The following is a 144,179-nucleotide window of genomic DNA, read 5'->3' as shown; positions in this document are numbered from 1 at the left end:
AATTATTAAACCTTAAAAATCATTTTACACTGACCCGGTAATCTCATATTAGGCATATTCGAAGGGCGGTATTTTGAAAGTCTGCAACCAATTTAAAATTAGATAAACAAGATCTAACCAAATAGCCAAATATAATATTGAATTCTTAAATAAAGTTACATACGTATGGAATAAAATCGATTAATACAATAAATTGATTCGGTGTATTTATTAGTCTTGCATAGTCACGGCGGATCAGACGACTCCTTTTGTTTTACTTTTATAGTAAGATACCGTTAAAAAAATATTGCGAGCTAATTTTCATAGTTTAGAATATTAGAACTATTTCATCCGTTTCTACGATCAATGAAATTGTTTCCTAGAATGAATTTTGTCCGTTTTACGTAGAAAACCCGATGACCCGAAAGTGCACGTACCATAAGTGCAGTAATTTTTTTATGTTTATTAAAAGACTTATTTACATAAACATAATGGAAACATTGTACGAAATGAAAAAGAATCCACGGAGTGAGTTTAGGGACTTCATTTCATTAAATTGATTTATTTGAATTTTTATTTAATATTCAAGATGATTTTTTAATCCATAAATCGTACAATTATTTAATGTATTTTGAATTAAATCTTTGATAAAATTGTTCAAACATGTTAGGAACAAAATCCCGAAAATAAGTAGATGCGTTTCATTAGAACCAGGTAGTATTCGAGGTTACTAATTGATCCCAGGTGAGAAATCAGTACAGGTATGTTGACGGTTATCACACACACACGGGCCGAGGTGTTAGTTAGGGGAGAAGGGGGAGGGGGCGGTTGACCGCACAGGAAAACAGTGTGCTAATTAGAGAGCTACACATACGTGTCAGTTTTCTTGTAAGGAAAGGTCTTCGATTTATTTTGATTTTTGGCATCCAGATGGATTATATTTTGAGTTTATTTCCACGCCAAAAAGGTAAGCTGTTAAAATACTTCATGTTTTCCCCTGTACATGTATATATTGTTTTTATGTTATCTAATGCCAGATGAAATTATTGAAAATCTTCTATTTTATAGTAACAGCCATGGTGTAATAAATTGGGTAGAATATTTTCATTGATTATATTTTATAATTTTGATTTCTTTTATTAATTTAGACATATGTCGAGGAATTTATAATTAGCTTTAAAAAAATAAATTTAAAATTTGAACGTATACGGCCAAAATCGTTGTTAAAATCATCTGGATCATTGTCTTATGTTATATTATATTTGTAACATTAAGACTTTAAATAATTGTGCATGCATGCAGGTCAGACGCATATTTCTAACGTTATCAGACGATAAACAAGGAAAAACAGAATATTGCATGAAAAAAAGATACATTTCAATATGCTGCTTATTATTTATTTATTTGCTTTTTGTCTACGCGAACATCGTAGCTTACCAAAAATCTTTCTCCGGTAACTCCGATTCATTTGAGAAAATCATATTAATAGTATTTAATTTTGACAAAATAAATCATTCGATAAATTATTTTTCAAAGAAATATACCAGTTGATAGATCTACTTATAATTTCATTTCCGAAAAGTTACTGTTTAAATTTTGACAATTACTCTCTGCTTTACCATGATATAATTAATTATTTATTAATAAATCAATTTATGTATTCATGAAATACGCGATTAATTGTTTTTTCCTTCTACACTTTAATATTTCTTATTTTGATGAAAAAGAAAGGGATAAATCTTTATTTTCTCTTTATCGGTTGAATTAATCTTATTTTTATTAACAAAACGAAAAAGAAACTCGGAATAGCTCAGTAGTTTCTTTACATAGTAAAGATAAAAAGCGAGGGTTTCCGAATATACACGATAAACGCAAAACACGATACACGATAGAACCTGATAAACGATCTACACGATAAACGCAAAACACGATAAACGGAAAACACGATAGAAAACGCAAAACCTGATAAACGGAAAACACGATACGATAGGATACGATAGGATACACGCACGATACGATAGGATACACGCACGATATGATAGGATACACGCACGATAGAACACGATAGAATTGTAAAGAATAACGATGCGGGTACTGTAGTTGTTGATATTTAAATGTGCATTATATTCAATGAAGTATCGAAAATAAAATGCTCTTGTTTTGCAATACTATTTTGTGAAAATTAGTCGATAAATTCTAAACAAATTCATTAAATATGAATTAATATGCTTGCATTAAGCTATTTACATACATAGATTCCTTTGATTGATACACAACAATGTCGATAATACTGGATTTGTATTCTCAGCGATGATTTTTCCGTCTGCTCAAAAACAAGATGGAAGCTGAAAAGACCTGGTGCATGCTCATGAGTGCTCATGTATTATTAATCGTAGAATCATAATGATAAAACCGTATAATTCCGGAAACGGGTTGCACTTAGTAGCTTTTTATAATTTTACAATAGAAAGCAATATATACGTCATTCTCAATAACTTTATTTCTCTTTTAGGGATAAATCTGATTATCCTCATAAACTTGCATTTACTTTCATGCCACTCGGCGATGATTTTTTTTTTAATTTTCGGTTATGTTTCTCTGTATTGTCGACAGTGAACTTTCATAATACTGGAAAACTGGCTAAAAATCGTTTATCTGTTTAAATGTCTTGTTTATTTCTTGTTGAACGTGCTCGGCGTCCATTACGATGTTACTCACTTAAAGCTGAACACGATTCGTAAAAGGAATGTGTCCGCCATTTTTGTTAGGAGAATCGCTATACCTGCAGACACCTATATAAGGGGCAGGACTTTGTCACTGTTCAGTGTAACTAGTCGACATCGGTGTAGACGGACGTATGCTATACAAACACTCGGTAGCGACAATAATAACGTAATGCTTCATCTTACGATGGAAAATAAGATACCAAAGAAACTTACAATTATAGTTGTACAGGTAAGTGCAGTATACAAACACAGATACGTGTAACTGCAATAAAATGTAAACAAAGGTAATGCAAGATAACCAGCACAAACACGGGTCGCCATTCCACGCCGATACCCGTGGCAATAAAGCAGTCAGGTGTGACGAATCTAAAGAGTATACCCTGTGGTATTGATGTATCATACAATAATATCGAAAATTGCGTATGCCTTAATTTACGAGTCGTGTTCAGCTTTAAGTCGGCGGATAGAAGTGACCAACCTTTAAAACCAGTTCTCTACTACGCATCAAAATCAATGCACATTACAGGTGTATTTATAAACACTTGTCATTAATGCAACATTTTCCCGCTATACTACATGTAGTAGTTACCCCATATAAAATTGTTGGTCATGTATCAAAACCATGCAAAAAAGTATCCCCATTCGTTACTTCTTTTTAAATGCCAAAGGTGCAAAAAAAAATTATCAACAGATATTTAAATCACATGACATAGCGATAGGCCTACCAGCCGATAGATTGTCAGACAGTATTTAGGAAGCCATATTGATTTTACAGGTAAGAATCTTTTGATTTTAAAGAATGAATCGTTTAAACGTCCAAATCTGGACCATCGATAATCTACAAAAAATAAAATTAAAGATTTTCTCCATAATTTTGGCTCAATCTTTCAATCAAACATTGTAGTTTATTAATTTAAATTTCAATGTTAACTTTCATGCAGTGTAATTAGGTATTTATCTGATTAACATAGCAGAGGTGGGTTGTTTACAATGAATTTCCATAGACTTTAGGCCACACCCAATTTTGCAAGCCAATTTTTTATATGAGCGCATGGATGTTTCAAGTTGCCGTAAATATGGTCAATGTAAAGAGATATACTAATCATTTACATTCATGAAAGAAATTGAAACAGTTCTTGCGCTCATTTATTATTTCCCAAAAAGGTGCAAAATCACGGATACTAGTCTCTATTGTTACTTGTCACCTTGTTAACAAATTTCTACCCGCCTTTGACCTGATGAATAACAAAGCATTAAAAACGTGACTCAAACAGGTCGAGACCACTAGATTTTCTGACGTCAGTAAAAATTTGCATGTAAATTAGCTATCTGTTTACTTTGCCTACTACTGAATGAGCTGCAATGCATTTTGGCCACTTCAATTACCCAGCTGTTTTGAAAATAAAGAGCAACTTGAATTGTCCCTTGGAAACTTATTTTCAAACCTTTTTTTAGCTCACCTTAGCCGAAGGCTCAAGTGAGCTTTTCTGATCACATTTTGTCCGTCGTCCGTCCGTCCGTCTGTCCGTCTGTAAACTTTTCACATTTTCGACTTCTTCTCAAGAACCAATGAGCCAAAATTAACCAAACTTGGTACAAAGCATTCTTGGGTAAAGGGGAGTTTAAATTGTTAAAATGAAGGGCCAAATCCCCTTACAAGGGGACAAAATCAACAAAAGACAAAAATAGGGTTGGGTCATTAAAAAATCTTCTTCTCAAGAACCACTGGGCCAGGAATGCTGAAACTTATGTGGAAGCATCATTGGGTAGTGTAAATATTAAATTGTAAAAATCATGACCCCTGGGGGTAGGGCGGGGCCACAATAGGGAATCTAAGTTTTAGATAGAAATATACAGAACAAATCTTTAAAATCTTTTTAAGAACCACTCGGCCAAGAAAGCTGAAACTTATAGGAAAGCATAGACTCTAAAGTATTAAAATCATGACCCCCGGGAATAGGGCGGGACCACAATTGGGAATCCATGTTTTACATGGAAATGTTTAGAACAAATCTTTCAAAATATTCTTCTCCGGAACCAATGGGCCAGGAAAGCTGAATCTTATGTGGAAACATCCTTGGGTAGTGTAAATATCAGATTGTTAAAATCATGACCTCTGGGGGTAGGGCGGGGCCACAATAGGGAATCCAAGTTTTACATAGAAATGTATTGAACAAATCTTTAAAAATCTTCTTCTTAAGAACCACTGGGCCAGGAAAGCTGAAACTTATATGGAAGCATCCTTGGGTAGTGTAAATATTAAATTGTTAAAATCATGACCTCTTGGGGGGGGGGGGGGGGGTAGGGCGGGGCCACAATTGGGAATCCATGTTTTACATGGAAATGTTTAGAACAAATCTTTCAAAATATTCTTCTCCGGGACCAATGGGCCAGGAAAGCTGAATCTTATGTGGAAGCATCCTTGGCTAGTGTAAATATTAAATTGTAAAAATCATGACCCCCGGGGGTAGGGCGGGTTTACAATAGGGAATCTAAGTTTTACATAGAAATATATAGAACGAATCTTTCAAAATATTCTTTTTCTGAACCAATGGGCCAGGAATGCTGAAACGTATGTGGAAACATCCTTGGGTAGTGTTGATACTAAGTTGTAAAAATCATGACCCCCGGGGGTAGGGCGGGTTCACAATAGGGAATCCAAGTTTTACATAGAAATGTATAGAACAAATCTTTAAAAAACTTCTCCTCAAGAACCACTGGGCCAGGAAAACTGAAACTTATATGGAAGCATCCTTGGGTAGTGTAGGTTCTAAAGAATTAATATCATGACCCCCAAGAATAGGGCGGGGCCACAACAGGGAATGTATGTTTTACATGGAAATGTATTAAACAAATCTTTGAAAATATTCTTCTCCTGAACCAATGGGCCAGGAATGCTGAAACTTATTTGGAAGCATCCTTGGGTAGTGTTGATATTAAATTGTTAAAATCATAACCCCTGGGGGTAGGGCGGGGCCACAATAGGGAATCCAAGTTTTATATAGAAATGTATAGAACAAATCTTTAAAAATCTTCTTCTTAAGAACCACTGGGCCAGGAAAGCTGAAACTTATATGGAAGCATCCTTGGGTAGTATAGATTCTAAAGTATAAAAATCATGAAAGGGGAGGGGGTAGGGGGCACGATAGGTATAGCAAGAGGGGAAATCTGGTAAAGAACTGCATCGCCAAAGTTTCTCAGGTGAGCGATGTGACCCATGGGCCTCTTGTTTAGATTTCTGAAAGAAATATTTATATATATAATCATTCACGTGACATACTTGTATACTCACCGTCAATGAAAACGCAACACTCAATTTTTAGGGTGAAAAGTCTATACGGGTTATAACTATGTACCAAAAAGGTTAGGACATCTTTTACTTTGCCAAATCAGTTATTTAACGGTTGAATGAATTTCTTTCCTCTACCGGAAGTTGCTTTATAGCCCTCTTCACAGAAATCAATTTTTTGCATTTTTAATAACATTTTTGGCTCACCTGAGCCAAAGGCTCAAGTGAGCTTTTCTGATCACAATTTGTCCGTTGTCTGTCGTCGTTGTCGTTGTCGTAGTCGTTGTCGTAAACTTTTCACATTTTCATCTTCTTCTCAAGAACCACTGGGCCAATTTCAACCAAACTGGCACAAAGTATCCTTGGGTGAAGGGGATTCAAGTTTGTTCAAATGAAGGGCCACGCCCTTATTCAAGGGGAGATAATTGGGAATTAATGAAAATTTGGTGGCATATTTTAAATATCTTCTTCTCAAGAACCAATGGGCCAGGAAAGGTGAAACTTATGGGGATACATCCTTAGGTAGTGTAGATTCAAGTTTGTTCAAATCATGACCCCCCGGGGTAGGGCGGGGCCAAAATGGCCGACCAAAGTTTTACATAGAAATATATAGGAAAATTCTTTAAAAATCTTCTTCTCAAGAATGACAAAGCCATAATTTATCATATTTATATGGAAGCATGCTCAGGTAGTGTAGATTCAAGTTTGTTCAAATCATGACCCCATGGCGTAGGGCGGGGCCAAAATGGCCGACCAAAGTTATACATAGAAATATATAGAAAAATTCTTTTAAAATCTTCTTCTCAAGAATGACAAAACCATAATTCATCATATTTATATGGAAGCATGTTCAGGTAATGAAGATTCAAGTTTGTTCAAATCATGACCCCCGGGGGTAGGGCGGGGCCAAAATGGCTGACCAAAGTTTTACATACAAATATATAGGAAAATTCTTTAAAAATCTTCTTCTCAAGAATGACAAAGCCATAATTTATCATATTTATATGGAAGCATGCTCAGGTAGTGTAGATTCAAGTTTGTTCAAATCATGACCCCAAGGCGTAGGGCGGGGCCAAAATGGCCGACCAAAGTTATACATAGAAATATATAGGAAAATTCTTTAAAAATCTTCTTCTCAAGAATTACAAAGCCATAATTCATCATATTTATATGGAAGCATGCTCAGGTAGTGTAGATTCAAGTTTGTTCAAATCATAACCCCATGGCGTAGGGCGGGGCCAAAATGGCCGACCAAAGTTATACATAGAAATATATAGGAAAATTCTTTAAAAATCTTCTCAAGAATGACAAAGCCATAATTCATCATATTTATATGGAAGCATGTTCAGGTAATGAAGATTCAAGTTTGTTCAAATCATGACCCCCGGGGGTAGGGCGGGGCCAAAATGGCTGACCAAAGTTTTACATACAAATATATAGGAAAATTCTTTAAAAATCTTCTTCTCAAGAATGACAAAGCCATAATTTATCATATTTATATGGAAGCATGCTCAGGTAGTGTAGATTCAAGTTTGTTCAAATCATGACCCCAAGGCGTAGGGCGGGGCCAAAATGGCCGACCAAAGTTATACATAGAAATATATAGGAAAATTCTTTAAAAATCTTCTTCTCAAGAATTACAAAGCCATAATTCATCATATTTATATGGAAGCATGCTCAGGTAGTGTAGATTCAAGTTTGTTCAAATCATAACCCCATGGCGTAGGGCGGGGCCAAAATGGCCGACCAAAGTTATACATAGAAATATATAGGAAAATTCTTTAAAAATCTTCTCAAGAATGACAAAGCCATAATTCATCATATTTATATGGAAGCATGTTCAGGTAATGAAGATTCAAGTTTGTTCAAATCATGACCCCCGGGGGTAGGGCGGGGCCAAAATGGCTGACCAAAGTTTTACATAGAAATATATAGGAAAATTCTTTAAAAATCTTCTTCTCAAGAATGACAAAGCCATAATTTATCATATTTATATGGAAGCATGTTCAGGTAGTGTAGATTCAAGTTTGTTCAAATCATGACCCCCATGGGTAGGGCGGGGCCAAAATGGCCGACCAAAGTTTTTAAAGATATACCCCGGTATATAGGAAAATTCTTTTAAAATCATTTTCTAAAAAATAGCAAATTCATGATTGGTCATGGGACTTCTTTTGGATTTAAACTTTACAATAAAAAGCCATTTTGATGATTTTCTACTTTTTCCTACCCTTAGTGCTCAGGTGAGCGATGTGGCCCATGGGCCTCTTGTTAACAATATTTTGGGTTTTCAAGGTTTTGTAGCTGTTTATCATAAGTAATGTACTAAAATCCCAGGAAAAAATCCTTTCTTTACCGGATGTGATGCCTATATTTCCTCAAAATGACTGATTTTCATTGCTAATGCTGGATATTCTCAAAATAAAGAAAAAAAGAGCTGCAGATGCAAATGTACACTATGTAACCACTCATCAGGCTCATGTTTTTCAATAGCATAAATAACAGTTTCTTGACTGGAAGTCCAAGAGTTACTACTCTACGCGAAGTTAGAGAAAATTCGACCGCAGTATCTGAAGAGCAGGCAATTAGAAATGCCCAAACATATTTATTTCGCTCAGATAAAGACATTGATAAACCTAATTAATGCATGGTAGAAATCGGACTGCGTACATTTATGTTGTACATGGCGGACTAGCATGTTTTGATTAAATTGTCGGAAGGGGGTAGTGTTTTATTTAAATGAAATCTGTTCAGAGGGCTAAAAAATCAACTTTTGGTAATGGAATGAAAACCATTCAACCATTAAATAACTGATTTGGCAAAGTAAATGATGTCCTTACTTGTTTGGTACATAGTTATATCCAGTATATAATATTTCACCCTAAAAGTAGAGTGTTGCGTTTTCATTGACGGGGAGTATACATAATTTTAGCAGGTAGTATATAGGTCCTCGGTTTTAGACAGCAGGAGAAGGTGTGCAATTAACCCCTCAATATTATCAGAAAGTGTTTTATGTACATACAAACGTCAAAGCGTTGTACGGTATTCAAAGCAACTATTAATCATCTAAAACAACACCAATATTAAATGTGAGCTTGGAGCAATGTCTTTAGAATATAGTCTTTCAATTTCGGTCTTATAAAGTGATAAAGAAGCTCTGCAGTTTTTCCAGTGACGAGTAAGTATTGTGCAGTAAACCGACGAAAACCACGTGTCACCATTGAATCGTAAACACGTAGTAGCTCTACTGTCGTGCTTTGGGACTGATTCACTTGATTGGAGAACGGAGGTCTGTTCAACAGAGCGAACGTTCGCGAGCGCTCGCCAAAATTCAGGCCTCGGGTGCTTTCAACAGTTCAATGTATTTGATCCTACTAACTTAGAACAGAACCTCAGCCAATCAAATGAATGGATTGAAAATAAACTCCTCCCACGGCTGTGTCGTATATAATGCTCAACTTGACTGCTCGTTGTACATATCGAGCACGCAATCAATATCGAGCACACGCGGTTTCAGAATTCAGGTGAGCATGGGATTATATAAAATAGCTGGTAGGAAAACAATAATCTTAATATCTACATTTAAAAAAAAATAATTGTGTTAAGAAGACAAGGCCCTAATCAGCAGGAGTGGACATCGCCGTCTAGTGTTAAATAAAAATATAATGAAAATCGTGACTTAAACCTGTCTTCAAAGACAAGGTTGGTCTCTGACATACATGACGATGGTTGTATTTTCTGTATGTACCGAAATGTGAAAAAATATATTCAGAAAGGCAAAACAAAAAAGACTACAGTAAAAATACAAAAGTGTAGCAAGACCAAGAAGTTCAAATATCATTGTAAACAGCAAGTGGGTTTTGAATAGTTTCTTTAAGTGTGCTGAACAAAAACCAATATATAGACACGCCTATATAATTGTCCAGTGAACCAATCGTACAGCGTTAAATATACCCACAATCAATAGAATCACAACACCCTAATTTTAGGGTGAAAAATATATACAGTATATAACTTATGTACCAAAAAAGTTATAAGATCTTTTACTTTGCTAAATCAGTTATTTAACGGTTGAATGATTTTCATTCCATTACCGGAAGTTGCTTTTAAGCCCTCTTAACAGAAATCAAAACTTTGCAATATTAATAATTTTTTAAACAATATTTTGGGTTTTCAAGGTTATGTAGCTGTTAATCATAAGTATTGTACTAAAATCCCGTATGAAATTCTGGCTTAAGATACATGTAGGTTGAAGTCTGGCAGGTGAAGGCAATGTAATACTTATACAAGATCACTTGAAAATATAATGTACGATACATATATGGTCGCTGAATTATCTTTTCGTTTGTTACACTAAGAATAAATGTAGTTTCAAAGATTTTAAAAATATTATTAGACAAGATAGAGGCTTGCTGGTAAATAAACACAAACCCTAGTTAAAAGCGAACTTTATTCAAAACAGGCCAGTTCCCACAAATATAAACTAACCATTCGCCTTATTTAATTTTCCTCATATTTTCAAGTACTCCTTTCAATGATTTTCATCCTTGATAATTTTGTTCCACATGTCAGTCAATTATTATGATAATTTCAAAGATAAATTTACTTCACTATATTTTACTTTTACTGATTTACATCTTTTTTTGCACAATGGATTAAAATAGATTTCTCAACAAAGAATATATACTTCACAATTTTTGTATTTTTTCTACAGTATCATTCACACTTGGTCATGCGAGAAAACTATTATGGACCCCCGTTACAGTGCCCAAGACATCCTCCTCTGTGACCTGTGTCAAAAAGCAGCATTACAGAGTCGGTGTGAATTTTGTCAAATTAATCTGTGTACGACCTGTGTAGGGATCCATCTTATTTCTGATTCATCTCAGAGACACAAGGTCGTACTCTACAAGCACAGAAAATCTGCTTCTTTTAGCTATCCGAAATGTCCAAGCCATACCCAGGAACTCTGTGAACTTTACTGTGAGAAATGTGACATTCCTGTCTGTTCTATCTGCATCTCCTCTGACGATCATCAGATGCATAAATTTACAGATATTTTGAAAAAATTGAGTTCTAAAACAAAGGATTTAGCAAAAGACCTCGAAGAACTAGAAAAAAAAATCTATCCTGCATACGAAGAAATAACATTAGATTTAAAGTCTGAAAGAGTTAACTCTGAGAAACATTATGAGAATCTGAAAACAGCTGTCACAAAACAAGGAGAAGACTGGCATAGTGAAATCAACATCATTGTCAAAAAACAAAAATCTGAAATTGATGAGATGAAAAATAAACACCTGACTGCTCTAAATAAACAGGGAAAAGAAATTAAACAGATTACATCTGAAGTAAAACAGAGTATTCTTGATCTAAAGAAAATATTGGACTCCAATGATGTCTCCGTAACCTCTGTATATAAATCCAGGAATGCTGAATTCAGAAGATTACCTCCTAAAGTCAATGTTTCATTACCAAGTTTCTCTCCTCATCAGATCAACACAGAGCAATTCCATCAAATGTTTGGTTCTATAACAACAGAAGAACGGGATGGACTGAGCAAAAACTATATACCCCCGAATCTTCAATTATGGAATATAGAAAAAGTGTATGTTATGCCAAAATCATATATTTGCAATTTGAGATATTGAGACTTCCTCTTTTAAATTTTCCTGAACGTCTCTTTTGTATAAGACTTCATAGGGGTGTCCAAATTTTGAGCTGCTAATGTTTTATTTTGATATTTTACATTTAAAAAATTATGTTAAGATCAAAGGTCAAGGTAATTTAAAATATGAAAATTGAGATCTTTTTCTATCTCTTTCGATATATGCTACATGTATATATCTTTGCATTTTTAATATGTCAATTCAAAGCTATTTCAAATATTTTGATTTTGTCCATTAAGTGTGATTACTTTCATGCACCTTTCACTAAAAACATTGTTATCGCTTAAACACCAAACATTCACTAATGTCTTCAGGGTCTTTAGACACAACAACCGTTAAACAGTGCAAAAGAATCTGATGACACCTTATATGAGTTATGATGACACCTTATATGAGTTATTGCCCTTTTATGTGCTTGCGCTTACTAAAAAATCCTATAACTTCAAAACTAAGTCTTAAAATCATGGCTCCAATTGCTATATATGTGACCCGTGTCCCTTGACCTTAAAAAAATATTGAGGTCAAAGGTCTTGGTCATTTACATTTTTTTAAATTTGATTTTTTTACATGCAATCTCTGATTTCTTTTAAATGGAGACTTGAAATATAAATATAATTGAAATTCAAAGATGATGGAATGACCTTCAATTGTTCTGAACAATGAAACTACAAGTTATCTGTATATTTTATATGACAGACCTATTTATTTATATAAGACATTTGAGAATCATAAAGATTTTGATTGAGATGGGGTTTACTAGATTTACCGTCGTAGAATATATTTTGGATTAACTACATTTAATGAATTACATTTTTAGGGATGGAAATAAAGTTCTGTCTATAGATACAGAAATTCCTGAACCTATCATAGATTGTGATAGTAAGAACCAGACGGACACAATAGCAGATGTTTTCACATAAGACCTAATCACTGGTTCAGAAGAGTAGTACACTAAATTGAATAAAAGAAAATCTCTTTATGCATCTTAGACTGATTGGACCGGAGAACATTTAAAGTGTTGTAAATTTATATTGTATCATCACGATTAAAGATTTAAATACACTTTAAGGTTAAAGCTTGTAGCTAGTTGTGATTACTGCTTTGATTTTTCTTTGTTTACCCAGGGTCAAAGATCCTTTGTGGCAGTATGAACAGAAAATACAGTCATCCGCGAAATGGATGGATGAGAAAACGGTCACTAAATGCCTGGGCTGTAAACAAGAGTTCACGTTCATGGTTAGAAAGGTGCATGTTCTGTTTATTTCAAACTTATGTTTGAGCTGATTTTTTTATGAGCTTTTTAAATGTCAAAACTATTTATGTACGGTAATCTTTGTTTCTTGAGAGATTAGAGTTTTTATCATGAAATTACAAAGATTTTTTATGATTTAGAAAATACCTTTAAAATAAAGACTGGTTCTTAAAAGACTATTTCAATTTTATTCCATGGTTATTCTGTACTTTTATGTTCATATACCTTTGCTTGAAACTTATGTACTTTTGGTTTTATCAGAGATTTGTCCCTTGTTTGCGCACTCTAACTGGTTTAGAATGCAATAGTTGATTGTTTTACTGCTTTTGTCTATTATGCAAAAAATAAGATTTTTTATTGTATTTTAAAAGAAAATATAGGCAGTTTATATTTCATTTACTATATATACATGTACAGATGACAGTTAAAAAACTTAATTGTAAAGCATCTAAAGATTTTTAAATGAAAGTGCTAATGCTTAACTTTGTTGTCTTCGTGTTTTCTATTTACCGTAATTATTTTTACTATATAACTATACTGACCACTGTGAACTCATAGCCTTCTCATACATTTAAATATATATATATATATATATATATATATATATATATATATATATATATATATATATATATATATATATACATATATATATACACACACTTTATTTACAAAATTATTCATGCATGTTCCTATCCTATATAAAATTCACTAAAACCCATATTTTCAGGGAAAGAAATTGAGACATTAACACAACCTATTTTTCTTTTACCTTGAATTGTATGTTTTTTTTATTTTCAGCACCACTGTAGATTGTGTGGGGGAGTCTTCTGTAATAACTGTAGTAACAATTATGTGGAATCCACCTATAGCAGGTTAGTGTGTATACATTTGTGTATATGGTACTTATATGTAAATGGAATCGGTGCACAACATCTTCGCAAATTGACATTACCTGTTTGCAAATCTGGGTTGCTATGCCTCAAATTTGCAACTAGGATCATTTGATAAAAGTTTAAAAATATACTTGATTTAGATATTAAAGTATATGTTATGTATTTAAGGAATGAATTTAATAGCTTCCCAAATTAAACTGTATAACCTGGACTTAGTCAGTTGATGCTTTATAAACTGCAAAGCAGTAATTAAAAAAAATGATGATGAAAACATTTTCTTATTCTTCTAGCTGTTGTCATCGTTATAACTCTCGGTCAAGTAAGATTAATATAAGCCTTTTAGACTAATTTTTCTAAATGTAAGTGCAAATGTGGTATTTTTACCAATTTTCTTGCAATTATGAGTTACAATATGGGTTTTGCAAAAACTTTAGTAAAAATACTATAGTACTACAGTTAGGATTGAGATCTGAAAGTTAACCAGAATTAAGGCTCACATTAATCCTGCTCAAGTGAGAGTTATTTAGATGACAACAATAAGATAAGATTCACCTTGCAAGAAAATGTTTCCATTTGAATGTAACATAGATAAACTGCATAAAATATAATCCTTGACTGTGATTATAGAAACATGAGAAGAGTTCCAACTTTAAAATGACCCACTATAAATTTTCAAGAATTGAATAAACTCACACATTTTATGATTTTGTTTTGCTGACATATTCTTCATTTCTGTACATACGTGCACTAGTTATTAAATTGTCTTGTTGTCCAGAGTCTGTTAAAGAAATAGCTGTTATCCAATCACAAATAACATTCTGAGATCCAGGGTCATGTAGATGTATAAATTTGTTAATTCACAAAACTTTGAAGCATTGAAATTATATGTAATTGATTGGTATAGAGTGTGGATTGTATATTTTACGTAGAATTCAATTACTTTATAAACTTTTATTTTTTAATTTATTTTTTATTAGCTTAAGGATAAATAACACAAACAAACTTTTTTCAGAAATCAGCATTATTTCTCATAGATTTACATTTAAATTGACAACCTGAATAATGTTTACCAAGTAGAGTGGGAGAATTTTAAAAGATTTTGTCATAAAGTTAAAAAATTGTGCAAAATTTTGTATGGAATTATATAGAGGGCAAAATAAAATCTCAAATCTAAGCACCAAGGAAAACCTACGATTTCTTTATATTTCAGGGATTTATTATTTATGTCATTACAAATCAAATCAGTCAAAAAATATATATCAACCCGTGCATCTATTTTTTGTTTGTGGTAAGTACCTTTAAAGCATGATACTAGGTAAAAAAAAATCATATGATACTTTCTTTTTTGCATTGCTTTTCAAATCGTTTAAATTCTTTTATTTGTTCTTCGTTCCTACATTTGCTAATATATTTGATGTGTCATCTACAGCATACTAAAGAGATACTACATTTCACAAGCATAAATTTTTTGCTTCACTAAATTAATGAAGAGTTTTACTTTCATCGCAAATGATAGCATGTATATGTAGATTTAATATAAAATTATGACTATATAATGCATGAAATCAAAAGTGACACTAGCAATAGACTCAATTTTTGAAAGTTGTTTTATGTTTTAGAGTTTCAAGCAGTTTATTCAAATGCAGATTTATACAAAGAAATCTTTTTGGCTGTAGGAAAAAACTTCCACGGATCAATCTTTAGTTTATTAATGAAATAGAATGCTTGTTAATTAACCAACATCAGATACACGTTATAAAAAAAGCAGGATATGGTTTTGCGATTGCAGTTGATATGAGCAATATTGCTGTAAACATCGTGAACTAGGATTGTGTAAATGGTAATATTGTCTTTGATGTGTCATCTACAGCATACTAAAGAGATACTACATTTCACAAGCATAAATTTTTTGCTTCACTAAATTAATGAAGAGTTTTACTTTCATCGCAAATGATAGCATGTATATGTAGATTTAATATAAAATTATGACTATATAATGCATGAAATCAAAAGTGACACTAGCAATAGACTCAATTTTTGAAAGTTGTTTTATGTTTTAGAGTTTCAAGCAGTTTATTCTAATGCAGATTTATACAAAGAAATCTTTTTGGCTGTAGGAAAAAACTTCCACGGATCAATCTTTAGTTTATTAATGAAATAGAATGCTTGTTAATTAACCAACATCAGATACACATTATAAAAAAAGCAGGATATGGTTTTGCGATTGCAGTTGATATGAGCAATATTGCTGTAAACATCGTGAACTAGGATTGTGTAAATGGTAATATTGTCTTTCAGCAGGAAGTCGCGAGCCTGTAACCTGTGTTACCAGAAGTACACCAAGTCTGATGCTCTGAGTTCCTCGATGATCAGCCGACAACAGGATGATGAGGGACTGGAGGACTCTAGTGAGCTGTTGTGAGTTCTGCTTAATGCTTAAATAATGAGTAATCATTGAATGACTAGATGCTTAATATACATGTATTTTTAACTTATTGCCTGCATGCTACTGATTTCAATATCATGTATTAGTTCCTTATTTCTTTTTTGAATGTATATATTTTGTCATGACTATTGAAGCATATCACACGTACATGTATATTTGCTGAATTTGAAGGGATGGAAATGAAGTTTTGTCTAAGGATGAGATTTTCCACCTGGTGAGTGATGAGAAAGTGGCAAGATCTCAGAGCTTCTCCTCCTCGGAGTTCCAGTACCAGGACCCAGATCCCAAGTACTCTCTTACTCAGTGTAGAAACTTCATTTCAATGGTCCATATTTATGTCTTCTATTGTACTGGATTTATGAATATGAATCTTTGTTTTGATTCACAGTGACTGCTTAAAACTTTAATTTTCCCGCATGACATCTAATCATACACATAAAATTACCCAGTATAAACACCTTTAATTTAATTGCAGTATAGTTTGTTGATTGTCTCAAAAAATCTGCTCACAATTTATTTTATCAAAAAATTGAATGCTTGTATCAATTATTCTGTATGGTAAATAAAATTAATAACACTGGTGCCATGTATAGTACTTACCTGATCTTATGCTTTTTTGTGACGAAGTCTTCTTTCATAAATAAGAAATTCATTATTGTGAGACGAGGAGCATTTCTGCAATTCCATAATTTTTAAATAATAATATATATTTTTTTCAATTGTTGTAGTGTCACAACTGGCATAACCATAAAGGCAGAAAAGCTAGAGAAAGGGGAAGTGAACAACTCCAGTGAATTCTGGGTAAAGGCTTGTAAAAGTCACGCCATACCTGTAGTGATTGACAAGCAGAATACTGTACTATGCTGGGAATTTAGATGCCATCCCAAGGTTGGGACAAATAAGTAAAAAAAAACATGATATCTATTAGAAAGAAGCAACAATGCAGAAAAAAAAATGATAATATATTGAAATGAGAAATGAGTTTATATTGAAATCTTTATACAAGTACTTGCAACTCAATTTGCTTCCAACATCTATTTTTTTTAAAATCAGTTTACATCTGCATTTGTAAAACTTCTTTGTTATAATTTTCTCTTCTTATGAATTATTGCAAAAAAAGGTAAAATTATTTTATCATGTCTTCAAAAATTAAAATGATGAGACTGAATAAAATCGATAAGACTTTTTATGTTTTACTTATCTACATTGGGAAAACTGATTATACTTTCTGATGCTATGCTCTACAATGACATTTTGAAATAATAGACAAGAATTTTGATATGTTTTTAGCTCTTCTGAGCCAAAGGCTCAAAGAGCTAATGCTATGGCCATTTGTGCGGTGTGCGGTGTGCGTTAACTTTTTAGAATTTGGGCCATAACTCAAGAACCCTTTGGCCAATCAGTACCAAATTTGCCACAGGGTATCCTTGGCCCAGGGGCTACCATTTATACTAAAATAAGGGTTGGGACCCTAAAACAAGGGGAGATAATCAGGAAAACCAAACCAAAAGTACTAGTTGCTAAAAAATCTTCTTCTCCAGAACCGCCAGGCAGATTTTCACCAAACTTACATACAAAGATCAGGATATGTTGAAGATTAAAAATTTTTCAAGGCATGACCCTGGGGCAAAGGGCGTAGTCTCAAGGTCACTTTAAAGTTGACCTAAATTTACAATTAATAAAAATGTTTATATTTTGCTTACTAAATGGACTAGGATCATCTTGTAAGTTGATGCATCTTAAGACTTCACATCATGTTAACTCAAAAGTAGGTCACGGTGACCTACTTTTTTAATTTTACGGGCATTTGTTTTCAAATTGATTTAAAGGCATATTTTGGACACTTTAAGGCCTATGATCATGAAACTTAGTCAGTTGATGCATCTTGGGTCCTTAAACAACGTCAACTTAACAGTAGGTCACCATGATCTACTTTTTGAACTTTATGACTTATCCTTTTTAAAACATTTAATCCCATTATTTCAGGCACTGAAAGGGTTAGAATCATCAAATCTTGTAAGTTGCTGCATCTTGGGACCTTAAAACATATTTAAGAAAAAGTAGGTCACTGTGACCTACTTTTAGAATTTTGCAGGCATATGTTTTCAAATTGTTTAAAAGGCATATTTTGATTACCTTCAGACATAAAATCATCAAACTTGGTCAGGAGATGCATCTTGGGACTCTGAAAAATGTCGACCAAAATGTAGGTCATGGTCACTTACTTTCAACATTTTATGGCTATATTTAAGTATCTTAGGTATTTATTGGCTTAGAATCATCAAACTTTGTGAGTTGATGCATCTTGGGTTTTCGGAGAGTGACGACCAAAAATTAGGTCACGGTGACCTACTTTCGACATTTTACGGCTATATTTAAGTATCTCCGGTACTTATTGGCTTAGAATCATCAAACTTTGTCAGTTGATGCATCTTGGGTTTTCGGAGAATGTCGACCAAAAAGTAGGTCACGGTGACCTACTTTTAACATTTTATGGCTATATTTATGTATCTTAGGTATTTATTGGCTTAGAATCATCAAGCTTTGTGAGTTGATGCATCTTTGGTTTTTGGAGAGTGGCGACCAAAAATTAGGTCACTGTAACCTACTTTCGACATTTTATGGCTATATTTCAGTATCTCCGGTACTTATTGGCTTAGAATCATCAAACTTTGTCAGTTGATGCATCTTGAGTTTTCGGAGAATGTCGACCAAAAAGTAGGTCACAGTGACCTATTTTCGACATTTTATGGCTATATTTAAGTATCTTAGGTATTTATTGGCTTAGAATAATCAAACTGTGACAGTTGATGCATTTTGGGTTTTCCAAGAATGTAGACCAAGAAGTAGTCCTAATTGGCTAAGAATCACCAAACTTTGTCAGGTGATGCAACTTTGGTCTTAGGATACTTAGGGTTAGAGGCTTCAAATACAAGTGATAGGTTGTACAATTTATCAGAAGAGCGATTCAAGGCCCTTGGGCCTCTTGTTAACTTTCATAATAAACTTTATCACATGGGTCATATCTATACGTGAAGTTATAATTCACACTTCATTAATGTCGCCACGCCTTTAAATGCTTATAAGTGTGTTACTTAATTTGACTGTTTTGATTACAGGATGTGATATTTAGTGTAACCTACATGGAGTTTGATAGACCGGACCCTGCCGTCACTCATTGCCTGGTACCAGCTTGTAAGTGTGACTCACACGAACAGGCCGTCCGTGGAGAACTGACAGCCAAACAGACGGGGATCTACGTACTGCTCTTTGATAATACATACTCAAGGTAAGCCATTAAATTAGGAGAAAGTCTTTGATCAACTTTTAGATGGAATAGAAATTTTAAAGCAAATACATTTATTGTTTGATGCCATTAATTAAGGAGGTATGCTTTATTTTCAGGATAACCGCCAAAAGAATATGTTACTCTTTGTGGACAAGGTATCTTGGAGATTGAAGCTATCCATTTAGCTTTGTTTGAATTATTTACCTTAGTATTTATACACCAAGAGTTCTTAATGCAATAAAAACAGTTTTTTATTATCTTATTTATACAAATACCCATTTCTGATAAAACGTATTTGATTAAAGAATACATTGTATTTAATAGGAATTTTAAAGTGTTTTAGTTTAATTTTCAAATACAAGAATGTATACCTTATACATTTTAAATAGAAGATATTTATTTGTTCATACATTTGTATTTTATATTTTTAAATTTAATGGGATTTAAATAAACTAAAAAATTGGACTTCATCTTTATAATTTTCTTTTCAAAATAAATTTTATTAAATAGAATTTTGTAGAATTATGTAGAATTTAGATTTTGTCCTGAACTCTGTAGTTATATTGATTTCTGTAGAGTGAAATCTTTTTAAGTTTATTTTGCTTTACCATTTTATAGCAATTTTGAAAATTGCCAAGAACACAGGGATACAATTTATGAAAAAAACAATGTTGCCAATTATTGCAAGCCCAAGCTAACGCTTAAGCAAAATTCATTATGAAGGCGTGTATGTTAAAGGTAAAAGTCTTTATGGCTAGCATCTGAACTGAGGTAGTATGAATTTAAAAAAAATATATGCATGGTGTTGTAGTGAACATGCATGTATTGCCTTCTTCTACATATTGTCGTCGACAACAATTGGAACTATCTGCACAACATTGTTTTCAGAGGCAAAATTATACATACGTGTACATACACACTGCGGTATTTGCATATTTTTTCTCCCCACTCTTATAAGCAAGTAAATTGGTTAAAGAATATGATGTTGATATCGAGAATTATTCGATTTTCGTGCCATTACATGATCACTAAGAAGTAATGCTTTTTGTATAAATGATTGTTGTTTTTAACTCTAATAAACAGCTACAAAAAGAGCTATACTTAATACCATATAAGTTTACTTGTAGAGGGATAGGTTAAATATAAATTTACCAAAGGACTTGGTGACAATGTGTGATATAAACATTTGCACACATGTTTATTGTTTAATGTTTTTCAGCGGTTGGGGAGAGAGGAGACATGCAGAAAATGTTACATTTTGTTGCATTCCTCCATTGATTCGATATATCTATTTGAACTTGAAATAAAAGATACCACAGTCTGGCACAACTGATTAATAATTTTGAATTAATATTTTACTAGAAAAAGACGTAAATGGAAACCCAACAACAAAACTTTATGGTAAACGTGATGGTGTTTATCTCTTCTATCGTCATGTTCCCTTATTTATTTAGCAAAATATTATTATCACCTGCACAAGAGTTTATCTTTAGCTTTGATTCGTTGCTCTGCATACGAACACTTTCCAAAATGGTGCAAACTATTGAACAATAAGTGGAAGATACAAGTAAATTGAAAAATCTCATTGAAAAAAACATTTTACAAATGCTATGGTCGAAACAATGGCCTTTTCAGCAAATACAATTTATTATTCAATCAAATAAAAACGGGCATTTTTATACAAATTGTCGACCTCTTTTTTTTCATTATATATTTTACATAATAATAGCGTTTGCCCGATCTTGACAAGGCCAAGAGCATGCGGCAGGTGGAACATAGCGACTGGGACGCCTACTATCCACGGCCCCTTATATCACTTCTTATGTTTTAGAGGTCAATGTTTAATTTCCTTTGCTCCCAGTTTATATCGATTTAGTTTGAGCTTGATTATTTTTGTTATTTTCATTTTTCAGGAAACATAAAACGATTCTGATCGACTTCTCAGTTATACGTATGGTGATTTCTTTGGCTTTTTTTTTCACCCGCGATCTACTCACGTCCATGCTATTTATCAATTGAAATTATGGAGTTACTCATTTACAATAAATATTTCACCTATGAATATAACTGCATAAAAAGAAGATGGGCGAACAAGGCGGGCAGAATGCCTATAGCGTCAGATATTAAGAAATCAAATTTAGTATGTAAATTGAGTATTTAAATCAACCTCTAATTATTGAAATTTTTGAAATTATGGAAAAAAAAAACTTTTCTGAGAGAGAAAAAAATCTCGTAAAAAAATTTTCTTTCATAAAATTATTAGATGGTATTCGTGGGATTCGAACCCTAGCAATAAAAATCCGACGTATCAATAGCATACTGCTTTGAGACTAACGCGTTAACCACTATGCTACACCATTCATAATGATTTGAGGCATTTAAATCATGTTTGTGATATGACCCGCGACTTTATGGACTTGAAATATTTCTCGGAAAGATGCTTATGTTGTGTCATAAAAGTGTACTTTTAAGGTATAGTGGGTCTTCGCTCCATGTTTTTGAAAACCAAAAAATGTGTATTTTATTGCACACGTTTAGGATCCTCTTTCAAAAAAATGGAGATAAGACCCACCCATATTGAAAAAATGTGTTAAAGTATAAGAAAATGATCGTTTTTGTTCTTTTTAGAGTGTGTAAGCTTTTTCAAAGGCAAATATTTTTAGTCTTTGTGAGATTTTTGTAAATTGTAGAGATTTTACATAAAGTATACTTTAATATAAGATGAAATATCAAGTAAAATTTGGATTTAATTGAGATTAAAATTTTGACTTCTTATCTGTCGAACTATAGGCATTCTGCCCGCCTTGTTCGCCCATCTTCTTAATGTTTTATTTGTTGGGTATACCAGGGATATCAACGATAATTGGAAAGGAGGGATAATTTAACATTTTCCACTGTTACATGGTTACTATAAAAAAAAATTTCTAGCTAAATATTCAAATATGGGACATGTGTCATACTCTGTGGTATCTTTTACTTCGAGTTTCAAAGGGATTTAATCAGTGTAGGAATTAAAAAAAACCCATTGTAATTGATAATAAGTTATCACTTTACCTACAAGGTTAATTGAAATCTACAAGCAGTTTCTCCTTTTCTCGTAGAAGTTTCTGAATAAATTCTGCTTCATACAAAATCAAACACAACAGGACGCAAATAGTACCCATAGGTATCCCGACAGTTTGTGCGAAGACTTGTCTCCAAAAACTACATATATATATAGATATTGTCATTCACAAACCTATTTATAGGCATTTTTAAATATCAACTTAGGAGTCGTTTTGTGTGCAATCAGAAAAGTTTTTTAAACAAAATAGTTAAGCAAATGGCCAATAGTAAGGTAAGCCTCATGTTCCATTTTTACTGGGGAAAAAAAGGCCGTCAATGATGTCAAAAAGCATTGGCTTAAATTATGAGGGCTGTTCAATAAATAATGTCCTGTACACTAGAGTGAAATTAAACTCTTCATATTAAAGCTGCTGTAAAACTCGTTACGAATCCCAAAGAAATATTCACTGAAATATGTAAAATTTACGGCAACAAATGTCTGTTTTATAGGCAAATGAGCAGGTGGATTTCAATGAAAAAAATTATATAATGGGCATCAAAAATGGGTACTGTCCTTGCCAACAAAATATTATAACAACAAATAAACTGATTGCCAAATTTCAACAAATAATCACTTATTATGTATGATTGAATTTAAGACATTGCAAATTTGATCATTTTGGGAATAGTTTACACTGTTTTAAAGATTAAAAATTATAACAACTCATGTACTTTTTGCCAATTTTCGACAAATAATCACTGATGATGTATGATAGACATTAAGACACATAGCACACATGATGGACATCAATTCGGGAGTAGTTCACACTATTTTAAAGAAACGTTTGACAGTAAAAAAGCTTAGTATTCAAAGGTCACCCTATATTTTGAAAAATGAGTGAAAACGACAGCGTGTAAGAATATCTAAACAATTATTTAAAATATCAGTATTTGTAGTTATCCACGTTTGTTTTCAATTCAAACAGATAATGAAACTTGAATCTATTGCTTAAAACCCTGGAAGCAAAATTTACAATAAGATGTACATGAGAAAACAGCAAAGATCTGAGAAGAGCAAAGAATTGCAAGAGCACAAAGAAAGATTATATGCAATTTTCTTAAATTTTAGTGGTTTTGTTGCTCAAATTCGTATTCGGGAAGGCAGTTTAATTTCTGGAAGAGTCTAGAAAGCAATTTTATTGCAAACAATGCAAATCGAAAGGTTTATGAGAGGAAGGAACCAGAATCAGGAATCCACTACATTAAATTTCTTCATGAGAGCGTCCAAACCCGCACGCCTTGAAGAGTAAAGGATTTTTGGGATAAACAGAATGTTAATTTTTTTTCACATTAACATTTAACAATGTTCGCCAGATCTGTCGACTTTTGGCTTGTTTCAATTTCCAAACTTGAAAAAACACCTTTCAGAAGAAAGAAACCAAGTCCAGGAAATCATAAGATCTGCCATTTTCCAGTATACTAAGGGTCATTCCAAAAAAGAGCTCTAAAACAATCAGAAATTGGATAAAAAAATTTATGGACATGTGTTTTAATTCAAAGAGATTATTAAGTTAAATCATTACGACTGAATCATTCAAAAGCGCCTTTTGCTTCTTTCCGAGCACCGAGGAATTTATTTATTGAACAGCCCTCGTACACAAATGTAATCACGGGGAATGATTGAGTACGTAATGCGTTGAAAGTGCAAATTGTGATGTATATTGATTTCGATGAAATTTTGTAATTTCAAGGGTTTTAGAAGCTCCTTTTTGTTTTGAAGTGATTTGCGGCACTTTTCGAATATAATGTCATACATGAAAGCTTTTTCTCTACTGCGGTTCAAATCTAAGTGAGAAGTAAATAATATTTTCTGGAACCCACTTTGTATCTTTGATTGCAATCCATCCGTTCTTAAAAGTAAATACAAAAGGAGAAAAAAATGACTGAATTAATTTTTTCATTATAATTTTTATTATATATATATCGATTCATGATTCCTTTTATAAGTATTTTCATAATTGATATCACTATTATTCGTTTCACATACATATAAAATTAGCTCTAAAACCTCGTAGAGGCAGTTTCGTTGTCCATTTTGACATTGACCTCGGACGTCCTTGCTGTGTTGTTCTGAGTGTTTATTTTGACCTCTGACTCCATTGTTGGAGATTCCTTGAGGCTGTTGTCCTCAGCTGAATTCAGACTAGAGCTACATAGTCTGTCTATCACCACGGCGCCGATTATAATGGTCATCGTGTTGCTTGTAGTCCGGATACGGTCACTATTTACAACCAAAAGGTATGGTTATCGCAAATGTTGATTTTTGATTGAATTAAGAAAGAATTTAATGAATTTTAATTGAATTAATAAAAGGAAAATTGCATTTTGTTTCAGTCAAATGTAATTTAATTTAAAATGTTTAGAAAATCTGATGTTCTAATGTTTACTTACTTGTACCATTCCAGTGCCATCAGAAGACCTATGTTATGTACTTGGACATCTAGTGAAGACAGAACGACTAAGACAGAGACAATGCTGGCGCTGGGGACAGAGGGAACAGCCAGGGAGCCCACGGAAGACAACAACCTTAAAACAAAAAACGTGTTATTCCTGTACATAAAGGTACATGTAGCCGAAACCAAATTTAGTTTGATTTGTTGATTTAGATGGAAGACAAAGTCAGTTGCAAAAATCTTATATATATAGTCTAATAAGAACAATGTGACACCTGTCTGAAAATGTTTAACTCAACAACAGAATTTGATTGTCTTGTTTTCTTATAACCAAAGCTGTGAAAATTACCCAAAAAAATCAAAGTCTTTTCACAAGATTAATATATTCAGCACCAAGATAAATTATACATTTATATTTACCCAATTAAGAGTATCTTAGAGGCCCCTAAAGACATTCCTTCTAACTGTACCATAAACAAGGCAGATAAACAGATGAATATACAGCTTCCCAATCTCTCCAAAGTAGCTCCCACAGGAACAAGGAAATTAGATATTCTGGTATCGATATGAAGCTTAACATCGAGTGTTTTCAGCATTTCTGGTATACCAATTGCACTAATAATACCAGAAAAATGTTTTATACTTAAGGATTTAAATCATCACACAATGCACTTACATATAAAACAAGAGGCCCATGGGCCACATTGCTCACCTGAGAAGCTTTGACCATTCTGTTCTTTACCAGATTTCCTCCTTGTAAAACATAATGCATCCCACCCTACCCAACTGATCATAATTTAGACATTTAGAAATCTACACTACCTCAGGATCCTTCCAAGTGCACATAAGTTTCAAAGATTTTTCCTATATATTTCTATGTAAAACTTTGATCGGTCATTTTGGCCCCACCCTTCCCCGGGGGTCATGATTTGATCAATTTAGAATCTAGACTACCCCAGGATGCTTCCACATAAGGTTAAGCTTTCATGCTTTTTTAAGCAGTGGTTCATGAGAAGAAGATTTTCAAAGATTTTTCCTATATATTTCTATGTAAAACTTTGATTCCACATTGTGGCCCCACCCTACCCCCAGGGGTCATGATTTGAATAATTTAGAATCTACACTACCCCAGGATGCTTCCACAAAAGTTTAAGCTTTTCTGGCCCAGTGGTTCATGAGAAGAAGATTTTCAAAGATTTTTCCTATATATTTCTATGTAAAACTTTGATTCTCCATTGTGGCCCTGCTCTTCCCCCCAGGGGTCATGATTTGAACAATTTGGAATCTACACTACCCAAGGATGCTTCCACATAAGTTTCAGCTTTTCTGGCCCAATGGTTCTTGAGAAGAAGATTTTCAAAGATTTTTCCTATATATTTCTATATAAAACTTTGATTCCCCATTGTGGCCCCGCCCTTCCCCCGGGGGTCATGATTTGAACAATTTAGAATCTACACTACTCCAGGATGTTTCCATATAAGATTCAGCTTTTCTTACCCAGTGGTTCTTGAGAAGAAGATTTTTTAATGACCCCTCCCTATTTTTGTCTTTTCTTGATTATCTCCCCTTGTGAGGGAATATGGCCCTTTATTTTAACAATTTAAATTCCCCTTCACCCAAGGATGCTTTGTACCAATTTTGGTCAAAATTGGCCCAGTGGTTCTTGAGAAGAAGTCGAAAATGTGAAAAGTTTACAGACGGACAGACAGACGGACGGACGGATGGACGGACGACGGACAAAATGTGATCAGAAAAGCTCACTTGAGCCTTCGGCTCAGGTGAGCTAAAAAGTAAATAAATTTCTGTTCCATTCTTGAAAATATTGTACATAAACAAACGTTTAAAATCTATATCCTCATAAAAGACATTTTTAAAAAAGCAGAACAACTTATAAATTATTCAAGGTAAAATTCATATAATTCTTTTATGAATATAATATTATTTACTGAGGGACAGTTAAACATTAATATGCACCTGTGATCCGATGTAAAAATTAGACACAAGTTAAAATCTCAACTTGTAAGTATCCTCTCTTTGCACGGGAGGGTTCAAGAAACGAACACAACTGAATGCATCGACTATAAAGATACTTCTTCCCAATTAATGAATTCTTGACGAAGTCCACGAAAACTGCAGATTCTTTAGCTACATTTATACATTCAAAAATAAATGTGAGGAACGTACGTGCTTGGCGGCCCAAATACAGTTAACCAGGGTCGGAGACAGGCGCCAAGGAAGAGGAAAGGATTTTTCCTGGTAGCTATGAAATAAGTAATCGGAATGAGGACCAACTGATGAAAAATGTTTCCAACAGAATGAGCCAAAACAAACATTCCCAGACTGCTGAAGACGTTTTCTATATCGGACGCTTTCAGAATTGCTGTAGCAATAAGGCTTGCAACTCCAACAGGGGTCATCCTGAAACATCATAGAACATATATCACAGGTTGTGTCCTGCTCATTTAAACAATAAAATGCTTTCTTTGTTTGTTATTACTGGAATTAACGGAAGCAGCTGTTGCAGAAAAAATGTAATTTTTTTCTGCAATAGCTGCGACCGTTAATTCCAGTAATAACAAACAAAGAAAGACATTTTATTGTTTATATTTATATCTGTTCAAATAATCATTTAAAGAAGGATTAAAAAGTTTAATTATTGTATTAATGATGCAAGGTCTTTATACGTTTCACTGATGGAACAGCCACTGACCAAGAAATCTGTACAGACGACATGCCTGATATAGTTCATGCAGTGATTAACGCAATGGGTTTTCTTAAGAATTAAAGGAGAAAATATTCAGTGGATGTAAATATATCCTTATAATGTAAATCTTATATAAATAAATTAGGAAGCAGGTAATTAATAATTTATGAAAAGTCTTATAATCTTCATGTTCCAAAACGATTCTGAGAGATAATGTCAATTCCACAGACGTATTGGTACGAAAGCCATGAAGGGACACGGCGATTTTTCAAAAAAGTAAATATTAATTTGAGATCTCGAATTACACAATCCGTTCCCACGGATTATCAATTCGTTCTCTCGGTTTATAATTCGAGATCTCGAATTACACAATCCGATCCCACGGATTACTAATTCGTTCCCTCGATTTACGATTCGAGATCTCGAATTACACAATCCGATCCCACGGATTACTAATTCGTTCCCTCGATTTATAATTCGAGATCTCAAATTACACAATCCGATCCCACGGATTAATAATAATTCGAGATCTCGATTTGTAACATCAGTCTTATGATTTTGGCAATCAAAGCTCGCGAATTTTATTACATGTACTCTATATATGTATACATGTAATGTTGGATACCTTCAAATCCAACGATTTGAATCAATTAATGCGATTCATGTAATTTGTTTTAGCAACCGAGGTCGTTCCGAACCTCTTTTATAACTAATTCAACATATATTTATTCAGATAAAAAATAATTACACAGGAGCCATATTTACTTTTACTATATAGGACTTTCAATTATTCTAATATACACGTAAAACAAAACCCAGGACTTTTTTGTATAAATATCAGTTCTAGAATATGGATTTGAGTCATGTTCATGTAATTTTCTCATTTTGGACCGTGATATGTAATAAAAGGTAGGATGTAAACAACTACAATATTTTATTCATTAAACACGTATTGCCATATCCGATACTAGTATGTACAGATAGCTGAATTAATGAAATCATGAGAAGGGTTAACATTCCGAGGGAACGAATTGTTTAAACTGAGAGAATGAATTACAATCCGAGATAACGGATTGTGTTATTTGAAGGAACGAATTGATAATTTGTGAGAACGAATTAATAATCCATGGGTACGGATTGTGTATTTCGAGATCTCGAATTATAAATCGAGGGAACGGATTGTGTAATTCGAGATCTCAAATTAATATTAACTTTTTTGAAAAATCGCCGTGTCCCTTCATGGCTTTCGTATATTGGTGAGTCAGCGTAAAAGTAATTGCAAAATTTTTGTCTTCACACATTAAACGTAACAGATATTTTTTTTTTAAATTGATTTATGTACAGGAGCTGTTTAAAACTTGAGTATCAATGGAAATAAATTTAACTCACCAAATAATCCAATTTAAGAGATGGATGACAATGATGGAAATGGTTTCAAAAAATTCTGTGAATGGATCCGCACGTTTTCCTAGCTTACTGGCTGTGATGCCAAAAAGAGTACAGGCGATGATAAGGCCTAAAATATAAAGGAATGAAAACAAAATAAAATCATTGTGTAGGACAAAACATACGAAAGCCGGATAGGCTCATTTCTGAAAAGATAAAAAAAAAATTAACTCGTTATAACAAGTTAATTATGTCGTTATAACGACTTAGTTATCTCGTTATAACGACTTAGTATCTCGTTATAACGAGCTAATTATCTCGTTATAACGAGTTAATTATGTTGTTATAACGACTTAGTTTTATCTCGTTATTACGAATTACTTATCTCGTTATAACGAGTTAGTATCTCGTTATAACGAGTTAGTTTTCTCGTTATAACGACTTAGTTATCTCGTTATAACGAGTTAGTTTTCTCGTTATAACGACTTTATTATCTCGTTATAAGGAATTAGTTATCTCGTTATAACGAGTTAGTTATCTCGTTATAACGAGTTAATTATCTCGTTATAACGAATTAGTTATCTCGTTATAACGAGTTTATTATCTCGTTATAACGAGTTAATTATCTCGTTATAACGAGTTAATTATCTCGTTATTACGATTTAGTTATCTCGTTATAACGAATAAGTTATTTCGTTATATCGAAATAATAAGTTGCCCCTTTATTTCCAAATTAATAGCAATATAGGAATAAAAAATTGCTGTAGGTTTAATGCCACTGAAGTTTATTTGATAATTATCAGTCAAAACTTACTTTCAAATTGATAAAGAGATGCAAATATAATTTGCAATATGATTAAAAATTATTAATATTAATCTTCTATCTTGCTGTCAATAATCACAATTTTATAAAAAATATCAATATTTTAATCGAACACATTTACACATTTATACGTGGACGTCTCTAAGGACATAATATAAAAAAAAAAACAAATTGCGAAATGTACTTGCTTCGAAGTTGGCAATTTATGTATGACAACTTTTCCGATAAAAGACACTAATTTTTATGCGCCCGGATCGATAGATCCGAGGCGTATATTGTTTTTGTCCTGTCTGTCTCTCTGTTTGTTTGTTTGTTTGTTTGTTTGTTTGTTTGTTTGTTTGTCTCCAAACTTTAACCTTCGCCATAACTTTTGAACCATGAAAGGTAGAAACTTCATATTTGGTATGCATACTTCACTAATTAGGTGCTTTCAAATGACACCAATATTAATGACCTTGTGACCTTGAATGTGACCTATATGCTAAAAATAGCTTTTCTGTATGCAAACTTTAACCTTCGTCATAACTTTTGAACCATGAAAGGTAGAGACTTCATATTTAGTATGCATACTACACTAATAAAGGTCTTTCAAATGACACCAATGTCAATGACCTGGTGACCTTGACTGTGACCTATATGCTAAAAATAGCTTTTTCGTACCTTCACCATAACTTTTGAACCATAAAAGACAGAGACTTTATATTTGATGTGCATACTCCACTAATTAAGTTCTTTCAAATGACACCAAGGTCAATGACCTTGTGACCTTGACTGTTACCTATGCTAAAAATAGCTTTTTCGATTTCTGTTGCCACCGGGCGCATAGTTATTCACAAACACATCTTGTTTTATATGTTTTGGATGACTTATTAGCTTCCATAATCAATGTCTAATTTCCTAAATTAATACATTATAATAGCAAGCTAACGCAGGCGTTAATGCAACATACACTTACAGTGTGATATATATATTATTTTATGAGTCAGAAATGTTTTGAAGAAGGGGGTATGGAGAGATCAGCAATTAGATCATGGGCCCGCGTAAAATTCGGGGGCTACTATCCACTCATAACACAACATCACGAGGCAGCCGAAAGTGTCCGTATAAATGTTCACGTAATTATCTTCGGTCTTTTATGTGAAACAATACAAATCAACTGCATCATTTATAAATAAACAAACTACAATCACAGACACAACCCCTTGAAAAAAAACTAGTTTGCTGTTTTTCAATGAAATATTTATCATACACACTTTAAACAAACTTGATCGACTCGGTTTTGTATGCCATACTTCCTATCAATTAGATATATCAACTTTAGAACAGTTTTTAACTCCTTAGGTGGCAGAGGATAGTTTTTTTTGCAATCAAAACGTTTGACTGACAGTTTACTTAATATTGAGCTGCTTTAAAAATGTGCATTGAAAAATTTAAATTCCCTCTACATGTAATAATAGTATGATGTAGTCCCTTGAGAAATTTTAAGGTTTTAGGAATAAAACATGTATAACTTACACAATGAGCACTAAAGATGGCGCAGGGACAATCTCAAAATTTCATGTGAATCAAGCCTATTTTCACTATTTAGCCGCAGCCGCATCTGCTTCCAGGCCCGTGCGCCTGACCTAAGCTACCACACAAATTGCAGAATAACATTTGTACATACCAATGAACAGCAAGAGATAATGGCTCAACCACCTCGTTTTCAAGCTACAATTCATCCTGTGAACCCACCCCGCTTTTCTGGTGAAATACCGGTAGAGCGAGTTTTGAGCTTAGTTTCGTATTTCTAGTCCGTATCCCATATACAGTAGTAGTGACACTAAAGTGTCATATTTCAATAAAATACACAAGGCCACCAATTCCCTCCAAATGCACCCATAAAATATTCTAGCTATAAAATTACCTATAATATGCATTCAAACCTCAGGTTTCTCTATTTTTTCTATTTTTTGACCGGTACTTTATTCGAAACTATCCTCTGCCACCTTATAACGAGAAAATTATCTCGTTAGAACGAGTTAATTTTCTCGTTATAACGAGATAACTAATTCGTTATAACGAGAAAATTAATTCGTTATTACGAGATAACTAACTCGTTATAACGAGATAATTAACTCGTTATAACGAATTAGTTATCTCGTTATAACGAGAAAATTAACTCGTTATAACGAGATAATTTTCTCGTTATAACGAGATAGCTAATTCGTTATAACGAGATAGCTTATTCGTTATAACGAGATACTAACTCGTTATAACGAGATAATTAACTCGTTATAACGAATTAGTTATCTCGTTATAACGAGAAAATTAACTCGTTATAACGAGATAATTTTCTCGTTATAACGAGATAGCTAATTCGTTATAACGAGATAGCTTATTCGTTATAACGAGATACTAACTCGTTATAACGAGATAATTAACTCGTTATAACGAGTTAAAATTTTTTTTATCTTCTCAGAAATGAGCCTATCCGGCTTTCGTAAAAACAAACCTTGCTTTGCTGTAATTTTATTTTGTTTATATCGTGATCTTGTCTGTTTTTTCGTCAGGTTTCTGTACAACTGTCTCCAGTTATTTGTGTCTTGTGCATTGAGACAATACATATATTGATAATGTTAATCTCTTTATACGTACCTAGTATATTTAGACCTCCTGTGGAGGAAACAGATTTATGAACAACTGTAACCGAACTATTGGTCCCGTTCATCATTAAAACTCGTGTAGATTGGGAATATTTTGTCTGAGCCTGCAACAAGAATCCAGGATAAAATTAGGTAAGATTTTTTTATCAATAAGAAAAATCAGTTTCTTATTCTTCACTCTTTATCAATGGATTTCTCTGTATATCCGATCACGACACGGACATATAGGGAATGCTTACATACTCATGGCATCTGATCTCAACTTGTTTTTTTTCCCAGAAGTTCGAATTTGTTCTGCTCAAATTTTGTATTGTTTGACTAAAATCTAGAACATATTTCTGTTCGTTATCTATAAATTTCATCAAAATCTAATTAATTGATATTTTTTTAACAAAAAATGTTTTGCTCTAAAAAAGATTCAAAGAATCTGTGCCGCTGTAAGAAAGATTCTTACCTTCTGGAAACAAGCAGTAACCAAATTATCAGGAAATAGATTTCTGGAAAAAAATATTAAACTATTTATTTCAGCTTAGAATTTTGTCCAACATCTTGATAGCAAACTTATAAACACTACATTGGAAATTCAGCATTTTTATAGACTAAAAAGTAAATGAATATAATAAATAAATACAGTATAAAATATATTTTTAAATAGATATTTCAGAGAGTGTTTAGTGTTTTATTTAGTTTGTCATATAATGAAGTAAATAGAGGAAGATATTTCTGCTCTTGAGTGTCACTTATACCTGATCATGTCGGCAAACATATCACTAGTCTCAATGTCTGTCTGTATAGAATCGCTATAATCTGATCCCGAAATCTCCAGATCTTTACCTTGATGAAAGAAAAATGACTTTGAAATATACTAGTAATATATATATAATTTACAAATGAGACTTTTAAAAACTAGCACTGAATTATTTGATTACATAAGAAATGAATATCAAAGAGTAAAGTTTCATTAAGTGATTCTTTACCCGGCTGAATGATAAGGAATAACAGGATAGCAATGACAGCTCCTATTGTGTTGGTGATTATTATGTAACCAAAGGAAAGAGCACTAATCCTGCCGTTAGATTTCGGGTCCATTCGAGCTGTGCCTGTGAAAAAAAAGAAATAATATCATGTTTGAAGTCATTTACATAATTTTGGTGGGGAAAAGTACATAGTCTTTTAAATTTTTATTTGTTCTTGATTGATCATGACAGTATTCAAACTAAAGTAAAGAAAAGTCAAATTATTTTTTAGTTGCATGAAATCTAACTTTTTTGGTTATCATACAGTGTGTATGTGACTTACCTGTAATGATAGTAGACACAACTAAAGGAAGAATTGTCATTTTCAGCATCCTCATGTATATTTCTCCTGGTAAACCTGTTAAGAGATTAAAATTATCACCAGTCACTTTTAGTCTTGAGTGCTGTTCGTTGTCTATATATGTTTCATACATAAGTTTATTAATCGAGCAGAAATTGTTATATATAAGCATAATTACATTATGAAATATATTAAAAAATAAAGTTTTTGATCTATAAATAATGGTAGAATGTAAAAAGAATTTATTTTTAATATTTTAAAATCATACCTATCCATGTGAGTGCATCATCTGAAGGTTCCACGACTCTAAGACCAAATCCTAAGGTGAACCCCACCCCCACACCAACCAAAACGCTTATAATGAGTCCATTTCTTGATAAAAATTCATAGCAACTGGAATGTTTTGCATTCATCTTTTATGCTTCTCTACTACGTACACCTGGTCATCATAGCATACTCTTTGTGCAGCAGATCATTATGACCTCCTTTCACCCATATTGCCAATGGTACAATTAACCAATTTCTGCTCTGACAACGGAAAAATGTAAACACACAAAATATGTTTCATAGGAGGTATCATAGTGATTCCAAGCTATCTACATGTTAACAGTGTTTGCATGACTTTATATTGAGTTCTTCGTCGATTAGATAGATAATATTGAACATTTTCGGAATCTCAGACACCTGACATCGCACAACGGTCAGCGGACCTGCGAACTAAAGAAAACTTACGGGTATTTACATATAAATACGTTTTAATGTTTACCTGAGAATTTTCTCTCATTATCTCAGATATCTGTTTAAACAATAAAATAGGCCAGAATTGTAGGGATTGACAGAGATGAAAAAAATAAAATGATTCTATATTGGCATTTAACATGTTTAATAAAAGATTGCTAGAATAATTGATCATCATTAAATATGAACATCATTATCTCATAAGTCATATGCAATGGCAGATTCAGGGAAACCATGGCTATGGGGAATGCAGACCTCCCTCAAATTTGATTTTGGAAGAAATAAAGAAAATACATTGTAAATAAGGATCGAAAAAAGAAGAGATGAAAAGAAATAGTTGCGGGAATTTTGAAATGTAACATTAATTAATCAATATAAAAAAACCATGTGCACTTTAAAGTCGTATGTTTATTCTCAGAGAGTTGCTTCATCTTATGCATAAAACGACCTCGTTCACTTGTATTATGCTGCTTGCCATGATGCATATTTAATATAGAACGAGCAAAGAAAGAGGTTTCACTAGATCAAGATAAAAAATATATATATAAAAAATATAAAAGTTTATTTCGATATGTGAAATGGTTAAAATCATTTTATAATTGTAAAAAAAATATTTTTTAATCTGAGAAAAATGATTTCCATGTGAATTTGTTATTTAAGATTGGGTTTTACATAAAATAATGGACTAATTGTATAATATGTAAGACAACTACATCATTACTCTAGATTTGCGAAAGTTAAATGCATTATATTACATTTGCATGTGATATGGATTTTTTGCCATTACACATAACTACATGAACAATGTTATATAAAATATAAATCAAAGCAGTGAATTACTATTACAATTAGCCATTCGTATGTCAAGTCTTAAACTTTTCAGTATTTCTTCAAATACAATACAGAAATCTCAGCAGCTAACAAAATTGGTATGCACTGTGTATCAGTGGTTTTACCCTCCAGATATTCACAGTGTTATTCCTATGGGTAATTACCATATTCATACTGATTGCTTTCTTACACTATACAAATAATTAACTAGAATGCTGACAAGGAGAATCTCTAACATTACTCATAAATTGACGCGCAAATTCTATTTAATATTTATATAGCATTGATGCCATCTGCAATTCATTCATCACAAGAAATAAGAAAAATATAAGCAGATCATTTTTCAAATCTTTCATATAGGGGCCTAAATTAAAATCGACAGTAAAAGCATATTGAAAAATATAAATTAATAAGAAATGCACATTGGCTTTAATTCGATAATATATACGAATTGATACGAAAACCAGTGGGATTGTTTACATTGTTAACTACTTATAAAAGTAAGCAAATAATTTTCGTTATATAGCATGCTATCAAATCTTTGAGGTATTCAATCCATTATCAACAATAACTTTGATCTCTGATTCTTTGGTGGGATCTTCTTCAAGACTATGGATTGATCATGTTGATGCCGACCTCAGACTAGACCGACAGAGTCTGTCAATAACAACTGCCCCGACAATGATAATCAACGTGTTGCTAGTGGATCGGATACGGTCACTGGAATGCAATATATAATATTATTTATGTTATATGACTGTTAATTTTAACAATGCAACATTTTATTTCTGTTTATTGGTAATGAAATATATCAGAACAATAAAGCATAATTATTAAAAACTCTGAAAAAAATTCTTGTAGTCCATATTTGTATAGTTAGACTTCGATAGTATTAAGAATAGGATAGTTTCAGATGACAGATTTATTAAAATGAGGAACTTTTTGCTTACTTGAACCACTCCAATGCCATAAGAAGACCTATATTGTGTACTTTAACATGTTTAATGTCTACGGAAGATAGGACGATCAGAAGCGAAACTATACTGGCACTGGGGACAGCTGGTATTGCCAGAGATCCAACAGTGGACAGCAAACTGAAAAAAAATTATGGTTAAATCTATTACTGATGAATATTCTGAATGCATCAAGGTAAGCGTTTTATCGACTCAATCGAAATTGAAATATCTTTTATATAAACATTACCCAATGAAGAGTATGTTAGATGCACTGACTAGGATTCCTTCTAACTGTACCATAAACAGGGCAGATAAACAGATGAATAAACAGCTACCCAATCTCTCCAAAGCAGCTCCCACAGGAACAAGGAAATTAGATATTCTGGTGTCAACATGTAGCTTAACATCCAGTGTTCGTAGCATTTCAGGCATTCCCATGACCCTTTAAAGTAAATTACTCAAGATTAATTATAAAAGGCCTGATAAAAAGTATAATTTGCGTATGTATTACTTAAGATGAAATCTTATTGTCATTAAATGCATGTGCATCATTATTCAATAAATGTTAGAATTCAATACAAGTTGTTTTTCATGCGAATTTAATAATTATGATCAGTTTTAATTGTTATTTACGTCTTTACAACATACGTTTCAAAATAGGCAACTATTTATAATAGGGTCGCTCAACAAGGAATGCTTATTCTTCTTGGTCACTCGATCCCTCTCCTTTTATTTTTAGGGGTTCGTGTTTTATGCCCATTTTACAGATTTGTATAGGTTAAAATCTTTTTGAGATCCTTCACTGCTCTATATCTTTACATTTCTAAGTCTATTTTACAAGTCTATCAGTACTTTATTGATAAAGTCTGACCTACTAGATGATAAAAATCTAGAATAAATTATTCAGGAAACACCGATTTGAACATGTTGAATGTATTTCGAATCTGAAGTTTCAAAAAAGAAATCTTGAAAAACTTATATTGTAAAACGGAAGATGGTCACGGATTCAATTTAAAAAAAATTAAAACTAGAGGTACCGTGAGCAATGAGCTCACTAATTGATACGATCGATCCGTCTCCCGTATGAATATAATGAGAGTGTCCATATTTTGTTGTGGGAAACCCAAAATATGTGTCAGATTAAAAAGTAAAATAGGAGATGCACAATGGCAATATATAATTAAGATTCTGTGAAAGTTTCATCAAATTTCATTCATGTAGTGGTGTACGTTTTACTATGCCTTAAAATATTTCACCCCCCCCCCTTAAAAAAAAGTAGAAAAGCTAGGAATTTTTTTAGTTGTTTGCATCCGACAATTAATGCAAAAACAACAACAATGAAATCATAGGGAAAACAAATGACTAGTTGATATCAGAGGACGTAAAAACTATATGTGATGAACTGCTAACAGCCGAAGAATCAATTTTAGATTCAAGAATTGTACTCATTGAGCTACCACGCCCCCTCCCCATAATTTGCCGCTATTTAGATAGAAAATATATCTCTAGATATATGATTGTACCCCCTAAAAAAAAAAAAAAACCGTCCGATGACCTTTTTTATGCTTGATTAATTAATTTTCAAGGAATTTTGGTGGTTGATAGTGCATGCCTCCTCAACTTAAAGTGTATGGCTCTGCACTCCTCCCCCACCAACTGAAATTGCTTCCTACGAGCCTGGCTTCAGAGATACCTAAAGCTGAAAGGAACAATTATATTTTCAAAATGTCGAGACCCAACACCTAAATTTCCTCCAATGAGCAGAGACAACTTTACATATAATGATGTTGGGATTCATTTGCTGGATTTCTCCATTCCAACATCCACAGACCACAGTAGACTAAATACTAGTATTCTGTTAAATACTGGAGGGTGTCCTTTCACTTTATATGGGTCTACTTCTACTGTCCATCGTTTCTATAGAAATGAATAAGACAGCTCATTCTCCTCTGCTTCTTTCATAGTGCTCTTTCTTCCTTTTACGTGAAGACAGTGGTGGCATATATTCCATGCAGGCAAAAGGCTGCAGTCTGCATATCATTTTCTCAATGTATAGTTTAAATCAAATGTTTACAAGTTTACTAGTATATGTTGAAAAAGAGGGGTGGGGGTATCATAAAACTCTGTTTATAATTTATTTAGCTTGATGTTGAATTGAAAAAGTATTGTTAGCAATATGCATTTTATATTATACGAGCTTGATCTTGATCATGACAAAAAATAAAAATTGATCATTTTAAATAATTTTTTAGGGAATAGGAAAACTGCAAACGGGGTATTGTTGGAAATAATGATTTAGTAGGGAAGTTTAAATTGCAAAGGGATAAATAAATAAAATTTCTAAATCTTAATTTTGTTTGATAATCATGACGATTTTTATTTCGCTATCGTCGATGTCTTCACATTAGCTTACATGCAAATATACCACTGGGAGACATTCTCGAATCCACATGCTCTGCACTTCTTACTGATTTTGTTTATATGTATTTTAACCACCTTTATTGTAAGTTTTTAGTAGACATCTTCTGTTGATTTTTTTATTATTGTAACTGGTGTGCAAAAAACCGCATAGGCCTACGAAAAATTATAATTTGGACAGGATCCCTGCATATCATATTTCTTGAAACAGTGATTCGTTATTGGAAACCTAAATACCCCCAACTTTTAAGCGAATACTATTAATTTCTGATTTAGAAATTGTATGACGCTTTCAGTGCTTTTAGACACATAATTTTATTAAAAATCTGCACCAAATTTGTTTACCTAAAATGTACGATTCACATTGGAGCGGTACCGAAAAGTGAAAGTAGTCTGCTTGCATGTACGCTTCTGGTCAGCGTCACAAAAAAGCTTCTTCATGTTTATTTAAAAATTAGGACATTAAACGAGTTGAATTTATCATTTGGTTATAAGAATATCCTCTTTTCATCTCTTAATAATTAATGATTAGGTCGTGGTAGCTTCTAGGTAAGATGTGTTTATTTTAACAAAGAATTGTATTCATTGAGTAATAATTTAATTCTGGTTGTAACGCTGCATTTGATTGGATAAAAATTAACTTTATATTATATAAAAAGGGTTGCTTACGTCACAATGGCGTATCAGTCCGCCTGACGTTACAATCAAATGTTGTACAAATTGAAGTCATTTTTAAGGACAAGCATCTTTTTTCTTACCTCAAGTGAATGAAAATTAAATGATAAAAATGAATTTAATACCTACCCGTTTTATACTATATAAACTGGGTTGGAACAGTTTACGCTTTTTTTGTAATAAAGCGTAAACTGCCCCAACCCAGTTTATACCGTAAAATGGGTAGCTATTATAGTAATTATGTTCCCCAAACGAAGTTGGGGAACATATTGTTTTTACTCTGTTTCTTATTATTATTATTTTTCTTCTTCTTCTTCTTCTTCTTCCTGGGTACTTTTTTGTCCGGGAGTGATCTTGTAGACTACACATCCGACTGAGGTAAAACCTTTTTAGGGTCAGTAGGCATGTTATGTAGATTTGCGGAACAAAGGTTATTTTGCGCGCACGTGCTTGCAAGAGCGTGCACGTGCAACGCGTGAAATGACCAATATAATAGATATAGCCGTAACTTTTCTATTTTTGGATGAAATGCTTTGAAACTCATAATGGGATGATATATTAGTAGCATAGACAATATGACATGGTCAAAATAGCAAGATCTCACGCGCATGCACGTGCGCTTCACTCTGATTGGCTGAAACTAAAGTCTCAATATCTTTCTTGATTTTTGACGAAATCCTTTGAAATTTTGAACATAGCCATGCATTAGGATATCCTACAACATGATATATAGCAATTTTCATGAAAGCACGTGCATGCACGTGTGCTGCAATCTGATTGGCTTAAACTTTAAATAGCTATAACTCCCTTGATTTTCAACCAAACATGATGGGATTTGGAACATAGATAGATATAATGGACTTCTACAAGACGGTATGGTCACCATGCACATGCATACACGTGCGTGTACGTGCGCTGCAATCTGATTGGCTGAAACTTTGAACAGCTATAACTCCCTTGGTTTTTAACCAAACGGGGTGGGATTTAGAACATAGATAGATGAAATGGACTTCTAGAAGAAGGTATGGTCACCATGCTCATGTATGCACGTGCGTGCACGTGAAATGAGTAAATTCAAAAATACACTTGAATGAGCGTATTTTTTAAAAATATTTTTGGGTTTAATACATTAATATTTAGTGTATTAAAATATATAGATTGTGTTGACAAGATGATATGGTCATTACGCACATGCATTCACATGCGCACGCGTGCAATGCTAAAGTTTTAATGAATTTGGTACACTTCTGGGTAAACTTTGTTAAAATCTCAAATGCATGGAGTTTGTCTTATTTAATGAAGCTTACAGGGAATATGGCACCAAAAGGGAGTTGGGGAGCGTTTGGGGAACATCTGTAACGGTCCCCGTTACAATTAGCACTAGTTCCTTTAGTAATTCACTACGTATTAGCTTAAACAAAACTTCTAATAGATAAGCATACCATAATACTTGATAGGGCAGATGGAATGATGCAATATTTAACATTTACGGCACATACTAAAATTCAAATACCGATACTGAAAGTTTCATTTATTTGAAAGTTTTAATTGAAATAATTAATATAAATTCAAGATGTTTTAGCTTTAAATAACGTAATTATCGAACTTTTCTCGGGGGATATTGACATTTATTGTCTGTTCAAATGCATTTGTACAGTCAACGAATTGTCCATATTAACCAATAACCCAATAGCAATAGGTTCGCCATTCGAATGGCGAATAGCGAATAACCTTCCAACTTCATATTGCCATAGCAATAAATAAGAAAATCGGCGACGCTGTTCTTCCTTAGGTTCATTTAAAATTACAGTGTTTGTACTGCCATTGCGTCTTATTACACATTAATTACCTTTTCGAATTTCTTTTTTAAAATTTCTATGTAAGTGAATCATGTGACCAAATACTCTCATTCTACCCTTAAGAGACAATATGTCAAAAATAAAGAAAAGAAAACCTTTACATTACTTTTCATAATCAATTACATAACTTTTTACACTCCTAGAAATGTCATTTTTCTTTCATTAAGATATGACATATAACAATATATAGTATTAATAGATTGTTACAAATATGTTAAAAGGGGGAACTTAAAATTGGGGGTCAATAAATTGTAAATATCTAAATTAAAATCACCAATGTTACCTTCAAGCTAAAAATATTTCCTAAACGTATACATTATATTTCTTGTATTTGTACCAGGAAAATATAGTGATTTAAAATATTACATGTTATAATACTGTGGATATCACCCATTGGATATTATTTTTAATGTTTAAAACATTTCAAATTTCGATAAACTCAATAAAAAGTATAAATTAAAAATTCTTAATCACACTTACCAAAAGATCCACTTTAATAGTTTAATAACTATGATAGATATGGTTTCAAACAATTCTATGAAGGGTTTCGCCCTCTTTCCTAACGTACTGGCAGTGATACCAAATAGCAAGCAAGCAATAATAAGTCCTAAAATGAATACAAGAAGGCTATTTGATACCTTACTATAAGAAATCAAACTTGTTACAAAGTTCATAAAGATTCTTCATTAATGTACAAGACTATACATCAAGAACATTTGCTCTTGTAATGGAAAAGTTAAAAACTTTAATTTTACAAAGATAATCATACTTTCTGCGTATGATTTAACGTTATTTTAAATTTTATATTCATTGCATTATATATTATAAAAATAAAATTTTTAAAGAATTCTCAGTCATCCTAGACAATTTAAAGCTCTATAGAAAAGTGTATAAAATACAGAAATTTGCATTAACAGTTATACCTTCATATGAAGGAGGTGAACATAATGAACAGTTATCAATTTGAAAAAAAAATATATATATAAAATAAAAAATAAATAATAAATAAATAAATATATATAAAAAATATATATAAATTTGTGAAAAGGGAACAAAACACGGAATCCCAAAATTCCAGAGGTGGAATCAGGTGTCTGGGAGGAATAAGCATCCCTGCTGACCGGTCACATACCTGTCACACACCAGTCACCGCAATGTGGATGTTGAAGTGATATGCAATAGTCTTTCCCTCAGCAGTGAAGTATAGAATATTAAATATGAATGAATCTTGAATTAAACTTACCCATTATGTTTACCCCTGATGTTGATGAGAGGGATTTATTTACAACTGTAACCGAGCTATTGGTACCGTTCATCTTAACCACTCGTGAGACATGCGAGTATTTAGTCTGAGTCTGAAAATAAGTCATTCTACGTTATCATTTCTAGAACTCAATTTCATAAATATATATACATATTTTAGAATCACGAACTTAATATGATATTCATATATTTTGTTTGATACATTCACGTTGAAGATCAAATAATTACATCTTCATTTTATAAAAAAAATCTGTTTTGAATTACCTAAGTCTAATAAAAAATAGATTCCAATAGATCTAACCTTTTGGAAACAAGCCGTCACTACATTGTCTGGAAAAAAGGATGTTGTATAAAAGGACATGTGGAATATTTTATTCTCAAAATACCTGGCTGGATGATTAAGAAGACAACAATTGCAATGATGGCTCCTATTGTGTTGGTAATGATGATATAACCCATAGAGAAGGCACTTATCCGCCCGTTTGATGTTGGCTCCATAGAAGCAGCTCCTTAAAATACACATACATACTGGTATATAAGATAAGAAAAAAGATCAGCAGATTACGCAAATTTTGTGATGTTGTATAAATGGTTTTTAAAACAGCTCTTTCATAATCAAAGAAACTTAATTGTTGTTATATTATTATTTTAAATCATTTTAAATAAATCTTGAACAAATTGTATTTCATTGAAGATTATTCTTTACCCGTTATTTTCGATAGTTTATTTCTATCCTGTTATCATAGCTTGTTTTTAACTTATGATAGTTTGTATATTATCTGTTATGATTTCTAACCTGTTATGATAGTCGACACAACTAAAGGGAGAAGCATCATTTTCAACATTCTCATATAAATTTCTCCTGGTATACCTATGTAATAAAAGCAGGTTGTCATATAGCAAATGTATTTTATAAATTACTATATTATATCACCAGTATAATAATAGGGTGTATTGGCAACATCACTCACGCCGTCCGTAGCAGATGAGAACGGAGTTTTATTAAAATTTTCTAAATGAACTTTTGAGAGGAGCGCCGACTTTTTACAGTACGTTTAAAGTAAATCGATTGAGAAAAAATCGTACTAGTACTTTGTTGGTAACAAAAGATGAAAACTTCTTGATTCACGTGTTGACATCAGCTTTTCTATCATCAGCTTAATTTATGCAGCAAAATCTGTATTCTCTTCTTACCTGCATATAGGATTTATGTATCTTAATTGATTACACACACAAGAACACCCTATACGTACCGACCGTTTGTAAAATGAGGCAAGCTATTGTCAAACAAAGTTGTTAAAATTAGGAGTTTTTAGCACATCTCTAAAAAATACATCGTTTGGATAGGTCATAATCATAATACTGTGTGTTTTTGACATTTCATTCACCAGCTTCTGGTTATCCGTTTACAGTGCACCTTTAACTAAGTGTAGATTATATTACAATTATTTGTTTGATTAGATTCTTTTGAAACACCAATGAAGATTTGTAGATATTAATGGTGCTTCTAAATTATACGACGTTGCGCACGGTGTTGGTGTCAGTTTTGGTAACGTCAAAATGACGTTATTTTACGCGAAGTTCTAGAAAATTAATTTGAGGTTTTTATTTTTTCCCCTAATTTTTTTCCGGAAATAAATAAAAACCCGGTTATACCGCCAGTGGCATGTATATAGTGTAATTCATTGAAAACACATGTAATTAAACTCTCATAAGAATTCAATGTAGATATATAATACAAAAAATAAATTATTCTGTTATGTTAATCTTTCAATATTTGTTAAATGGGTCTCGAGTAAAGGTAAAATAGTTTTCATGATTTTATAAACTCGGCTTTATTTAATATTTAAGAGTTAATTTTAATTGATCCCGGGATTAAATGAAATTCTCTTCTGATCGGGTAACATCATGGACTGTCTTACAGAGTATAAACTGTATTTTACTAATGTTTCTCCTCATATAGTCTATATAAAAAATGATTAACATGTGTCTCTTTCAATCTGCGAGAAAAGGGCTCTTAGTTTCAGAAAAATCTAAAAGGGAAATATATACATGCATTATACGTGGCCGTACTTTGATGCAAATGTTTCAGGTCTAAACTTTCTCTGTCCTTTTGCATGCATGTTGCGGGTGGAAAATATATCATTTTAAAATCATTTAAATAGACACACTTTAATGTCAGGTTTTTCAAATTTGAAATCGTATCCTAACATAAATTTTGGTTTGTGTGATTTTTTTCTCGTGTCTAAATTCGGACTGTGAATGGTACAAATATATTTACTTATACAGTGTACTACAGTATACACTACGCATGTTTTACTGTTATATATATAAATACAACTTTCTAAACCTAAAGTTATTCTTAAAATTAATCATTATTGGTACATTTTTCTTGTATCCATATCGGGATCATCGGCAATAAGAGTTAGTTTATTTGGGAAATCTTTTGACACTTTAGATGACGTTTTACACATTGAAGGTAAAAACGTCAAAACGCCAAATTTTAACGTGTGTGACATTTATGTTGACATTTATATTTTGTTATGATTTTGTCACCATTCCATTGAAAATTATTTTGGAATATACTAATAACTTTTTGAAAAGATGAACATTTCATAAAAATCTTTTAATTTTCAATTTGTATATTTTTAATGACTATATATATGATTTATTTTACCACATTTATACAATTATAGTTAGATTTATTACTTTTGGACAATGTGTGACATTTATGTTGACTTTGTAAAAAGCCTGTAAAACAAGCACTGCTTTATAGAATCAATTCAGTTTCATATCTAAATAAAGTTTTGATTTTGCACATTTTGTATTAAATGTCGTTTGGTGCCAAATAAGAAAACTGAATTCTTAAAATGAAGATAATTCCAATCTTAATTTTATTTATTGATTCCCTGTGTTTTGATTGGACGAAAACAAATTCAAGAAAAAGTTTACACATCGATGAATTCTTCATATTAGAACTACTTTAAATAGTCCGTTTTAGCTAAATTATGATTACAAGAAACTTGAAATAAAAATGAATGAATGATAAAATGAATGATCGAATGAATGAATGAAAAGGAGATAAACAGGACTGACAGACGGGAATATTATGTTTATGTCGCTGTCGGATCACGAGTGTGAATTTTAAAAAATCCCTGAACATGCTGTCATTTTCTCGACGTTCCATATCAGCTCAGCTGGTATCGTTGTGATAGAGAAAAGAAACGTACCTCAGACTCTTGCCTTTATAGCATCAAATTCATAAGTTTACATCCTACAGATCCCATATTCTCCCTAAATCTTTGACCGAACCAGAGCAAATCGAGGACGTCGTCGGTCTGCATCTTTCGTTATGACGTTGTTGTTTTAAAAATGTCAACATGGCCATGGTCAAGGACGAATTATTCTGGAGAATACGCGTATTTACGATATTTGTTGACTTAAACAACATTCAATGAGTTTTTTTAAGCTTATTTATTGATTGTTTTGACAATTTAAGTTGGATTTTATCGATATTCATCTTGTATACGTTTCTTTGCGACATAAAGTATTCCTACGCCGTACAAAATAATGGATTGTATGGCGGCCTCAAAGGGAAATAATTTTAATAATTTAAAAAATTCGTAATTGGAATTATAAGAATTAAACGTTCTTTTTTTCAGAATTTATCGATGTGTAAACTCTGCCTTTTTACTCACAAACTTTACATAAAAGTGCTTCGCACTTTTATTCAGTTTGTGAGTAAAAAGGCAGAGTTTACACATCGATAAATTCTGAAAAAAGAACGTTTAATCCTATAGTATATGCTGGAGTTAGCATTTAAATGTGACGTTTTTGCCGTCAAATTCAATTGTGACATATAGCTACATGAAGTACATATATGTGAAACAGCAGTTATTATTAAAATTTAAGACACCACAAGTTAAATTTCTGTCTCGAGATCTTTTCCATAATAACATGGCAGGATTTTGTAGAATTTAAAATAATTTTCAACATTAATTTTTCACCCAGCATTACAAAATTTACCATTTTACGAATCTTAAAAACTTTGTGACATTGAAACTCCAAACTTTGTGACACACCATCTTATTCAACATCCTCACAATAAATCAGGTTAAGAAATCCAACATACATATCAACCCAAAATAAGTCTTTTATAAAATATAGTTCTTAACACACAAAAAGGATTATTGAGATGTAATTTCAAAATAAATTTAGCTCATGTAATTATTAATTTAAGTAACGGAAGACTTTTTATGTGTTTTCCATATTTCGTCGATTAACGCTTATCTACACTTCTGTCTTGGATTTTGAGCGACGCGTTCAGAGCATACGGATTGAATGATATTACAATTTTAATAATTTACATCATCTACATCGTATTTTGAATTTTTCTGCCAAATTTTATGTTTGTATTGTTTGTTTTAAGGAAGTTATCAACATTTTGTAATTGCGTTTGCGACGCTCCTGTTACCGATCTACATGCGTTTTTCACGTAATTGACGGAATAGTCAAATTAATATCTTTGACAAATGGATTTTTTTTATCAATATTTTTGTTAAAATGTTTTAAGTATACAATTACCGACCGAATGATATATAGTTTTCATATAGTGAATTGTTTTAAAATTATGAAAATAGCGCAAATGCCGCCGCAATAGTATTTTTTAACCTTTTGACACCAACACCGTGCGCGACGTCACACAGATTTGAAATAAATAGTTTCTCAAATTATAATATGACGACATATATATTACAAGAACAATTCACACGAAAATATAACAGAAATCATATTTCATCTCGAAGCTTTTGAAACTTCGAATTTCTGGACGGGTTTGATGGACACATCCTTAAACTTTGCACAATTTTAAATTTTATCAGTAATTCAGTTAAGTGTGAAGTTTTGCATTTCCACGGCCAGGAACGCGTTAAGTTCCGTTGTCAGAAACCTTTAAAGTTAAGCACTGAAAATGGTTCGTTGTCATGAACATACAGGTATGGTTATGATAAAATCCGTCCGTTGTCATTCAAAACATACAAGAATTTATAAATAAAGCATAAAATTCGACTTCTTTGACAATTGCAACATTAAATTTAAAGTTTGGGGAAGAGATACAACATTCAATATTCCATTAATAGATTAATGCATTTGATACCCACAATACATTTTGAAAAGTTTTGGTTGGCGATTACATGCCCATGTGTGAATTTATGATCAACAGCTCGAAATTGATATATTTCTTATATTTTATTTATTAAAATGGTCCTTTTATTTTAAAATATGAAGAAAAACTTTATTTTACATGTGTTAGGCAAATGACTGTCGTTTGTAGGCAACATGCTTTAAAATCGCAATTTATAAGCAAAAAGTCCGTTGTCAGTACATTTTAAGTTTTTCTACTCAGATGTCATTTTCTCAACATACGAGTTTATCAATAAAACGCAACTGATATGATCAAATATATATTTAATATAAAAGAAAACAAAGCATATGGTAGAAAATTTTGAATTAAATTATTTAAAAACAAGTTGCTGAATTAAGAATATCAGTATTTTCATTAAAAATCATCATTTCGTAAGTTCTATGTTCGAATCAATTACCTTATCAGAAAATACAATGTATCATTTAAAGTCAAATACTGACTGACGTTTTCCATCCTAATTGTTAGTACATTATTTATACACTGTACATCTTACACAGCCGTGCTACTCGGTCGCGATGAAATTATCAAATTTTACGTATTTTTTCCAAAACAGGAGAAAAGTATCTTGAAAAATACAGGTCAATACATTATTTACAAACAGAAAGTGCACATAAAAACAAGGAATAAACGAAAAAACTAAGATCACGAAAGTAGTACTACATGTCGGCCACGAGTTTCGAGTGTGCAATTGATAGTACCGAAATCGAACGGTTTATGTACATGTACCCGTCTGACAGTGCCTATTTATGAGAAGTGTTCAGCTGTAAAGTGTGTACACACCACTGAGCACGGACGGACAATATATTGTGAGAGGGCTTTGCTTTAAAACATTTCTTCTTTATATTTTCTGGATTAAAGTTTTCAAATTTTCCATTAATACACAACAGAATTGCCACTTTTCTCAAGTATTGAAAATAAAATTAAAATTCATGAAAGTGCAAGGATGTGTCAATCAAACCCGCCAAGAAATTAAAGTTTCAATAACTTCGACATGAAACAGGATTTTTATTATATTTTTATGTGAAATGCTATATTGCAATATATAAGTCGTCATATTATACAGAAAATTTGAGAAAATATTTACTTCAAACCTGTGTATAAACACCTAAATTAAAGCTCTTCTTAATTACAGCTGTACGTGTAAGTATGAAAATCAAAATGAGTGGTAACTGTACATGCATATTAACACAGGATAATCAAAAAATTACTGTATGCATGTATACGTACCCATTGCTTTCTTACATTATACCAATTATTAACTTGATTGCTCTTGACACTGTAGTTTATTTAAGATATCTATAACTATGCGTAAAAACGGAAACGGAGATACTTTTAACATTCATATTGCATACATTTTGTGCAATCTGGAATTCAATCAGCACAAGTAATTTAAAATATTTATTCTGATTGAGTTTTAAAATTAAAGCATATTGAAAATATAATCATGATAAATGCGAATTGCCTATAATTGATGATAAAATCTGTGGGATTATTATACACAACTATTGTTAACTGCATATAAAATGAAGCACAATAATTTAACACCAATTAGCATGTTATCAAATCTTTGAGGTATTCAATCCATTATCAACAATAACTTTGATCTCTGATTCTTTCGTGGGATCTTCTTCAAGACTGTTGTTTGATGCCGACCTCAGACTAGACCGACAGAGTCTTTCAATAACAACTGCCCCCACAATGATGGTCAACGTGTTGCTAGTAGTTCGAAAACGGTCACTGGAATATATATTTGTTTATACTATAACCAGGATATGTTATGATAAGTGCAAATTCAAACATGAACCCAATTCATCAGAAAATAAGACATATTACCTTTAAATATATATATATACTGTGCAATCCATAAAAAAGCAAAACCTAATATAAAGAATATGAGTGTTCAAGATGACATATTTATTCAAGAGACTAATTCTTTGCATACTTGAACCACTCCAAGGCCATAAGAAGACCTATATTGTGTACTTCAATGTCAATGGAAGACAGAACAACCAGAAGAGACACAATACTGGCACTGGGGACAGATGGAACTGCGAAAGAGCCCACAGTTGACAGGAGACTGAAACAATAACAAATGGTCTAATGCCTCCTCTAGTACAGATGAATATTCTGATTAAATCACGATAAACTGTTAAATCGACTCATACAAATGCCTGAACGTAATGCAACTTCCCAAGTACATGTATTATATGGAAATGACTTGTATATTCTAAACATTTACCCGATTAATAGAATCTTAGATGCATCGATTGGGATTCCTTCTAATTGTACCATAAAGAGGGCAGATAAACAAATGAATATACAGCTCCCTAGTCTCTCCAAAGTACCTCCAACCGGAACAAGGAAGTTAGATATTCTGGTGTCAACATGTAGATTAACATCCAGTGTTCGTAGCATTTCAGGTATTCCGATTGCCCTTAAAAGTAATTGAATTACAAATTAATTCATTCAAATCATTATTCATTAAGGTAAGACGACACGTTCCTCAAATATATGTTTTGTATTTCTTAGTATTATATGAAACACAATGTAAATATTTATACATTCCCAATTTTTGTTAAAACTTGCTTATATAATACAAATTCTTGGGAAAAAATATATATCTTTGTGGAACGTGTCGTCTAACCTTAAAAGATAGATTTTAATACAAGTATATATTTATACAAATTTAAATATATAATAAACTTCATAAATCATTATTGTTTTGGCATTTTTTTCAGAGTATGTTTTATCAATATTCTTCATCCTGTGAGTACCCATACGATATAATTTGGCTCACATGAATATTAGAACTCGAAAGGCCTAATGATACAAAATATTTTAAAGAAATTATGAGATACCAGTTTTAAAATTTCCAGAAATTTATATTTTGTTAAAAAAAAAAGATGGTCACAAAGTCATTTACTATTTCAAAAAATTCAAACACATAAGTTATTGAGTGTTGTATCATCCTACAATGGGGCTCAAGTTTGACTTTTGATCACTTGACGATAAAAACATTGTCTTTTAAAATTAATTGAATCTTTGATAATAAATTAATTAATATCTTTAGAGAAATTTCAAAATGCTCGTAAATGACTTACGTGCTAGGTGGTCCAAATACAGTAAACCAAGGCCGAAGGCTAGCACTGAAGAAATAGAGAGGGTTTTTTCTCGTTGCTATGAAATAGATGACTGGAATAAGGACCAACTGATGAAATAATAACCCAACCACATGGGCTAGAACAAACATGCCCATACTGCTGAAAACGTTTTCTATGTCATGTGCTTTCAAAATGGCTGTAGCTATCAAACTTGCAACTCCAACAGGGGTCATCCTACATTATATAAAAAAATCACACATATTTCTTATATCTGTATGATAATGTACATGTATTGCATGCTAGTAATGTGGGACCGACAAAAACATTTCACTGCAAAAAATAAGTTTTTTTTGGATGAGACAAGTTTCCCTGTAAAATATGATATAGAGTTTGTGGAAGAGAAGTCAAAAATATCCCCAAAAGCTCATCCGTTTTGCTATTTCCAAATTTATTATTCTTCAGTGATCAAAAAATTTAGAATATCAATAAAGAAATTTTCAAAAATAAAAAAACTAAAGTTTTAATTACACTTACCAAATGATCCACTTTAATAGTTTAATAACTATAATGGATATGGTTTCAAACAATTCTATGAAAGGTTTCGCCCTCTTTCCTAACGTACTGGCAGTGATACCAAATAGCAAGCAAGCAATAATAAGTCCTAGGAGGAATAAAATAAGGCAATTTAAAAAACCAGAAGTATCTGTGGAGACTGTAGCTCTCCTGGTTTGTACTTAAAACAAAGGATGAGAAAAGAACCCATTGCCATCAGACCAAAACTGTAGAAAGAGTAGCGTTTTCAATGAATTTCACAGACATTTCTATTTTAAGTAACAATGGCAACACCGTTCATCAAAATCATAATTCGATGCACTATTTTATGTATCTTAGTGTAGTCTACTTGTGTGCAAAGTTATATTGAAATCAAACCAAAACTGTAGAAGGCGTAGCGTTTTAAAAGAATTTCACAGACAATTGTATTTTTAGTAACCATGGCAACACCGTTCATCAAAATCAAAAATCGATGCGCTATTTTATGTATCTTAGTGTAGTCTATTTGTGTGCCAATTGATATTGAAATCAGACCAAAACTGTAGAATGAGAAGCGTTTTAAAGGGATTTCACAGAAAATAATATTTTTTGTAACCATGGCAACACCGTTCATCGAAATCAAAAATGGATGCACTATTCTATGTATCTTGGTGTAGTCTACTTGTGTGCCAGGTTTAATTGAAATCAGACCAAAACTGTAGAAGGAGTAGCATTTTAAAGGAATTTCACAGAAATTCTGTTTTTAGTAACCATGGCAACACCGTTCATCAAAATCAAAAATCGATGCACTATTTTATGTATCTTAGTGTAGTATACTTGTGTGCCAAATAATATCAAAATCAAACCAAAACTGTAGGAGGAGTAGTGTTTAGAAAAATTATTTACAGACAGACGGACAGACAGACAGCTAGACGGACGGGCGACGAACACCTTATTATCCCATAAGCTCTTCTGGTCTCTGACCAGTAGAGCTAAAAACGTTGAATATCTGACCTATCATATGCATTGCAATGAAATATATGGAGATAACGAACAGAATTCAAACTCAAAGGTCCATTACATGTAAAAACAATACGTTGGATCAAAGCAAACACGGACCTTCAAAACAACAGAGGTGTTATCAGGTGAGATCAGGTATCATGGATAAGTGATCATCCTCTGCCGACTAGTTACACATGCCGTGTGCTCCTTGTCATTATCGGGAAATAACAGGAAAGTTCGTCCACAATTCAGTATGCGCCGGTATATAATGGCACGTGATCCCACCTCTGATGTGTTTGAGATTCATGTTTGCTCCGCTCCTATTTTGAAATGTTAAATGGACTTTTAAGCTCGAAAACTGTTTGCTATCGCCACATACCCCATGGTCCAATGCAAACTACTTTATTCATTAATGGCATCTTTACATCTTTATATTATTAATACTATAGTGAATTTAAACCTTTAACTTTGGAGAAAAACTTAATTGATGCACACAATTCACATTCACTTTTACATGCTTTTTAATATTTGTGAAAAAAATAATTTTGATAAGAAGTCTCTTTTACATAATTTAAACCTCTAGAAAAGAATAGCACTTTAAACAATATTTTTAAAAATTAGTAAATCATTAAACATTAGGCATATTACACGAAAGAGCAGATAATGAGCAGCGATTACTTATAAAATTACATAAAATATAAATTTGTAAACAAGGCATAAAAAGCGGACACTCAGAAATTCCATGTACATACATAACTACTCAACATTTCTTTATTTTCGAACTGAAATCCCCACGAACCAAGTTTTTACTCAAACTGCGAAAAATTGATCCCACGAAAATATGAGATTTTCAGTATATCGCCTTTTCTTCATCAAAGAAACATTACATGTACGGTATGCTTACCCAGAATGTTAACCCCTGATGTTGATGAGAGGGATTTATGTACAACTGTAACCGAACTATTGGTACCGTTCATCATAACAACTCGTGGGACATGCGAGTATTTAGTCTGAGTCTGAAAAATGAATCACTTAAAGCTTTATTTTTCTTTATTACATTACTATATTTTTTTGAATCACAGGCTTAGTGTCATTTTCAGGTATAATGGAAGATACGTGTGGTTACAGAAAATTACAACAAATTGAAAAGAAACTACATCTGCCATTTTAAAATGGACAAAGTAAGTAAAATTCAAAAATTTATTCATGAAGGCAGAGTTTAAAAAAAAAACACTTAATTGAACATGCTATTCTACACAAGAGCTTAAAGTTAGGAAAAACACCGATTTTAGTTACTATTAGTCAATTAAAACTAACCTTTTGAAAACAAGCCGTCACTAAATTATCTGGAAAAAAGTTCCTACAAAACATGAAATATTTATAAAATATCCCCCAATAATAAAAACTTGAAGGCAACCGAAAATTCAAGTCCTCATCTTCATAAAAATTTGTCTTATATTGTACCTGATCATGTCGGCGAACATGTCGCTGGTTTCAATGTCTGTCTGTACAGAATCGCTGCTCTCAGAACTAGGGATCTTCAAATCTTTTCCTTCAAAAAGTTAAAGAAAATGCATTAACCATTATTTGTTAATTTTACAGTAAAATTTTGTTTGATTTTTTTTAAGTTCTTTTAAAATATCTACCACAATCCCAGTAACATTCTTAATAAAAATTCCTTATATGATTTTTAATAGATGGCAGATGAAAGTGTAATTTAAAAAGAAACATTGAATTCATTTAATAAAACAATACGACAAGATAACAAACAAAAAACATAGTCAAATGCAATATAAACGATACAAATTCAATGCAGAGCAATGAACAAACCTCTGAAAGTTTTAGAGATCGGATCAGGTGCCATGGAACAGTAAGTGTACCCTGTATACCGGTGTTATCTGCCCTTATCTTGGTAAAATTATTGAATAAATCTGTTTTTATTTCAGTATGGAAATAATGGACTAACAAAATGTTTTTAAGACAATCCATACTTTTGACAGCTTTTATTTGCAAGTAAGTCATTTTTGTGAATGTTAATCCTTTTAATTGAGATTTGTCGATTTCCTAGGAACAAACCAAACATGTCATTATTCTGTCTTAGGTTAAGTGATCTTAGAAATATACCCCTGCACGTAAAGGAAAGAATAATTTTGTATGAAAGTACATAGGAAATATTTCATAATTACAATACCTGGCTGACCAATCACGGTAGCTCAGTCGGTAGAGCGCTTGCTCCGTGATCGGAAGGTCGTGAGTTCGAATGTCGACCGCGACTGAGCTAAGTCAATAAAACAACCGTTCCTTTGCCATGTGCTCAGCAGCGAGAGATGCAGGTCCTTCGGATGAGACCTTAAAAACTGAGGTCCTGAGCCACGGTAGACACTGGCAAGATAAAGATCACTCACTGCCCAATGGCCCTGAGTGCCAAGTAAAGGTCAAAATTTGAAGCCCTTCGCCTGTATATGGTGACGTCTCTATATGAGTGAAAAGTTCTGAAATCTGACTCATGGGGCCGGCTGGGGTTTTATTTTGTAAAACTACAATAGCGAAACTCTTCATTTTTATACGAGATACTACTTACACTAACTTCACTGTACATGCAAAGTTTGGGGGAAATCTACCGTCCAGGTATTTTTAAGGGACCGTCGTCTCAAAATAAAGGTACATTTTACTATAGGATTATATAAGATGCCAAATTTTAACACTTTAATATACAGTTATGAAATGGGTACGAGGGAATTAATAGCAAATTTATGGTTCCCCGAGGGAGGAAACTATTTCCCGAGGCGGCGAAGCCGCCAAGGGAAATAGTTTCCTGCCGAGGGGAACCATAAATTTGCTATTTCCCTCGTACCCATTCCATAACTGTTTTATTATACCGAAACAATCATAGGCAATTTAATTACGCAGGTGGAATAAGGAAGCATACAAAATATTCTACCTTGGCTAAATCAGTGCTTCATTATGACGTCATAGTAGGCGAAATGACGTCAATTTTAAAACACAAGTTTTCGTAATATTAGTATTTAGAAATGTAATTTAACTTTAGAAAGTGAATATATCGTGTAAACATTAACAAAAATAAAATGTTCTTAATTTGTTATGCTTTATTCTGTCATTTGGATTAAAATCTACCATCGATGACGTCATATGTGCACATCAAGTATCATGTCGTGTAAAGAGAATTTGGATAGGACGGCATGTACACATCTTCCCAAGTCAAGAGTTTCTGATCCGCTCCGCTCCACATAAACCCTTGACCGAATAGGCTAAGTTTGACGGGGTTAGAAGTGCGTTCTCTGATTGGCCTCATGAAAGTCTTCATGAACCAATCAAAATCATTGTTTTATTTAAACTTAACTAAATTGTAAACAGAAAAACAAGCCAGATTTAGTCCCAAGGATAACGTCATTATCATTAAATAGCCCAGTTAAAGGTTTGACTGAGATTTTTAGTTGAATTATATCGAATTTATTACAAACTTCCAATATTATCTCGAAAATTCTCTGTTGAATTCGTTTACCCCGATTGGCCAATAGCAGAGGTCAGTAGAGTTCAAAATGTGTATGTCTCACTAGATGGCGTGAAAGTAAACCCCGTCAAACTTAGCCTATTCGGTCAAGGGTTTATGTGGAGCTGAGCGGATCAGAAACTCTTGACTTGGGAAGATGGCATGTACAAGGATACGTAAAATGGAGATTAAAAGCAAATATCGTGAATATTTTGTAAAAGTCATATGAAGTTCAGTTAATAAGACAAGTATCCTAATTTATTTTCATTGATATATTCTCCTTCGAAAACAGTCAGCTATATACGTATCCCGGTCGGCCTTTCCTCTGTCATTTGTGACAAAAATAATGCAACAGAACAACAATAAGCTGTATATTTCAGAACATAAGATTTGTACAGATGGAAAGTTTGGCTCCTAAATTACTTGGAAAGTGCTGCTAGATTCTCGAGTTAAGCATGGTTTTACGAAAAATATCGGTTCATATGAAAAAAATTCAAAACACCGGGTAAGGTTTCGTGCGAATGTGTGGAATAATTATTTTACTGACGGAACAGTGGGATTCTAGCAGCACTTTTAAGGCAAAATAGATGTTTTTCAACAACATATTTTACTCAAAGAAATTATTAAACTCCAAGGTATTGTTGTTCTGTTAGCTTTTTTACTAAGGAAAATTTCGCTATTAATAGAAGTCACGTGATGCCGTGGTGGTGGTGCACGTCGTTGCGTTAGACATTCTTTTATCTTTATGCAATAGATAATAATAGTTTATGTTTATAAGCGGTTTTGGTAAATTATCAAACTTAATTTTCTTTAAAAGGTCTAAATTTCCCGAAAAACGACTTATATGCTTCCTTAACATACCTGCGTAATTTTTTTTTACAAGATATTCCGACATTTAAAATAAAAAACCACTGTAGAGGCATAATTAAAATGCATGCGGTGTAACACATTGTATGATAAGTAATGTCCTAAAACAATTTATATTAATTATTTTTAAGGTCAAGATCTAGTAAATGAAAGGTGCCTACAGATTTATCAAACTTGAGAAATAAATTCATTTATTTATGCTTTACAACTTTAGCTTGGTCAAATAAGGTGTTTCGGGGCATAATTTGTAGGTAAACAAGATGAAAAACTGTATTTTAAACTGTCATTTGCAATGAAAAATTAAGAAAACCAGGCACGAATATGGGAGTTTTTCTCATATTCGACAAAGGAAATGTATCCAGATTGCCTACAGTCTCTCAGAAAACGGTAATTAGTATGTTCATGGCCTCCTCTTAAAATAAATATCAAATTTAATATAGGTATCCGGTTTACTTTTCATATGATTTCAAAATGAATGTCATAAAAATAACCTATTTTGTACATAATTCTGCTAAAGCCGTAAAGTACGGGAAAAAGAAAGTTGAAAATGATTATGACGTCATAATGGATCTAGCACCAAAAAAGTAGTCTCAAGTTATTTACTAGATCTTGACCTTAAAAAGTATTTTCACTAACATTTCGAAGAATTTTCGTTGTCTTCCTTTTGCTAGAATTCAGGTATGATTTTGACATCGCATGTCGAAATGTTTTGACGTCATATTTACATTGCTAATAACATGACGTCACAGACTCGAGATTCCTTCAACGCTCCGCCTACTGAACACTTTGATTGGTTAAGATTACTAATAAATATTCATAAGGGAGTAGTCCCAGGGAGTAGCTCAGATTTTCCAGGGAGTAGTCTTCAGTTGAGTACAGTAGTCTCTTCTCGGGGAAATAGACAGTTTTATGGTATTAATTTTATATAGAGTAATTACAGTAGAGGTACAATAAAGCAAATTATTCAAATACTACAATAGACTTTTTGTTCAAACTAATATGTTTTACGGTGTGACCGTTGCATGGGGCGAGCGCAGTTTATTTACTATCATAAACCTACACATGTACTGTCTATCATTCAAGAAAAAGAAAGCAAAAAGAATAAAACAAAACAATAAAAAGAAATCATTTCCCAAGCATCGGGATCGAGATTCCAAACTTCTCGGAAGTTTCCGACAAAATCGGAAATACCTGAACCGTTGAAGTGACGAAAGTATGACGTCAGATAAAAAGTTCTGTTGACATAGGACGCAAACGCTAGTTTAAAGGAAAAGAGATTGCATTAAATCGTTCTTTTCAAGTAAGTTGTTGCTATGTTTTAGCCACCATGCTGCTATGCACCGCAACATGTTTTCCGAGTTTCACGGAAGCAACCGACATAACTTCGTCAAAATTCGTAAGTTTCCGGTGACGTCATTTGTATCATTTCCGAAGGGCAAGGTGAAGGCTGGTGTTGTGACATGGGGGTATTTTTTTGAATAAGGTAAGGCAAAATCATTTCGTTAAGATTTCGGTAAGAAACAATGTTCCTTTAATTTTTTTTTACTATTTTTGATTTATTCGCGCAAAGGACATTGGGTAGTGCAGGAATTCTGGGAATGTTGCACAGAGAAATTTGGCTGACGTATGTACAGATTTCAATCCGAATTTCCTCTGTTCATACACGTTAGTCTATTGAGCTCGCTTCGCGACGCTCGCTATAATATATTATGAGTAATACTTTATTGTACATTATATGTTCGAAAAATAAACTCTAACGTCTTTTTCAGCTGAGGGGGCATCTCAAAATGCCAAAACTTTCCCCATTTTATAGAGTACCACAAAATACGACAGACACAATGGATTTATTTGAAAACATGATGAAAATAATGGAGATATTCTCAAATTTCTATGTTTAAAATTTCAAGAGTGTATGTTTTTTACTTTTTCTTAAATAGCATTTTATTATCCTCTCATTAAGAGCTTCAGTTTATCATAACGTCAAAAACACACTGTAACAATGTCAACCTACCCCAATTGCAAAATCGGTTAAGAAATCAGTTATATAAAATATGATGCGTGAAATATTTCACAAAGAAAACCAAAGTTGGCCTCTAAAAACAAGATACAACATAACAATACCTGGCTGGATCATTAAGAAGACAATTATTGCAATGATGGCTCCTATTGTGTTGGTAATGATGATGTAACCCACAGAGAGGGCACTTATCCGCCCGTTTGATTTTGGGTCCATAGAAGCAGCTCCTTAAAATACACATACATAAGAAAAAGACTGCGTCCATGGAAGTAGCAAAATATGTGATGCTATATGATTTACGCACAGCTTTTGTCGTAATCAACAAAAACTGAGTATTTAATTGAAACCATTTTATCTTCTTGTTTCCTAATTTATTTCCCGTTTTCTTTCTAACCTGTTATGATAGTCGACACGACCAAAGGAAGAAGCATCATTTTCAACACCCTCATATAAATTTCTCCTGATAAACCTATGTAATAAAAAACGGATTTTCGTATGACAAATGTGTTCTATAAATTACTATATTATTTTGCCAGCATAATACTAAGGTAAAATGGCAACATCACCTATGCTGTTGGTAGCTACAAAGAAATGAAATATTATACCCTATGGTTTGTTCCTGTTTCCTGTTTCACACACATTCTCAAATGTCCAATAAATATTCATATACATGTGCATTGAATTAATATTTATTCTTCCTGTTCATGATACATAGGTAAAATACAGGTAATCTTAGGTAAATCTTAATCAGAAATCAGACTATACATACTATAATCGTCATCAAAACACATTTTACACATATTGTTACCTTTAGAAGTATCGAATGTGTGCAAAACGGGAACACATAATTAAAGGAACGTTTGGTTTTGTTAAATATATAATATATATATATCCCATATGAAAAAGTACTATTAGAATTCACTCGGAGTTTTCAGTTGACTACTAGTTGACGGTCAACTGACCGTCAATTGACCATTAGTTGAATTTTTGCCATGCAAATGAGGGAGCGATCAACTCATTTGCATAGAGTGGACCACTGTTGAATGCTCCTATATATTCTTTGCAGTTGACCGCTAGTTGAATACTCCACTATCTATTTTCTTTGCAGTTGACCGCTAGTTGAATACTCCTCTATTTCCTTTGCAGTTGACCGCTAGTTGATTACTCCTCTATTTCCTTTACAGTTGACCGCTAGTTGAATACTCCACTATTTTCTTTGCAGTTGACCGCTAGTTGAATACTCCTCTATTTCCTTTGCAGTTGACCGCTAGTTGATTACTCCTCTATTTCCATTGCAGTTGACCGCTAGTTGAATGCTCCACTATTTCCTTTGCAGTTGACCGCTAGTTGAATACTCCATTAGTCAGTGCACGCAGGTTGCTTTCATTAAATATTTGAAAAAAATGGAGGGAGATTTGAAATCTTAGACAAGCAGTGTTCTTGAAAATATGAAAAGTCAAACCAATAGAGTTTCTAAATTGACATAAAGGTACTTGTAAATCTAAATGCATTATAAATGAATTGAGCTGGCACACTCTCATAAGTTGTTACAGTCCTTCTTCATTTTCTGGGCAGAAAAGGTTATATATAGAATTAGTCTAAAGCAATTGTTTATATTTACAACACGACAAGAAACACAACAAGACACTTAATGCATAACAGGTTTTCAGAATTCTTTCAATATTTAAAAAAGTACACAAAAGTAGGGACCTATACTGGCTACATTTTTTTGCATTCCTATTATCTGTTTAAAAATAACAAGCTCAGTAAAAACAAATCTTTAAATTTTATATACTTACAATAGTACATGAGATATATTTCACACGCTGAATCATCACGAAGACAATAATAATGTTTCAAATCAAAATTCCCATCTTCTACAGAAAACACACATGTACTGATTCAAATCTTGGTTGTTGTAATTATGGTATAACAAACCCGATCTATGATAATGTAATTTAGAACCCAACATAAATTTAGCGCGGGAGAAATTTTCTATCAAGTCGGAGTGTTCAACTAGTGGTCAACTCTTGTTCTGCATGAAATTTCAAAGTATTAGCATTCAATTAATGGTCAACTGGCCGTTTTATGCAAATAAGTTGATCGCTTTTCAGAAAAGCATTCAACTCCGAGTGGTCAACTGTTTTCGCATTAACAGTTGACGACTAGTTGACGGTTAGTTGACGGCTAGTTGACGGTCAACTACACATTTTCGTATGGTTCGTAAGTTCTTCTTATTGGAGTATCGGAATTTCTGAAGATTGTCGATTCAAAAGAAATAATACTTTGAATGCAAAACTAAGACTTTTGTTTTGTTGAAGAAATTATAATTGCTTTTATCTTTACCTCACTTGATACAATCTTACCTTACATTATTTATTACGTACATCTTAATTGGTGAGCCATACTGGTTTATGAAATCCATATTGGAAAACAAAAAAAACTTACCAATCCAAATGATAGCATTTTCTGAAGGCTCCACAACTCTCACACCAAAGCCAATGACAAATCCTAAAGCCACCCCAATCAGTACGCTAATGATTAAACTGTTTCTTCTCAGAAAGGCACATTTAGAATGTTTCCCATTCATCCCACATCTAGGATTGTTTTTCTCATGTGTGTTTTCTTCACCGAGAAGCAACTGCCCAACCTGTCAGTATAGGAAAAACGCTTTTCTAAACGAACATGTCTATGAATAAGATGTTGCATATTACTGTGAAAGGACCCATTTCTTAACAGTTTATTATTTTTATATTTTCTTGATGTTGGTAGGAACAAGTTCTCCATGAAATATTCGTCCCTCAAAATAAAATTTCAACAAACAAACAACATTCTTCTCAGACCACAAAAAATCTAAAATAAAAATAAGGATTTTACAGATATATGTTCTAAGGCAATCCTTAAAATATTGTTTGTTTGGAATTGCCGCCTGAAGGGTTTCAGACACAGGAGGGAGGGAGGGAATTTTTTTTTTTTTTTTTTTGAATTGAAGATAAATTTTAACTTTTTGATAAAAATCTCAGTAAACAGTAAATACATTTTCTGACTTTTAAAAAAAAGTATCTACCATCAACAAACCAAACCTAATTTTACATATAACTGACACTATATTTCAGTGTTTTGTGATACATGTTATGGGCAAAAAAAATTGACTGAATAAAAAAAAATCTTCCTACTTTTGGTTAATAAAATTTTTTCAGGAGGGGGCATTTCAATGAGGCGGGAGGCAATTCCAACAAACTATAATTTTATTTTGGCCTAATTAAAGTATTTTTATTTACCCCATTCCCTGATTCATCTTCAGATTTATCATGGTGGGCATTATGTTTGATAGTCCGACTGATGCTGGTGCCAGAACTCTAAAATTGAATTAAGATACGTGTATTTTATCTCAATTTTTAGGTATCATTTTAAGTTCCATAGAAATCACAATTTGCATCATTAGACTTTTAAATTGCTGCTAGCGTGTTTCGTGCTACCAATTTATGCTAATTTTAAAATTCATAGTACAAGAAATAAATATGATGATATTTTTAAAGAATTTTTAATTATTAAAGGAATTATATAATAGCTATCCAAGGTACAGTGTACTGCTTGGGTTATGACAGTTAACGCGAAGTTGTTTTTTAACAAAGCCAAAGGTAAACTGCTCCAAACCATGTTTTGCTAACATAAATTTGGTACCTATTAATTAAAATCTAGTCATCATAATTTTATTTTAAATCATTAAGTGTACAAGAAAAGACAACTTCCCTTTCAAAAATGCATTTAAATTGTACATATTTTAATTTTAACGTCAAGCCTACTGATACGTTTTGAACTACAAAAAGTCACTGTGACGATGACAACAGCGATTAGGTTTCACATAACTTTTTTGTATCCAATCAAATAACAAGTTACAGCTAAAATATAGAAATAAAGTAATAATATTCATAACTATGCATAATATATTTCTTTGATGTCGAAAAACAACAACAACAACAACAATTAGCATGTATTTAATGTAATGGATTGTTATTCTTTAACATTGTTAATCTTAAATTACTGGGCTCTGGTCCCTGATCCGGTAAAGGTCGTCATTTAAAAACATATCAATAACGTATTGTTTAAATAAAAAAAGATAGATAAATAATGTTTGTATGGTTAGTGTAGTTTATAGTTTATTTTCTCCTCTCAAAAGATTGGATGGATTGATGGAAAGAGTGAAAGAAATCATGATCCCAGGGATAACTTCATAATATTTTTTAAAGTAACAATAGAATTTTTTTTAATGTTGATGATAAACATACAATGATTGTTACCGTTATTTAGGTAATTCGGACATTTTTTTAAATTAGATTAAACCATTGTGGTGTTTTTCAGAAGAAGTAAGCATAATATTAAGAAATTTTGACATCTAGCAAATTTATTAAATTTCTGTGATTAAAGCCATTTAAAGTTTAATCCAATTTAAATTGTATATAATATATTCGAAACTCTATTTCTAAACATTGACGTTTGTTCCCCGATTATCCTCAAGTCAAGTTCTATTCTAAAAAGAGTATCAATTGAACAACTAGGAGACTTATTGTTCACAGAACAATAAGAGATCTTTCCACCTTCTTTGAATTTCAATTTCATTTTATATTTATCTCTTTAAAATTATATTTAATCAAAAAGAAACCAGGAATAGCTTAAAAGAAAAAAAAAGGAACAAGAGGCCCAAGGGCCACATCGCTCACCTGAGCACATCTACTAGGAAAAAGCACATATCAGATCAAAACTGAAAGTTTACTGGGGGGGGGGGGGGGGGCTTGAATTTTAATCCTCCTGGGTGTCATGATTTGAACAATGTAGAATCTTCACTAACTGAGGATGATTCCACATAAGTTTCGTCTTTCCTGGCCCAAAGGTTCTTGAGAAGAAGATTTTTAAAGTTTTTCCTATATATTCCTATGTAAGACTTTAGTCATCCATTTTGGCCCCATCCTAGCCCCGGGGGTCATGATTGAAACACACTTGAATTTACAATACCTGAGGATGATTCCACATGAGTTTCATCTTTCCTGGCATAGTGGTTCTTGAAAAGAAGATTTTTAAAGATTTTTTCTATATATTCCTATGTAAAACTTTGGTCAGCCATTTTGGCCCCACCCTAGCCCCAGGGGTCATGATTTGAACAAACTTGAATCTACACTACCTGAGGATAATTTCATTTAAGTTTCATATTTCCTTTCTCAATGATTCTTAAAAGGAAGATTTTTTAAAGATATTTCCTATATATTCCTATGTAAAACTTTGGTTGGCCATTTTGGCCCCACCCTAGCCCTGGGGGTCATGATTTGAACAAACTTGAATCCACACTACCTGAGGATGATTCCACATGAGTTTCATCTTTCCTGGCCCAGTGGTTCTTAAGAAGAAAAAGAAGATTTTAAAAGATTTGTTCTATGCATTTCTATGTAACTTTGGTCGGCCATTTTGGCCCCACCCTAGCCCGGGGGGTCATGATTTAAACAAACTTGAATCTACACTACCTGAGGATGATTCTAGATGAGTTTCATCTTTCCTGGCCCAGTGGTTCTTAAAAAGAAGATTTTTAAAATTTTTCCTATATATTCCTATGTAAAACTTTGGTCGGCCATTTTGGCCCCACCCTAGCCCCGGGGGTTATGATTTGAACAAACTTGAATCTACACTACCCGAGGATGATTCCAGATGAGTTTCATCTTTCCTGGCTCAGTGGTTCTTATGAAGAAGATTTTTAAAGATTTTTCCTATATATTCCTATGTAAAACTTTGGTCGGCCATTTTGACCCCACCCTAGCCCCGGGGGTCATGATTTAAAAAAACTTGAATCTACACTACCTGAGGATGATTCCAGATGAGTTTCATTTTTCCTGGCCCAGTGGTTCTTAAGAAGAAGATTTTTAAAGATTTTTCCTATTTATTCCTATGTAAAACTTTGGTCAGCCATTTTGGCCCCACCCTAGCCCCGAGGGTCATGATTTGAAAAAATTTGAATCTACACTACCTGAGGATGATTCCACATGAGTTTCATCTTTCCTGGCCCAGTGGTTCTTGAGAAGAAGATTTTTTTAAAATGCTATTATTTTTTCACTAATTCATAATTATCTCCCCTTGGAAGAGGTTGTGGCCCTTCATTTGAACAATCTTGAATCCCCTTCATCCAAGGATACTTTGTGCCAAGTTTGGTTGAAATTGGCCCAGTGGTTCTTGAGAAGAAGATGAAAATGTGAAAAGTTTACCACAACGCCAACAACGACAACGACAGACGACGGACAAATTTTGATCAGAAAAGCTCACTTGAGCCTTCGGCTCAGGTGAGCTAAAAATTCAAAAATTTGAAGGTGACCTTGACTTTTGACCTTCAAGTAATATTCAAGGACAAAGGTCAAGGGTCACATTGTAATTAGTCTCATGCCTCTATGACTTATAGTTTCAAAGTTATAAGGTTTAATGGTAAGCACAAAAACATTAAAGGGCAGTAACTCATTCAAGGAATCACCAGGTCCTTTCACACTTGAACATAAAAGTTGTGCCTAAAGTCCCTTAAGACATTAGTGAAGGGTTCATGTCTCTGTGGTTTATGGTTTCAGAGCAGTAACAATTAGAAGGATTTTCGCACAAGCTTAAGAGGCGATAACTTTTATTAGAGTCAATCTTAAGGGACAAGAATGAAATCTTTGAAGTAGTTTTAAGAGTACATATTAATGATGCAAAGACAGATTGTATATGTTAAAAGACAAGAGAGATATAAAAAGAGCTTAATTTCTCATTTTTGGGCTGACCTTGACCTTTGACCTTTATATGAATTTTAAGGTCCAAGGTCAATGAATCTTATGCAGTTGGTCCCACATCGTCGGAAACCCACGGGTGATCTCGTCTTTACTTATCACCCGTGGGCAAACACGCCGAAAAATCGTCGTATGTACACGTAATTAAATATGCATGGGTCATTTGATTGGCCGCTTCACAGAGTCGCGATGCGAAACAACGAATCACAGTTCACGTTACGTATGCATGTTCGGCATTGCCAAAAACATGAAAAACTCATTCCGAAGTTAACACAACTGATAAATCCACTCACCGGTGTATTTTGCAGTTAAAGAGGTACTCCTTCATAATATATGGCGGATATTAATGTCTGTGACCTGTACGAATTGACTTTCATTGTTTTAAATCAAACTTCGCACGTTTTAACGAGCGTCAAAATATTTACCATAAATAGCAAAGTAATTAACGTATTTTTCAAAATTGAAGAGTTCCAACTTTCTGATTGGTTGACTAAAAACAACAAATTAGCATATTTTACGGCAATATTTCGGCGAGTTTGCCTACGGGTGATGAGTAGAGACGAGATCACCCGTGGGTTTCCGACGATGTTAGTCCCATGTCTCTACGACTTCTCATTTTGAAAATATTTAATTATTTGTAAAATTCAAACACTTTCAGGGGCTATAACTCATTGAAGGGGTCACCGAATACTTTCGCAATGAATAGATTCCAGAGTCTTCTCAATTAGTCGGAGACATTAGTGAAGGTTTCATACCTCTATAGTTTACGGTTTCGGAGGAGTAGCAATAACAAGCATTTCTTGCGAAAGGGGCAAAAACTTTGAAAGGGGTCATAGTTCATACGCGTTGGGTCAAATTTGTTCATAACTTTTAATGACCTTTACGATGAACAAAAAGTCTTTTCGATAAATGTCGAAACAAAAAATCAGCGGAAGAAAAAAAGAATAATAGGGAAGAAGAATAATAAGAAACAGAAGAAAATCACTAATTAAGCAGACAATAAATTGTAAATGTCCATTTTTTTTCTTAGGTTCTGTTTCGAAAAATTGATAATTACTGAGTTATATAAAGTTTGAGCCAAACAAATCTACGCAGAAACTTACCATTTTATTGCCCCTTGTCCTATCTTGTTGGCTTTTAAAATATATCTAAATTATAATTTTAACGCCGAGCCTTTTATACACTTCCATTAAATTTCGCCTTTTAAAAGAAAAATTAAAATTTCTGTCTTAAAGGTTTCTACTACCTGTTAAAATATCTATATATCATAATGATTCGTACCAGCAGTAAAAAAAAATCACCCATTTAAATTCTCTTGATGAAGAGATAATATTTTCTTTATTTCGATATGAGTTAAAGATTGCATCTCACCATTTGCAAATTTTAATAGGGATTTTTCTGCGATTTATATACATGTACCATTAAAGTGTGGTCAAGAGAAAGGGTGAGCAAAGCGTGATTCCATTATTGCGTTTACTAGACCATCAACGAAATGCATATATGATCTTGAAAAATGGCAGAGACACCAGGCGTAATGTTTTGCAGTTTCATGCTAACACCATGTAAAAAGGCTTAAAGAAAAAAAATTGGTTACTTTCCTATGTTCTTGGGTGAAGAAGTTTTCTTAAATGTCAAAAGGTTAAAAAATCTCTATATTATATTTTGCGCTTCGTCCTTTTCACTAAGATTCAGAAGAATGCACCCAATGAAAATAAAATGATCGGCTATGCCTGTGATCCAATTCATCTGAACGCCAATAAGTTAATGAAGTTTAAAGGGAATGTGACATCAAAAGAAAGACAAGGGGACATATATGAACATCTGTTACGGTCTCCGTGACATACAACTAGTTTCACAATTGTTAGTGGATGGCAGCAGTAGTGTCCTGAAAATGCGGTAATCTCCCTTGTTAATTGATTAATTGTATGTTGTTTTTAGTTCCATTTGAGACTTTTTTCACTCAATAGCGACGTAATCTTATGTCTCAAATTAAGACCTTTACGTGGAACTCAGGAAAAAAGGATAGTACCGATAAAAAAGATTTCTTTAACAATACTACTTGAAAATCTAAGTGTCAGATCAAAGAGTAATATAGAAGGTTTTCAATTGCACTTTTTAACAAACAATATAAGATGGATAACAGATGAGTAGCCCAAAACCTAACAGACAGACGGATAAACGGACATCCCGATCCCTATTTACTAGGGATGTCAATGAGTATCCGGTTAAGCGGGTACTCTTTCCAACGTCTTAGTATCGTTCGAATACTGAAATGGCATCTCAATTACTCTGCGCCAATATGGAAAACACCAAAAGCCGTACAAACAAATCAAAACCTTTATCTAGCTGGTTACAACGTGTGGATGAATTGAATACACAGAGAAAAAACAGTTCGTACACCAAATCTACATTTTAGATAAATCGTTCCTAAATGATTCGTGATACAACACAACATAACATAATGGCGCAACTTCCTTTTGCTTCCTTTAAGAATAAAAACTGCACAGAAATTAACACTATTACATGTACTATAAATGACAAATATTCGATTTGAACTTAAACTAATAAGTCACATAAACAGCAATTCATTCATGAAACGACGTAGTCTTGTAGGTATTTGGGCGGACGACGGTCACGAACGGGTCGTTGAGATGGTGATTCTGATTGTTGAGGTGTGACATCCTCGGTGTGGTCTTCTGAAGCAGGAATTATATCTGTAGAGTGACATTCAGGTGGGTCAATAACATTGCTGGGTGGTACAGATAAAAGCGGCGGTATTTCAATGGAATCTTTTGACGGTTCCTGCAATACTTTTGTTATGTCATGGTTTTCATGGGCGCTGTCCTGGGAATCTTCGGAATCATCAAACTCAGATTGGATAGGTGATTTGGACTGAGATATCTCACATGGTACACGATAACATTCCACTAGTTTAACTTTGTAAGAACAAGCACGCATTTGTCGTCCGGAGAATTTTTTTATATAACACCATTTTCCGTCAATTGCTGTAATCATGTAGCGGCTCCGAGCTTTAGACTTGTCACGATCGCAATAAAGGTAGACTAGATCTCCAACTTGGAGTGACAGGTGATGTTGGGTCTTGTTGCTTTTCCATTTGGATAGAGCGCTGGAAGGGTGGTTGGTTTCTCGAAGGGTTTGTTTGGATGTAATGGTATGGAGATCGAAAACAGGAATTTGTTCGTTGGTGTACTGACTTCGCTGAGTCCACAATTCACGTGCTGACAGTCCGGTGAATCTGATCCGTGAGTTTAGTCTGGCGACTGCTATTGTCAGCTTAAGTTCTGTCACAGGGCCTCCTCCTGGCTCCTGTCGTAGTATTTCTTCCTCCAACTCTTCTATGGCCTTTTCAGCTACAGGGTTTTTGTTCTGATTTTTAACTCTACCTATTTCTATAGAGATGCGGTATTTTATTAAAGTATCATCATCCTAAAGGGCCACGAATCCAGGAGCAGGATCTACTCGGATAACAGCCGGAGGACCATCTAAAGGGCGTAACTCAAGGGCAAGACGGAGAATACCTTCCCGTAATGTATCTCGTTTCTCATCATTGATAAGGCATGCAACAGTGTATGATGTCACGCATTCTCTCAATAGAAGGATGAGTTGACGGTTACGCTTAAGAACATCAGCAGCGAACTTTATGCCGAGTGCTTCAGTTGGTTCTTCAGAGGACTGAGGAACAAGTTGATCAGGAAACTTTTTCAGGGAGGCACAAACATGGCATGACTCGCAGACATTTTCAATGGCCTTTGCCAGGTCAAGGGCATAAAAATGTCGTTTCATGACAAGATTCATCAGATTACGGGTAGGGTGATCAAGTGTGACATGTAGTGCAGTCAGTAATCCCTCTAACACAGTTCTTGGCACAATGATCAATTCTGTAGTAGGTTGAAATGGGTTAGGACGACGTACAACTAGAAGACCATCTCTAGCGATGCTGGCAACACTAAGGTAACGTTTGACATCTCTAATGTTGGTTAGTTTTCTAGATGGACGGGTTCCTTGTTTAAGGTGTGCATGGGTTCTTCGCAGATCAGCACACTCTGACTGAATGGAGAGCCAAGCTGAGCGTGTTGTGAAAGGTAGGTTGACTTTGCTGTCAAGTACATCTTGTAAGCAAACAGACCGTACAACAGAGTCTTCTGTTTGAGCAATGAAACTGCAGATCTGGCACCTAGGTTCAGAACACTCTGGAGCATTGCGACTTGCAAAATCTGAGGGGACATTTGCTGACCCAGCAAGGTGTTGGATGGAAGTGCGGTAGCGACTAGCTACAGACAGAAAAGACGTGACTCTTGGACTTGATGAGAACTCGCCCCGGCGTAGTTTTTCAAAGGCTTCTACGCACGGTTTGCTATCGGTGAGTACATGAGTCTGTTTTGTTGATTGGATTATAAAGGGACTGAAGTGTTTAATAGCCGCGGCAATACACAGTGCTTCAATCTCACAAGGAAGCCATGTTACCTGATGCTTTCTCAAGTTTGCACTAAAGAATCCAGCAAGATTCAATTTTCCATCGCGCATAGCATACATAGTGGCACCTAGTCCTCTCTTACTCACTGAGCCATCAGTAACAACCCACAGTTCATCAGATGGTATAGGTAAGATAATGGTCTTGTTTGAGGACAGTTTCTCCTGAGCATTGGTAAAATGTTCCCGCAATTCATCAGTCCACGGCACTTTGTCTTTTGACTGCATTCCTCCTATTGAGTTCTCCAGTGGAGTAAGAATGTCTGAACAATTTGGAATCACCCGACCAAGAACTTTGTATGCTCCGAGAAAAGATCTAAGGGCTTTTACAGTTTCAGGAACACTACATGAAGATAAAGTGGACACCTTGTGTTTGCTGGCAGATATCTTTCCTTCTGTCCAGTTCCATCCAAGTATTGTGGTTGAGCGAGGGCATACTATGGTTTTTGTTGGAGACAAATGAAGTCCACTTTGTGCAAGGGACTTGAGTACACATTCCCAATTATGAAGTAATTCTTCCACTGTTTGTCCTCCACAATATAGGTCATCTGCTAGTTTTGCTACACAGCCCTCCTGTAAACTGTCACCAAGTACTCTGCACATGAGTTCTTCCAGAGCTGTTTCAGATCCAGGCATGCCCATTGCACATCTGGTATACACACGTATTCCTCGATAGGGTGTTACAATTCCACAGTACTTTAAGGATGGTCTTGAAAGGGGAATCTGGTAGAATGCGCTTGTCAAGTCAGAGACAATAATGTATTTCCATCGACCAATAGTGCGAAGGGTTGAATCGACATCTGGCATGAGCGACGGCTGTGGCTTACTGTAGCGTCCCACATCTTCAAAGGCTGTGACAAGTCTGTAGCCTCCGTTAGGTTTTTTGACAAGGAAGGAGGGGTTAAGGTATTCAACAGATATATTCACTTCTTCAGGTTTTCTAAGTACACCCAAGGATTCGAGTTCATTGCACTTTTGTTGCAATTCTTGTAATTTGTCTCTGGAATATTGTGGTAGCCTTCCTTTTCGTTGTGGGGGTTGAACAGGTCCCATGTTGATATGACACTCAAACTTGCCAGCCGCTCCATTGTACCCTTTAAAATTAGGATCAAATATAGAGTCATAATTCTGAAGTAGTTTGTAAAATTTATGGCGATCAGTTGTTGTCAGAATATTGTCCGGATCTACACTGACAGTATCTGAATTGAAATTTGATGATCCTGATGATCTGGAGGTGATGGGTATGGGATCTGTTGTAGACATGTAGTTTGTACTCTCTTCCAAATCTGTGAACTCTGTAGAAGTATGGTGGAGTTGGCACAAGTGGTCGTTTTTGAGGATTAAGTGGGGTTCATTTGTGTCATTCAAGAGTCGAATTCTACCCCCTACAGCTTCGACTAAAGTTGGTTTAGACCAGTTCAAGAGTGTGTTATGATGTACTCGTGGTTCCATTGAAAGAGTGGATTCGGGGTGTAGAGCATCAGGAATCTTGAGTTCTAGGTATGTTCCAGGCCAAACAACTGTTGTTTTTGGTTCTGCCCTAAGAATGAAGGCTTGAGCACGGCGTACATGACGGGGAGTTGTAGGACCGTCATCAGGTAGGTAATGAATAACAGTAGAATCCCTAATGGTTACTTGGTTTTTGGAGGGGCGTATGCCAATGTCATTGCACTTCATGAATGGCATCCCTGCCAAAATGTCGACATCTAATTCGTTGACAACTAGGGCATCAAGGTGAAGTATTTCACTGTCGCGTGATAGGGTTAAGTGTACTTCCCCAACACTGTCGAGTGGTGTCAAACCATCAGCTTGGAGAGCATTTTGTGATGTTCTTTTAATAAGGGCTCCAATAAACTCTGCAAATGTTGTCTTTATCATGCTTATTTCTGCACCAGAGTCAATAGTTAAATACACAGGATGATGCTCATAAAATACTTTGATTTGAGCTGATTTTGTAGTGCTAACACGGCGGGTTGAGGGTGTAAATGACTGATCACCATCGTCGACTATGAGATGCTCATGAATGTCATCTGGGGGCTCTTCATTGTCGGAGTCGTCTGCTTCCACCAGTCGTCTTGACTTGGTTATAAACCGTTTAACTCCCTCCGGCAGAAATTTGCATGTACTGAGAAAGTGGTCAAATCTGACCCGTCCTGCCTGTTTACATAATGGACACTCTCGTTTCACTGTTGTAGTGAGGGACTTCTTATTTGAAGTTTTTGTCTGTTTGATAAAGGCAGTACGTAGGACTTTGGAGTCATGAGATGCATGAATTTCATCGAGTAAGGTATCAAGAGCTTGTGAAATTTCTGGTTTAATGGAAGCCAAAGTTTTGGAACGTAGTTCTGTGCCATATCGTTGCTTGACTAATGTAGGGAGATCCTTGTGTATAAGTCTCAACCAGGTGAGTATTACAAGATTCTCAAGTGTTGGAGAAAGTTCCTCATCTGCTTCCAGTATGTCACCATGGTGGCTGATGTTTCCATTAGGAGTAAGTAGATTGTCTTCTATAAAACTCATAAGGCGTTGATATAGATCCTCTGGTCTCTCCCCTGCCTCCAAATGAATGTTGTCGAAGTCCAAAAAGTGACTTCCGGTTGATAATGTTGTCTGATTGATTGCCATATTGCATTGACAGAAGTGGAGTTTTTCACAATAGTGTTTCTGGATACCACAGGGCAAAAGTTAGCTATCTGACCCAGCATCAGTTCAAGGTGAGTAACTTTCTGTGCTGCTGTGCGTCTGGCATTCTCAGCTACGTTTTCATCGTCGTCTTCAAATCCTCTTAGGGGAGTTCCGGGTGTCTTTTTAAGCCAAGTGAACCCATTGACGAGGAACGGTGCAAAATTCGTATCTAGTGAAAGTGTATATTGAAGATTTTGGCGCCAAGCTTCGAACGAAGTAATGGTTTCATTCTTTGTTAATGGCCATTGTTTCGGTGCACGTGTTGTAGCCATGTCAATAGTTTCAGATGAGTTATGTGACGTTTGAGGTTTCTGATATGCACAGTTCGGGAATAACTGAGTTGTTTGTATGCACTTTCGCTTTGGCAATTGTGTTTACTCACATTCGCATGAATTAAAATTGTTGTCCGCTCTTCGGGATGTGGAATAACGTATACCGCTGCCACCACGCCAATATGGAAAACACCAAAAGCCGTACAAACAAATCAATTTTTATCAAAACCTTTATCTAGCTGGTTACAACGTGTGGATGAATTCAGGTGGCAGAGGATAGTTTCGAATAAAGTACCGGTCAAAAAATAGAAAAAATAGAGAAACCTGAGGTTTGAATGCATATTATAGGTAATTTTATAGCTAGAATATTTTATGGGTGCATTTGGAGGGAATTGGTGGCCTTGTGTATTTTATTGAAATATGACACTTTAGTGTCACTACTACTGTATATGGGATATGGACTAGAAATACGAAACTAAGCTCAAAACTCGCTCTACCGGTATTTCACCAGAAAAGCGGGGTGGGTTAACAGGATGAATTGTAGCTTGAAAACGAGGTGGTTGAGCCCATATCTCTTGCTGTTCATTGGTATGTACAAATGTTATTCTGCAATTTGTGTGGTAGCTTAGGTCAGGCGCACGGGCCTGGAAGCAGATGCGGCTGCGGCGAAATAGTGAAAATAGGCTTGATTCACATAAAATTTTGAGATTGTCCCTGCGCCATCTTTAGGGCTCATTGTGTAAGTTGTACATGTTTTATTCCTAAAAGCTTCAAATTTCTCAAGGGACTACATCATACTATTATTACATGTAGAGGGAATTTAAAATTTTTCAATGCACATTTTAAAAGCAGCTCAATATTAAGTAAACCGTCAGTCAAACGTTTTGATTGCAAAAAAAACTATCCTCTGCCACCTTCAAGAATGCATCAATTTTTAGAAATGTGAATTTTAGTCTGATTTTTATACAAAAGGGTTTATTCATGTATGTCAATTTAAAAAAATACTTTGTTTCTGTTATTTAAAATCTGTACAGCTGGGTATATTCACTAAAAAGCAAGGGGGGTTACTCTTTTCCAGCATACATTTTTAAAGACTTTGAACCATCAGCATAATAAATCATATAAGATTTAGGCATTTTTTGCCAGAGAATAAATTAATTGTTTGAATTTGATACTTTGGGTATTGTCGCATAATTAAAATCATGTCTTGCTTTAATTAATTAAATGTAATTAGAATTTAAGTGTATTAATTAGTGCGATATCACTGAAATTACATAAATTTGCCATTTTTTCCACCTAAATTACTAAATATAAATATTTTGAAAATAAAAATCAGTCAGCATACCTAAATGTCACTAAACCTAACCACATATAGTACAAAAAAAACTTAGTTTGCTTCATTTTTCCAAATTTAACCTATTCTGTTATTTATGATTTCATGAAATATCCCCCCCCCCCTTTTTAATTTTTAATTTATCTATATTTAAATGTGACAGAATCTAAATTTTTCAATGGTTTGCTATAAAAGGACTATTTTTCTTTGAATAATAACAAAACAAGGAGTTTATATTGCATATTTAATGAAGTAATATCAATAAAATGTGCATTTTCATGTAATTATTGAATTCTGCTAGGCCCATATAATCTGCCCACAATTGCCCAGGATGGACAGAATAATCACTTTTAGTTTTCAGGAGAATGAAATGTATGTATTTGATTACTCATAACTGTTAAAAGTGAATATCAGACACTTAGAAAAAATTCAGCTAGGAGAAACAGATTTTTACAGTGCATTTACATTACACTGAAGAAATGGCTGCAGGGGTAGGGTGTTGAACTGCCATTTCCTGGACACTTTTTCTTTAGCATGTGATGCAAGAGGGGTTTTCATATATCATGATAAATATCTTGAAAGTTGAAAGGGGTTTTAACTTTGCAAAAGAGTTATAGGTATATAAAACCAAGTGAAAAAGAGATAAAATGGAATTTCACAGAACATGAAAAATAGGGGAGTATGTGATACATGTGAGTACATTTCACCAAGATGTGCACTTTATATTTGACTTTTTACATATAACTGTATTTGAAATAGATTAAAATTACCATTTAACACTTTTTTGATGGTGTATTGATCATTTGGAGTTGTAAGAATTGCTTTTGTTTTATGTGGAACAAACAATATGGGGTTAAGGTGGTTGACCGAGAATTGGTGAGGTCTCTTATTTGGCCATAACTTTTTTATTTTTCAATGAATCAAAACATATTTGGTATATTTTTACTCAGAATTGCATGTTCTTTCTGAATTGAGCAAGGTTTGTTAATTGCAAGACAAACTTTGAAAGTTAAAGGTGGCAGAGGATAGTTTCGAATAAAGTACCGGTCAAAAAATAGAAAAAATAGAGAAACCTGAGGTTTGAATGCATATTATAGGTAATTTTATAGCTAGAATATTTTATGGGTGCATTTGGAGGGAATTGGTGGCCTTGTGTATTTTATTGAAATATGACACTTTAGTGTCACTACTACTGTATATGGGATATGGACTAGAAATACGAAACTAAGCTCAAAACTCGCTCTACCGGTATTTCACCAGAAAAGCGGGGTGGGTTAACAGGATGAATTGTAGCTTGAAAACGAGGTGGTTGAGCCCATATCTCTTGCTGTTCATTGGTATGTACAAATGTTATTCTGCAATTTGTGTGGTAGCTTAGGTCAGGCGCACGGGCCTGGAAGCAGATGCGGCTGCGGCGAAATAGTGAAAATAGGCTTGATTCACATAAAATTTTGAGATTGTCCCTGCGCCATCTTTAGGGCTCATTGTGTAAGTTGTACATGTTTTATTCCTAAAAGCTTCAAATTTCTCAAGGGACTACATCATACTATTATTACATGTAGAGGGAATTTAAAATTTTTCAATGCACATTTTAAAAGCAGCTCAATATTAAGTAAACCGTCAGTCAAACGTTTTGATTGCAAAAAAAACTATCCTCTGCCACCTCAGGTATACACAGAGAAAAACAGTTCGTACACAAATTCTACATTTTAGATAAATCGTTCCTAAATGATTCGTGATACAACACAACATAACATAATGGCGCTGATGTATATAATTATTTTATATATTTATATATATTTGTACAGATATTTTTTAACACATGTAACAAAATGAAATATACACATTTTACTGTAATTTATGTCTCCAACTGTTAATATCTAAGGACCCGTTTTAGCCCATGGCTCTGTACTCGTTTAAACGGTAATTATCATGACCAAATCAATGGGCACACAGCTGTTATCACCTATTTTGATACCATTTTGATAGATATGAGGTGTTTTAATGATCATCGTTTAATAACAGTCTTTTAAGAAAATAACATAAATCTATCGATCCTGAGAAGTTATGTTTAATATGATTCTTTCGATTTTTGAATCATTAAAAAGCTGTATAACAGATTGGCCCTTCTCTTTATTAGATGATCTGTAAATAAAACATTTGTATATTTTGGTGTATTATGAGTATTTAATTTAAATAGTTTTTTTCTTTTTAAACAGTGGCTATATTTAGCCACAGGCTATTGCTGCTGGTCTGGGATATGAGTAAACAACAGTGTAAACACGTGGGGACCCTAGCGGAGATTTTTGCAGAGCCAAATTAGGAAAGCAGACTTGTTTCGATGTTTAAAATCATAAAAAATATATATAGTTAACAAATACTTAAAAAAAACATTTCGTTGATGGACACTAAGCCTAATTCCTGATATTTGCCGTTATCAATATTTCTCGCCTCGTGAATATTCATTGAATTACGCCAAACTACAACTTACTCGTACTCGTTTTTCGGGTTTTTTTTTCTCACTTGTGCAAAAAGCAGTTCGAACACACATTGTGTTAGTTTTAAATATATTTAACCAGAATAGTTGATGAAAAATATTCGTAGATAATTGTTTCACTTTCTAATTGCTAAACAACATATGCGCGACTGTTTCTTAAATACTATGTTGTGGAATTTTATACAATAAAACTTGTAGTTTATTGTAATTTAACTAAGTGCTTTGATTGTTTGAATTTCTAATATCTGTTCACAATGCTATATTAGAAAAACGAATACACGTTTTTATGAAAGAAGGAAAAAGATCACATCTTAATCAGTTAATAAAAGGAATATACGATGCCTTAAAATTTGTTAAGTTTATTACCATACTATTTTTAAAAAATAAGATTTGCCCGGTTATCTCGGACACAAAAACGACAAAACAAATAATAATTTGTCAAAGCTATAATTACAAAGACTGTAACGCACAAAAGTCACCCATGTATTTCATTATCATTTAGAAACTCTATCGTGCCTATAATAAAATTTACCCTTTAAAAAGTGTACGAAAAAGGGTACTTAAATACATGTGTATGAAATACTAATAGTATTAGAATTGTCGTGCGATTTTAGTGGGATGAATATCTGAATTCTTTTTTTTAAATAAAATATAGACAAAAATTAATATTTTATTAGCATGCTTTCATGTACATTCGCACGATAAAATTCATGGTTTTTTTTCGAAATCATGGAATTATTTCGAAATAAAAGCATTAAATAGATTTTGGCTAGCATTATCCTATTTTTATTCACTATCTATTTTGTCGTCTATTGGAAAATTTGAGGGCATTTGCTTAATTTTTGGCAGTTTGCTAAGCATCCGAAATGGGAAAGTGGTAAACACAGCACACGAAAAATGGCGACGTTCGATGACGTTACTACGCACTGGATTTTTCATCTTAAGTGTACAAGAGAAATGGGAGGGTTTTTTTTTTTAGCGAAATCGTTTTTAACCAAATCCAAAGGTATAACAAACAGCTATAGGAGTAGCAAAAGGCGCTGTCAACGTTGACAGCCAATATATAATTGAATGATAGTAAAAATATTGTCCATAACTTGAATACTAATAAATCTTCACAAGGTTCCATTTGTGCGCGAGATTAGTTCCTGTCTGTTATTTGAAGAATTAAGGGAAACTCAACTATACGTGCATCAATGAAATTCCTTATAGTGGAGTGACAAGACCATCAAAAATTTGACTTTAATGTACCACCCTACCCTACGGCTGATTTGTATTTTTTGGTCAGATATATTATCAAGCAATAATTTTTGCCCGGTCGTAGAAAATTCTATGGTCAAAATTTAAAATAAAAGGAGATCAAAGATCAATGAATGAAATCTGACCATAATATTGTACATATAAAGAAAAGTTGAAGGACTTCGTGAAAATAATGTATATTTGTATCAGGGATGGGGTCAATTACTTTAAAAAGTAATTAATTAAATTACAATTATTCTGACTTTTTCTTCAATTAAATTACAATTAAATTACAGGCTTTTTAAGACATGTAATTAATTAAATTACAATTACTTTGCAAAAGTAATTAATTAAATTACAAATTACATTTCAAATTTTTTGATTTTTTCCCAATCCTTGTCAATGAATATACAGAACTACATTTATTTGTATATAAGCTCAGCCTCTGCTCAAACAATACAAGAAATGATATGATGTAGGCATTGTGTACACTTCTTTGTTGTTTGAATGATAACTTTTATTTACAAAACGTGAAAGAAAATCGCAGTCTGATGCAGTTTCTTCCATGCAATATTTACATGTACACAAATTGCATCCCTGATGGCTTTTGATATATTTTATTAAAAGGAGGTATCTTAAAGAGTAAAATGAGTCACTACTGTAACCCCTCAAATTAAATATTTCTGAACCTAAACATCTTAATTAAATTGCTATTTATGTTGAACATTTTTACTTCATAGATAATAATTGTACAAAACATACTTTTCTCAGATACAAAATTCATTTATAAAATTCTTTTTAGATGTTAAAATAATTATCAAATTGAAAGTTTTTCTTTTCTTTTGAGCATTTTGATTGAAATAATTATCTCCATTGGCTTTGTTTTCTGAATCATGGAATGAATACCTCTGTAGAGGAGTTGACTTGTTTTGATTGCAATTTATAGCTGTGATTTGGAGGGCAATTATTTCTTCCCAACAAGAGGGAACTTAATTATGACACACACATTCTTTTTCTTTATTATTGATCAAACAAGAAAAATTGAAATATAATAAATGTGTGTTTCATAACGAATAGACCTAAGAAAGCTGGTACAAAATTTAGATAAACCTAATAGTATACCAAAAAAAAAATTATTTTTTTTATATAATTTTTAGAAAGAAACTAGATAATTATTATCAAACCAATCATTTAGTTGCTTGTAAACATTATCTTAGATTTTTTATAATTGAAGGACTGAGGATATGTTTTACAATTAAATAAAAGACAGTAAAAATGGGGAGGTAGTGGTGACAATATATGAATGTGCACTTTATAAAGTAATTGAATGTAATTGAAAAAGTAATTGAAATTACATGGTATTTTTTCAGTGTAATTAATTAAATTACAATTACAAGTAATTGAAAAAATGTTCAATTACAAATTACTTCCAATTACTTTAAAAAATGTAATTAATTACGGTCAATTACAATTACTTTTTTCAATTTCCCCATCCCTGATATGTATAGGAATTTTATTTATTCGGTGAATATATTGATTTCATGGAAAAGGAACGAAAAGTTGAATAAGAATGCCCGTTTGTCTGTCTGTAAAATGAAAGGTTTGTCTTATAGTATTTTATTTAAACTTAAAAGGTTTAATGCTAATGTACGTTATTCTTTACGGTCAATCACGTAATATTTAGTGCACAAAGTAAAGAAAAAAAAAAACAAGAACAACACCCATCACCCCCCCCCCCCCCGCCACCCACCCACCCACCTTAAAAAAAAAACGAAATATGACCATTAATTTCGCACTTTTTTAAACTGTTATGTTTTTATTAAGCATTTTACATCTGATTCATTATTTTATTATAAAGAAATTGTTCGACCCTGTTTTAAAAGCTTTTTAGTAAAAAATCTTCTAGAGGTCATCCTTGCTCTCACACTGAAGTACGGTATTCCGGTCTCATCCAAAGGACAGACAACATATTATTTAAAGTCTTAATATTATAGGCCAAATTTTTTTTATCAATGAATGTTGTTCATGATTTGAAAATTTACGTTTAATCTAATGAACTTTTGAATTATAAGTGTTTACTCATGAATTAAGCAAGTTATATTGTAGAGATTTTGGGGTTTTTAAAGATTTTAAACACGTATTGGTGTTGAAGTTGCAATTCTTGGAAAACGGGTGAAGAGTTTAAATAATGACGTAATACTTTGCTATAGCTGTAATTTCTATTCATTGGTTTTCATGTACACGTACATGTATATCTTTATTGTTAACTTTTCAACAATATGTTTTATTTGAAAACTAAAAAAGTAGAAATTTTGTAAAAGAGCTACACTGTAAAAGTAATGATAGCCGATCCTTAAAAAGATACTTCAGGTGGGTAGATAATGATTAGAACAGTGCAAAATGGCAATATTCACATTAAATGCATGTCGTGCGTGGCTTTTTTCATCTGCTGACTGATAAACTTTATATCTTTGAATTTTGAAAAAAGGCTGATTGCCTAAATACTCAGTAGTCTTTTTGATTTCATCAGAAGTCCTAAAAAGAATGTTAGAAATCCCTCGTTGTTTCTGTGGTTGGTTAAAGATAGCGTATATAGTACTGTTTCTTCTGTCTCCATTGCAATTTGTAAACTTAATATTAGACAATTAATTCTTGAAGCAAAACTGACAACTCTTTCTCTAAAGAAAAAATAACAAAAAAGCTTTCTTATGACAGAATAAACCATGAGTTGTCCAGCAAAAACTTTAGTGGATTGCTTTTACGGTTCCGTTTGATTCATATCTTCCTTACTAGTATGTCGTTTCAAAAGAAAACTTTAAGTACTGTAAGCAGTGAGCTGACAAAATATGATACCCCCGCTCATAAAGGATTATAGTAACAGAGTTCAATTTTTGGCAGTATGTACATGTAAATGAGGAAATGCGTAAACAAAATATGTATCCCTTAGTTTGAATAATGACAAAGTCCATGTTTTTGCTGTAGAAAACACTATATATATTTCCGAAGGAAACATGAAATAGTTTCTGTAAAGTGCTGGACAGTCTCTAAGATGAAATACTAAAATCAGTTTTCTCTTTCTGTTTCATACTTGCGTTAATCTGTATTGCTTATGAAGCAGAAAGGCAATATCCAATCATGCAAGATACCTTGTTCAAAAAAGAATGTGAAGGAAAAGTGACATCTTTGTCCTTTACGTATTTTTTTTAATTTAAAAAAAGGAAAATGACTTTCAAATGCTAATTAATTTAAATTCAAACTGAATATTAGCGTTATCTTATTAATAATAGAAACCAATTTAATATATTTAACAATATTTTGATCGATTGAGTCACTGTCATAGGCATGATGGGATTCTATAATCCGTTTCCAGTTACACAAAACATTTTAGATCAAGTAGAATACAAGACTTAGTGTGAGGATGTCTTTAAAAAAGTGCGGTTTATTTGATCAGAAATCATTGTCTCATAAATCTTCCTAACAAATGCTTAAGTAAACATTCGTTATTAATATTGCGTGAAATATGTGTATTGAATTTATATTGTTGAAATTAACGCAGTTTCTATAACAAAACATAAGATTTTTTATAAAAAAGAAGGGGGGGGGGCAAATAATATTCCTGATTAATTTTGCATTGTAAATTTAGATACCTGTAGCTATCCTTTCACACACAAATTAGTATTTCTTTAAATATCAATAATTAATCTTTGAAAAAGAACATTATCAGCAAGTAAAATAATCGACTTATATAACCACCCCCCCCCCTTTTCACTTTCATCGCAAGTTACAAAAAAATTTTGACTTGTGAAAACTCTACGACCGGGCGAAAATGTATGAGGAGGGATGTCTCTTTTATAAAATATAACTTTCAGCTGTAGGGTATGCCGGTCCATTAAACTCGAAAACTAAGCATCTTTTTCTAGGATTGTCACTCCACTATTAATTTAAGTGGGAGTTATCCAACTTGTTTTTAGCAAAGGGGAAACGTGACGCTTCTTTAGACACTTTGACATTATCATCCGTGTGTCGTAAGGCGACACAACACAATATATAAAATCTTATAATTTGTTTATTTATGCATTATATTTATTTAAAGTTTGCTATGTTTCCTTAATGAAAAATTTACTTAAGAGTGGCAAAAATTGTAGATCACAGCGAAAATTCATAACATTTTACTTTTGAATACAAAAATGTAAATTTATATTTTAAGATACATGTACTCGATTGTCCAAAATTGAAATAAACTTTAAAAAATTTCCATATCATTTTACAAATTCTTACAACATTTAATCTTACTTTATGCCAGTCTTTATTTGGCGTAGAAAGTTTGCTCTGAAGTCAAGGACCTAAAGGAGTCCATCCTTACGTCGCGGATTCGACTCCCTCTGTGGGACATGGAGATCGGCACTTAATTCAGTTTCTCTCGTGCCCCTTTTCTTAATTTGAAAATTGAGATCCCGTGTCGCAATAATTGCTAGCCAGAAAATATCCGTTGCTGCTCAAAATTTCATTCTCGAAGGGGAAACAAACAAAATCATTCATGCCACCGTCTTTCAGTACTCACACTACTTTGATTTGATAAATGAAGCTGTCTCAACTTTAATTCATCATGGCGTACCTAATAATTGGCGAAGTACCATTTAATACATTTATTTTCAAAATGTCCTGTTTGTTTATCGACCATCAATGTCAATAAAAAATTGAAAACCATACATTTATGTTATTATATCAACAGCAGTACTCATTCATTTATGCATGCATCCATATTAATATCAAATGGCAAAGAGTATACATGTTTCACGGCAAGGACCTTGAATTCAATATTATAGTTTTTAAAATCAAAATATTCAAAAAAATAAACAACATATATATTCTAATGTTTCATGAGTGTTTAATAAAATTGTAAAGAATAAAACTCAAATTTTTTTTGTATAAATAGAGGGCCTCTGGTGATAGCGTGTTTCTACTGATACATGTATTACATCACAAATCCGGTTACCCACCCTGGCTTCTTAAATATAAATTATATACTCAGGGTTTTTTTTTTATTCTACATCACAATCGAAAAAAGCACGACATCGTTTTAAATCTTCTTTTCCGAGACACAAGTCAAGAGAATATCTCCCCGATAATTTCTTGTTCTTTACAATATATGATGCATGGGTGTTTAAGGTGTGTAAAAGGATCATTCTTGTTATTATTCACTTTGATGGAAAATGTTCTCTAACATCATATCTTTTTTTCATTATTTCCATAACAAACGAAAATACTTTCTCCTTTCTCTATCGATTTCTTGGAAAAACAATGATTAACAACTTAAAATCGCACTAAACTTTAATTTAAAATTTTCTCCCATTGTGTATATGAATAATTGTACACAGTTTATTATTTCAGTTTTAGTCTGTACCTGGGATGTAAACTACCTGATGAATGATTTGTTAGTGGTTACTTTGTCTGAAAAAAATGTTTCAATATAATCATGATCCATTTTAGATGTTAGATAACCTTTCATAAAATTTCAATTTTACAAAATATTTAGAGGGTATGTGATAGAAAGATATTTTATTCATTTTATTATGTGAATATTATTTAATTGTTTTAGTCACTTAATATTCACGTGTATTTTATTTTATTTTTAGAATTGCGCAACGTTTCGATTTTCGCAGAGTTTAGCACGCATCGTCAAAAAATATTACAACACTACTTGATTTTAACTTTACTTATTTTCTAGAAGTCTTTCTTATCCCGAGGGTATTAAAGCTGACATGAATTCTTAAAAACCCAACATTTTCATCTATGTGCGACTTGTTTCATACCAACTATAGCCGTATTCCGCCATATTTCTTTCAGATACCTTGTCTTATTGTAACGATATATACTCTCAATGCGCTCGTTACACTTGAATGATTTTATCGCTTGGCTATCGACTTGTGCACATCTCCGATGGTAAAGCATTTGAGAACACATGAGTTGATCATGACATTTCAAAACGACAACAAACGACAGAATAATCATATTTTTGAATAATTATGATGATTTGAATTAATTGTAATAAAGAAAAAGAAAAAAATGCAAGTTTTGAAGAAAAATTGAGTTGCACGAGTGCGCATTTTTGCCTTGCGCCAATTTATGCAGAATAAACTTGAAATAAAAAGCCGTAAAACCCGTAAACACACTTTGAAATTATTATCATCTGTATGGAACAAAACAACCAGCGTCTTTTGATTTGCAGCACGTCTTATGCAGTTGATGCATGTCGAGAAAACGCGTCGAACGCACCCATACCTGGTAATATGATCACTGCATCGGTTCGGAGATGTGCACAAGTCAAGTAATATACACCCTGGATTCCATTTATTGAAATATGCATCACAATAAAGAAAAAAAACTCCATAAAAACTCAATAGTAAACATACTGTCACTACTCCGTACAGTCTAGCACGTCGATACACTTCGTCCGTGCCGATCAGATTTTAGTCAGGGGAAATATCACAAGTGCATTTGTTTTTTGCGCGGCTGAAAGGAGAGGGGTGTAACTAAAGTATTATAACTGCTGTTCATAAGGCATAACTGAATATTGTCTTTCTAGTTCTAGTAAAAATTCTATATATAGTCTGTGGTATTTTTGCATCGCAGAATTCAATTATGACTGATTATTTTAGTACTAATCTCAAATCTAAACCAAGTAATTTGATATACAGTAATTATTGAGGTCAAGACTTAAAAGCATTTAACCAGAATATATACATTTTTTTATGTGTACATCTGCACGTTCTTTAACAAACAGGCGGAGAAAGACCATCCCCTGTTTAGATTGACATTTAGGCATTTGTATTTTAAAGCGGGGGGGGGGGGGGGGGGGGGGGGGGGGAGTAATTGACATGACCGTTATCTAAATATTCTTGGAAGACAAACATTTCTGCCAAATCCATTTTTGAGATTTTTTTTTCTATCCGTTAGCGGAATAATAGGTATAAAATCATACGCACTTTTTGCTGTAACCATTTATTAGCCCTTGGGACAGATCAAGGATTTTTTCAGGCGGGATGTCTAAATATGTTAAAAATTTGGAATAATAATTTTACTTTTGACAAGAAAATATACCTAAACGCCAAAATTGAAAGAAAAATAAATATGAAATCAACATCACAGGAATGTGAACACTGGGAACTTTCTCAAATACCTTCTCAGGTTAGGAATCTGGACAAAAAATATTTAGACAAGAGGAATAAAATTTTTTTTAGGAAGAATATGGATTTCTCACTTGCAGTTTGCTCTCCCATCGTATAGACATGCTTTGTCTATATGCTTTGACTATAATATAATCATTAATATTTTGTCAAAAAATATAATTCACATTCAATTCTCTTTTGATCATTCATGAACCACAGAATCAAACTCGTTTATTATACACCAAGCAACAAGTTGCGGGAGGTACCGGTATAAAGTTTTTGATCCGTCCGTCAGTGAGTCCGTCAGTCCCATTTTTTCTCCAGCGCAACTCCTTATGAACCGCTGCACAGAATTTGGTCAAACTTTGCACATGTTTAGGGCACGATGTGTTGATTTGCATATTACTAGGAAATTCCGATTCCTTTATTTTTCTGGGAATTTCGACACTTTTCAGATTTTTGGCCATGTTTTGAATATAGAGATGAACAGTTTGTCAGCTCGAACTCCTCATAAACCGCTGCACAGAATTTTGTCAAACTTTGCAGACATTTAATTAGGACACATATGTAGATGTGCATCAGGAAATTCCGATTCCTGTATTTTTTCCCAGGATTTTCGGCACTTTGACTTTTAGGTGAGTGTGGGTATGTGAGCTTGCTCACTTTTTCGTTCATTGTGTATAAAATTACAGTAAAACTCGTTTAGTACGAACACGAATATAGCGAATTCACGGATATAGCGAAGTTTTTCAGGGTCCCCCGCAAAATTCTTAACAAATCTTTGTAAAATTTTACGGTTATAACGAACTCTGATATAACGAATTTACGGATATAGCGAACTGACTTTGAGTCTCGTTGAGGATAAATATAATGCAATTTACATCTTTTATAACGAACTTTCCAACATTATTAAAAAAATTAAAGAATTGAATTGATTTAATTACTTTTAGCATTTGTATATAAAATTCAATTCATAATAAAACCTCAGGTATCGAAGATATGTTTTGTAATACTTGCTTCCCTAACATATTTGGTAGTTATACCTAAAAGAAAATACGCATATTGTGAATTCTCTATAATGGTTATACGAATTCGTTATACGGATATAACGAACTAGAAAACTGACCAGTCAGCAAGGGCCCCGCCATGGGGTAGAATTAAAAGGGTGCAGCTTACAGAATGATTAATAAATGTATAAAGAAAAAGCAACAGCAACGGTATTCTTAAAATTTCAACATAATTCCTGAATATTCAAAAACCTGAAAATAATATTCTTGTATTTACATTAGGCAGTAAAGAACAACTTAACATTGAATTTATATTTAAACAATTATGAATCTTGTGTTATATAAAATTCCAGCCTTCAATGAATGCAAATATCATGAAGGCTTGACCTTAACTTCAAACAAACAGCAGTTGCAGACAAAGGTTTTCATTAATCTTAAAGTGACAGATAAAGAGAAGCCTACTAAATTTTCTGCAGCAGGCTAGATAATTAATCCCAAGGGATTAATTGTACCTCTCTCATCATTTTCTTCTAAAGTTACAATAAGAACTTTTTCAGTATTAATGATAGAATGGGGTTTTTATACAACTACATTAAAAATTAAAAACATTCTTGAATTAATATATTTAAAAAAAAAAAAAAAGGAAAAAAGTGAAAAAAAAAAGTACCCTGGAAAATCAAAAAATCTTCTTTAATCTATTTCTTTTTTTAGGATTCAATGAAATCATAACTATCAAACAAAAATAAATAATAAAAATTTATATTTAAATCCACATTTCAGAGTGTTCATAGCATTCCAAATTGATTTAACTTCAAAACAAACTTCATTTGCAGACAGAGGTGGTAATTAATCTCAATGTGACAGATAAAGATAATGCTCTGGATTTTCTTCAGGAGGAAAGCTAATTAATCCCATGGGACTCCTAGTAGCATTCAGTTAACTGAATGGGAACATCTTCAGCAGTTATCTCTCTTTGCCAATGCATTCTTATATAAAGTTAAGGAATCTACCCCACCACCCCAGCTCCAAACCAAGGGACATAGAGAACCAAACTTAGCATCAAAATATGTATTTTTGCCTACTGAACTACCGTACCAAATTTCATCTTAATTGGACAACCATAAAAAAGTTGCCCGTTCATTCTTATGCATAGTTAAGGAATCTACCCCACCACCCCAGCTCCAAACTAGAAGACATAGAGAATCAAACTTAGCATCAAAATATGTATTTCTGCCTATTAAACTACCATACCAAATTTAAACTTGATTGGGCAACCATAAAAAAAGTTATTAGAAAAAAACAGAAAATTTGTGGACGGAAGAGTGACAGACGGACAGACAGACAGACAGACAGACAGACGGACGGACAGACAGAGTGATTACTATAGGGCACCCGCAAATCCTTGCGGGGCCCTAATTACGGATATAGCGAAGTAAATTCACAGGTCCCCAGGACTTCGCTATAACCGAGTTTTACTGTATAAATAACTTTAAATCGAGTTATATTTTGTCTATATTTAAAGAAAAGATAAAGTCAGTACAGTGTATTTATTTGAAAATAATTGATAGTAAAGAGATACGATCTTTTTTCAAATTATAGGAGAGTGTTATGCATGTTTTATTACCCCTCTCCCCTTTCACATGAAAATCTCTTCAAAGGATGAAAGTTTCCTAATTATGCATGTTATTTCGTGACATTGGACCAAGACAATAACAGAAACACACTTGATCAGATTAACCCCAGTAAAAGGTTTACGAAGTCTGAAAATACAGTCAATAAAAAGAAGACATGATTTGTTTTGGCGTGCTTGTCATGGCCATTTAATAATAAATTAGATATAACACAATGTATGCGCCGATCATTATGATTATATGGCAGCATAGGTAAATGAATATAGATGATGAGCAAGAGAAATACCACCTTGATCCAAGGAGTCTGGAAAAAACAGTACCCCGGAGACAGCATTCTTTGCAAAATTATGCCACATGGGTCAAGGGACAAAGTCACGTGACCCATCCGCCACAAACTAAAATTGGGGCGGCAATTTTGCGGCCCAAAGTAACAACAGCACAAGTCGTGCACAAATTAGGTACAAATCGCACCAACATATATGTATTAAGCCAAATGGGTCAAGGGACATAGTCGCATGACCCATCCGTCTCAAACTAAAATTGGGGCGGCGATTTTGCCGCCCAGATCAACAATAAAGGCACAAATCGTGCACAAATTAGGTACAAATCGCACCAAATAACCAAATTGGTAAGTGAAAGGCACAAATTGCGCCTTAAGATTGAAATTTTAAAATTAATGCAAATTGCATTGAAAATGATAAATGTGCAACTCGCACACAATGGGGCTCATGACAAGCATCGCAGAAATGTTCACAAAGCAAAATTACACAATTGATATAATTTCTCCAAGTATAAATAAAATTGTTTCCCAAATCTGAAAAACTCCAGTATCTCCCTTGCAATGCGTCCCAATATGTGGATAATTGATTGATGCACCACGACCCTTAAACTTAGTTACCACAAATGTAGCACATGCACTATTAATCCTATGTCTACACTTCTGTCATTCTAAATTTGCAAGGCAATTTATCAATTATTTTGAGGCAAAATATGTGACCATATACGTAATAAAAGTTTGTGGGAATACTAAGTAAATGTCAAAGCAATATTTGAATTGCAACGTTGTGTCAAAATATAAAACAATATATAAACAGAAGGTAAATTTACGACAATGGTCTTATGTAAGATTTGTAGGCTGCTGAGTGTAGGGTTTTATCAATTTATCGATACGTATCAATATACAAGAAACATATCGTATCGAAAATTTACTTCCAATACTTATCAGACAGGCATTTTTTCCTTCTAATTCTTTTTAAAAGATTGGAACTTCAATCACCAAAGATCATATTTCACTTTTTTTTTAATTAAATCTGTTCAATAATCATTCAATTTTTAAGGCAATAACACAGTTTTTAGAATTATTACTAAAGCATAGACAATTTTAATGTAAAATATTGATTTTACAGTCATTAAAAGTTTTGATTTGATAGTCATTAAAATTTTTAATTTGAGGTGTAAGTTGTTATGACAATGAAACACTTAATTTTTTTGAAATTCATACGTTAAATGATTTATAAGCCTTTTATGATTGACTTGTAATAGAATCCAATATATCGCATATATCTTTAGAAAAAAAAAAATTATTGTATCGTATCGTATCTAAATTTTTTGCTCAATACACAGCCCTGGCGCCCAACTGCCACCTTCCCATCTGCGTAATATTTTCCTCTGTGAACACTTCTGTATACAAGTAGGTTGCAACCCCAGTGTGAAAAATCAGTGCGTCTTAACTTCAGTTGACTGAATATTCAAAAACTGCAAAGCTTTGTTTAAAGTTTATACAATGTATAACGACCATATTTTGTACCTAAGAAATGAATAGTCCGATATTTTAAATCATGGTAGCAAAATATTTTGATTGATTAATTATTATTGTTCTACGCCAAGTCGGCAATATTTTAGTCATAATTTGAAGATGTTGTCAGACAAAAATGTTCCAACAAGGAATTTACATGTTGATTACTAACCAATTAATTGCACCTTGATTTTAATATTAAAGTCTATGGACAGCGCATATGTGTTTGTAAGATATTTTAAGAAGTAGTCTGAATTTGAAACTAATCCGAGTATTATCTCTTGATGAAAATATGCGTTTGTTTGTTTATTAAAGTATGATGTAAAGTGAACTTTATACCGAAGAAATTTAGATAATTTTTTTTTCCAATCAAGGCCAGGTAACTCTTAGAAACTTTCAATGTGCAAAATGACCGTCTCTGTACATGTTATTAGTCTTGCGAATTTTGGTTCATTTCACTTTTATCTTTATCTAAAATCGTCGAAAATCCCTTCATTATACATTGAATACCTTAAGATGGACGGAAACTGATATTGGGATAAGGGTTTTGAGTTTAAATGTGAAAATTGAGACGCCCTTTCAATATTTGTACATACTACAGCAAAATTCTGCAAAAATTGAAACAATCACATTGTAATATTTTTCAAAATGCAAACATGTTCCCGAACCAGTTTGGCCAGTCTAAAGTGTTGTAAAAAAAAAAAAAACTTGAATGGTATTACAAGAGACAATTATATGCTTGATACCCAAAGCCACTATTTTACTCACTTTTAGTAATGCAAAGAAAGCTCATGTAAAAGCAGACTTAAATAAAGCCGCTTCAAAATCATGTGAAAGCAAAGTTAAATAAAGCAGCTTCAAAATTATGTAAAAGCAGACTTAAATAAAGCCACTTCAAAATCATGTAAAAGCAGACTTAAATAAAGCCGCTTCAAAATCAGAACACAAATCTGGCAAAACACTGACAATGTTATCCAATATAGGTAATATAATAGTTTTCTTAAATCCTGAGACGAATTAGTAACCAAACCAAAACTTATTAATAATAAATTAATCGACTGGATTCTGCCAACCATGCAAGTTGATGACAAAACTGATTCCTGATAAATAACATTTGACGGTAGAAAAACCATAATACTCTCTGACATATATATATATACTATAAAATTAATTAAATGATCAAAAGGAGGGGACCAGATCTGCGGAAATGATACCTGTTGCCTGGAACTGAAAAAAGACTTTTGCTTTCTGTATTTTGAGAAACACCAGTTTGAAGGTGACTGGCCACAGCTGGCTCCTAAATAGTTCTGCAAAACTGAATAGGTACATGTACATGGAGGGAAAAGGTACTGTAATGAAACCTGGTCCACATAAACTGAGAAATAGTATATGGAATTTATTTATTATCATTATTTTATAATATACAGTACCCGCATCGTTATTCTTTACAATTCTATCGTGTTCTATCGTGCGTGTATCCTATCGTATCGTGCGTGTATCCTATCGTATCCTATCGTATCGTGTTTTCCGTTTATCAGGTTTTGCGTTTTCTATCGTGTTTTCCGTTTATCGTGTTTTGCGTTTATCGTGTAGATCGTTTATCAGGTTCTATCGTGTATCGTGTTTTGCGTTTATCGTGTATATTCGGAAACCCTCGCTTTTTATCTTTACTATGTAAAGAAACTACTGAGCTATTCCGAGTTTCTTTTTCGTTTTGTTAATAAAAATAAGATTAATTCAACCGATAAAGAGAAAATAAAGATTTACCCCTTTCTTTTTCATCAAAATAAGAAATATTAAAGTGTAGAAGGAAAAAACAATTAATCGCGTATTTCATGAATACATAAATTGATTTATTAATAAATAATTAATTATATCATGGTAAAGCAGAGAGTAATTGTCAAAATTTAAACAGTAACTTTTCGGAAATGAAATTATAAGTAGATCTATCAACTGGTATATTTCTTTGAAAAATAATTTATCGAATGATTTATTTTGTCAAAATTAAATACTATTAATATGATTTTCTCAAATGAATCGGAGTTACCGGAGAAAGATTTTTGGTAAGCTACGATGTTCGCGTAGACAAAAAGCAAATAAATAAATAATAAGCAGCATATTGAAATGTATCTTTTTTTCATGCAATATTCTGTTTTTCCTTGTTTATCGTCTGATAACGTTAGAAATATGCGTCTGACCTGCATGCATGCACAATTATTTAAAGTCTTAATGTTACAAATATAATATAACATAAGACAATGATCCAGATGATTTTAACAACGATTTTGGCCGTATACGTTCAAATTTTAAATTTATTTTTTTAAAGCTAATTATAAATTCCTCGACATATGTCTAAATTAATAAAAGAAATCAAAATTATAAAATATAATCAATGAAAATATTCTACCCAATTTATTACACCATGGCTGTTACTATAAAATAGAAGATTTTCAATAATTTCATCTGGCATTAGATAACATAAAAACAATATATACATGTACAGGGGAAAACATGAAGTATTTTAACAGCTTACCTTTTTGGCGTGGAAATAAACTCAAAATATAATCCATCTGGATGCCAAAAATCAAAATAAATCGAAGACCTTTCCTTACAAGAAAACTGACACGTATGTGTAGCTCTCTAATTAGCACACTGTTTTCCTGTGCGGTCAACCGCCCCCTCCCCCTTCTCCCCTAACTAACACCTCGGCCCGTGTGTGTGTGATAACCGTCAACATACCTGTACTGATTTCTCACCTGGGATCAATTAGTAACCTCGAATACTACCTGGTTCTAATGAAACGCATCTACTTATTTTCGGGATTTTGTTCCTAACATGTTTGAACAATTTTATCAAAGATTTAATTCAAAATACATTAAATAATTGTACGATTTATGGATTAAAAAATCATCTTGAATATTAAATAAAAATTCAAATAAATCAATTTAATGAAATGAAGTCCCTAAACTCACTCCGTGGATTCTTTTTCATTTCGTACAATGTTTCCATTATGTTTATGTAAATAAGTCTTTTAATAAACATAAAAAAATTACTGCACTTATGGTACGTGCACTTTCGGGTCATCGGGTTTTCTACGTAAAACGGACAAAATTCATTCTAGGAAACAATTTCATTGATCGTAGAAACGGATGAAATAGTTCTAATATTCTAAACTATGAAAATTAGCTCGCAATATTTTTTTAACGGTATCTTACTATAAAAGTAAAACAAAAGGAGTCGTCTGATCCGCCGTGACTATGCAAGACTAATAAATACACCGAATCAATTTATTGTATTAATCGATTTTATTCCATACGTATGTAACTTTATTTAAGAATTCAATATTATATTTGGCTATTTGGTTAGATCTTGTTTATCTAATTTTAAATTGGTTGCGGACTTTCAAAATACCGCCCTTCGAATATGCCTAATATGAGATTACCGGGTCAGTGTAAAATGATTTTTAAGGTTTAATAATTCATTTGCCGAATTAAACCTATTTTTCGTTATTATTAGAAACAATACACACAGAGTTTAATAGCAATGATTTATAATTATTTAGTCGGAAAAGTCGCATTTCACTCTTTTAATATTTGTTTATTAATTTTTCTGTTTCGTATTGTAAAGAAAGTATTTAACCATTCAATGTTCGTTAATAAATACGAAGTTTTAAGTATCTCTAATGTAAAATGTTTACATGTACATAAGTCAGAGCTTAGCGTAAACGTACATGTGCAGTTGTAGCAGATTCATATTCTCATGACACAGTTTACATGTATTAATGCAGATCGCCATTATTTTAATGATTATTTAGATTTCTATTCAGAAAATTTAATTTTCTTGAACTGTTTCGTTCTTGATAGATCTATCATGTTAAATTAATTAATTTTGTTAAAGCCGTTTTCTTTAAACCTTTCTTTCGGCCAGTCTTCTACTTGTATTATTTTCTAAGATATTAATATTTAATTGCAATTTTTGGATAGATCGCAGATTGTAAGCTTTAAACATTAAATACAAATATTTAATTTATTGCGTAAATTTATTCCGTGAAATAACTTGGTACTTGTAGATACATTTATTAGATAGAAAATCAAAATGTATATTTTTCATAAAAAATAAATCTGTTTAAAGAGTTTCAAAATTCACACACTTGAGAAGAAATTTTAAAAAAAATACAGTCTCCATTTCATAAAAATCCATTTAATCATTGTCATTTTTTTATATATATAAATAAACAACTTTTGTAAAATTAATACAGAGATCTCAGGTTCTTTTTATAATAATTAAATGTACTTTATAGTTTAGATTTGAAGTTTTGCGAGTATTTAAATTAAAATATAATCTAATTTAAATAATCTTTAATCTTTAAATTTAATTCAAAATAATCTTTTCGTCTTGTCAAAAAACGTTCCTCATTTTGAAACAATCCTATCAGGTTTTGCGTTTATCCTATCGTGTAGATCGTTTATCAGGTCTATCGTGTTTTGCGTTTATCGTGTTTTGCGTGTATCGTGTTTTGCGTTTATCGTGTTTTGCGTTTATCCTATCGTGCGTGTATCCTGTCCTATCATGCGTGTATCCTATCGTATCGTGCGTGTATCCTATCGTATCGTGCGTGTATCCTATCGTATCGTGTATCCTGTAAAGAATAACGATGCGGGTACTGTACCTTGTATATGTTGAGCTTTTAAATGTACATTAAACTTAAAAAAAAATCTGCATTACTAACATCCCAACTAATGCCATACCGGTAATTCTTTTGTTTTTGGATGATTTGTGATTAAATTGCTATAAACCAAAGAAAAAATTGTCAATATAAAGTTGTTGTTTTTTTTTTAATTTAATTTAAACTTTCAGCCCAGATCATAATCCTTAGTACAACAGATACAATTTCTAGGAAGGCGATATCCCTGTATTACTCCTCAGGCCAGTCAACCGGTCAATGTTGGCAACACCAATGTTTACTAAACACCACACCGTAACCATTGAACTATCTAAATAAAATTGAAGTGCATTAATTTTATTGTTATATACATGCGTATAAATTCATATTTTTGATAAAGACAATTTGTTAGTTTCTTAGATGTACTTATGATTTAGGTATTGTTTAAATATTATAATTGATGTACTGGGAATTTGTAATTGAAAATTAATTGTTTTATTTGATCTTCAGAAAGAGCACTGCTGCACGTGTTTGTAATTTCTCAAACTTGACATCTCTCTCTCTCCATCCCACGGTATCGATGCTATTAGCTCATAATTGTTATCAGGTTTATGGTCAGATCTTAGACTGGTGTTTCTTTGAATTTGTTATGCTTACTCAAATTGTTTCCTGTGTTATAAATTAATGTCATTGAGCTTTCCCCAAACTTTACTACTGTCTTTTAACTTGTTTCATTGGTTCATTTATGAAATGTGGGAGGAGTTGTCAAAGATGAGACGTGCCTGAGTTTGTTTGTAATTCACTCTCACTTTAGGAATTTTTGTGTAAAAATGTGAATTTTGATTTTGTACTTTTGGACTTGAATAAATTCTAAACTTTAACCAGGAATTATCATTTCAAAACAATATAATTATTACATGGTGGAGAATCTAAACTTTCATTAGTGACTTTGGACTAAACTTTGGATCTATTGTATTCACTTTTTCTTGGTATTCGGACTACATAAACTGACAACATGTATAGACCAGAAAATTATGTGTCTCCAGCACCAACAGATTTCAACATGGATGATTGGGAGGAAACACCAATCTTTCGGCCGCGTCTAAATCAAACCTATGGGAGATGTAACACACAAATTCCCCTGCCAATTTCGGACAAAGTTTTTATACGCAAGTTTTCGGGATTTGCCAGTGAGAATGGCCAAAACTTTCTATCTGAATTTGAATCTTTTTGTATTTTTCAAAACCTGAGGGATGACAGCCGAAGGATTGCTGCCTTTCATCTACACCTAAAAGGCCCTGCCCTAATTTGGTTTAACTCTTTGGATGATACATCAAAAGGCACATGGACATCTGTCAGACACGCTTTCGTATGTCAGTACGCCAAAACTGATATGCTGGATCCAAATATGGTTGCAGAGAGTGCCATATTTGAGAGTCTTTCTCTCAGTCCCACACAGCCCATTGAGGACTTTCATAGCAAAATTCTGGAAAAAGGGACTAAGCTACAAAAACCAGAGAGGAACCTTATAACCAAATTTGTCAATGAATTACCACAACAGTTAGCGTTCTTTGTACGGACCGCATCCGTAACAAGTTTTACGGATGCTTTACAACAAGCCAAACTTGGTGAGGCGTATGGATACAGGACGAGCGCCCCTAACACCGTAGCTGCAGTCCGTATCGAGGAGAAGCCTAGCCGTGGTCGAGATGAACAGCTCTTCGAGATGATGAAGTCGATTACTGACAGGCTGGACAGACTGGAGGCTCCCAGTCGCGACCGTCCAAGAGGGATGCAGAATTACAATCAAGACCGCGCGAATGTCCGTACGTGCCACAGTTGTTCGGGTGAAGGACACATTCAACGAGTGTGCAATTGGAACGGTAATGGTGGAAAGAAGCCCAATGCGAAATGTCAATTATGCCACCAACAATGACATATCGCGACCGATTGTCAACAGCACAAGTCTGCACCGCCCAGGAATCGCGCCCCTGAAGCAAAAAACGGACAACGCCCGGGATAAATGCGGCATCTATCTTGGGCTCTGAAAATCAAACGAGAAATGGTGCCGGGAAATGTGACGTTTTTCAGCAAGGAAAACTTATATATTTGCCAGTATATATGGGTTCCCTCTCGGTCTCTGCATTGCTGGATTCGGGTAGTACAGTCAACATAATTTCTTCAAAATTCTATCAGAGTTTAGGCTCGAAAACAAAAAGTGATCTCATGCCTTCTAAAAATCCTGAAGTGCAATTAGCAAATGGTCAACATGTTAAAATTTTAGGTACTGCTAGAATCCAGATGCAGTTGTCCGACAGGGAATCCCATGTGTTTATTCCAGTATTTGTGATTCAGGAATTGTCTCACCCAATTATTCTTGGCACCCAGTTTTTAATGTCATTAGGAGTTGTGTTAGATTTTCGATCAATGTCTGTATGTATGGATTTTAATTCACAAATTAAGGTAAGGAATGCATCTTATGTTACTTTACCTCCACATTCAAGTATGATTGTCAAAGCAAAGGTGCCAAATCATGTTCATATTGGTTTAACAGGTGTATGTTTACCAAATGATGTTATGATGGATAGAGGTTTGATTGTAGCTAAATCAATTGCTTCTGTAGACATAGGGCATACGGTGCCAGTCAAAATGTTGAATGTTTCAGACAAACATGTAAATATTGGTAGAAACAATGTCATTGCTTATTTTGAGCTATTGCATGATCACGTTATCTCAAAATTGAATGAAAATGATGATTTACATATGTGTGCAAATGTTTCTGTAAATAGTAGTGGTAGGGAAAATGATGTAGGTGGCGAGTCGTTGGAAAATTTCATGACAAATTTTACCCTTAATACTGAATTAGACACTCACGAGATGACAGCATTGCAAAATGCAGTATGGGCCAACAAAGACTGTTTTGTTACGAGTGACAATCCCGATATTGGTGTCACTAATGTTGTGCAACATACCATTCATCTAAAGCCAGGCGCAATTTCAAAACACCACAAACCATACAGACTTCCGCCTGAAAAACGGGAAGTGTTGCGGCATCAGTTAGATGAACTGTTACGTCAAGGCATTATTGTACCTGTGGACGAGAAGGAAGACCTGCCAATTACGAGTCCTATTGTGTTGATTTCTAAGCGAAATAAACCCGCCGAAAAACCGGACAACATTACAAAGGAGTACAGCATGACCTCGTATCGTTTTTGTTGTGATTTCCGATATCTTAATTCACAGAGTCAAGATTTCAGATACAACATTCCGAACTTACAAGAACTTACGGAATCCTTTTCTGAGCGAACTCCGCACTACATCAGCAGTATAGATTTGAGTTCAGGATTTTTTCAAATGTGTATATCCCCTGAATCGACAAAATACACTGCATTTAATACTTGTTTCGGAACTTACAAATTCAAGCGCTTGCCCATGGGTTTGAAAACCAGCCCAAACTCCTTTCAAATGTTAATGGACAAAGTTTTTAGCGGCATGACATTCCGTTCAGTTTTGTGTTACATTGATGATGCAATAGTTGCTTCGTCTATATTCGAGGAACATATCAAAGATCTTGACGAAGTTTTTGCTCGCCTTAGAAATGCAGGACTTAAGATCAATCCCAAAAAGTGTGCATTTGCTCAATCTTCATGCACATTTCTGGGGCATGTGATATCCAAACATGGAATAAGTCCCCCATCTGATAAACTACAAGCTATTGAAACATTACCAGCACCAAAGAATGCTAATGAATTGCGACGTGCTCTTGGACTTTTTAACTGGTTTCGGAAGTTTATACCAAATTATTCCGCAGTGGCTAACCCCCTGAATAAACTCCTCAAATCCAACGCAAGATACATTTGGACGGACGAACAAGAATCAGCGTTTCAGGAATTAAAACGTCTTTTACTACAGAGCCCCGTGCTGGCTTTTCCGCGCTTTGACCTTGAATTTAGACTTGCAGTAGATACGTCTAGCAAAGGAATTGGATACATGTTATACCAAAAACACCCTGATGGAACCCCTCGTGTGGTAAGATTTGGGTCTAAAGGTTTAACAAAGTGGCAGAGTTCATATGGACCAACTAAATTAGAACTACTTGGAATGGTTACCGCTATTCTTGACTGTTCAACATATTTAAGTGGGAAACGTTTTACTGTTGAGTGTGATCATCAGGCCTTAAAACCGCTGTTTCAAAAACAACTTCGGGGAGCTATCTATGAACGATGGTTAGCTCTTTTACAACGTTATGATTTCTCAATAGAATATAAACCTGCAGCTCAGATGGTAGTTCCTGATGCATTATCGAGAAATCCTGAATTTCCAACAATTTTGGATGCAAGCCCGGACGAGGACGATCCATTCTTCCCCTATGTAAATGACCCACCAACATCAATCACTTAACCAAATGGACAGTCCCTGAAAACGCTATTAGCGCAAGATCACATGCGTTGCAATTTTGTGAATATTGAAAATGTTTATGACGCTGATACTGAGGACAACATCGATATACCTCGCTATAATGCAAAAATGCCTCTTCTTGCCAATGACACACGTGACTTGCCTAAATTCTCTCGCACGCAAATTGACAAAACAAATTTGGACGAGGAACGGTCTAGACAGACAAACACTCAGCCAACAGAAACCAGTGATTCAATTTCTACCCACTGTGAGAAATTTAGTGTTAATGAGCAAAACAAATCTGATAAACACCCTGACCAACATTCTCCTCCTCAAGAGGTCACTTCGGGCCACGCTAGTTGTAGTGAATCAGAATTAGACATACCAGTAAAGCCACGTCCAGACATAATTAAAGAAATTGGCGTGACCCACGATTACATCATTCAATCACAAAGAAATGATGCCTCTCTATTGCCACTTATCTTGTATCTCACAAGTGACCAATTACCATCATCCCAGAAGGCAGCCCGTGAAATAATGCTGAAGCATACCGACTTTGCAATATTTGATGGCATTCTATATCATTCAAAGATAATAAAATCCAAGAGATCGAAGACTTTGAATCCATACCAGATGGTATTACCGCAGGATCTGGTATTAAAAGTGCTAGAGGTTTACCATGATTCACCAATGGGCGGACATGGAGGAATTCAAGACACATTGGATAAAATCAAAGAAAACTTTTACTGTCCGAAACTAGCAACACTTATTTATGATTATGTAAAATCTTGCGATTTCTGTCAAAAACGAAAGATGACGCAAAATACAACAAAGTCAAAGATCACCGCATATCAAATGCCTTCATCACCCTTTGAAGTCTGGGAGATTGATTTATATGGACGTTTACCGCCAACACCGGACGGTGATAGTTACATTTTCACAGCTGTTGATATGTTTTCAAAATATTTGTTTGCAATCCCTATTAGAAACAAAGATGCTTTAACAGTATCTAATGCGCTTTTTCAATTATTTACATTATTTGGTGTGTGTAATACCCTTATTAGTGACCAGGGCAGTGAATTTGTGGCAGAAGTTACCAGAGAACTGTGTAAAAGTCTTCACATCACGCAGGAATTCACGCCCAGTTTTGTACATCATTGTCTCGGAGCATGTGAACGGACACATTCTACCTTAGCCGAGAAATTGACGCCATATATTTCAAACGACAGGAAAACCTGGAAGAAGTTCCTACCGGCCGTCGTCTTTGCGATGAATACGTCTGTAAATACAACTTTAGGATTTTCACCATATGAGATTTTATATGGACAACGACCGAAATTTCCTCTTACAAACGTTATACTGAACTTTGAAACTTTACACAAAGGTATACAATCATATATGAAGGAACACGCTGAAAAACTCGTCGTTATTCGGAGCATTGCAAAAGACAATGCGCAGACGAAAGCAGACAAAATGAAAAAGTTAGCTAATGCAAATACAAAAGAAATAGACATTAAAGAGTGAGATTACGTATACCTTCAAGCGGACTTATCTGGAGAGGGTCAGAAGTTTCAGAATCGATTTAATGGTCCTTACGTTGTTGAAAATTTACCGAGTGCGCATATGGTAGTATTAAGAGATCCAACTGTGAACAAAGTTCTGAACCCCGTGCATCGGGATAGGATTAAAATTGCGTATGTACGTGAGCCCACTCCAGAAAATTACTTTACAGTTACAAAGTGTATTACGCCCAAGACCTACAAATCCACGGAAACACAAACTGACCAACACCATAACGTAACGCGAAAGTCTGACAGAATTCGACAAAAACCAGCTAGATTCCGTGACAGTGATCATGTGGATCCGAATGACTTACCAACCTTTTCTGTTTCTAGTGACACAGATGGATTCCACAAAATTAAACGGGTATTAGGAAAACGACATTCCAAATATTTAGTACAAATTGTGGGTGAACCAGCCGAAAATGCAATTTGGGTTCCATTGTCGGCTTTAAATGCTAAAGCCAAACGTGCTATCGACACGCGACCGCCACCTAACTTATGACGTCTTTATACAATGTATTAAAATGATTATGAACACTTGAAAAAAAAAATGTAAAAACAGAAAATCATTGAAAAAAAAATGCATGTTACATTTGTGTATACTGTTGATATATTTTATTTTTTTGTTTGCATAATATGTTTGTTTGATACTTTTGATCTGTATTAATTTACAGTGTTTCATATGTATGTTTATGTAATTACGGATGTTTTATTCCACAAGTATTACAGCTTATACATATTGTTGAAAACGGTAGAAATTGAGAAGGTAGGAATTACTAGTATGCGATATTTGTGGCATACTTCGTGTGATATGAAAATTTTGTGTTGGTTTGATATTGTAATTGCTTTTCTAACCAAGGATGTTTTATTCCGACAGGGTTATACCTTATGCAATTCTACATAGTATTAGTATGCAGTATTTGTGGCATACATCGTGTAACATAAAAATTTTGTGTTGGTTTGATATATTAATTGCTTTTTCTAACCAAGGATGTTTTATTCCGTCAGGGTTATACCTTATGCAATTACGTAATTGAATATTGTTTTATCTTTATTTGAAAGTGGTATGATTTATTCTAACCGAGGATGTGTTATTCCATACAGGTTATACTTTGAACAACCATATTCGAGAATTTGTTGTTTACATTTTTTTTACTATGCATTGCAGCGCAAGTTATGAGTTCTTATGATGCACTCTGATTTGAATATTATGTTTGTATGAATGTGAGAATGTTTGATGGTACCAAGGTATACATGCTTCGAAAACATTTTATTCACTTCTGATTTCATTACTAGAATGTATTTTTCTTCTTGTACATGTATTATATTTTCTTCATTATCATTTTGTATAACATTTCTTTTGTGTGCGTATTTTATGATTGTCTTTATCGTTTAATGTTTAAAATTGTTTGCCAATTTTTTTTTAGGGGGCGGATGTTATATACATGCGTATAAATTCATATTTTTGATAAAGACAATTTGTTAGTTTCTTAGATGTACTTATGATTTAGGTATTGTTTAAATATTATAATTGATGTACTGGGAATTTGTAATTGAAAATTAATTGTTTTATTTGATCTTCAGAAAGAGAACTGCTGCACGTGTTTGTAATTTCTCAAACTTGACATCTCTCTCTCTCCATCCCACGGTATCGATGCTATTAGCTCATAATTGTTATCAGGTTTATGGTCAGATCTTAGACTGGTGTTTCTTTGAATTTGTTATGCTTACTCAAATTGTTTCCTGTGTTATAAATTAATGTCATTGAGCTTTCCCCAAACTTTACTACTGTCTTTTAACTTGTTTCATTGGTTCATTTATGAAATGTGGGAGGAGTTGTCAAAGATGAGACGTGCCTGAGTTTGTTTGTAATTCACTCTCACTTTAGGAATTTTTGTGTAAAAATGTGAATTTTGATTTTGTACTTTTGGACTTGAATAAATTCTAAACTTTAACCAGGAATTATCATTTCAAAACAATATAATTATTACATTATAGATTATTCTTGCCATACACGACTAGGAAATGGTGTGACGTGTCCTACAATTAAAATTCCCAAGAAATAGAAATAATATTAATTACAAGTCAACAAGTCTAGAATATTTTATTTATTTATTTAATCATTTTGGGAGTCGTTAAGAAAAAAAAAAATATTGTTAAATGTTTAATTATTCGATTAATTCAATTTTTTAAAAATTAATTCTATGTACATTTATATATTAAAGAAATTATAAATGTTTATGTACATGTAATGGGACGATTTTTTTTTTTTTTTTTTTTTTTTTTAATTAACAAACCCCGATATTTTCATTGAAAATTACATAAAAATGGCATTACAAGATCACCGTAGAAAACATAAAAAGCGATGGAAATCCCAAATTATTACTATGTGAAGGTGACCAGTGGATGGATGGATAGTTTATAGACTATTTACGCAGCGTCTTGGTTTTTTTTTTTTTTTAAAGCAAGTTTGTAATTCTGGTTTAAAACCACGACGGATACACGTGTATTAGATTTAGGCAAATTGCCAAATGTGCAGAAATACATAAATCACTCGATATTGGTTTTGGCAAATGGCAATGGTAGAAAAAGGGGTCATATTTTGTGAAAAACATGCATAGCCTTAGGGTTCCCCTTGATAACAAGTATGACGTCATTTGAATGTTGCATTGTATGGAAATTCGTAAAAATTAAAAATATGATAATTAATAAAAGAATTTGGGTCAAATTAAACTGTACCTCGATTATGTTGAGCTGGAATAGCAGGTAACAGGTAAACTAAGGAAGTTACAGTGACTCTGAGTCAGGTGCCTGCTCGACAATGGCGACATCATGTTCAGAACTGCACGAGTTGCTACAGCTAGGCCTTCTCTATGTTTTAGGTCTGGATACGGAACTTCTTGTGATTTCTCTGGAATAAGGTTTCCTGGCCTTCGAAGCTCTTGATACACGTAACATATTTACTTGTGTTTGACAATAAACCAGCAGATGATGATCGATTAATTCTTTTAAAAAATCTTTGCGTCTGCTTCGTTCAATTTACAGATTCAAAAGGAATATTCTAGAAGACATGCGCATACAAGAAATATCAATAATTTTATAAGCACCGAGCCCGATGATTTATGACGGTCAATGTTAAGAAACTAAGAGTTATCTATCTTTGCATGTAAAATATTAAGCTGCACGAAATAACCAGGTTTATCCATATTGGATAAACCCCAATATATGATAAATCTGATGTAGTTAAGCCATGTTTAGATATTTTATTTACATTTACATATACAGATAACAGAACTAATTTTTTTGAAAACAAGTTATTTGAATTTTTTTTTCAATCAACTAAAATACCGGTGAGCTTTCCACCTTTGAAACTTTCCCTGACCAAATAAAGTGATCGGCATGGACTAAGTGTGTCCAAGTGCTACACATGTATGTGGTGACAATTTTTTACTGATAAGTTAGCATTGGATTACATGACTTCTAAGATGCATATTTCAATAAGAGTAAAATGGATATTTCTTTCGACATGTGCACATTCCTGTAACGTTAGCAGTATTCAGGTAAATGTTTTATAACTGCGTTCGATGCGTTTTCTCGATCTCCAAACGGTATTTGCTGTACATGAATGTATTCCGTTTTAGTGCTTTTTTTTCTATATTGCAGCAAATGCAATCAAAATTAATTACTTCTCAGTATGCTAGTTCTAGTTTTTGTTGGATTTTTACTTTTAAAACATGTATTTGGTAAGTTTATGGATTTTTAAAAAAATATTTCTATCGGAGATATGTGTACATGTCCACAGCCAGGCTAGAAAATCACTCAGGTGAAACAAATGTACCAGGCTTTATATAGCAGGTACAGGTGGCCAAAATATCTCGAATAAATATGGCGCAATCGAAGAAATATGGCGAAGATACAAAGATTAAAAGTAATGCCTTTTTAAGAGTTCATGTCAGCTTTAAATAGTATTGGTCATTTTAATAACCAAGCTTGCGATTGGCTAGGGATGTTTTCCCGCCGATCTCTTTGTTTGATCACTTAGACGGATATACGAGGGACGTTCAATAAATTATGTCATTAGCTCGATGGCATACAACAAAGTAGTCATATGACATAAAGCTTGACTTTCTCTCATTATTGAATCTTCAAAGAATTGATAACAGTTTGTGTGACCACTTTTCATCGCATTATTTCATCGTTGGAAGCTGGAAAACAAGGGCTATTCAAGACACTGCATTAAAAATGAATGGTCAAGAATCAGTAAACTTGAGTAGAATTAAACACTTTACTAAAGCAGCTGAAAATATGTTAATATCCCAAAAATATATCAACTGAAACATGTGAAAGTTACAGCAACCAATGCTTGTTTTATAGACAGGTGAACATGTAGATTTCAATAAACAAAAATTATATAATGGGCATCAAAAATGGGTACCGTCCTTGGCAACAATGACTTACAACCAATGTAAATTTGCGAAATTTCAACAAATTATCACTGATTATGTTTTATTGACTTTTAGACACAGAGCAAAATTGATTATTAAATAAACATTTTATAGTAAAAAGTTTAATACTCAAAGGTCACCCTATAGTTTGAAAAATAAGTGAAAACGACAGCGTGTAGGAATATTAAAATAATTCTTTTAAAAATCAAAAATTGTACTTATCCATGTTTGTGTGAAATTCTAACAGATAATGAAACTTGAATCCATTTTGCTTCAATCCCTCAAAACAAATATACAATAAGATGCACTTGACAAAACTGCAAAGGCCTAAGAAAAGCAAAGAATTGCAGGAGCATAAAACAGTTTTATATGCTATTTTCTGAAATATTAGCGGTCTTGTTCTTCAAATTCATATTCGGGGAGGAAGTTCAAATATCTGGAAGAGTGTAGAAAACAATTTTTTGCAATAAAATTGAAAGGTTTATGGGAGGAAGGAAACGGAATGAGGAATACACTACATTAAAGGTCTTCATGACGGCGGCCAAACTCACAGGCCAAGAAGAGTAAAGGATTTTTGGGGATAAACAGAAAGTAAATGTTTTGTCACACCAACAAAATTTGCCAGATCTTTCAATCTTTGACTAGTTTCATTTCCCAAACTTAGAAAAACATCTATCAGAAAGAAAAAAAAACAAGTACAGCAAATCATTGGATCTGCCATATTCCAGTATACAAAGGGTCATACTCAAAAATGTGTTCGAAAAACAATTAGAAATTGAATGAATATGTTACGGATATGCGTTTTAATTGAAAGAGAATATTTTAGTTAAATAATTAAGACTAAGTCATAGAAAAGCGTTTTTTGTTTCTTTCCGAGCCCCATGGACTTTATTTATTGAACGTCCCTCGTAGACCATTGAGAAAGTTAGACATATATTTTAGTCACCATATTCACATCGGTAAATATTAACATTATTATTATTATTGAGACGAGACCTCAGAACAGAGACTGTAAGTTGACTTCTACTTTCTTTAACCTATTTAAATTCTATACTTTTCTATAATTCATCGTCTTTGATTTTTCAATGTAAGTTTACGAAGATATATTGAGTTCAACTTTATTATTATTAACTGAAGCTTAAGTATAAATTCTTTGAGTATGTGAATAAAACCATTAATTATGCGGAAGTGTATATAGAATGTAACTATTGTCTAATAGGAGATTTTATTATATAGTCTATTTATAGTCCCTATATAATCTATACAAACGCAAACAGTTCGTAACACTACATATTCACCGGATTTTAGGCCGTATTCACCGGAGGGTCAATGCGCATGCAACGGCATTGTGACGTCACAATTACTACCTCAAACAACGTTGTAAACAATTGTGGCCGTATTCACCGGAGGGTCACTGTGCGTGCAACGGCATTGTGACGTCACAATCATAACGTCAAACAACGTTGTAAACAATGGTTGCACCGGCCGCAGAGAGCTACGTATCTAAGCAGAAAACAATTATTCAAACCTATTTCAGGATTATTTTTTAACATTTGGAAGTCTTACATATAGCAAAATTCGGAAAGGAAAACACGGAGGTTACAAAGAGTAATCTGGAGATTTTTTTTTCTATTTTCAACAATGGAAGATCGCAAATGAAAATGCTGTCGTCATACATCCTTCAATGTCTTTTTTATTCAAATCCCGACTTTATAATAAAACAATTATGGACTCTTTTGGTGTTGAATATGGTTTGTTATTCACCAAAAAAATATCCATATTGACCTCGGCTTCGCCTCGGTCAATATGAATATTTTTCTGGTGAATAACAAACCATATTCAACACCAAAAGAGTCCATAATTGTAAAATATCAACACCCACTATCTATCAAGTGGTCCATTGTTTGAGCCCTGATCCACAATCATGTATACCAACTGTTATTTTCTTTTTTTTGTGTATGTATATATTATTGTTAATAGATTTGTGAATTATTCATTTTAATGTTATGATTGGCTGTTTGATTCATGATTCATTTTTTTCTATACGTCGATGTAAGGGGAATAACTCTTACTTTTCTTTTTACATGTATTTATATTTATTTATTGAGTACTTAGTATAACATAATATAACATGTAATATTTTTATGATCTATTATTATAAAGTAAATCCTACCTATAGTCATGTATTATAAATGCTATATATTTGTTTTCTAAATACTTATAATCTGTTAATGATATTTCATGGCTTAAATTGAACCTGAGCCATAGGAGTTTATGGAAACCCTGTTAAACGTACATGATTTAATTTTTACCGTATAAGTGGAAATTTTAGCGATGCGTAAATTTAGCGATTTCCACCTTAAATCTGGTAATTTAATTTTAGCGAGAAGTAAATTTAGCGATTTTAAAATGCTAACTAAAGAAGCTTGTGCAAATAATACGGAATTAATGTTTAGCGATATTCAATTTTAGCGATTTGAACACCCTCGCTAATAGTGCCGAAATTAAATCCTCGCTAAAAATTCTACTTATATGGGATTTAAAACTCATTTCTGACAAATGATTTAAATTCCCCCTTTTAGCTGAAATAATCCATATTTCAACAAATTATCCAGCCATCCAGTCGTCGTCTTTACCTATTATGTCAAACTATTGTGCACATTACAAATAGATGCCTCAAATGTGTAGCACATGTTCATATATGTATAAATAACAATTATAAATATAAAAGTGACATGAGACTTGTTTTCATAACAAAGGTTTTAGAGCTCTACCCAAATCTATCTTGTGTCCTGACAACTGAGATTCGATTATTTGATAATAGTTGAAAACACATTAGATAAGTATTTCTAAGCACAAAAAATGGAGAAAAAAAATAATTTTGAAAATGTTCAGTTTTAACTGTTTAACTGTGTCCCATTAAATTAAAAAAAGGTAAATCCTATAAAAAAGCAGAGTCAGGAGCAGGGAACAGCGACATTGGATAAACAAGTAAGCACTTGCTGTAGTTAACAGCATATTTCGTAATAAATATCAACCATAAAACATATAGCTGCACAGTAATTTGTATGAATACTGTCCTTCGACACTCGGCCTAACGAAAGGTTGCTTTGGCAAAGATAATCAATGATATACCTACAACATAACCAACAAAAGTAAACGATAAAAGAAACTTAGCATAATATGTTCATCTTAATGTTTATTTTAGACTTTAGTTCTGAGTTTGCTATCAGTATCTAGGAGATCTTTATTACAATAATTACACCAGACTCTTCAGTATTTTAACTGTTTAAGAACTGTAAAACATCAAATTAACCTAAGAGAGAAATCAAATTCTGCTTCAAGGTTAGTTAATACATGTAGGAATTAGACAAGAATTCTAATAGATATATGTACAGACTTCAATAAAAGATACAAATTTATATTGTCGACACAAACATTTTAGCATGTTCTTATAGTCTTTTAATATCTCTGAAGAAGCCTATCATTGGATTGTATTTTGTCTGACATATTTCATACGAATGTTTTGATGCTTAATTTTCCTACTGAATATTCCATCTACCTGACAAATACATAAGGCTAACTGCGGGTGTGGTCACTATACAGGGTATTGTTTCTCCTCCCAGGTACCCGATTCCAACTCTTGACTTTCCAAAGGTCAATTTCTTATGCCCTGTTCAAAGGTTTGTACAGCTTTTAGCAATTTATAATTAAATCACTACATTTATTATTTCCACCTTGTTCATTGTGAGAGAATCAAAATAATGTTAAGGTCAGACGACACGTTCCTCAAATATATGTATTGTACCTCTTGGTATTATATAAAAAAATTATTCATATTTGTCATTCTAATCCGATTTCTACATTTTTTCAAAATGTTTTTAAATATAAGAATACCAAAAATTGTGATATAGGCCATTTAAAAGATTACCCATAAGGGCTATATAAGAAATATGACCCTATGGTATCTTGGCCAAATGACTTGCAAGGTACCCTATTTTTTGTGAGGAAGCTTGTTTAAGTACCTATACTTCAATGAAAAAATCTTAGGAAAAAATATATTTTTTTTATGAATACGAGTATGTCGTCTGACCTTAAAATAATAAAACTCGTTATAAGATGAATAACTGTATATGCAATAATGTATATTTTTTTTTAATTAAAGTAGGTCTTATCTGTAATGTAACATGAATATCATTTACAATTGTTCTATATATACAATGTAGAGGTCATGAGTGCTTTTGAGACCCCAATTCTTTCAATGATATTGAAATCTATACGTAATAAAAGTCATTTCTTAAGGTAGAATGGGATATCTCCATGTTATGACGTACTTCCGTTTGAAATATTGTTTTGATTTGCATGAGCGCTTATTATCGGGTCAAAAATTGTAGATACACCGTTTAAAAGAACAAACTGTAGCTAATTCAATGCAAGTTCTCATAAGTCGGCATTTTAGCTAAAATAGACAAAAAAGTATATAAATATACTTTTAATTGTACTATGGACATTTAAAAAGCAAACTCTGTAAATCATATAGTTTAAACATTGCAGCTTTTGAACACTATTAATGAAAAGCTGTCTTTCAATTGTTTAACTGTCCACTACCCAAGGTGCGCGATGAGGCATGGATAAGTATGAGGATTTCACATTGTGCTTAATAATTACCAATCAATTATCACGTTAACCAGGGCTGGTCTTCTTTGTTATTTAATTCAAGAAGTAACTGTTTGGTCACAAATCAGCTAGCTGTTGGATATAGTCCGAATACTTTTAAATGAATGTAATGGCTCGATCTGAATGAGACACGTTTTGAAAGCGATTGTCCAGGCATTGTCTTCAAAACAGTTCCAAGTTAAAAACTACCAATGAAAGAAAGTGCGATTTTTTATATCGGTGATAAAATGCTGAATGATTTCTTAAATAGCACCCAGATTTTTTCAACCCCTGGAAAATAAAGAAAGATAACTCTTCCGTTCGGATCTTTTAATCCAAAAATATTTAAATGCATCTGATATTTTCCATTTAAATATATTTTTTCAATTTCTTTATTTCAATTTGCCGACATATTAACATACATTCTAATTGTAGATTTTCATGCAATTTTATCCGTCTGTTTTCAAGAAATGAAGTTTTCCCAGTTTTTTTTAGCTTATTATTTTTTTTAATTAAAAAAAATACGAAGACATATTTCTTGTCATTTTTGTTTTTATATACACTTGATATTAGAAAACTCCTGCCTATAATATTAAGCTTTTGAAGTAAGAATTATATGATAAAAAATCAGTTTTGTATTTCTCATTAAAATAATAAAAAAAATCATTAAAATTACGATTTAACATACTGAAGCGTGATGGCATTTCAAATCCTCCTAATTTGGGTAAATGAATATATAGGAGAAATTTCGTTTGGTATCCCATACCACCTTAAATATTCCGTAGTACAATATATACTTCTGCTTCTTATTTTTTTGGATAAGCTGAGATAAAAGATAGGTAGAGCATAAAGGTCGCACTATGAATGAATTATTTAATTATTAATATATATGCAGATAACAAACGGCATTCCAGTTCAAAAGTCCATTCAAACAATATTCAAATTAAATGAGTAGCAGAGCAAACACTGACCTTTAAAACATCAGAGGTGGGATCAGGGGTCATGGAGGAGGGAGCAAATCCTACCGACAGCTCTCGCCCGCCGTGTGCTCCTTGTAAGGACCAGGAAATAACGAAAAGTCCGTCAACAATTCAGTGTGTAAATTATGGCTTTCCAATAAGTATGAAAAACGCAGTCAAATATGGAAGATTAGAAGGTTCGTTAGTCTTGCAAACCCATCTAATTTCATAGATTTTCCTATGTAAATCAACCATGCCTTAAATGTAAACAGTTCTTAATTAAAGGCATACTTCATTGAAGAGGGACTTAAAACAGCATACAATCAATACATAATTAAAGAAGGATAAGGAGATAACGAACAGTATTCAATATCAAAGTTTATAAACAATTCCCATACGAAAATGTGTAGTTGACCGTCAACTAGCCGTCAACTAGCAGTCAACTAGTCGTCAACTGATAATGTGAAAACAGCTAGTTGACCACTCGGAGTTGAATGCTCTTCCGAAAAGCGTTCAACTGATTTGCATAAAACGGCCAGTTGACCATTAGTTGAATGCTAATACTTTTAAATTTCATGCAAAACAAGAGTTGACCACTAGTTGAACACTCCGACTTGTTAGAAAATTTCTTCCACGCTACATTTATGTTGTGTTCAAAATTACATTATCATAGATCGGGTTTGTTATACCATAATTACAACAACCAAAATCTGAATCAGTACATGTGTGTTTTCTGTAGAAGGTGGGAAATTTGATTTGAAACATTATTGTCTTCGTGATGATTCAACATGTGAAATATCTCATGTACTATTGTAAGTATATAAAATTTAAAGATTTGTTTTACTAAGCTTGTTATTTTTAAACAGATAAAAGGAATACAGATAACTGTAGCCAGTATAGGTCCCTATTTTTGTGTACTTTTTTGAATATTAAAAGAATTCTGAAAACTTGTCATGCATTTTGTCAAGTGTTTTGTTGTGTTTCTTGATGTGTTGGTACAAAAATGCCATAGCTTTAGACTAATTCTATTTATAACCTTTTCTGCACAGAAAACGAAGAAAGCATGTAACAACTTATGAGAGTGTGCCAGCTCAATTCATTTGTAATGCATTTAGATTTACAAGTACATTTATGTCAATTTAGAAACTCCATTTATTTTACTTTTCATATTTTCAAAAATACTGCTTGTCTTAAGCCCTTTTCACACAGAGAGTTTAATTCAATTGATGCAAATTAGTTTAATTCGAATTCATTTACTGCGCATTAAATTACTTCGCATTAGCTCCATGTGAATGCTAAGCGAAGCTTATTCGAATTAAATTTTGATGCATGCGTAAGGCCAGAATTAAGTCATAGGACATGTGTTGGTGGTTATATATAGATATTTGAGCTATATTTGATTAAAAAAATGAGAGATAGTATGTTAACCACTAAAATCAATGAATACCTGTAACCACTACATGATGTTTCAAAGGATGGCTCTGCATACATTACGTGATTTACAAATGACGTCATAATAACTTGCTTACGCCTGACTGAAGATGGAAAAATTTAATTCGCATTAGTTTACTTCGCATCAGTTGTCGTGTGAACGCAATTTAATTCGCATCAATTTGATTCGCATTAGTTTACTTCGCATTAATTTATTGCAAATTATACTCGTCGTGTAAACAGGGCATACGATTTCAAATTTCCCTCCATTTTTTTCAAATATTTAATGCATGCAACCTACGTGCACTGACTAATGGAGTATTCAACTAGCGGTCAACTGCAAAAGAAATAGTGGAGTATTCAACTAGCGGTCAACTGCAAAGGAAATAGAGGAGTAATCAACTAGTGGTCAACTGCAAGGGAAATAGAGGAGTAATCAACTAGCGGTCAACTGTAAAGGAAATAGAGGAATATTCAACTAGCGGTCAACTGTAAAGGAGATAGAAGAGTATTCAACTAGTGGTCAACTGTAAAGGAAATAGAGGAATATTCAACTAGCGGTCAACTGTAAAAGAAATAGAGGAGTATTCAACTAGCGGTCAACTGCAAAGAAAATAGTGGAGTACCCATACGAAAATGTGTAGTTGACCGTCAACTAGCCGTCAACTAACCGTCAACTAGTCGTCAACTGTTAATGCGAAAACAGTTGACCACTCGGAGTTGAATGCTTTTCTGAAAGCGATCAACTGATTTGCATAAAACGGCCGGTTGACCATTAATTGAATGCTAATACTTTTAAATTTCATGCAGAACAAGAGTTGACCACTAGTTGAACACTCCGACTTGAAAGAAAATTTCTCCCACGCTAAATTTATGTTGGGTTCAAAATTACATTATTATAGATCGGGTTTGTTATACCATAATTACAACAACCAAGATTTGAATCGGTACATGTGTGTTTTCTGTAGAAGATGGGAATTTTGATTTGAAACATTATTATTGTCTTCGTGATGATTTAGCGTGTGAAGTATATCTCATGTACTATTGTAAGTATATAAAATTTAAAGATTTGTTTTTACTAAGCTTGTTATTTTTAAACAGATAATAGGAATGCAAAAAAATGTAGCCAGTGTAGGTCCCTACTTTTGTGTACTTTTTTAAATATTGAAAGAATTCTGAAAACCTGTTATGCATTAAGTGTCTTGTTGTGTTTCTTGTCGTGTTGTAAAAATAAACAATTGCTTTAGACTAATTCTATATATAACCTTTTCTGCCCAGAAAATGAAGAAGGACTGTAACAACTTATGAGAGTGTGTCATCTCAATTCATTTATAATGCATTTAGATTTACAAGTACCTTTATGTCAATTTAGAAACTCTATTGGTTTGACTTTTCATATTTTCAAGAACACTGCTTGTCTTAGATTTCAAATCTCCCTCCATTTTTTTTCAAATATTTAATGAAAGCAACCTACGTGCACTGACAAATGGAGTATTCAACTAGCGGTCAACTGCAAAGGAAATAGTGGAGCATTCAACTAGCGGCCAACTGCAATGGAAATAGTGAAGTATTCAACTAGCGGTCAACTGCAAAGGAAATAGAGGAGTAATCAACTAGCGGTCAACTGCAAAGGAAATAGAGGAGTATTCAACTAGCGGTCAACTGCAAAGAAAATAGTGGAGTATTCAACTAACGGTCAACTGCAAAGAATATATAGGAGCATTCAACAGTGGTCCACTCTCTGCAAATGAGTTGATCGCTCCCTCATTTGCATGGCAAAAATTCAACTAATGGTCAATTGACGGTCAGTTGACCGTCAACTAGTAGTCAACTGAATACTCCTATTGAATTCTAATAGTCCTTTTAATATGGGTATTCAACTAGCGGTCAACTGTAAAAGAAATAGAGGAGTATTCAACTAGCAGTCAACTGCAAAGGAAATAGAGGAGTATTCAACTAGCGGTCAACTGCATAGAATATATAGGAGCATTCAACAGTGGTCCACTCTATGCAAATGAGTTGATCGCTCTCTCATTTGCATGGCAAAAATTCAACTAATGGTCAATTGACGGTCAGTTGACCGTCAACTAGCATTCAACTGAATACTCCGATTGAATTCTAGCTAATAGTACTTTTTAATATGGGAATACGAGGGGTGATCAAAAAGTTCGCAAACTAATTGAATAACTTTCATACAAGAAACAATATTTGGTTTTAATGTTGATTATATTTTAAATTAATCCTCCCGAATTTTAATGAACATCAACCACCGTTCTGCACATGCGCGAATCACGTGATATTGGCGGTCACGTGACCCCCTTCGTAGCGTTCTGTCACAAAAGTTGAAAGATTTTTCCGAGTTATATATTTCTTTACTTGTGAGTTAATTTTTATGACAAGAACAGTTCATTTGTCAGAAATGGTCATATCTCGGCAACAGAATGGGTGGATAATAACATACTTTCCAAAATTAAGCATGGCGACCATTAAAACACAAATCTTCCGTCTCAGGAGAGACCTTTATTCAAGGTGGATAGAGAATGGGTGCATCCTTTTTATCATATCTAATATGTTAAAATCTAAAGTAAACGATATCTTAGGTATTTAATACTTATATCATTGTTCAAATATTCGACTATTTTTCAAAGTGCTATTTGGAGGTCTTTGATAGTCAATTGCTTAATTAAAAATACATATCTTTTCAAATTTGTTTTCACTGGGTAAGATGACAAGTATCATTTTTAACCATCAGCCTTCCTTCACTAAAGCGATTAATCCAATTATTAATTAAATTTAAAGGAACTCATTTATTTAAATAAACTGTATACAAATTATTATATGATACTGTAGAGGGATTTCTAAGATATAACAATAAATTGTACAGTCGTTTGTTGAACGAGTACGAGTGAGACAACCATTTTTCGTCACAAGTGACCTAAATAGTGACGTCATTTTCACATTGTGACGCCACAAATAAGAAGAGAAACTTTATTCAGCATATGCTATTTATAGACCTTGTGTATGCCTATGTGTGTATTGAATTTCATTCTAATCTGAATTGTGGTTTTGTAGATATAGAGATAGTTTGCGAACTTTTTGATCACCCCTCGTACAAAATAGGAGCCGAGCAAACACGGAACTCCGAAACATCAGAGGTCGGTTCAGGTTCGATAGAGATGTGGGCATCCCCTGCTGACCGGTCACACCCGCCATGGGCTCCTTGTCATGTCCGGGAAATAACGGAAAAATCCGTCGTCAATTCAGTATATAAATAATAGACTAACAATTAGTATGAAAAACGTCAGTCAGCATTTGACTCAATGATAAATTGTATTTGCCGACAAGGTCATTGTATCGACTATAGAACTTATGAAATGATGACTTTAAACGAGATTGTTGATCTTCTTGTTTTATCAACTTGCTTGTCAATAATTTACCTCGTTTTAGAAATTGTTCATACGTAGAGCATGCTCTTGTGTATCGAATCAACTGAGATATATACACTTCGTTTGCAGGTGATGAAAATATATTGCTGCATAAGTAAGGGAAGTTGACCATAAAAAGGTTAAAGTCATTACGTTTATCATATAGCTTGGTTGTTTGATTACCATTAACGTCTTTTTCAAGTAAAATATCCAGGTATGAAACAGATGTGTCAGACTCTGTAGTATCTTTTATCTCAAGCTCACCAGGATATATCGTATCGACGTAGGAATTGAAATTACCATTGTTAATTGACAATATGTCGTCGATATATCTAAATGTTGAGTTGAAGGCCAAGTGTTTTATTTTCACATATAAGATTTTGCACAAATTCTGCTTCATATGAATATAAAAAAGGTCTACTAATAACGGAGCGCAATTGGTACCCATGGGAATTCTAGTAGGTTGTTGGAATACCTCGTCTACAAAAAGCACCTAGATATTGTCAATCAGAAACTCAAAGATCTCTTTGATGTCAACTTCAGAGTACTTGTGTGTGCAATCAGAATGTGTTTTAACAAAATAATTTTGCAAATGACCAATGATAGAGAAAACAGGGTTTCGCTTTTTGTTAGCACTTTCGAGCGCTAGCAACTACTTAGGTGCATATATTTAGAAACGCATACTCGGCCTCATGGTCGTGTATGCTCGGAAAAACTACTGCGGAAAGACTGTACGATAACATTTTGTTTTGTCATTGCTACCGCTCTCGATAGCCTGGTTACCTGTCCGTGTGATGCGCTTTTACTTGCAAAATATGTACGACAAAAAGCAACAAAATGTTCTTCGTTTAATTCTGTCTACACTTGAAGAGTGCTATAACTCGTAAACACCAAAAACAAATCATAACACGGAAATGTTATGCACGTTACAACCTCTGGATTTAAATCTTACAGAAGGGAGGCGAAGCGTTTGTTTGCAGGTAAAACTTGCCTGGAACATTCTTATCGGCATGAAAACCCATTCTATTGCAGCCATTTTCACATGACTTGCACATACCACTGTAGAAGTCCAAATAACTTTTACATAGGTAGGCTTTGAATTCACAAGAGGAATTAATGGACTCGGTAAAGTAGTCGATCGCCCGCATGTGACTGCATGCTATGTTTGATGAAATCTCTATGAAAAGAGAAATATGTTAGTGTTTATGATAAACTAATCACCTAATTAGGACATCTTTTAAAATTAATTTAATATTCAAACAATAATTATATGTTTAAAGAAAATTTGGTGGTTATTGCTAAACTAGGGAACTAAACATACAAAAGCCACGATAGAAATCCACAAAGCACAGAAAAAAAGAGAAGAAACAGCGAGAAATATTGGTACGTACCTTCCACTTCTCCTTGAAATAAATGCAGAATGTTGCTCCATAGACTAAGCTTACATCCGGGTTGTCTTGTACCCCCGTTCGGATAGAAGTCAACATGTCCATTTGGTGTCCTGATACCAAAAGCTATGAGACAGAAAGTAAGATATAAGCAAATTAACATCCAATTTCAGATGCCCTCTTCATGAATTTCGTGAGACTTGTTACATACCCATTTCCAGCAGAGAGGCACCATCGGTGTGAATGACGTCAACAAAATTCGCGTCAGTAGGATCCAGTTTAACCTTGGTGTCATATTTTTCAAAATATAACCCAGCCGGGTCTAGTCCTAAAGTTTAAGACCAATATCTCATGTTATCCCTTAGAGTAGACTCTGTTACATACTTATTTGTAAAAAAGAAAAGAAAGAGCTCTTAAATAATAGAGGGTTAATCAACTACTTTGAATTGATATAACATGAAAAGAGATAGGTGCTCTTTATTTTTGATCAGAAATCAAGAGCTGATTTAAAATAATTTTAAATATCTTCATCCCAATATGAATCATAATGATATAGCAGTAAACGAATAAATACATACCCGTGATTCTGCCAATTCCTCGTACCCAGTCCCCGGCGTACCCCATGATATGGGCACCGAGACTATGTCCGATAAGATAGATCTTTCCCAGAGGTAAGCTGAAGCTGTCTCGAAGAACCTTTATCATGTTCCCAATGGTGGCCCCCACCACGCGGGTATTGGCAGCGGACTGACTGTAAAGTCTTCCTTGGGTGCCTTTTGACCAGTCAACAGCTATCACATTCATGTCTCCCTGAAAAGAATAAATAAGAAAATAATATTCGTAGTGATATTTAATAAATCTTTTTGCTAATTGTCCGTACAAGGACGGAACCGGTGTTTGGACTTGTCTCTGAATTTTCCAGACAGCTCGAAATAAATATATTTTTACGTTATATCATAAAGGTTTTATATATTTCCCCATTTTGATTTGACAGCACAATGCTAATATATGTTTTATGGGTACTTCCGGTCAAACGCAAACTTGTTATATCCATCGCTTGAGAAATGGGAGGGTATATTGTGATCAGGATGCTTTGACGATACCCATCTCTCATCCGCAATTCTTCTTACACCACTGAATGAACTTTACTGATACTTTCACAGACTCTTCATGACATCACGCCATTGTGTACCTCCTATTTTATTTTTTGATCTGACACATATTTGGGGTCTCCCAGAGCAAAACATGGACTTTTATCATGGGAGGGGGTATCATTTAGTGAACTCATTGCACACAGTACCTCCAATGAAATATTATTAACAATTACATTTCATCATAAAAATAGATGATTTTTTTTTCAAAGTGTAATATTATGAAATCTATTTCTATATGTATTTATTCGTTTTTATTTATTTTTTCATATCGTTTTGAGAAATAAGATCTTAAAATTTGATAAACCAAAAGTTCGATTGCGCACCTGGATTGAGTTGCCTGAGTAAAGTTTTATTCTATGATTTCATTGGCTCATTCATTTGATTGGTCATTTCCTATTTTTTCATCCAATAATACATTTTCATTATAAGTATAAATTTACCGCGCTTTACCTATGTATGTCAGAGCAGTACATGTATTACGTTTTCAAGAAAGAAGTTAGTAAAATCCAGTGTCCATCATACGCATCTTATGGTATGTAACTTATATATTTGATTATGTGTTTCCTTACCATATAAAGATTTGATTTACGTAATTATTTTGATTGCAAACGTTTCACTTTATTGTATTTTTGCATTCAGAGTTGTTACTGAAATAATAATGAGTCTGTAAGATTTCAATTTGAATTGTTTACAGTACACATTTTTTCATGGAGTTCATTTTTTTCTTAAACGTATACTGTAGGTAAATTATTTTAAATATTATTTTCACAATTTCTGTAATTTTGACTTATTATGTACTTTGTTTATTTTAGATCAATGCCTTTATTTTCTCAATAAATTATGAAAACAACATCTGCCTTACTGCTCGGTTACAAAAGTACATCACAATTTTTTTTGCCAGTGCCTTTCATAATCAATATATATACAACTTTGTAATAACAAAACCTTTTTCTATAAAAATTCTGTCTATAATCCTCTTTATTAGCATATCGGTATTTAATTTTGGAACACTTTTATATTTACTAGCAAAAATAAATTGTTTTACAGTAAGTATTATCAAGTTTTGTAATTTACATATATTCCTGTTCTCATATTTACCAAAACGTATTGCTAGTTTGTCAAAACTACCATGAATCTCATTTTTTTCTAAAACCATTTCTTTAATCCTACACCATAAATCTTTTACTTTAAAACATTCTACAAAAAGTGGTCAATTGTTTCTATGTCACTTAAACAAAATGTACAGGCTGATGAATCAATCAACTTCGATCTAAAAAGACAATAATTTGTTGAGATAATTCTGTGTAATATTTGAAATAGGAACCAGTGAAATTTTTATTTCTGAGTAACTTTGAAAGGAAGTTGAAATATTTTATTCCAATATGCTTCATCAAAGAAAACAATATTTTAATTCCACTTTAAAAGAGAACCGATTGGCTTTCTCTTATTATTCATAACTATTTTGTACATATCTATACATTTATTAGGATTTATTAATACATCCTTTATTACTTCTATAAAATATAAAAATTGAAATTGGAATGTTTGGTCCAATAATCTTTAATCTTTTAATTTCCTCTATATTTGCATACTTCAATCTTTTTAATAAAGCCCTCTTAAGACCATCACATTAAATTGACGAGGGATTTTTTCCGTTTTTTCACGATCATGACAATGAGCTCACGGCGGGTGTGACCAGTCAGCACGGGGTGCTCACTCCACCATGGCACCTGATTCCACCTCTGATGTTTCGGTCCGTGTTTGCCCTGCTCTTTTTAATTGTTTTATGGACTTTTATATTGAATATTGTTCGTTATCTCCATATCCTTCTTCATTCAACAAAAATGTGTTTTCACTTTTGAGTTTACTATGGTATCAAAGCTTTAAAAGTTACCAAAATTATCAAAAAGGTCATTTAACAAGACAAAGCCTTCATCAAAATAGCTTTTCCAGAAGAAAGATTTTCTGTTCATCATTATCTGTGGGTTATTCCATATATGTTCTAATAACACATGTCTGTTTTCTTGGTTTATATTTATAAGTCTTACCCAGGAATTAAGGACCTCTTTCCAAAAATTGTTTGTTAAATTCTTTGTTAATTTTAGTTTGTAATCTGAGCCCCTTATCCACAAGCTTTCAATGTCTTTTTTAGTTCAACTTTAAACAACTTTATCCATTTTGCATCTGAGTGAATGAGTCTTCTAACCCAATCTGATTTAAGCGCAGAAATGAATTCTGGGTAATCTACCATTTTCAATCCTCCATATTTATAGTCCTGAATTATAATATTTTTTTTATCTTATGTATTTTACTATTCCATCAAAAGTGAAACAACTCTGTCTCAAACATTTTTAGAAATTCGGATTTAGGATTTGGTAGTATCAGAATCAGAACCACTGAGCAACATGCGCGAAAGGACCCAAGTTTACTTAACGGGCACTTCCTACATTTAAGGTGAAATATTCTGTCTATCAAACATTTTGATATATAAAGCCGCTTCAATGACAAGCAATATAAAGCAGACATTATAGTAGACTGTTGAGTTTTGAATTTGAACACAGTTATTCTTTTAATAATTTATGTAGTGATTATAAAAAGTATTGGTACCTGATAACTTAAGCGATACAATGCAAGTTCAAACTTGAATTGAAGCATATAACATTTTTAAGACAAAAAGACGACTTTTTATGCTCACCTTTTTTCCTTCTTGCTTTGCCACACGCAAACCAAAATGAACGACTGTCCTGCTTACTCAGTCTTTTAAAAGGAAACACGTGTCTAACCGTCTTTTCCAAGGCTTTGAAAAGTGGGAGGGTATATAGAAATCGGGATGTCCGTCCATCTGTTACGCCTTGGTTTGCCCACCTCTTATCCACAATTTTAACTTCCCTTATACCACTGAATGAAAGAACTGAGAACGATAGCATTTTTCCCGCCTACCTCCATGTCAATTTTCTAAGTTAACATATTTGAAAAATTGTACATTTATTTAGATATTTATATGAATTTTCATGAAACATCACGTTCACACTTCACTTCACTTACATAAACAACTATACATTTGTATGCATTTCAGCGCACTGTGAGATGACGCTAGGCTTTATTGTTTACCCACGATATGAACAAAGAAGTATAAAACATCTATCAATTTATACAAAATTTAAATAAATACAACTATTGAACTATGCTTCCATCGCCGCCTAGGAAAACCATAGATAAAAACAACACTAATTTATGTTGAAAAAACATATGGATACCTGCAAGTCCGAAGCAATATTGTAAGGTAGACAAAATGAACAACAGACTCATTCTCACAAACCTAACGTATGAAATTGCCATTTATTATAATGTACAAAACGTTGACTTGCTCAGGTAGAGCGTGCACTAGAGAATAAATACTAGAAATCTCTTAAACCCATTCGAACATGTCATTACTTAAAACTCATTTCCATTGGCCATTACTCAGTACACAATTATCGATATGAAACTTTCGTTCCGACTAAAACAATTTGTTTACATGTCATTAGGATAATTATTTCTCGCTTTACTCGTAACGCGAGAAATTTTAATCATTTGAAAAACAAGGAGAGGTAACTCTTTAATTAAGATAAAACTTGTGTGTTTTAACTTCATGTATATAAATCAATTGAAAACGGAATATATTTTTAAAACATCCTTCCATGTGAAACAAAAATTCCTTTTTACAGGTAAAATGAACTGTCATTTCACAAATTCATACCAAAGCCTGTTTGTGTTTATCGGAGGGGGCATATGTTCATAGTCACTTTATATTGCACATTAATACACGATTCCTTTTCACAAGTTTTACAGAGTTATCGCGCTTTGTCACACGGAGGCGTTGTCGTCAGTCGACATTACGGTGCTGACAGTGCACGTTGCTTTATCAAACCAAAATCTGAACAGGGCTGATTTTAATAAAGAGCAGTTTATTGGTTATTTTTCTGCAACTGATTCATTGATTCAAGGCAAGTTTATTATTCCTTTCATTTTTTTTTGTTATTCTCGCGAGAAGGTTGCTTTAGCTTTTGTACACATTTTATACGCATTGTAGATCCAAATTACAGCGGAAAAATTCTATGGAATGAATGTGCAGTAGTCCGATTTTCTCTTCGCCCAGGCGTTGTCGTTAAAGCGTCGCTCCGCTTCAATGTTTTTCAATAGGGAGACCACTATAGGGTCACTATATGTTGATCATCAATAGGTATCGAAAAAATCCATTTACATTTGTTGCAGAGTCATTAGTATTTTATTGTACTCGTTATACAGTAATTATCGTGACCAAATCAATGGACACACAGCTGTTATCACCTATTTTGGTCCCCCTATTTTGATAGCTATAAGTTGTTTTAATGATAATCGTTTAATAACAGTCTATAAAGTAAATGACATAAGTCTATAAATCCTGAAAAGTTGTGTTTTAAAGATATCATCTTTCTGTTTCCTAATCATTACAAAGCTGCATTACAGAGTGCCCCTTCTCTTTATAAGATATGTGCATTAACCATTTGTATTTTGGGTGTATTTTAAATAATTAATTTAAATAGTTTTTCATTTTTGATAAATGAATCAATTTCAACTTTAACTCATCAGGTTATTAGGCGTACCTAATAATTGGCGAAGTATCATTTGTTATGTTCTGGGTTCGTTCAAATAACAAAGAAGCCGTGCTATCAACATTTGTAGCAATACAAACATAGTCGCATCTTCACCAACAAACAAAACTATGACTAGAAATTACCGACTAGAAACTTTCAAAGAACATTACCAGTTAAAATTTATCTAAATCAAAACATGCATTAACCAACAATAAAGCAGTTTTGAAATAAACAAGTCATAAAATCAGTCTTTTGGACTGGCTTCGACACTCTAGCTACAAGATCTGGAGATGCGCGACCTTGTTTGATCGACGCGCACATGTTTGTCATTTACATTTGTCGCAAATTGGTTTTGGCTTGCGCACGACAACTTTTCACTACACACATTTTCACACGGAAGATTTTTAAAACAGTGCACATTGTAATCACTTGCGAATACGTCATCCTTCAACATAGTGGCTGGTTCCAGTTGTCGTCGATTCCTGCGAATTGATCCGTTGTCTGTTTCAATTATGTAAGAAGTCACTCTGTTGTGTCCTGGCTTTGATTGTCTCACCATATCCTCCTCCCTCTCTCTTTACCCAAACTGTTTCTCCGGCATTCAACTGAGATAACGGTCTTACTCTCCTAAACTTGTCAAAGTTTAGTTTTTGATTTTGACGATATTGTTCTTCCACTTGACGTACTATTCCCAAGTCTGGCCATTTCAGGTAGTAGTTACTTGGATTTTCTGGCAAAGTCGTCCGAATTTTTCTCCCCATTAAGAAATTGGCTGGGCTGCTTCCATTCTTTAATGGCTTTGCTCTGTATGCCAGTAATGCAAGATACGGATCAGCTGCGTTTCTGATTAAACATTTAACGGTCTGTATGGCACGTTCGGCTTCACCATTTCCTCGTGAATAGTGAGGGCTACTAGTTTGATGCAGGAATTTATAATCCTTCGAGAAGGTCTAAAAGACTGAGCTAGAATACTGTGGTCCATTGTCAGACACCAGAATATCCAGTAAACCATGTCTAGCGAAAATCGATTTAAGATGATTTACAATAGACTGTGAAGTAGTGCTTTTCAACTTGGCTATTTCAACGTAGCGAAAGAAAAAGTCGATGACAAGTAAGTAGTTGTCATTTTTCAGGTGGAATAAGTCTGTTTCTAACATCTCCCATGGTGTGTCTGGGAATTTGGTTGGTCGTAGAGGTTCATCTTGACTATGTTTGTTTTTCACACATATAGAACAGCTTTTCACTAGGTCCTCTGTCTCACGTTTTATCCCTAGCCACAAAATTGAACTCTTGACTAATTCCCGACATTTCGGTATCCCTTTATGTCCTTCATGAATTCTTTGGAACATCTCAGCTCTAAGGACTGTAGGAATGACAATTCGATTCCCTCTCATGAGTAAGCCTTGACAGACGAAAAGTTCCTCTCTTATCTGCCAAAAGGGTCGAGTGACAAGGTAGATCGGTGGATACTCATAACCAGGCCAACCCTCCTCACAGTACTTCATGATTATTCTCAGAACACTGTCCTTATGCAGTTTTCTCCGAATTTCTTCTAGAAATGAACCACTTGCGGGAAGAGTTTCTATGATGCTGTCTACATACGCTTCTACTGTTGTCTGTAACTCCCCTTCTCTTCCAATTTCTCCTTGTGGTGATCTAGAGAGTGCATCCGCTGTGTACAGTGTTTACTCGGGACATTTTATATCTCATAATCGTATCTCATGATTTGCATGCGGAAACGCTGTACTCTCGGTGGTAGATCACAAATAGTTTTACTATTTACATAGTAGTGCTATGAGAGGATTGTGGTCTGTTTCTATGCTGTATTTCATACCAATAAAAAATCCGAGAATTTTTCACAGGCTCATGTTACTGCCAGTTCCTTTTTTCTTTTTTGGACATATCGTTGTTCTGTAGGGTCATAGATATTGACGCATAGGCAATTATCTTCCAATTCTAATGCGCTTGTAGAAGTACGGCTCCAAAACCATACGACGACGCATCTGCAGACACCTTTTTGGTCTTCCAGCCACAATATTTACAACACACAGATGTGATAATGAGGTAAAATACAACATCAAACTTTATTGGAAACAAAAGTGGTGCATAAAAAGCGCCTCCGAAAAAACCCAAATAAAAATATTCCGGTTAAAAAATGTGGAGTATGGAGTGGAGGTGGTGGTTGCTTATTTGTCCACACAAATTTCGCGGCAGCACTCCGATTAAGCAGAGAAGTATATAAAAAGCATGCCTTGCATGGCAATCTGGTTAGCTGAGACAGCTACGGCCTAATTACAATTTATGAACTCGATAAAACCCGATCACAGAAAGAACGGGGTTAACAAATTAAAGGTTTTGTAAAATAACAAAAATATACATCGACAACCACAAAAACACATACACAAAATATTAAACATAAATAGGTTTATTTGAAAATAAACCTTATCTGATGTTAAAACTTTACTGGCAGACCATGGCAACAAAGCAGCTCTAATTGTTTCCAAAGTTCACAACAGAAGACCTGTTAAGTGTAAAAAAGTTGTCATCTATGTAAATGACGAATAATGAAATGCATTTATAAAAACAATTACAAAAGAATTTGGCTAGAGACATACCAGAATCATGAAAAAGCTTGACCAGAAATGCAGTTTAATAAATGGTTAAAAACCTTGGTCTCCCAGCCACAATAGTGTTACAACACACAGATGTGATATCGGGGTAAAGTACAACATCAAACTTTATTGGAAACAAAAGTGGTGCATAAAAAGCGTCATTAACCCAAACGGGTTGAAGCACTACTCACGATGTTGCCTTGGTAAAAATGTTAAATTGTTAAAATGATGGTTGGTAATGGTTGGCTAAGCTTATGAACATGGAGCACATACGAGCGGATTTGTTACTCAAACGATCGGGGGGGGGGGGGGGGGGGAAGGTTTAAAAAAAAAAAGGATTTCAATGCACCTAACATATGATAGTCTTAAAGGGTTTTTATCATGCATCATGATTTTTGATATAACAAGGTTTATATGCTATTAAAATCATCAATCAATTTTTTTTGGTGTAGAAAATTAATATTTTGGGTGTTTCAGCGATTCCAAGTTTAAATTTCTCAATATGCATATTTTGATCGCCGATGTTGCGCGCCATTGCTCTGACGTCATAGGTGTCAGTCCTGGTCAAGCGAAGTACTTATTGTGTTTACAAAACGGCTCAATGGCTTCGTCTTTAAACCCCACTAGAAATTAGATAAATGATAATTGGTTAATTGATAGATAATTAGATATAATTTGTGGCGTTTGGATGAAAAATCAGCATAGGAAAGATTTTAGGAAGTTTTTTTTTTACCTGCCAGGGACTTGGTCGGTGCGTGGATTTGTCTCCATTCACAGCATTCGTTAATGTACGATCACAATTTTTTCTGTATTATATAAAATATCCATTTAATGAATAGTATTTTTCAAAAAAGTAATAATTTATCAGTAGGTAAAAGTCCGGCACACACATCATGCACTGTGTGTTGTGAAGTTCGTAATGGCACATTGCGCCATTGAAGATCGAAGTGTCCTTTCTATCAAATGATGTTCATTGCTGGAACAGATAGAAGATACATAAGATCTGTTTATGTAGATTAGATTAGATGTAGATTAGAACTATTCAAAAAGTCATTTGTACCAGGCGCCGTGAAACAATGGAACTTTTTAAAATTAGATACAAGAAAAGCCATTTCAATTAATTCCTTCCGTAAAAACTTAAGAGCTTGTACAAAAATCATCAATCCACCAACGTATTTTTCTTTTGGTAAACGCTTCACAAACATACATCATACTAAACTAAGACACAACTGTTTACTAAATTATGATCTATATAAACGCAATATTATCAACAGTCCTCTTTGTTCATGTGGAAAGTATGAAGATGTTTACCATTGTTTTTTTGCTTGTATAAAGTATGCAATTGCTAGAAACAATCTTTTTAACCACCTATTTATGCTTGAAGAATTAGTTACAATTGATACTAACCTGTTATTATGGGGTGATATAGATTTGCCTGTATCAACTGATATGAATATATTTGCTGCTGTCCAGAGATTTATTACTGAAACATGTAGATTTTAAATTGATTAATGTTATTAACTTGCATCACTTGAAAATTATTATAAATACTATATTTTAATGTATTATTTGCATGACATATTGTTATATTTATGGAGAGGAACTAGTAAGTTGTAAGAACTTGTTTCCAATCCATTTGATTCGTTCAATAAAATATGTTCAAAACCAAAACAAAACAAATTTCTTCCAAACTAGTGGTGTATTCATTTTATTTCATTCAAATATCTATACGGTAGATGTTTTCTTACGATACGCTTTACGAGGTCTAATTGCCCATTGACACCTATGACGTTTCAGTACCACGTGACCCCTATCTAATTAGTGGAGATTTTCAACCTGAAGACCCTACATTACGGACGTATTATGGCTTAAATACGACAGTTTAAAACATTATTTTATAATCAAACGATAATTATATGTTCCAAGAATATAATAGTGTTTAATTTTTTTTTTAAAAATTCGATGCGTGATAAAAACCCTTTAATACATGTAAACACCATTTGTATTACACATATATCATGGCCTTCCATACAAAGGCAAAGGAAAAAATCAGAATAGGATGTAACAAGTGATGGAAATCAGCAGATAAATTACAAATGATGGTGAAACTTGCCCTAATGCATATAAAATTAAATAAACCATTCTGAAAGATAACAGGGCATACAAATTGTGAATTCTTTGAAATTAAACTTCATACAAATACGTACGAGGCCGAGGAATTTTAACCCGCTAAAAAATCAAAGGAATCCATGAACATAGATGGAAAACAGGCTACCAGCTTCTGGGCCTTATTAACATTTAAGATGAAAACTATGTCCAAAGGCAAACCTGCATACAAATCTGAACGCATTGCAAATACATACAAGAAACATATATTGACGCAAGCGTCAAAAATCGGCCGCAAACCAATTAATTGTTCCTTTTATAAAGGAACTAAAGACTGAAATGGTGATCTGTTTTTAAAATATCTTATATTTATCTGTTAATATATATCATCATGACATTAAACGCTTGTGCACGACATTGCATGATTTTTTTAAATTATAAAATCGTGTTCAGTATTACATGTATACATAAGCAAAGTACCCCTGGTCCTCTGCGTCAACAAACCGTGGGCCTGTATAATTAAGAGGCATTTACATTAAAAGTTTAAAACTAAAGTTTTATGTAATCTACAACTAGAAAAGCAGTGTATTTTTAATTTAATAAAAACGCAACAAATATTTGGGGTTCCTTGCTCTCTCTTAGAGGAAAAAACTAAACTGCCTCTAGATCCGCCACTGCATTTCTTCTCTTTCAGTTTCTTTGAGTTGTAGCGGGAAAATTCTTGGCACATTGTGAAACGTGCATTATCCTCGTCTGCTAAGGGCCAAATCTTGTGATATTCTGTAGCCTGCTAGGTCTTTTGATGAATTAACATTTAACCATATTTTTGAAAATGTTTATATATGTACATGTGTACACGTCATTTTAAATTGAATACGTACAGCAAATCCTGTTTAAATAGAGAAAGTAAAATTGTGCAATATACATAATGCGGTCTTTGCTTTAGACTATGCCCAACACATGTCCTAATTTTCTCCGCACCTCAAACATGTCTAAGTTTCTCAATCAGGATTGGAAGAAATATTTACCTCATTTTTTATAAAAAAAATTAAATTTATGTTTATTGTGTGTTATTGTTAAAAATTTAGACGCTCTTTTTAATATACTATTATATTAATGTTAATTTTATTTTTTTTTATTGTTTTAACTCCGCAGAAACGCACAGCGACTTCAAACTTTCATATCATATAACCGACCGCCTCCTGGCGGCCGGTAAAAATTTAAGGACATAATTAACAGGTCGAGACCACTAGATTTTCTGACGTCAGAATAAATTTGCATGTAAATTAGCTATATGTTAACTTTACCCACTAATGAATGAGCCGCAATGCATTGTGGGCTACTACAAGTACTCAGCTGTGTTAAAAATAAAGGGCAACTTGAATTGTCCCTTGGAAACTTATTTTCAATTCTTTTTTGAGATTTGTGGAAGAAATATTTAAAATGATGTATGAACTTTCATTTCTATGCTCACATTTACAAAATTTGCGTTATAAAGCCTTAAATCAACTTATAATACATCGGCCTTAACCATTGTTCAAAGAGACGTCGAACTGTGCTACATGTATCGTGTCGACAAAACATTGAGTTTTTTTCACGTGATATACGTGTACATAGTTTTAGCAGGTAGTATATAGGTCCTTGATTTTAGACAGCAATAGAAGGTGTGCAATTATTATTTAATCCCTCAATATTATTTTATGTACATGCAAACATCAAAGCGTTTAAACGGTATTCGAAGCAGCTATTAATCATCTAAAACAACTTCAATATTAAATGTGAGCATGGAGCAATGTCTATAGAATATAATCTTTCAATTTCGGTCTTATAAAGTGATAAAGAAGCTCTACAGATTTTCCGGTGACGAGTTAAATAATGTGCATTAAACCAACGAAATCCACGTGTCGCCATTGAATCGTAAACACGTATAGACTGTCATGCTTTGGGTCTCATTTAATTGATTGGAGAACGGGTGTGACGAAGACATCGTCACGTGTTGAAAATTGCCTTCCATATAAGGTAGTGATCTCGACCTGATTAACAGGCACACAATTCTGATCGTGTTAGAAATATACAGTATAATCTTTACTTATTATTTGACAGACTTTACCTCAAATAATAAGACAGGGTAGCTTAGTGGGAGCAGCTGACATTTTTTAATAACAGTAAATTACCAACAGGCACACATTTATGTGTATGTGATCAATGAAGTGATGCAATGTCTTTGTTAACTATACGTTACATGCTATGTATTATATCCCTATCAAAGACATTAAAAACCGCCCAGGGAAAAACATAGACGAGTAACTATAGAAAACTTTGTCCGTCACTATGTAAATAATGCCGGATGTGCATTTAGTGAAGTACTTTGTATGCATAAACACATTTATGTAATCCTAGTGATCTGGCTAGGTTACTGCAATAGTTGAAATATAACAAAACAAAATATATTGAGTGAGAATTGTCATTTATTAAATGACAATAATTATATTACACAAATAAAGTTAAGGGGAGATCACCGCGACATTTCCTGAGTACAAAGAACAATAAATTTGGCAACGATATCTCCCTTGTTGCAAACAATCATCATTTGGCAAAAATATTTTGACAAATAAAAAGTACATAAACCACAAAGTTGTCAAAACAAAAAGCTTCCATCAAAAGCAAACTGCCATACAGAATGACAAAAAGGTATGCATAAACACATAGATGTACATGTACAATAAATAAAAAAATAACAATAATGTTATTGATATTAATAATATATTTTTAATATAGATATAAACAAAACACTCGTGTGTTCTGCAGAGCACTGGCCTAGAATGCTCGAACACCTTACAAAATAATGTCTTCTCATTGGCCTTCCTCTGGCCTCGTCTACCAACAACAGGCATTTGCATGTGAGTTAAGGCTACATATGGAGGTTTCTATGCAAAATATCTAATTAAATTTCATAATTGCTCTACCTATCGCACAGAAAATGTTAAGACTTGTTTTCTAATACATTCTTGGTACCCAAGACATGCGATAGTCAAATTGAACTTTCTCTGTACATAAAATATACAACTTATAAATTTTTATCAGCTCATTTGCATAGAAATATCCACATTTAGCCTTAACTCACTTGCGTTTCCAATAAAATACGTTTCTATTTTTTCCCGCTATTCTACGAAACGCAGGAAAACTCTAGTACAGAAATGGTAACAGGCAGACAAATTCTGACCCTGTTAGAAATATACAATACGGAAATGGTAACAGCCATACAAATTCTGACCCTGTTAGAAATATACAATACTGACATGTTAACAAGCAGACGAAGTCTGACCCTGTTAGAAATGAAAAAATACTGACATGGTAACAGGCAGACAAATTCTGACCATGTTAGAAATATACAATACTGACATGGTAACAGGCAAACAAATTCTGACCCTGTTAAAAATATACGATCCTGAAATGATAACAGGCAGACAAATTTTGAACCTACTAACCTACTACCTTGTTGCCAAGCCAAGGGAGAGTGCTAGCTAGTTCTGATGCAATTTTCAAAATTTTTCATCACTTTAAAAAAAATTTCAGGACTGCACAGCATTGTTAAGGCTTGAAAAAGGGGCCGGAGCCTAATTAATACGTGGAAAGTTTACTGTGACGTCACTCAAAAATATGACTTTTTTTAATTTCTCATAATACCTGAAAATGAAATAATTTGCAATTTTTAACTGTAAAAGGATAATAAACAAACTTATCAGTGCATTGAAAAAGTTGCAAGTTAAATCCAGGTAGCTGGGTAAAAACAAGGCACTATTCGCAATGAACTTGTAAATATGACGTCATTTTGATAAAAAGAGGAATTTTTTAACAATTAAAAATGCGTTTTAATTATTAAACGGAATATTATTTACAGGTTTTAAATATTCGATTAATACCAATGTATATCCTTTGTTTAGTGCGATTATTCATTAACTATCAAGAAAATGTATTTTATTATTACGTCGTGTTTTATATACAGGTTACGTATATTTTACATCAAGATGCCTCATAAAATCGTACTTTCGCAAGGGCATACACTGCATAGATCTTAACCATTTTTTGAATAGAGATAAAGGATATTTTCCCTAATTTGAAAAGGGCTACTGCTTTCTTTAAATCGAGGGCGTGATTTTATTAGTACACAAAATATTTGTAAAAGTCAAACATATTTCGACATTGGCCTATTCACTTGAAAATGTAACTATTAAAACGCGAATTCTATTCTAAGCAGCAGAAGTATTCAGAAACTACAAAGTATGCAGAAACAATTAACAGCTTGAATTTTTATATTCAACTACGGTACGCATTGCGATATTGAAATTTGTTTATGACCCACATTCAGTACACGAACTATGCATTCATTACGTGACTTTCCATCGATGGGACTTAACTTCATACAGCACAAAGTCTGTTATACAATGCTATTTCCTTAAGTATTTAAGTTCTGTGATAATACATGTAAAACAGCTTAATTAAAATAAATTCAGTTTTAAAAAATTACCCTTTTTGCACGTCTATTTTGAGTTGATTTCTCATAGTAAGCCCTAAAGAGGATGGGGGTGGCAGCCATTTTCAGACTATTTCGATCTCCTTTGAAAGAAGACCTCTATATAAAGATATACAAAAATGATCAAATTTTAAAACTAAAATGTATTAATTTTTTCTTTGCCAAATGATAGTTGAAAGCTTAAGATACCGTATTTAATAAATTATGTTAAATCTGGTGGTTAATTTGTGGTTAATTTGTTGACCCCCCAGCCTCCTTAACAGTGCTGCGTGACGGAATATTGAAATTGTCTGCAGGATCAGCTGCTGGGGAGGCCTCAATGGTTGCTTGCGTTTAGGAGGCTGAATTACTGTTTTAATTATGAATGTTGGCAGATACATGTATCTGGATTTGCGTGTGCTGGTGACTTTCTCCGTTTGAAAAGGAAGGAACACAGTCAAAGTGTACACAAATGAATAAAAAAATAACAAAAGAATATCCTAAATGTTGTACCCATGAAAAATAGATTTTTATTGGATTATATATGTATATATACACACATACATGTATAATCTATTCATACTACTATTGATAACTGAATAACTGAATCTTATGGTAGTTGAAATCTATAATAAAGCTCAATTTTAACTGAGGGTACAACTGTAGATACTGAAATAAATAGCTAAGTAGATTTAGAGGAAGGATCTCCAACTGTAAACATAATATTGAGTACATTCCTACACAAATAGATTTATGTTCCTTAGTTCTTGCCAAATAACTGAGCTTGATTTTTGTTAAAAGCAGGCAAAAACAAATAATTTTATCTAAAAATGAAATATGCCATTTATTAATAAAAATAAATGACGGAAAAGTTAAATACAGTTAATAAAATGGGGGAGGGGGGTTCAGAAAAAGGGGGAGTCAAATATAGAATATTACACATCTTAAGCAAAATATTACACAATCAGACCCCTAGCACCATAATGACATTGTAACATGGTGTACATAAGCAAAAGGGCGGTCAACCAGAGTAGAATAATAATTCAAATATTGTAATCTTCACAAGGTACAATTTACATGTATTTCAAGTTGACCCCCTTATAAACATCATAAGGTTCGAAGACATATTCAAAATGCTCTAAACTGCTGCCTGCCATCAAAAAAGGTAGGAGAACAAAATAACAAATAGCTAATAACAAATCAATCAGCCAACCATTAAATGAGCACAACTATATATGCTTCCCTCGCCGCCCAGGAAAACCATAGATGAACATCAACACCGATTTATGTTGAAAATGAAAACTTGCAGTACGCAGCAATATTGCGAGGTACACAAAATGAATCAATCATCACAAAACGATCAAATATTATTACATCCCCTTTTCTATAGTTAGAATAATATGGACAATGAATAAATTTATATTATGCTTAAAAGTGACTAGAATCAAAACATCTGTACTGCTTTACTGAACCGACTAGCAATAAATTAACAATATGACTAGAAATTGGACTTTGAGTATTATATGCAAAATGGTAAAATGCGACATCAATGAAATGATATCAAGCATTTCTAGCTACACTTAACAAAATCTTGGCATCTACTCAAGTTAAAATGTCTATCAACAAATCATGATTTTACATAGTCATTGTATCTAACCGGTGGTTTCACTTCACGTCCAGAACGAGTGACGGTGTTCTTAGTGTCAGTTCCTAGCTTTGGAAATTCGGGTGCAACTTCCTTGGCCTCATTTGTCTCACACGTAAGATCACACGGAATGTCGTTTGACACGGGCAACTCACTTGATTTGCGCAAATGTTTTCTGTTACTCGTATAGTTTGCTCCGGCCTCGGTCGTTACCTTGTATGATCTCCTTTCTGGTATTGCATCCGTAATCATTCCTTTTTCTCCTGGTCTATTAAGGGTTTTGACTCGGACAGTCTCACCAACTGATAGTTGCGATAATGGGTGTACAGATCTGTTGTAATACCGGTACTCTGCTTGTTTTTGTTTGGCATTGTTGATCTTCTCTTTCTCAAATGGGGCATCTTTCGGCTGTAATAACTTTCCCTTCGTGGGTAGTAATGTTTTTGTTCTCCTAAGTTTTGGGAAGAATTTTGCTAAATATGTCACAAATCCAATAAATCGTCGAACTCCAGCTACGTTAGTTGGATTTGGCATATCCAGGACTGCTTTGACCTTTTCGGGGTCTGCTTTGTGTCCTTTATTAGAGAGCGTGTGTCCTATCATCATAAGTTTGACGAAGTTTCTATCGTGATCCTCTTGAGCTTCTGCTTCTGTTTTTCCTTCTCCAAACAACAGTCATCATGTATACTTTTGACTTCTGGTAGTCCTTCCAATGCTTGATGCTGGCGACGCTGAAATTCCTCTGGCGCAGTGTTGATACCGAATGGCATGCGGAGCCACCGGAATCTGCTAAACGGACTGTTAAAAGTAGTCATAACATAGCTTTCGAAGTTCAGTCGAACATGCCAAAATCTATCTTTGGCATCTAAGACACTGAAGCATTTGGCATCTGACAAATCTGGCAGGATGTCCTCAATTGTACGCATAGGATAGTGCGCTCGCTGCAGTCCCTTGTTCAGGTCTTGGGGGTCTATGCAGACTTTGAGTTTTCCACTCTGCGTCCTTGCTACAACCAAGCTGGAGACCCAAGGTGTAGGCTCAGTAACTTTAGCTAGAATTTACAGTTGTACGAGTCTCTCTAGTTCCTTCTCTAAGTCATTCTTGATTGCGAGTGGAACTTTCCATGGAGCATGAACAGCTGGTTTGACACTTGTATTAATCTGAGGCTGGAATCTCCTTTCAGGTGTCCTTATCCAGTAAACACATCATGGTATTCTCTGCAAATGTTCTCCTTCGTCAATGGTTGATTTCTCACATTGATTTCAAGGATGTTTTCGTTCTCGACCGTGATCAATTTTAAGGCTTGTGAAGCTTTGGAACCAAGTATTGGTTGACATGAAACATCCAGTATGACGGCATTTGCTTTGTATTTTCCTCCATTCTTAGGATTTTTGAATTTTAGGTTACACTTGCCCAGTGATTTGATTGACGTGTTGTTATACGTGTTGAGTATAGGTCTGTCTCTGTGATGGCATTGTTATCCTTCAAATACTTTCTTGGGAGTATGTTGCAGGTCGCCCAACTGTCCACTTGAAATTTCATATACTGTCCGTTGACCGACAAAGTGGCAAATACCTTGTTTACAGTAGCTTGGTTAATTTCATTTACTGACTCACTGTTGTTTTTGAGATCTACGCTATATGTAGAAAAGTAATCATCAGAGTCTGATTCGGCACTCTCTTGGATTTGATGGACCGTTGACTTGGTGGAATTGCAGACATTTTCAAAGTGATGAATTTTGCGACACTTCCTGCACTGGTGACCATAGGCTTTGCAATTTCGCTTTCCTTTGGAATGGCGACTTCCACAGTACTTGCATTGACTAGGTGCTTGTCTCGCTTGTACCTGTTGCTGTGGTTTCTGGGGCTTTTGTGGCTGTTTCTTGAAGCTCTTCTTGTGCGAGTTTTCTGCATGCATAGATATTCCTGCAGCCTGTGGTTGAATTTCCTTGTTCTGCTCCTTGGAAACTTCAGTGGCTCTAAACACATGAATGCATTTCTCCAAGTCAAAGTCTGCCACACGTAGAAGCCTTTCTTGCAGCACAGAATCACTTACGCCATAAACAAATCGGTCTCTTATCATTGAGATATTGAGAGTTTCAAGGTTACAAGTGTCAGAATTTGTCAAATGTGTCACCTGTTTGCTGGTTTTGACTATAGAATTTATACCTCTCGACCGTTTCGTTTTTCTTGGGGTCACAGAGTTTGTCAAATTCTGCGAGGATAAGTTTTATCGTAATGTTTTTCTCTTCTATATTCACTTTGTTCCCATGCTCATTAGTAGTTTGAAACTGCATTGTGCTATGGATTTCTCTCCCCTTGCGTCCCAGGAGATACAGCAAGAGTTTCACTTTTTGTGACTCTGGCTTTTTTTCCATGATGATATATATGTAGAGTAAGACCTTTTCCTTCCATTAATCCACGTCTGAGAAAGATTTTTAGCATCGAAATCCATTGTTTCGGGCGGATGAAGTACGTATTCCATTGTTGTCGATTTTGGCGCGCACTCGAACAATAACAAAAACAAATGTCAATTTGTCTCCAATTGTGGCTGGATACACAATATTTTCAATCTCCGTTCTCACTAATAATGGTCCGAAACTTCTGACACCATGTTTCAATATGCTGCTGCTTCGAAAAGTCATTTTCAACTAGACAACATTTATCAGAACATGTAAACAAGCATGGCGTTCATTGTAAGCAGTAAATTAAACATCGAACCCGATCAAATATTGCTACAACACTATTAACTGTGAGGTTAAGAGATAAAACTAGGGTGCAATATAAAAAAGAAAAATCCCCATCTAAATATTTTGAGGAACATGCAGAATGGCAGTTTTAATGTTTTAAAAATACTCCCTAGTATATTTTCCAATTGAGATTTGATCGAAAATGAACACAGTCTACTACCAAAAGGTCCATAGATGCCCAAATTCCACAGTGTTTCTAGAAGGAGATGACAGACGGTCACAGGCTGAATCAAGTTCCTTGTACTCAATTCAAAACATTAGTTTGAAGAAAGCAGTTGATCTTTGAGAATTTGGCGAATTGTGACTTGTCTTTAACTAGCTTCAGAGTGTTCGGAGTGCTGCAGACCAGGTCATTTCAAATACTAGATCCGATCTTAGGAAATGATGTGAATTGTCGTAGGGAGCCGAGTCTACTAATGGTAATAGTGGGGCCACTCCTGGCATGTTCACTGTGAAGACGAAGATCATGGTTGAGGATGACAGGCTGATTAAAACCAGCTCCCTTATCCTTTTACTCGTGTGAGACATCATAAACGGAGGAAAGCAGGAAATTCAGATTAAGAAAACACGATCGTTTTGGAAGTCAATAAGTCTTATAGTACTGCAAGTGGCGCAGTTGGACAGATGAAAACAATGGATCTTACCAAATTTAATTGCCAAAGCACAGAACAATAAGTAGATTATTACAAGGAAAACACTTGCTTTTTTGTCTACACAAATTTCGCCGCAGTACTCCGATTAAACAAAGAATCATATATTAAATGGGATGCCTTGCGCGGCAATCTGATTGGCTGAGACAGCTTAGGCCTTGATAAAATTTATGGACCCGATAAAACCCGATCACAGAAAGAACTGGGTTTACAAATTAAAAGTTTTGTAAAATAACAGAAAGATAAACACATCAGCAACCACAAAAATACATACACGAAATTTTTAACTTAAATCGCTTTATTTGAAAATAAACATTATTTTGTGCATATATTTATCATAAACTTTCCCAAAATGCAACTTAAATGTTCTGTCCGTTTTTATACTTCTATATTGTGATATAAATATTCTAATTGATTGCCTACTACGTTTTACACGGTGTGTTCCCGTGTGTTTGCACACATTTGATAATTAGGTGTAGAACAATAGGTGTGAAATGTCTTTTGATAACAATTATAGTCTGATTTCTGTTTAGGATTTACCTGGATTTACCTGTATTTTTCCTATTTATCATGAACAGGAAGAATACTTTATTATTTAATGAATGAATATTTATTGAGAAGGTTAATTTATTTCAAATATTTTACATAATTAATTATCATATTAAAAACAATTACTGCAATTTCTTGAAATTTTTTTTTAGTATAAACTATATTGTTATACGAGTAAAGAAATAAATGAAGACTCGTAATGAACATAATACTTTCTGTTGGTTTAATTTCTGATATTATTATTTATTCTCTCCTATATAGGTTCACTTTTTCCCTATCTGCCAACTTTGTTCTAGACTATACCAATTAAGTTATTATATCACCTGGTCAAATTTTCATTTTGCACACATTTTTCCTATGCCTAAAATTCAAGTGTGTGCAAAACGGGTACACACTGTTTTACACATGTCATTAAATTAAATAAACACAATCTACTGTAATTAAGATCACCACCTGTTAATATCTAAGGACCTGTTATTGTTCGTGTTTTGTGTACTCGTTTATACAAACCAAAAAAATTAAGGCCCCTAAAATTTCAACCTCATTCTCTATACTTAAGCCATATTTTTCATAATAGTGTATTAAAGATCGGTTAGATAAAATTTTGCTGAATACATGTAAGTACGCAACATTCTTTTTTAAAATAGGAATATCTTAAACAGGAAACATCTATTAATCATATGCCACTTTTCTTTCCAATATAGATGTACTTCTAATATAGATGTACTAGTATCTTATTAAAATGAATTTTCCTATAGATTATTTTTAAAATCAAGTTTAAATCGCGATTTCAAAGCTGCATTAATTTTATAATTAATATCATAAAATAGATAATTTCAAAATCTTTATTAATTTGCATCATAAAACTGGAATCTAACATTCAATAAATTATTTCAGTAAAAATGTGTCAAGAAGCGTACAAAAAGGTTTTTAAAAATTATTTGGGGCGGGAGAATTTTAATCATCCTCCCACCCCACACCTAATCAAATTAGATATTTGGAAATATTTTTAAGATAAGATATCAAAAATTTTATTTACATGTCCTGTGTAGTAATGTTTCTTTTTCGAATTTTAAGTCTTCTTAAATAAAAAAAAAATATTTCATATACATGTATTTGAAAAAAAAAAATTGTTCAGTGCTTTCAATTACATATCTCAAGTATTAAATCTTAAGTTTATTTATGGAACATGTATTAATGAACTCCATATTTATAACAATATTACAGTTTGTGTGAAAAAACTAACATTGAGCCTGAGTACAAAATTTATCAGTAAATATTTAAGTAATTAATTACATCAGGGTAACACATGCAAACTCTATGTGGAGCCCTTAGAGGCCCTCTTATTTGAGTGTGATAATTAATTAATTGTTATAATGAGTAGACGTTCAGGGAATAAACCTCAGTAACTACCTTGACCAAATCAATGGACAAACAGCTGTTATCACCTATATAAGTCCCCTTAATTTGATAGATTTAAGTTGCATTAATAAACATCGTTTAATAAGAGTCTGAAGTAAATAACATAAGTCTATAAATCCTGAAAAGTTGTGTTTTAAAGATATCTTTCGGTTCCCTTATCATTTCAAAGCTGCATTACAGAGTGCCCCTTCTCTTTATTAGATCTGTGGATTAACCAATTGTATTTTTGGTGTATTTTAAGTAATTAATTAAAATAATTTTTTTCTTTTTTGATAAATGAATCTGTTTCAACTTTAACTCATCATGGCGTACCTTTTATCGGCGAAGTACCATTTAATACATTTTTTTTCAAAATATTAGTATGTCCTGTTTGTTTATCGATCATTAATGTCAATAAAAATTTGAAAATCATACATTTATATCATTATAACAACAGCAGTAGTAATTCATTCATGCATGCATCCATACTAATATCAAATGGCAAATAGAAAAAATTTTATTGCAAGGACACTGAATTCAATATTTTAATTTTTAAAATCAAAATATTAAAAATATAAACAATCTATATTAATAGAACTGTAAAGAATAAAACTAAAAAACTTTTTTTTTTATAATAGAAGACTTATGATGAGACCAGCCTGTGGTACATCGATCTTTTGTTGTTGCTAAGTTTGTTTCTCTAAGGCTAACGGTACTAATACATGCATTACATTACAAATATACAATTACCCTCCCTGGCTTCTTGAATATATCTTATACTGAGGTTTTTAATTCTACACCACAACCGAAAAAGCACGAAACTATTTAAAATCTTATATTTCAAGACACAACTCAAGAAAATATCTCCCCGATAATTTCTTGTTCTTTACAATATATGATGCAGGGGTGTTAAAGTTTTGAAAAAGAATCATACTTGTTATTATTCACTTTGATGGACTGATTGATTGATTGTTTAACGTCCCTCTCCAGAATATTTCACTGATATTGAGACGTCACCATTGCCGGTGAAGGGCTGCAAATTTAGGCCTATGCTCGGCACTTATGGCAGTTGAGCAGGGAGAGATCTTTATCGTGCCACACCTGCTGTGACACGGGGCCTCGGTTTATACAGTCTCATCCGAAGGACCGCCCCATTTAATCGCCTTTTACGACAAGCAAGGGGGTACTGAGGACCTATTCAAACCCGGATCCCCACGGGGCCACTTTTATGGAAAATGTTCTCTAACATCATCTCTTTTATCATTATTTCCGTAATAAACGAAAACACCTTCTCTTTTCTGTATCGATTATTAGGAAACTCAATGACTTAAGTATTTACAATAAATTTAAAACACACTAAAATATTATCTAAAATTTTCTCCCATTGTGTAAGTGAATAATTGTATACGGTTTATTATTTAAGTTTTAGTCCGTACCTGGGATGCAAACTACCTGATGAAAGATTTGTTAGTGGTTACTTTGTAAAAAATGTTCCAATAATCATGATCCATCTTAGATGTTAGATAACTTTTCATAAAATTTGCGCTGCCCTATATTTTTACTAACGTCGCTGTAGTCACATTGTGACGTCATGTTAGTGCGAGTTTCTCTGTGTATATTTCGAGTATACATAAAAAACGGTTGAAGGATTCACTGTCTAGGTAGTATAGTATTCCAGTTATGCATAAATTATAACATACTTCCAACTATCGCTGATGTTGCTGGCATACTATGCTAACTAGACAGTGATTTCTTATATTTCCATTTCATTGTGAAATAAAATTGTAGATTTAGACCTTAAAAACATAGACATATATTTAAATTACACGAAGACTCTCATGCCAATTTCAATAGTCCTCGCCAATTGACGTCAGCACATAGGCAGCCGCGTGAGATTTGCTTGCATATTTGGCCTCCTTAGCGTCAGACACAGAGACAGATGCGCACAAGATTTGCAGGCATATTAGGCCTCCTTAGCTCCTGATCTATTGACCTGCCTCATTTACGTTCCGGTAGAATTATGAAGAAATTAACTTGGCTAACTTTCAAAAAGTTATCACAAAGAAAAAAAAATAGAAAAGGAAATATATTCAAATGTATTTCACTACTGGCTTAGTAGAAAAACACAGCAATGTAAATAATAATATTAATGTCTCTTAATTGATTACACAAGAACTCTACGAACGGACCATTTCTAAAATGAGGCAAGTTATTGTCAAACAAAATTGCTAACATTTAGAAGCTTAGCACATCTCTAAAAAACACATCGTTTGGAAAGGAACGTCCGTGTATTGAATAATAAAATCGCTACTCGGTTACACTGATGTTACAGTTTATATTTTTATATATCTATATATTTGTGCTGATATTTTTTCAAAAACTTCCCAAAAATGCAAATTAAATGTTCTGTCCGTTTTTTACTTCTATATTGTGATATTATTTTAATTGATTACCTATTATGTTTTACATATTTCATTAAATTAAATAAACACAATCTACTGTAATTAACGTCTCCACCTGTTAATATATTGAAGGACCCGTTGTATTCCGTGGCTGTGTACTCGTTTATACAGCAATAACCGTGACCAAATCAATGGGCACACAGCTGTTATCACCTATTTTGGTCCCCCTTTTTGATAGATACATGTATAAGTTGTTTTAATGATCATCGTTTAATAATAGACTATAAAGTAAATAACATAAGTCTATAAATCCTGAAAAGTTGTGTTTTAAAGATAACTTCTTTCGGTTTCCTAATCATTATAAAGCTCCACCACAAAGTGTCCCTTCTCTTTATAAGATCTGTGAATTTTAGTGTATTTTAAGTAATTAATATAAAAAGATTTTCTTTTTTTGATAAATGAAGCTGTTTCAACTCTTACTCGTCATGGCGTACCTAATAATTGGCGACTTACCATTACACGCATTTTAATGCAAAACATTAGTTTGTCCTGTTTTTTTATTGATCATTAATGTCAATAAAAATTTGAAAAATTTGAAAATCAATCATACATTTATGTTATTATATCAACAGCAGTACTACTTCATTTTTGCATGCATTCATACTAATATCAAATGGCAAATAGTAGAATTTTTTATTAGAAGGACCCTGATTTCAATATTTTAATCTTAAAAATGAAAATATTCAAAATATATATATACAATCTTTATTAATAAAACTGTAAAGAATAAAACTCAAAAAACTTGTTTTTTTTTTATATATATAAATAGAGGGCTTCTGATGAGACCAGCCTGTACTACATCGATCCTTTGTTGTTGCTAAATATGTTTCTCTAAGGCAAAGGATACTGATAGATATATTTTATCACAAATATACAATTACCCTTTCTGGCTTCTTAATATATCTTATAAACTCAGGTTTTTTCTTCTGCTGGTAGCCAATGGAATTGATGTTGAATAAAAAAGGGAAACAAAGACATCAGCAACATTTTGTCAACACAAAAAAAACAACAATTTATCAAAATCTGGTGAATTGGGAGGGATGGGTGCGATGCTGAGCTTCAATGAATGACGGAAGATGGAAAAGGAAGAACAAAATCTTCATGCGTAATGGATGTGGCTAAGTGAAGTCAGTGCATTTGAGTGAAAGGTATCTTTCCTGGACTTCTTTTTATCTCTGTCTCCATAACGGGACTTCACTCATATTGCGTTAACGACGTTCGATCCTGATATTTAAAGTCTTAAACTTTTTTTGCCAAGTATATTTTAAGTTTATACATACATAGCTTAAATAAAATTCAAATCAAAAAATGGGGGTCAATATGCTTCTTTTGGCGCTACAGTACATTTAATATGACCTTCTTGCACTGAAATTTGTGTCTTAATAAAAAATTACACTTTCGACGTTTCCTCTGCAATATTTCTATCCAATTAAAGCAAGAAACAAAATGAACTCTAAGTCTGTTTAAAAAAAGACACTTTAAAATTGAAACTTAGAAAAAGTTTCAAATTACTTCGCATAATCAATTATTTGACCTTTCTGCACTAATAAAATGTGATTTTTCTGGCATTGAAAATTTAATAAGCAAGAAAATTATTTTAAAGTCTTAAACTTTTTCTGAATTTAAGCAAATAGGTCAAAGTTATCTCGAATATTTAGAAAAGAACATCAAAAGTTGGGGTATATGATGTTAATTTTCAGATTTTACGAAAAAAGTGTCAATTTTACGTTAAATTTGGCTAAATTTTTTCCCGGGTTTTCAGAGTATATTTAATATATTTGTCACACTTTGTTGATAGAATTCATAAGAAATAATTTAATAGATATTTCAGAACCAGCATGACACATTTCACTGCAAAAATCAGCTTTGTGTGCAACCAGCATGGAAAAATAGGAATCCAAAATAAAGAGAACTGTTATAGTTCAAAAGGGAAAAAATGATGATTTTCGTCTAAAAAACCTTCCGCCACGAAATATAGTCCCTAGTTTAATTCAATTTCAATGGAATTTAATCGCGGTTTTTACATTGAGTATAGTTCAATTTGCATTGTAGAATTCAGATTTAATATTAGAATTTAAAAATGATGCAGAATTTTATAAATAAAGGACATGACCAAAATCCGCTCAAAAACTCAGGATCGAACGTCCTTAAGCCGGATTATTTAATTATTAATATATATGCAGATAGCAAACGGCATTCCAGTTCAAAAGTTCATTTAATTATATATACATGTATACGTATATTTATATAGGCATTTCCCTTCACGTCTGCAATATACCATTACTTTATTATCAATTCTGAAATATTTACATTCAGTGTAAGTTTCGTTATGGAATCCAATGGAAATCCACGACGGTCAAATCTCTATAACACACGTCACCGTGTCGAAAAATTATCACTGTATTCAATTTGTCGGCAAGGCCGGGTGTGTTGTAAGACCGAAGAAGTCCAAAAAATAAATTCAATGCTTATTTCTAATAACATAATTTACTTAAAGAATATTTTGAACTTGTCAAAGTCTATCTTTGAATTCATAATATGTCCTTAATTTTTTTTCTATATATCCTGTAATTCTTCATAAACTTATTTAAAATATCAAATATATTTAGAAAAACTTCTGACAACTTTCTTTATGCATTTACATTAAAAACAGAAATATATTCAAGAAAGTTGTAGACAATAATAAACCTCTTGACAAATAGAGTTCAAGCATGTACGAATCTTAAGGGACATATTTTTATAAATACTATGTATGGAATAGGGAAATGATATCACCAATAAAGAGATTTTATCGAAACTACGAAGATTGTCAATATGACAAAACCCAAAGGAACAAAATATTAAAAAGATGCAATTTTCTGACAGAATCCTATGCTTTGAAACTAGGTTTAAAAAGTTTTTGAACCTTTCATCCATACTATTCCTTATAATCATAGAATAGACAAGGCGTTGATGATTGTTGACTGTTCATTACATGTAGTTTAAATATTA

The 144,179-nt window shown here is 33.2% G+C and overlaps 4 protein-coding genes across 4 annotated transcripts; 1 reads left to right on the top strand and 3 right to left on the bottom strand.

The window, feature by feature from the left end:
• The first annotated feature begins 10,739 nt into the window (after window positions 1-10,739).
• On the top strand, window positions 10,740-19,714 carry LOC134277083 (FYVE and coiled-coil domain-containing protein 1-like). Its single transcript, XM_062759357.1, has 9 exons — window positions 10,740-11,246; window positions 11,370-11,599; window positions 12,785-12,896; window positions 13,714-13,787; window positions 16,107-16,226; window positions 16,426-16,542; window positions 16,983-17,142; window positions 19,374-19,543; window positions 19,660-19,714. Exons 1-9 carry the CDS (start codon window positions 10,740-10,742, stop codon window positions 19,712-19,714), a joined length of 1,545 nt encoding a protein of 514 aa, XP_062615341.1.
• Window positions 19,715-24,639: 4,925 nt separating this feature from the next.
• Window positions 24,640-34,412, bottom strand: LOC134277065 (putative sodium-dependent excitatory amino acid transporter glt-6). The gene is made up of 11 exons (XM_062759333.1): window positions 34,185-34,412; window positions 33,899-33,973; window positions 33,577-33,699; window positions 33,346-33,433; window positions 33,054-33,096; window positions 32,592-32,703; window positions 29,135-29,261; window positions 27,226-27,459; window positions 25,462-25,656; window positions 25,040-25,174; window positions 24,640-24,869 (listed from the first exon to the last, which is right to left on the bottom strand). The coding sequence occupies exons 1-11, from the start codon at window positions 34,327-34,329 to the stop codon at window positions 24,650-24,652; spliced, it is 1,497 nt and encodes a 498-aa protein (XP_062615317.1). The 5' UTR covers window positions 34,330-34,412; the 3' UTR covers window positions 24,640-24,649.
• A 14,991-nt stretch (window positions 34,413-49,403) lies between these two features.
• Window positions 49,404-61,531, bottom strand: LOC134277072 (excitatory amino acid transporter 2-like). Its single transcript, XM_062759345.1, has 10 exons — window positions 61,337-61,531; window positions 59,283-59,357; window positions 58,993-59,115; window positions 53,958-54,045; window positions 53,811-53,853; window positions 53,398-53,509; window positions 51,495-51,621; window positions 50,961-51,194; window positions 49,802-49,936; window positions 49,404-49,596 (listed from the first exon to the last, which is right to left on the bottom strand). Exons 1-10 carry the CDS (start codon window positions 61,476-61,478, stop codon window positions 49,419-49,421), a joined length of 1,257 nt encoding a protein of 418 aa, XP_062615329.1. The 5' UTR covers window positions 61,479-61,531; the 3' UTR covers window positions 49,404-49,418.
• Window positions 61,532-62,197: 666 nt separating this feature from the next.
• LOC134277052 (inactive pancreatic lipase-related protein 1-like) lies at window positions 62,198-123,060 on the bottom strand. Its single transcript, XM_062759324.1, has 6 exons — window positions 122,941-123,060; window positions 117,310-117,541; window positions 116,943-117,059; window positions 116,735-116,857; window positions 116,401-116,520; window positions 62,198-62,247 (listed from the first exon to the last, which is right to left on the bottom strand). Exons 1-6 carry the CDS (start codon window positions 123,058-123,060, stop codon window positions 62,210-62,212), a joined length of 750 nt encoding a protein of 249 aa, XP_062615308.1. The 3' UTR covers window positions 62,198-62,209.
• Between the last annotated feature and the right edge of the window lie 21,119 nt (window positions 123,061-144,179).

Source organism: Saccostrea cucullata, unplaced genomic scaffold, assembly GCF_032062105.1.
Source record: "Saccostrea cucullata isolate Sc308-1 unplaced genomic scaffold, CSIRO_AGI_Scuc_v1 ctg5914, whole genome shotgun sequence".
In the NCBI taxonomy this organism is placed as follows: domain Eukaryota; kingdom Metazoa; phylum Mollusca; class Bivalvia; order Ostreida; family Ostreidae; genus Saccostrea; species Saccostrea cuccullata.
This window is presented reverse-complemented; position numbering and strand designations above follow the sequence as displayed.

Bases quoted from the DNA above. Each gene is read 5' to 3' on its own strand.
- LOC134277052 (XM_062759324.1), bottom strand. From the start codon at position 123,060: ATGGTGAGACAATCAAAGCCAGGACACAACAGAGTGACTTCTTACATA. The intron at 117,060-117,309 runs GTATGTATTTAT...CTTAAACTTTAG, and splicing joins AGGAATTGGCAGAATCACGG to GACTAGACCCGGCTGGGTTA. The intron at 116,858-116,942 runs GTATGTAACAAG...TCTGTCTCATAG, and splicing joins TGCCTCTCTGCTGGAAATGG to CTTTTGGTATCAGGACACCA.
- LOC134277065 (XM_062759333.1), bottom strand. From the start codon at position 34,329: ATGAATGCAAAACATTCCAGTTGCTATGAATTTTTATCAAGAAATGGA. The intron at 25,175-25,461 runs GTAAATATAAAT...TTTTGTTTTAAG, and splicing joins TCTAAGATACTCTTAATTGG to GTTGTTGTCTTCCGTGGGCT. The intron at 24,870-25,039 runs GTAAGTAAACAT...GGTTGTAAATAG, and splicing joins ATGGCACTGGAATGGTACAA to TGACCGTATCCGGACTACAA.
- LOC134277083 (XM_062759357.1), top strand. From the start codon at position 10,740: ATGGACCCCCGTTACAGTGCCCAAGACATCCTCCTCTGTGACCTGTGT. The intron at 11,600-12,784 runs GTATGTTATGCC...TTGTTTACCCAG, and splicing joins TTATGGAATATAGAAAAAGT to GGTCAAAGATCCTTTGTGGC. The intron at 17,143-19,373 runs GTTGGGACAAAT...TTTTGATTACAG, and splicing joins AATTTAGATGCCATCCCAAG to GATGTGATATTTAGTGTAAC.
- LOC134277072 (XM_062759345.1), bottom strand. From the start codon at position 61,478: ATGAATGGGAAACATTCTAAATGTGCCTTTCTGAGAAGAAACAGTTTA. The intron at 54,046-58,992 runs GTATTGTTATGT...AACTTTTTGAAG, and splicing joins CTTCTTAATGATCCAGCCAG to GAAAAGATTTGAAGATCCCT. The intron at 49,597-49,801 runs GTATGCAAAGAA...TATATATTCCAG, and splicing joins ATGGCCTTGGAGTGGTTCAA to TGACCGTTTTCGAACTACTA.